This window comes from Oncorhynchus mykiss, chromosome 12, assembly GCF_013265735.2.
Source record: "Oncorhynchus mykiss isolate Arlee chromosome 12, USDA_OmykA_1.1, whole genome shotgun sequence".
Taxonomy (NCBI): domain Eukaryota; kingdom Metazoa; phylum Chordata; class Actinopteri; order Salmoniformes; family Salmonidae; genus Oncorhynchus; species Oncorhynchus mykiss.
This window is the reverse complement of record NC_048576.1, coordinates 67085095-67229273: the sequence shown is the minus strand read 5'-3', so window position 1 is coordinate 67229273 and position 144179 is coordinate 67085095. Positions and strand designations below refer to the sequence as shown.

The following is a 144179-nucleotide window of genomic DNA, read 5'->3' as shown; positions in this document are numbered from 1 at the left end:
ACACCCCTACACTAACTAACACAGTTGGAAGGCTCCCAAAACCAATATGCGGAAGATTTTCCATGACACCTCAATAAGACTACCTGGCGCTGTATCTCCGGAAGATGGAGGGGGAGAGAGAGAGAGAGAGAGAGACTACCTCTCTCTGGTCCATCTCCTGAGATAATGACGGGGCTTCTCGTCCCGCGCTGGGCTAAATGAGGAGCCGAACAAACGGCCGTTCCTCCCCTCACACAAAACACTTTGCTCTCGCTACGGGGGAGAAAACAGAAATGACAGTGTGATGAATCTCCATTAAAAGACGCTAGCGCCTTTTATAGTGACTTTGAAACTTTACGGGAGGGAAATGTAGTGGAAGAGAAGGGAGGAAGAGAGAGGGAGGAAGTGGGGGGAGAAGAAGAAAGGGAGCGAGAGAAAAGGAGGAGCGAGATGGAGGTAGAGGAAGAAGAAGTGCCACAGCTGTGGTTTATGTTTTAAATTTTGTATTATTATGTCGTCCATTCCAGTAAGTAGAATGAAAGGGTGCATTATGGGGAGTATTGGGGCTGCGATTATGTTCTTCTAGATGGATGGTGGGAACAGGCAGCGTGGTATCTCTGTCAGCTCTGGGGTCATCAAAGGTCTCTGTTGTCAGAGTATCTCCTTGAGACCCTGGGTATCTGCCTGAGACCCTCAACCTATCAGTTCCATAGACAGAGCACTCAACAGCATCAACGAACAGCGGATGAAAACCTTGAGTGATGACTTTAAAAGGCCACAAACCTAGGCAGACGATTTGGTGGGGCACTATGTTTCTATGAACAACCCCAAATGACTCTGAGAGAGTTAGTAAAGCTCAAGCCCTCAGCTGAATTGACCCACGTTAGATTTACGCTAGCGCCTAGTGTCACTGAGTTGTGCGTGGGAAATAAAGGCCCTGCTGACTGAGCCAATCATTAGGACGTTACAAGAAATCAATGCCATAGAGCTCGTCCACTCATGTTTGTTTGGCACAAATTCGTTTGCGCCTCTTAATCTGAGGCTAATTAGCTAGCGATCGATACAGCAAATTGCCTGAATTCCCTGAGCCCGTAAACTAATGCTAGCGACAGACAGGCAGACAGGGGCTAGCGCCTCAGTCCCTTCCACCACCAAATTTGGACAGACTGACATCCAATCGCTCATGATTTCACCAAGGTCTCTATGCTTACCGTAATGTTAGAACTGTTGTTGACGTTTATACACTGTGTTATGAGCACGTGCTGTGAGACCTACTGTTGAATGATTGAATGGAGAGTCCAGCTAACGATGAAGTGGTAACTTCCACTTTTCAGGACAGGAGGGCAGAATTTTTGACTGGTGCTTTTCATCATTATCCCTCTTCTCTTTACACTGCTTACCTGTGGATACGGTTGAAACATTTCCCCCAAACTTTACCAAAATGTCCAGGTTTTTCTGGAAATCCTGGTTGGAAGATTCCAAGAATCAGAAAGGAATAAGCAGGGAACCCGGAATCCTCCAAACAGGATTTCTGGAAAACATTGGAATTTTGGGAAATAATTTTGCAACCCCTACTTAGGTCCTTCTCACAAAACTGGCATTTGACCAACATTTGTGGGTCATTTTAAACATTTTCTCTTGGATCACTGAGATTAGGATCTGTACTTCTCATTACCACAACAGTTTTCAAAGCCCCAAAAAGTTATCAACAAATCATTTTTTTTTATTTTTTTTTTTACATTGCTCCCCTTATGAAATGGCCTAACACTGAAAATACAACTATTCAAAATGCAATTATTAAAACATATTTCGTAATTTATCGCATTACAGTTACACATAACCTTTTGGTTGATGTTGTCCTAATCACTTGTATTTCATTTATGTACACATATTTGGATAAAGTACAAAAGTCACACTATCAGATGAATCACAAAATGTCTAAAGTATACGTTTGACTTTTCATAATATTTCCTAAATATTTATTTCAGAGATGAGACTGCATATTTCGGTAATGAGTGATGCACAGTTTGCCATTGACAAACTGTCCTGATCTCTATCAAAGATTCAAGAACCCAACAAATCCTCAAAGTGTGTCATTTATTAATCCCAAATGACTTGTATAATACTAAAATCCCTGATCTTAATGGACTAAAATGCCCCTTATTTCAGTATAAGTATAAGCACTGTAATTACATTCATGTATTTTCAAAAGTTAAAAGTGGACTTAAACATAACAGGGTACCTTTTTTTATATAAGGTCTTTACAGGTAATATTGGTGTATTAGGATGTGGATATTTGTGGTTGTAATGTATTTTAGATGTATTTCTGGATTCAATGGGAAAAAGGCATAATACAATATGCCTATAAAGTATTAAAGTACATGGGAAATGGACCAAAAACTGTGTTGGGATATCAAACAAGAGTATAGGCAAAATAGGGGTTATCCTCCTTAAAGTGGTGTGGTTATCCTCCTTAAAGTGGTGTGGTTATCCTCCTTAAAGTGGTGTGGTTATCCTTCTTAAAGTGGTGTGGTTATCCTCCTTAAAGTGGTGTGGTTATCCTCCTTAAAGTGGTGTGGTTATCCTACTTAAAGTGGTGTGGTTATCCTCCTTTACGTGGTGTGGTTATCCTCCTTTAAGTGGTGTGGGTGCTCTTTGCTGAAACACAAACGGCTGATTGTGGCCTAAAGTAAGTTAAATTAGGTTCTCATATTTCTTGACAAACCCCACTTAATCAAATAACTGTTCATCTATACAACAGGTCCTAGTAAATAAATAAACTTACCAGGAGAGCACAGCAATGGACGTTACATTAGAATTAGCATATTATCATTACCGACATTAAGGTTCTCATTATAGAAACGGACCTAAAAAAAGTACATGGTAATGAGACATTTGTGTTTCGTAATAAGATGACCTTAGCTCAATATGCAAATAATAGGAGACGTTATGAGTCAGCAAACACTTGACCCCATCACTAAAGCCTCCGTGTTGGTAAGATAATGGTTGCCTGACTCTTTCCCAATTTGAGCTTTATAGCCGTTTCGGTAATGAGAAGGCCAAGTGGGGTAAAGGGGGATGTTTGAGAATCTAATTCTGAAGGCATAAGCGAATAAATGAACTTAAGTTGTGCTCATCTAAGGACTACTCTTCCAGATGATACATCATGGGTGAATGAAACTTCATCTAAAAACTGTCTGGAGATTTTACAGGAACTTGAAAATGTTTTATGGTAATGAGACACAAGAGACATTTACATAATCAATATTAAAGCTTAAATGTAAACTTCAACTAGTATACAATTCTTATGATTTATGGACAAACTACAGCTAAATATTTTGTGTTTAATTCAAATAAATAACAACATTCTAAAATAACATTGTATAAAATGACCCGGTAATGAGAATTTGGAGTGTTTTCAGAGAGTTGATTTTTGCAGATGCATCATGGTTTTGTTACTCAATTTGCTACAGATGTGTTTAAAAATGGTTTCATGGGGCCTCCCGGGTGGCGCAGTGGTTAAGGGTGCTGTACTGCAGCGCCAGCTGTGCCATCAGAGTCCTGGGTTCGCGCCCAGGCTCTGTCGTAACCGGCCGCGACCGGGAGGTCCGTGGGGCGACGCACAATTGGCCTAGCGTCGCCCGGGTTAGGGAGGGCTTGGTCGGTAGGGGTGTCCTTGTCTCATCGCGCACCAGCGACTCCTGTGGCGGGCTGGGCGCAGTGTACGCTAGCCAAGGTGGCCAGGTGCACGGTGTTTCCTCCGGCTGGCTTCCGGGTTGGATGTGCGCTGTGTTAAAGAAGCAGGAACTTGGTTGGTTGTGTATCGGAGGACGCATGACTTTCAACCTTCGTCTCTCCCGAGCCCGTACGGGAGTTGTAGCGATGAGACAAGATAGTAGCTACTACAACAATTGGATACTATGAAATTGGGGAGAAAAAGGGGTAAAATAAAAAAAAAACATATGTGGAAAAACACATTGACGCTGTCTTGTATTTTGTATACTCTTGTTGTTTACCCACACAACTTTTTAATAGTGACATCATCAAACTCAGTTAGACCGGACTGACGGAATCATGTTAAGTTTCCCCCCCCCAAAAAAGCCTCTGTCCTTTAATGACTTTTTGTTATTCTTTCCGTTCTTAAAGAAGAAGCTCTAGTTGCTGCTATTATGATAATCCACTCCAACATCCTGAGGAGCTGATGACAATTAATGAGGGTAATTTAGAGGAGAGACATTCTGGACCAGCTCCTCTTCCCCCCTCGTTTGGACGCCCCATGCCCTCGTCCGCGCTGAGCTGGCCAGCGGGGGAGTAGCATTGGGGGTGAGGGGGGACATGTGGGGGAGGACAGGGGCCTGAAGCCTGGTTGGTGGGAGAAGTATCTGAATCTATGCTAATTCCCTCGCTGGGTCCTCAGGGGCCATTTGGTTATGAGGGAGTGTTGACGTCCACTGAAACTTTTCTACTGAGTGTCTGTGAGTGTGTGATTGTACTGGTGGCCCTGTGTAAGGGGACATCTATGAGGTTGGTTGGTTACGGTGGTCACGGCTGCGTGTTAACATGCTGCTACTTTTTGCATTTGAGTAGGGATTGTGGGAATGTGGCTCTGCGTGTACAGTATATATAAATGGGTGTGTGTGAGTATATATTAATGTGTGTGGATATGTGTGTGTGTGTGTGTGTGTGTGTGTGAGAGAGAGTTTGTGTGGTGTAGGAAGCCACTGAGGGAGGAAACACCGGCTCTCTCCTGTCTGAGAGGAAACAGAAGCTGTCCTCCACCGGGACAGGAAGTGAGGTCACAGACATATGATGATGTCTGATGTACATGCCAGCATATTAATATGTTGAAATATACTGAAGCCAAAATATGATATACCATGCCCAAATGGAATAGACAAACAATTGGTTTTATACAATTACAATAATAGGGATCCCAATAAGAATACAGTTTGTGTAATTTCACTTACTTCTGTTCCACTAATCTCATTCCCAGAATCTTGGACTCTTCAGTTATCATTTTTTGTTTGTGCAGAAACGTTCACAGCGTTCACGGAGACGCTGGAGGAGTTGGAGGAACTGGGAGGAATGTCTGGAATTCCGTGGCGTTTCCATTCCCTTCCACTCGGTTCCTGCTCCCCGTAGTGATAATGGGCTCTCAGGGAGAGCCTGGCAGATGGACAGCCGTGTCGGGGCCCAGGCCGAGGGGAAGTCTCCCAGTGCCCTTCCGACAAGCGCCTCCTGCATTTATTGGATGAGAGGAGCACTGGGGTCAACGCCGGGGTTGCCTTGCCACGTCAGAGGGGTCGCTTCCTGGATAATAATTGTACCCACGAGAGGAGCACACAAACCAGTATGTATTCAAACACACCGCGCGCCTACACTCGCACTACAATCACTACAATTCAAATCATCACAACAACATGCACACACATAAACTGGCCACATACGCTAAAAGTGGAGCAGGCAGTCAGGCAAACGGCAAGGCCGTAGGAGGGGCTGTGGCTGATGGTCTTTCCTCACTCTCACCTGCAGAGTTACAGCAGGGGGCGGTGGGGGGGTCACCCGGTTCCCAGGTCGTAAAACTCTGCGGATGTTGTTTTTTCTGAACACGTCTCCCTTTGCCCCCCTCCCTCCCCCGCCTCCCCTCCATAGCGTGTGAGCCTCCCATTTAGGCAGCAGACCCAAGCATCCTCTCTCTCAAGGTGGGTGTCTCTCCACTGTTTTAAACCCAACACAACACCAGACTGAGAGAGCTGAAGGACACAGCAGGAATGCTGCTGGTTCGATGTGACTTACGATGTCAGTTCTATCCTGGGCTTCCCTGTACACTACAGTTCATACCGCGCTCCATCCATCCTGTTTTCTCTCTTTTTTTTCTCTCTTCTTTTTCACTCCCCCGCACCCCTCTCCCTCTCTTTCTTCCTCTCTCTTTTTCTTCCTTTTGATCTCTCTCTATCTTTCCTTCTCTCTCCCTCTTTCTTACTCTCTCTCGTTCTCCCTCTACCCCTTCTCTCCCCCTTTTTTTGGCCCGCTGGGCTTGGTACCACACCCCATTACCCCGATGTCTCTTCTCAGTGCCACGCTGGAACAATGCCTGGTCAGGCCCCTGCCTCTAGGCCCCCTGGCCAGAGCCCCCAGTGGAGCACCTGCCTGTCCAGGTTGGCCACACTCTGCCCAGGGATGCATCCTGTATGCATTACTTTTGAAGTAGCACACTATAGGGAATAGGGTGCCATTTGGGATACAATCCATAGACTCTGAGCTAGGGGTTATGGACTATGCGCTTGCAACCAAAATGTTCATTGACATCTAGGAAAGTGTGTGTAGTATTTAGCCCAAGTTGGGAAACATTTCGGACAGCAGCTCAGCCAAACTATAGAATATGGAGAGAAAGGTTGTTCCAACATTTTAGTGCCTTTTAAGAATTGTAAAAAAAATAATAATAATAATGATTTCACCCATTTTAAAATTCTGTCATAAAGAGCACATGTTCAACTTTATAAAAATATAACATTTTCCCATCTAAAGAGGTTAAATAAAAATAAAAATGACTATAGCAAAGGCCAAATAAAGTAACAGTGTACTTGTAATATGGTTGACGATTTCATCTTCAATCAGCCATAAATTCCCTTATGACGGGGGAATGGAAGCGTGTTGTGTGCAACAGGAAGGGGCAATTGAAGTTTTACCAAAGTCATTTCATGTTAAAACATTTCTAGCCTGTCTATCTATGCGCAACAGTGTTGATTTCTTGATTTCAGTTTTACACCACAAAACACCAGATAATGGCCGAAAAGAGTAGAACCAGCTTACCTGCTTTAGACTATGATTTGACCATTTAGATGTTCATTTAGAAAGAAATCTTTAAAAATATATATACAGGTATTATAAAAATGAGGGATCTTCAGAAATGACTGTCAGAAATAACTAGGGATTTACAATGATGGTGAAATCGCGGATACATTTTGGGGTTAAGATCTTAAAATCTTCCTGGAATTCACAGAGGGTGACAGAGGGACATGTCAAAGTGCTGCGTTTTGTCACTTCCGCAACTCTTTACTCATAGAAAATCAGATTTAATGAGTTATCCATGTTGTCTTTCTTATCAATATCAATATCGATGCACAATGTCCACTTAAAATCTCAAAGGAAAGACCCAGAACATGACCCAACAGGAGACAGATTTTGAACCCATATGTACTTTTTAAAAGTTCGGTTACATTACTGCTCCATTATACCAGATAGGTCAATAATCCCAGCTGTCGGCAGACTTATCGGTCTGATTTGTTGGGTGGTTGGTGGTATAGAAAAACACTCAAACATAATGTTACACTAACCTTACAGACTCCCTCTTTCTTACCTAAGCCAGGCTGACTCCCAGACACTTAAGAAGCATGCCTCCACAATGTAGGCTAACCCCCCCCCCCCCCTTCCACACACACATACAAATCGACACACCACCTACGCCACCTCCACCACTGTCTCCTAACCCTCCCCTGATTGGCTGGAGTAGAGGAAGAGGGATCAATGCCGATGGCTCAGCCTGTAGCTTCCTGTCTAGCTGTGGGCTCATTTACTGAAGTGCAGGGATGGAAGATGGCAAGGTACCGGGGAACTGTGGCTCCCAGCTCTGGGCTCTGGCTCCGACTCTGTCTGGCATGGGGCCCAGTCGCATCGTCTGCCACCGGCGTAGACAGGCAGACTGAGCAACTGGGGCGAGCCAGCGAGCCACCAGTAAGTAAATGAGAGAGAAAGAGGGATAGAGTTTGTGTCATAGAGTTCTGAGTAGGCGACATGAAAATGAAACATGACATTCAAAGATCAACCAACAATTATGCACTTAAATAAATACCTGACACAGAACACTGTACTATCCTTTAAACACACAACCCTAGAAGAGTGATAGCCAGCTCAGTGTACAACCTCTATCATCTTTTATACTCTCCTTTCTTCCCCCTCTACATTTCTCCTTTCTCCTCTCTTATTCAACCACTTTGATTTGCAGTTATTGTCTGCATAAATCAACCAGGAGACTCTCCCGTCCTGCTCCTGTAATTGTCATTTGTTTCTCGGACCCGCAGAGTTTGGCTCACCCACCTCATAATGTCTTCATGACATTATGAGAATTGCCCAATTTAGAGCGTCCTGCACACAGACAGACACACACACTGGTTGGAGACTAGCTACCTTGCTAACATGAAATATTAAAGTTACATTAATGTTATTGTCTAGTTTTCATTTTGTTTTGAGGGGGCAGGTTTTATATAAGCACTCCATTTGACATGATTGGACAGCCTATCAGATGAAGTTGGCAGTCTGGCCCTCCAATAAGATAAAACCATGTCGGTGTTGTCAGGCACATGCCAAACTGTTGGCCCTTAACGAGTCTTGAATAGAAAACACATCAGCTCACATGTGCGTACCCAGAACACACACATACACGTACGCACGCACACACAGTCACAGAGATATGCACACATGCTCAGCCCAGTTTGATTTATGCGCACTCTGCAGGTAGGCCGGCATTTGCACACATGGCAGTTATGCAAGCAAACACATGCATGAGAAGTCATGCTGGGCTACGGGCTTATGGTTTGGTTGACGTGTGCAGACTCTTCCTCTTTTCGACGGTCTCTCCCCATATGCTTTCTTTGTCCCTTTCCTTGTTTTCTCCATATTTCTTCTCCTTCTCCCGCTCCCATCTTCATTTCCCTCTCCTCCCTTATCCTCTCCCCTTCCCGCTGCTCTCACCACATATCCTGCTCTCTCCCTTCCTCCCACCTCATTGGCTCTCCCTTCCTCTCCATATCTCCTCTCCTCTTCAGCTGCAGTGCAGACAGTAATGATGAGCTATGTGCAGTCGGCTCAGGGCTGAGAGACACATCAATCTGTCCACGCTGACAGACTGATTTGGTTTTCTGTGTGACAGCGCTGTGTACCGGTACACACTGAGAAAGAGAGAGAGAAAGGTGAAGGAGGCAGAGAGGGGGTAGAGAAAGGTGAAGGAGGCAGAGAGGGGGTAGAGAAAGGTAAAGGAGGCAAAGAGGGGGTAGAGAAAGGTGAAGGAGGCAGAGAGGGGGTAGAGAAAGGTGAAGGAGGCAGAGAGGGGGTAGAGAAAGGTGAAGGAGGCAGAGAGGGGGTAGAGAAAGGTGAAGGAGGCAAAGAGGGGGTAGAGAAAGATGCAGGGAGAGCGGGGGATGAGAGAGACAGAGAGATGAGGTGAGGTGAGGTGGAGGCAAAACATGAGGAGATGGGAAGTGAAAGAGAGAGGTTGATGGAGAGAGTGCGATAGGGAGAGAGAAAAGGACAGAAGGAGAGGTGAGTCAAAGATTAGTGCCCTGAAACGGGGAGTGCTATGTCCTTTGATAAACAGATAAATAGAGTGAGTGAGTGATGGATGCCTGACTGAAAGAGGGGTAGGGGGGGTTCGGAGAGAGAGATACCTGTCCTCTGACAACCAGGCACAGGGTAGAAAGAATGGTGATATGCCCTCTGATAAGAGAAAAGAAAGAGAGGGAGAAAGGGGGGGTTCAAAAGTCATCTGCAGCCATGGAAAAATATCAGATGGAAATCCCCAAGTGTGTCATGGCTGGTAAGGGCGAGACTGTAAACCTGTGGTGATTTACCAGTTGGCTCTCAGAAGCTGATCAACCCAGCCAGGCTGTTCCACAAATCCCAGCATCTCAGACTGCACAACCACAAGGTAGAGGTAGACTACCACCTTGTGTTAGTTTACTGGTTTGTGTTTTAAGAAGAAAAAAACTCAGATTTCCATTAAACCTCCCATCTTTAAAAAAAATATTTTTATATATTGGTTTTAGATCACAACAGAATCACAACAAATGATATATGCATTTACCCCCCCCCCCCCCCCCAGTGTCATAAGACACTGTAATTGGTGGTACTATGGTAGAAGTCACTGTTGACCCTAAGAAATACGGGTGGGTCTAATCCTGAATGCTGATTGGTTTAAACCGCATTGCAGACAGTGTCTATTCCACAAATTACCACCGGCTAAATCTATGATGTTAAAATGCCTATTTACTCTGTTCCATCTGACTGCGCAATCCACTGTCTCATCAGCCCAGCCAGGCAATTTATATACTTGATCTCCACTATAAAAAGCATCTAGACATTATCTCACATTTCTTTTACACTAACATTTAGTTTTCAACAGAGGAGATTTGTATGAACCTCGCTGTCGGTCTCGCCAACATTTGCAACATTGTTTCAATATTCAAATTCGATCTCCAGCTGTCCCATGGTAATGAACGTGTTGGGCGTTGGGACAAGACAGACAGGCAGGCAGCATTTCCTAGCCAGTCGAAATCATGAATCAGCTGGCATCATTTTTATGGACTTAGACAAAGAAATGTCAATTGAAAAAAGGTCAAACGAAACGAAGTGCAGGAAGTTTGCAGTCTTTCCAGCTTCAGTTTGAAGTGATTGTGTTAGCTGTGTTGTTGGCTAGCTCCTCTGAACAGCAGTGTCCTGACGAGAGAGCATATTTTCCATTGCTATAGATGTGTCCAAATAAATGTCACTAGGAAACAGCTAGGCAACCTAGTGGTTAGAGCGTTGGACCAGTAACCAAAAGGTTGCTGGATCGATTCCCTGAGCTGACAAGAAAAAAAATCTGTTGTTTTGCCTCTGAACAAGGCAGTTAACCCACTGTTCTCCAGTAGGCCATCATTGTTCTTAACTGACTTGCCTAGTTAAATAAGCAAATGCAGCTATTTTGTTAGTCTGGCTCCACTGTTTGATGTGACTGTAAGTTAGCCATAGTTGGCTAGCTAGCATGCAAGGGTTATGACTGTTGCCAGCCAGTATGGTAATGGAGCATATAGAACGAACGACCATAGATAAAGAACAAAAAGACTGTCTCTGTCTGGCAGCCGATCTGACAGAACGAACAACCAGCCGGCCTGGGTAGCAACCCTAGATTTCACATTAAAATGAGCAGAATGCACCCGGTGCTTCTGAAGAGAAACTACACAGGAAAGAGAGAGAGAGAGCGTCGTCTGGTGACTTGTCGCTAAGAGACGGCGCGGTGTGGTCGCCGGCGGGGAAGTGCTGTGGCATAATGGGATCGGTGTACGAGGCTAAGGCTGTATTAAAGGAGATAATTGAGTTGCTCACTCAGGCGAGACCGAGACCCAGTGTGTCACTTTGTACTAAAGGTACAGAACCAGAGAATGAGAGAAAGAGAGCTCGTAACTCTACTCATCTCCTCCCTCCCCCTCTCTCAGAAAGCACCCTCCAATGAACACACACACACACACACACACACCCTCTGTCTTTCTCTCTCTCTCTCTCTCTCCTGCTGTCACACACACACACACACACACACACACACACACACACACACACACACACACAGTAGTGCACAGTTCTACAATTTGCCTACTCATTCTTCTGAAGTGACCATGTGACCGAACATACTCAGTAAAACATTGTCTGGTCACTTATTGCAGACCCTAACCATGTCACTCAAACACGAGTCAAATTCTGTCCCAGATATTGTTTAGGGCAGTGATTCCCAAACTTTTTTATAGTCCCGTACCCCTTCAAACATTCAACCTCCAACTGCATACCCCCTCTAGCACCAGGATCAGCGCACTCTCAAATGTTGTTTTTTGCCATCATTGTAAGCCTGCCACACACACTATACGATACATTAATTAAACATAAGAATGAGTGTGAGTTTTTGTCACAACCCGGCTTGTGGGAGGTGACAAAGAGCTCTTATAGGACCAGGCCACAAATAATAATTTAATAATAATCAATAATTTCGCTCATTATTTAACCATCTTACATACAAAACCTTATTTGTTCATCAAACATTTTGAATAACTCACCACAGGTTAATGAGAAGGGTGTCCTTGAAAGGAAGCACATAACTCTGCAATGTTGGGTTGTATTGGAGAGAGTCTCAGTCTTAAATCATTCCCCACACACAGTCTGTGCCTGTATTTAGTTTTCATGCTAGAATCCAGAAATCTGGCAGTGGCTTCTGATTAAATTCAATTTTCAGATATCAATTGTTCATATCAATTGTTCAGATATCGGTAAGTGGACTGGAGGCAGGGCATGAAGAGATAACAAATCCAGTTGTTTTTGTCATCTGTTTTGGGAAAGTACCTGCGTAATTGCGCACCCAACTCACTCAGGTGCTTCGCTATATCACATTTGACATTGTCCGTAAGCTTGAGTTCATTTGCGCACAAAAATCATACAATGATGGAAAGACCTGTGTGTTCCTTGTTAATGCAGACAGAGAACAGCTCCAACTTCTTAAGCCTCAATTTTGTCCCGCACATTGAATATAGTTGCGGAGAGTCCCTGTAATCCTACATTCAGATCATTCAGGCGAGAAAAAACATCACCCAGATAGGCCAGTCGTGTGAGAAACTCGTCATCATGCAAGCGGTCAGACAAGGTTCTACAGCTGCACCATCGAGAGCATGTTTTGCATCACTGCCTGGTACGGCAACTGCTCGTCCTCTGACCGCAAGGCAGAGGACGAGCAGAGGGTGGTGCGTACGGCCCAGTACATCACTGGGGCTAAGCTGCCTGTCATCCAGGACCTCTACACCAGGCGGTGTCAGAGGAAGGCCCAAAAAATTGTCAAAGACCCCAGCCACCCCAGCCACCCCAGACTGTTCTCTCTACTAGCGCATGGCGAGCGGTACCGGAGTGCCAAGTCTAGGACAAAAAGGCTTCTCATCAGTTTTTATCCCCAAGCCATAATACGCCTGAACAGGTAATCAAATGGCTACCCGGACTATTTGCATTGTGGGCCCCCCCGCCCTGGGCCCCCCACCCCAACCCCTCCTTTTACGCTGCTGTTACTCTCTGTTTTTCATATATGCATAACTGCATTTAACTAAACATTCATGTACATTCATGTACATACTACCTCAATTGGGCCGACCAACCAGTGCTCCCGCACATTGGCTAACCGGGCTATCTGCATTGTGTCCCACCACCCAACAACCCCTCTTTTACGCTACTGCTACTCTCTGTTCATCATATATGCATAGTCACTTTAACCATATCTACATGTACATACTACCTCAATCAGCCTGACTAACCGGTGTCTCTATGTAGCCTCGCTCCTTTTATAGCCTCACTACTGTATATACCCTGTCTTTTTACTGTTGTTTTATTTCTTTACCTACCTATTGTTCACCTAATACCTTTTATTGCACTATTGGTTAGAGCCTGTAAGTAAACATTTCACTGTAAGGTCTACCTACACCTGTTGTATTCAGTGCACGTGACAAATAAACTTAACCATCTTTCAAGCTGTCAGGCATTCCTTTGGCAGCAAGAGCCTCTTGGTGGATGTTGGAGTGTACCCAAATGGCGTCGGGGGGAAATTCTTGCATGCGTGTTACCACGCCACTATGTCTCCCTGTCATGGCTTTTGCACCATCAGCACAGATACCAACATGAGCAGCAGCAACGTTTGTCTACATACGGACCGTTAGTGGAATTCCAACGAGAGAGTAACGGTTAATGTGATTGGATGTTCATTATTTGACTAGGCTACCTGTATTTGACATTGTGTTGTTATTTCGCTGGATAACTTTTTTATTTGGCGTACCCCTTTAGTGTAATATACTGTTACCATGGTCCAGTAACGGCTCTAAGACCCCACTCCGTCACTCTATCGCTGTCCTGGTTCTAAAGCACTGTCTTTTCACACAACAAAATGACACGCACACACATACGCAACTGTCTTCTCACTAACAGATGACCTGCTCAATCACAGTAAACACTCAATCACACGTCACTCAAACCGAGTACCTGTCTCCATACTTCACTGCCATTACTACCCCCCCCCATTCCTCCCCAGACTTTTAGTAGGACTAAGCCACTCCTGTATCGCTGAAATACTGCCTGGACATAAGACATACTACCCTACCACCTGCCCCTACCACCTGCCCCTGAAATAGTGTCCTGTCACTAAGCATTACTCTGGTGTCGTGTAAGTATTGTGTTCCCACTGAAACCCTGTCTGAGGGCTGGGTCACTGATAGTGTCAACGGTAAAGTTGTGTCGCTACACCGCTGGCAGGTGGCTAAAGACGTGTCATGTCAGGTCTCACAGGCAGGTTCACCGAGATGTGTGTGGGAGTAACTTTCACGGAGTCCTACCTCCTATTTCCTATTTCTCTCCCTCTCTCCCTGCCTTCCTCCCCACCCCTGTCTCTCTCTTTCTCTCCCTCTCCTTCTCTCTCTTTCTCTGCTTCTCTTGCTCTCTTCCCACCTCTCCCTCTCTCTCCCTCTCTCCCTTTCTCTCTTTCTCTCCCTCTCTCCCTCTCTCTCCCACCTCTCCCACCTCTCCCTCTCTCTCCCTCTCTCTCCCTCTCTCTCCCACCTCTCCCTCTCTCTCCCTCTCTCCCTCTCTCCCTCTCTCTCCCCTCTCTCCCTCTCTCCCTCTCTCCTCTCCCTCTCTCTCCCTCTCTCTCCCTCTCTCTCCCTCTCTCTCCCACCTCTCCCTCTCTCTCTTTCCCTCTCTTTCCCTCTCTCTCCCTCCCTCTCTATCCCTTTCTCTCCCTCTCTCTCCCTCTCTCTCCCTCTCTCTCCCTCTCTCTCCCTCTCTCTCCCTCTCTCTCCCTCTCTCTCACTCTCTCTCCCCTCTCTCTCCCCTCTCTCTCTCCCTCTCTCTCCCTCTCTCTCCCTCTCTCTCCCACCTCTCCCTCCCTCTCTCTCCCTCTCTCTCCCTCTCTCTCCCTCTCTCTCCCACCTCTCCCTCTCTCTCCCTCCCTCCCTCTCTCTCCCACCCCTCCCTCTCTCTCACTCTCTCTCACTCTCTCTCACTCTCTCTCCCTCTCTCTCCCTCTCTCTCCCTCTCTCTCCCTCTCTCTCCCTCTCTCTCCCTCTCTCTCCCTCTCTCCCCCTCTCTCTCCCTCTCTCTCCCACCTCTCCCTCTCCCCACCTCTCTCCCACCTCTCTCCCTCTCTCCCTCTCTCCCTCTCTCCCTCTCTCCCTCTCTCCCTCTCTCCCTCTCTCCCTCTCTCCCTCTCTCTCCCTCTCTCTCCCACCTCTCCCTCTCTCCCACCTCTCCCTCTCTCTCCCACCTCTCCCTCTCTCTCCCACCTCTCCGTCTCTCTCTCTCCCTCTCTCTCTCTCCCTCCCTCCCTCTCTCTCCCACCTCTCCCACCTCTCCCTCCCTCTCTCTCCCTCTCTCTCCCGCTCCCTCTCTCTCCCACCTCTCTCTCCCTCTCTCTCCCTCTCTCTCCCTCTCTCTCCCTCTCTCTCCCTCCTCTCTCCCTCCTCTCTCCCACCTCTCTCCCACCTCTCTCCCACCTCTCTCCCTCTCTCTCCCACTCTCTCTCTCCCTCCCTCCCTCTCTCTCCCACCTCTCCCACCTCCCTCTCTCCAGATGGCATGTTCTCTTCCCCGCTCAGCAACAGCACAGAATCATCCAGAAGCACGTTTATAAAATGAATTCTGCTCCAGCACTGAGCTGTGGTGGGTGGGTGGAGGCATTCCTCTGTACATAAGCATGCTTGACGTATGTGTAGTATGTCTATAATTGTTTTTGTGTGCATATGAGAGTGCATGCGAGATTTCCCTTACAGCTAAATAAATAACAGAGCAAATAAGTGTAAAAAGGAGGGGAAGGAGGGATGCTGGGGCTCAGCTGCGACTCGTTCTCATTTTCAATCTCGGCCCAATTAATTTGGCTGAATTAATCTCACGCTGCGTGCAGACACCGCTGCTACAGCACGTTCACACACACACACACACACACACACACACCTCTCTCTCTCTCACACACACACACACCACCCTCACACTCCCCCTCTCCTCCGGCACCCAGCACAGTGAAACATGAAATAGTGTCTAATGCCACCATCCATCTGGCATCTTTACGCCCGCCCCGCCCCGCAACCCTGCCACCCCTGCCTCGCCCTCCCTCTGACATTTTGAGAGAGGGGGCAGGGGGGGGAGGGATGTTTATGATTTCCATTTCTAATTAGAAGTAAGGAGCGAGTTCTCAGGTGGTGAAGTAGAAGAGCTTCTCATCTCCTCTGGCTCCATGAGATAGAAGGGGAAAGTTGTCTCACGTGTGTAGACTCCCTGTCAAAATTTCAAGTTACATTTGACAAAAAGGTTGACCCTCCTCAATACAATTGAAATGTAACAACTTTTAAAAACACATTACATTCCCCAGATACACAGATCTACAACACACCAGCTAATCAGGATTCTGTGAGAAAAGCCAAGCCTCTCTTTCCACCAATGAGCATCTACAGTAGCTCCACATTTGACTGGCAGGTCAACTCCGGGAAGAAGGCGGAGCTGAAGAACTCTTCTTTCATACACAAGTTCCCCCTGCCACGCCATTGGCACCTCTAAGGTGTCAGGGTTCTAATTTATGCATGTGGGACTGAAAGGTTCCTCCTCAGAGGGTCTGGCCAACCGACAGTCTGCATTCCAGCGTTCCCACGGGCCAGATTTACGAGCGGAGGGATCTTGGCCTTCCCAGGTGCAGATTTTACAGAGGTCCCCATAAGACTGTCTTTCTTTCCCCCTGAAACGGCTCCCTAGTTGGCCCCTCTGTTCTCTCTTCCCACCCTCCCCACCACCATTTTGAAAGCTACCAATGTTGGGTGAATACGCCAATTTCAGATAAATACACATTCAAGGGACATGGCAGAAGCTGTATTGCCATTAAAACCTCTCTTCACCCCCACGCCTTCCTCTTTTCTCCCTCTCTCCTCCCTCTCTTTGCCATCTCTATTCTCCCTCTCTCCCAGCAGGATTGGGTGTCCCTTCAGTGGCTGTCCTGTGAGTCGATCCATCAGGCCCATCGATCCAGATAAAGCTGCCATGTTGGATCCCTCAGGCTTTAACTCAGTTACTGGAAGTCCCCACATGCACACATCATTCACAGTGTATTTCACGCTGCTCTGCATTTACCGTAGGGAAGATCCCGTCTTTTAGCTGTGTCTATTGGCTGGAGTACTGGCTGAGGCTAGACCAGCACACTAAAATATACAAACCCTCTGAAGATCCCACTTAACGTCAGTGTGATCTTCAGAATGGACATATGTGATACGGATCAAGAATAAATGTTAGACTTTTCTGTTGTCCAGTCACTACCTCTGATGTGTGGTGGACATTCTGATCAAAATGGCTGCCACATGGCTGAGCAGGGAGTGTAACAGCAGATATTAGCTGTGTGCTAGCTGGTGTGTAATAGACAGTAAATCTCTCTGGCGCTCTCCTGGCAGGACGTTGCTCCGCTCATTAGATGCCTGGCCAACTGCCCCTCGGTCGCTCGGCGACAGGTTGCCCGGGCAACGGTGCCACAGACAGAGCCCAGCCCCCCGGCCACTCCTCATTGGTTGGTTGCAGCAGGGTGAAGTCAAAATGGAGGTGGTGAGGTTAGGGACCACTGCGGTGAAGATCAACAAACACAGAATATGTTGAGAAAAACTTTGATAATTTCCTTTCTCTTTTGGAAGAAAACAACAGCAAAACATTTCAAAATAGTCTATATTCTTATTAATGTAGAGAAACGACTACGTGACTAAGAATGGCTCCTGTGGAAGTGTATGAGAGGATCATTGTTGGATTAGATCAGATTGAGAGTGAATGACAGTGGGCTTATATGTGAGTCATATATGTGGCACTGAGAAAGAGAGTTAGGAACAACACTCCAACTCCATTGTCTCTAACAGTCACTGCTGACACCTAGGGGCCAAATCCAGGCACTGCTGACACCTAGGGGCCAAACCCAGGCACTGCCTTCCATCGCTACACGCTTACACTCTAGGTCCTTTAGAAAACACAAGTGGGTTCAACTGTGACTGCTTCGTTTCGCTAGTCATTATTTTCTCTAGTCTTTATACATAGTCTGACCCCTTGTGAGGTCAAATGGTCCAAATTGGGCAAAGGAACACTGAGCCCACCATGACTGAATGCAAAATGACAAGACAGGAAACCTCATATTGACTTGTGTCTCTTTCACTCTGGTATGTCCTGTTCTTTGTTCCAATTATCATGCGACACTACTGTAGCCTGTCAGCCAATGACCGTTCTCCAGTGGCCATGAAATGCCTTTCCCTGATGGCGCATCATGCTGGCTCTGTTTTAGCAGCAGTAGTATGTGACGTGGGGCTCTCAGTGTGTATAGCATGCAGTGCTGCTCACTGATCTTTCACCGTAACAGTAGGCTGATTGTCTATGAGGCTACACTCCATAGTGATATTATTATGGTGTGCATTGCATGGGCATGAATCCGTTTATCGTGACACACACACCAGGTTCAAACTCCTGGCTCCTCCAAAAACCCCTCCGAAACACAGACTCGTTTATTTTCTTATATTTTAACCAGTTTAGACTCAGTTTAGAACAAATTCTTATGTACAATGACAGCCTAATCCAGCCAAACCCTAGCGATGCTGGGCCAATTGTGCGCCGCCCTATGGGACTCCCAATCACGGCCGGAATCGAACACTGACACAGCCTGGAATCGAACCTTATTGTGCCAATGTGGGCCAATGAGACGCCCTCAGTCAGGGGAAGTCCAGGGGTCAGAAGTCAACCCCAACTTATGGCCCAGCAGGAGGTCAGCTCATCTCTCCCTCCCTCACACTGACTCAAAGAATGGACAGAGTAAAAAACCATGCTCTGACCTTTCACCTCTGGCCTGACTCCTTTGTCTCGAACTTCACTCTCTGTTTCTGTGCCTTTCTCTTACTCTATCTGTGTGTCCAGTGGAGACCCACCCTGTGGCCTTTGTGTCCCCTAGTAGACGACCACAACTCCAAACGTCCACTTTGAGGGGTCAACCATTGGCCATGGTGACGGGGTTTCAGTCTGGGGTCGCGGGGTCATCGTGGGGACAGCGATCATCTAACGGTCAGCTCCTCCACCGGTCGGGTCAGCCCGGGGTCACCTGCAGATCAACTACAGCGTCTCATTGTCCGAACACCCCCCCCCCCCCCCTCCTCCTGGACATAGTACCCACCACCCCTCCCATCCCCGTACACTTCCCCCTCCTCTTACCTTCCTGAAGCGTTGGTCAGTCACGAAGGCATGCGGCCCCATCCATCCAGGGCCTAATCATTACAAATGGCGGGGAGGGGGGAGGGGGGCAGCGTAAACAGACATCATTACAGACACTCGGCAGCGCACTCACGTCCACTTTAAACGACCATTATGGCTAAGGGGCCATCCGTAATGCCTGCTCAGTAGGCAGGAGAGAGGGAGGGAGGCTATGCCCAGAGGGAGGAGGAAGAATGAGAGTGGGAAAGGGAGGCTTTTGTTGAGGCATTACTGTGTCCTCTCCTGTGATGTTTTGTCATTGTATTCATGACTGCCATTAGGCTCAGTCTCCATCTAACCTGCTGACCTGAGTGTTCCTCATCATGATCAGACTCCTCCAGAGGAGGGCGCTATCCCCTCAGAGAACTGGGCAACGTGCCGTGACCCGGCCTTCACCCCTCCTCCATTCAGGGGGCATCGGAGGAGAGGTCACCAGACGGTCGCACAGAGGCTTCAAAATGGCCGCCGCCGTTTCCTTGGGAAGTAAAGTTGGTGTGCTTACCAAGGTTCAGGGTGCCAAATCAAATTAGCCCTCCAGAAAGCTATTTGAGGTGTGTTGTCAAAGGTGAAAGCATCACATGGACAGCACACAACCTCCTTGTTAGCTGAGGAAACAAAACCTAGATGTTAGAATATTGTGGCCGTGGCTCATGATCATTTAGAGGTCTCACTGAGTTTGCATGAAAAAGGGATGCATTTCGTTATGTTGTGCAAATAAGGGCCGGTAGCAAGCTAGTATGTGTGTGTGTGAGTGAGTGAGAGAGTGAGAGAGTGAGAGAGTGAGTGAGAGAGTGAGAGAGAGAGCGAAAGAAAGAGAGGAAAAGGAGGGAGAGATGCAGGCTGTGGGTTCAACAGCAGGGCAAAGACAGACTTCCCATTCTCCATCACAACCCAGCCCTGGGGGCAGGCAGCGCAATGCAGCGCGGCGCTACTGTTAGCAACCAACTGCTCTGTGTGTGTGTGTGTTTTTAAGTGTTCAGAGGTACCAAACGAGCCCCCATACTGTACAACAGCCTGAACGATCGAGATGGAACAAGATGGAGGATAGGAGAGAGGGAAGAGGCTCAATGTAGCGAACGCCAAGAGAAGAGGACCAAAGACGAAAGGAAAGGAAATGAGAGTGAATGAGGGCAGAAGGGACCGAGTGAAGACAGGCAAAAGAAAGGAGAGGGAAAGAAAGATGGGAGAGATTAGTGACATTAGAGAGAAATGATGGAGGGTGACATCATCCCTCACCATCATCCACCTCCTCACCCTCACACACACACACACAAACACACCATTGGTTACCGAATCACAGCGCTCACACTGCCAGTGCCAACGCACCCCCTCGGCGGTAAACACATGACATCACAGGCCCCCCCCCGCCCCCCCCCACCCAATCCCTTGATTTCTTCGATACATGTATGGATCCTTCCCTCTTTCTCTCTTTCTACATCCCATTCCATCTCTCTCCGTCTTTCCACCTGCCTTTCCCCCCATCAGTGGTGGGGTCGCTGCGAGGTCGGTAAGAAAAATGAGGCGCCCTTGTGGTTCTGCGCTGCACTGCTCTCTACTCCCTCCGCTGATGAAACGAATGCCCAACCTCCCTCCCTTGCTCTCTCTCTCCCCTCGCTCCACTTGTTCTCATTCTCCTCTTATCTCCTCCATACATTCGTCCCCCTTCCACATTCCTCATCCCCACTACCCTCCCTCTCTCCTTCCCCCTCTCCCGCCATCCACCCCAAAATGGAGTCACGCTAGTGATACGGGTTGGTTCCTGTGGCGTCTGGGAGATGGAGAGCCCCTCACTGTTCTAAGAGAGAGTGTTCTGCCATTGCGGGGGAGGGAAGGGGGGAATAGGGGAGACTTACTGTGATTCCCACATATTTACCCTGATTTACACTGAGAGAGAGGTGATTTACCACGGTCTGACATGCCATGGCAGTGGTTCTCACCCTGATGTATGGTGCAAGGAGATGTGAGGGCTGGTTGATGGGATGGATCTGTCTCGATCACATCAGAAATAAGACCTTTGTAATCTGGGCTAGTTCACTGGGAGAGCAGAGTGAATGTTAAGATTGATTTGAATTTGGTGTCTTATGGGTACATTGTGTGACTGTGTAATAAAGGGTATGTTTGTTTGTATGTAATGATGATCTGCATATATACAGCACACTGTTTATACCGTGCATTCAGACCACTTTACATTTTCCACATTTTGCTACGTTACAACTTTATTCTAAAATGAATTAAAATATTTTGTTGCCCCTTATCAATCTACACACAATAAATACCCCATAATGACAAAGCAAAAACTGTGACGCCTGGCATTCAGGCCAAAAAGTTCAATCTTGGTTTCATCAGACCAGAGAATCTTGTCTTTAGGTGCATTTTGGCAAACTCCAAGAGGGCTGTCATGTGCCTTTTACTGAGGAGTGGCTCCCATCTGACCACTCTACCATAAAGGCCTGATTGGTGGAGTGCTGCAGAGATGCTGGAAGGTATCTAACGTCTCCATAGAGGAACTCTAGAGCTCTGTCAGAGTGTCCATCTGGTTCTTGGTCACCTCCCCGATTGCTCAGTTTGGCCGGCGGCCAGCTCTAGGAAGAGTCTTGGTGGTTCCAAACTTCTTCCATTTAAGAATGATGGACTCCACTGTGTTCTTTAGGACCGTCAATGCTGCAGAAATGTTTTGGTACCCTTCGCCACAAAATCATGTCTCGGAGCTCTACAGACAATTCCTTCGACCTCATGGCTTGGTTTTTGCTCTGGCATGCACTGTCAACTGCGGGATCTTATATAGACAGGTGTGTGTTGTCTTTCCAAATCATGTCCAATCAATCAAATTTACCACAGCAAGTTGTAGAAACATCTCAAGGATGATCAATGGAAACAGGATGCATCTGAGCTCAATTTCGAGTCTCATAGAAAAGGGTCGGAATACTTATGTAAATAAGGTATTTTTGTTTTTATTTGTAATACATTTGCAGAAAAATTCTTAAAACCTGTTTTCGCTTTGTCATTAAGTGGTATTGTGTGTAGATTGAAAAATAACATGTTTTCTTTAATCCATTTTAGAATGAGGCTGTAACTTAACAAAACATGTAAAAAGTGAAGGGGTCTGAATACTTTCGGAAGGCACTGTAAATGTGTTTGAGAGTATGTAAGTGTGTGCCAGTCTGTGTTTGAGTTGAAAGCCATTCTTGTCATGCTATGCTGTGCTAAGCCACACGGCTCAGTTTGAGAAACCCCAGAGAAAGAGAAAATGTACGTAAAGCCAGAATCCCATTCAACCCAAAGTCTCACTGATACCCCATTACAGCCCTATAGGTCAAGAGTTCAAGGTCAGAATTCAGTTACATAATCAACATGAAGCTTGAATGAAGAAGATGAACCAAAGTTCGTCCAAAAACATACTTTTGCTAAACCTCGCCTAAAGCCCTCTAAATGAAGAGAAGCTAGGGAATTTCTAAGGAGGTTTATGTTTTCTTGCTCTTCAGATGATGCATCCATTTACATTCCTTTATAGTGGTTCACTCCCTCTGACTGCTCCCAGCTTCGAACTCCAGGCATATTCATCATCACAGAACATTAACCCTTTGGATTAACCCTCTAACATACAACATAACATCTCTACACGTCAATATGCCTTGCCTGCTCCTCTTGTTGTGTTGTTTCCTAACGCCATCCCCACCTCCCCCTTGACATTCCTAGAACCCCCCCCCCCCCCCAGTCTGGTTCTCTCCGCCGCCAGGCCCGTCACAGCGCGGCTTACAGACGGTAGTTTTAAACGTCACGCCGATCAGAAGTATTGACCATCGTGACGGAGTCAAAAAGAGTTCAATTGAGCGGGGATGATGGGTAATGGGTTAGGATGAGGCATGGGGCCAAGGTCCTCTCCCTGGAATGGGCTGGCTTGGGCTGGAACACAGTGGGGGGTTAACATGGAGGATAGGGAAAGAGGAGAAGGGGGGGGGGGTGAAGAGAAGAGGAAGTGAGGGACCATAGGGGCCAGATGGTGCAGTTTTAAGTGCAGCAGGGGAGAGTTTGTGTGTGGGGGTGTTGGGAGGGGTTGACTAGTAGTCACAAAGTGCAAACCGTATGCTCCCAAACTAACGTTGTCAATGTATGTACTCTGCGTGAACTCTCTCGGTCTCAGTGAAAAAGAGCAGGAGAGGGTGAAAGGGAGAGTGAGGGAGCGAGAGGGAGAGTGTGAAATAGGGAGCGAGAAAAGGAGAGAGGGATAGAGAGAGGGATAGAGAGGAGGGCATACATCGGTGCCTTGGGTGCGTTGGCTCGGTGCAGCTGGTGATGAAGAAGCATATTAAAAAGGCAGGGTTGAACATCAGAAAGCCCTTTTCTCTAGCAGTGGGGGAATGTAGAGAGAGCCGTGCACAGATGGGCCGGGGAGATATTACAACCGCCTGTCACAGCGGCGAGCGGGCGCTGCAGGAGAGATGGAGGGAGCGAGAGAGCGGAGGTGGAGGGGGGGATGTGAGAAGGAGAAAGAGAGAAGTCGAGGAGGAAAGAAGGGAATGGAGTAGGAAAAGGGAAACAGAAGAAGGGACTGTGTGTGTGTCTGTATGTTTAAGGTTAAGGTTAGAATTAGTGTTAGGGCTAGGGCTAGAATTAGGTTTAGGGTTAAGGTTAGTGTTAGGTTTAGGGTTAGGGGCTAGGGAAAATAGGATTTTGAATGGGACTGAATTGTGTGTCCCCAGAAGGTTAGTTATACAAGTGTGTGTCTGTGTGTGTGTGTGTGTGTGTGTGTGTGTGTGTGTGTGTGTGTGTGTGGCTCATCATCTTTTCAGCTCTACCAGTCCCTCTCTTGGCTGCACTTGTTTAATTAGCCATCCTCCTGTGACATCTCTTCTCCTCCTTCCCTCCAGCAGAACAGGAGGGCAGGATCAATGGTTTGGGATGTGAGAGTTGGGGCACCCACTGGTGTATGTCTCTGTCAGTACAGCCAGAGTCCGTGTTCTGTTTGCTGCATTGGGGTGCTGGGGTTTGTAGCTATGTGCAGACATAGGGAGGGAAAGCTGTTTCCCAATGTCTTCTAAGTCTTAACCTTATCCCATAAGGGTGGTGGAGTCCAAAAATTGTTGGGGACAAGTTGACATTACTATATTTTGAGGCTATGTGCTCTAGCTACGCATGTCTGAAGAATCAGCACTGTCTGAAATGTTTCAGGGTAGATGACATGGCTCCTAGCAGCTGACAAAAGAACTCTGTGACCATGGTAACATTAGACAGAGGGTGTCTCCCTCCCTCCACCAGAATGGTCGCCACTCGTAAAACACAGCTCTTGAAAGAACTGGGAACCAAGTCATTACAGCATTTGGAGTAGAAAGAGAGAGGGAGAGAGAGGACTGAAGCAGAGGAAGATGGTGAGGAAGCATCTTTTAATTAGATCTGCTACTGTGTGTCTGCATGTCTGTTTATTTTATTTATTTGTTATTATGTTCTGGCCCCCCGAGCTTCAGCTCAAGACAAAATCAACCCGCGTCTCAATCTACATATAGTTGATGATCCCTACCTTACGGTATCATTGCAGCTTTAATCAACCTTGCTCTGAAGCACCACCTGGTGGTCAAAAGCAGCAAAGCTTAAAGCTGTAAAGCATTCAGTATCTGACAGAGGAGGTATATTAAGGTGCCATTAACGCCTGGGGTGGGAGATTCGTATTAAAGCCTGCTGTAAGTAGTGGGCTTCGGTTTATCGCTTAGACAAGCCAGCTGAGATAATAATGTATTGATTTTTCTTCTTCCCTGTACGACAGTGCAAGCCCTCGACACACTAGACTAGATAGTATACTACAGGATAGGGGGAGTGGGGTAAAAAGTGATATACACTCCCAAGGGCACATAGGCTGAGTATGCACTCTGCTCTGGTTGTGCTCTGCTTGTAAATATGTCTCTGTTTGGGAAATGCTTATGTAATATTGCTGTAGCTACACCCAAAGAGGGCAGAAACATTCAGTACATTGATTGTGTGTGTGTGGACACATTCTCATGCAGCGTTACTGCTCTCGTGACCCATGCCTGACTCAGAGGGGTCGGGTGAAATGCGGAAACGTCCTTTCCATGGGATCTGTGGTGAGAGAGTCAGGACCTCGTTTTTAACCGTTTACATCTGTTTCAACTTGTCCTTTAACTGCCACTAAGACACAAGTTAATCATCCACAATAGTACCTATTGCTACAGCAACATTTGACATGAACCCAATCTCATTAAGCTTCCTTATTAACATGGGATAACAGTTCTCGCAAGCAGTCATGTTATGCAATTGAAATACCCCCTTAATATCAATTGATATACATGATTACGCACACGGAGGGTGCAAAACATTAAGAACACCTGCTCTTTCCATGACAGACCGACCAGATGAGTCCAGGTGAAAGCTAGGATCCCTTATCGGTGTCTCTTGTTAAATCCACTTCAATCAGTGTAGATGAAGGGGAGGGGACAGGTTCAAGAAGGATTCTGAAGCCTTGAGACCATTGTGACATGGATTGTGTGTGTGCCATTCAGAGAGTGAATGGCCAAGACAAAAGATTTAAGTGCCTTTGAACAGGGTGTGTATGGTAGTACACCACACGCTGCTGGTGTTTTCCTGATAAACAGTTTCCTTTGTGTATCAAGAATGGTCCTCCACCCAAAGGACATCCAGCCAACTTGACACAACTGTGGGAGGCATTGGAGTCGACATGAGCCAGGATCCCTGGGGGATGACAGACAACCCTATAGTCTGCTTTGCCTAATGACAATGGTGCCACGGCTTCCCTTGGACTGTACTGTGCCAGAACCCTTTACTTCAGTATAATGTTCATTGCAATTGTTCTACATGTGTATTGTATTGTGTCAGTGACCACTCTCAGTATTTGTTGAACGAGAGCACTCAACCCTTTTATCCACAAGGTGGCAGCATTGAATAACCTTTGGAACTCATCCTTCCACATTAACCAGTGTGGACAATCAAATCAAATCACGTTTTTTTTAGTCACATGCACCGAATACAACAGGTGTTTACCTTACAGTGAAATGCTTACTTACAAGCCCCTAACCAACAATGCAGTTTAAAAATGAAAAATAAACAAATAAGAATAAGAAATAAAAGTCAGTAAAATAACACTAGTGGGACTGTGTACAGGGGGTACCGGTACAGAGTCAATGTGCGGGGTAATTGAGGTAATATGTACATGTAGGTAGAGTTAGGCCTAGATGATAACAACAGAGAGGAGCAGAAGATGTGCGGGGTAATTGAGGTAATATGTACATGTAGGTAGAGTTAGGCCTAGATGATAACAACAGAGAGGAGCAGAAGATGTGCGGGGTAATTGAGGTAATATGTACATGTAGGTAGAGTTAGGCCTAGATGATAACAACAGAGAGGAGCAGAAGATGTGTGGGGTAATTGAGGTAATATGTACATGTAGGTAGAGTTAGGCCTAGATGATAACAACAGAGAGGAGCAGAAGATGTGCGGGGTAATTGAGGTAATATGTACATGTAGGTAGAGTTAGGCCTAGATGATAACAACAGAGAGGAGCAGAAGATGTGCGGGGTAATTGAGGTAATATGTACATGTAGGTAGAGTTAGGCCTAGATGATAACAACAGAGAGGAGCAGAAGATGTGCGGGGTAATTGAGGTAATATGTACATGTAGGTAGAGTTAGGCCTAGATGATAACAACAGAGAGGAGCAGAAGATGTGCGGGGTAATTGAGGTAATATGTACATGTAGGTAGAGTTAGGCCTAGATGATAACAACAGAGAGGAGCAGAAGATGTGCGGGGTAATTGAGGTAATATGTACATGTAGGTAGAGTTAGGCCTAGATGATAACAACAGAGAGGAGCAGCGGTGCCACTAACACAATGGAACGTTAAGAAGATGTGCGCTGTATTCAAATCAAAGTTTATTTGTCACGTGCCCCCGAATACAACAGGTGTAGGTAGACCTTACAGTGAAATGCTTACTTACAGGCTCTAACCAATAGTGTGGAGAAAAAAAGGTATGTGTGTGTGTGTGTAAGTAAGTAAAGAAATAAAACAACAGTAAAAATACATTTGAAAATAAGAGTAGCAAGGCTACATACAAGACACCTGTTAGTCAGGCTTATTGAGGTAGTATGTACATGTAGATATGGTTATAGTGACTATGCATATATGATGAACAGAGAGTATCAGTAGCGTAAATAAGAGGGGTTGGCGGGTGGTGGGACACAATGCAGATAGCCCGGTTAGCCAATGTGCGGGAGCACTGGTTGGTCGGGCCAATTGAGGTAGTATGTACATGAATGTATAGTTAAAGTTACTGTGCATATATGATAAACAGAGAGTAGCAGCAGCGTAAAAAGAGAGGTTGGGGGGGCACACAACGCAAATAGTCTGGGTAACCATTTGGTTACCTGTCCTAGACTTGGCACTCCGGTACCGCTCGCCATGCGCTAGTAGAGAGAACAGTCTATGACTGGGGTGGCTGGGGCCTATGACAATTTTCAGGGCCTTCTTCTGACACCACCTGGTGTAGAGGTCCTGAATGGCATGCAGCTTTGCCCCAGTGATGTACTGGGCCGTATGCACTACCCTCTGAAGTGCCTTGCGGTCGGAGGCCGAGCAATTGCCGTACCAGGCAGCGATGCAACCGTTGCTCTTGTTGTTGCAGCTGTAGAACCTTTTGAGGATCTCAGGACCCATGCAGAATCTTTTTAGTTTCCTGAGGAGGAATAGGCTTTGTTGTGTCCTCTGCACGACTGTCCTGGTGTGGTTGGACCATTCTAGTTTGTTGTTGATGTGGACACCAAGGAATTTGAAGCTCTCAACCTGCTCCACTACAGCACCGTCGATGAGAATGGGGACGTGCTCGGGGCTCCTTTTCCTGTAGTCCACAATCAACTCCTTAGTCTTGGTTACGTTGAGGGATAGGTTGTTATTCTGGCACCACCCGGCCAGGTCTCTGACCTCCTCCCTATAGGCTGTCTCGTCATTGTCGGTGATCAGGCCTACCACTGTTGTGTCATCAGCAAACTTAATGGTGGTGTTGGAGTCGTGACTGGCCATGCAGTCCTGGGTGAACAGGGAGTACAGGAGGGGACTGAGCACGCACCCCTGGGGAGCTCCAGTGTTGAGGATCAGCGTGGTAGATGTGTTGCTACTTACCCTCACCACCTAGGGACGGCCCGTCAGGAAGTCCAGGATCCAGTTGCAGAGGGAGGTGTTTAGTCCCAGGTTCCTTAGCTTAGTGATGAGCTTTGAGGGTACTATGGTGTTGAACACTGAGCTGTAGTCAATGAACAGCATTCTCACATAGGTGTTCCTTTTGTCCAGGTGGGAAAGGGCTGTGTGGAGTGCAATAGAGATTGCATCATCTGTGGATCTGTTTGGGCAGTATGCAAATTGGAGTGTGTCTAGGGTTTCTGGAATAATGGTGTTGATGTGAGCCATTACCAACCTTTCAAAGCACTTCATGGCTACGGATGTGAGTGCTACGGGTATGTAGTCATTTAGGCAATCACAATCTCTATTGCACTCCACACTGCCCTCACCCACCTGGACAAAGGGAATACCTACGTAAGAATGCTGTTCATTGACTACAGCTCAGCATTAAACACCATAGTCCCCTCCAAGCTCGTTACTAAGCTCAGGACCCTGGGACTGAACACCTCCCTCTGCAACTGGATCCTGGACTTCCTGACGGGCCACCCCCAGGCGGTGAGGGTAGGCAACGACACGTCCGCCACTCTGACTATCAAAACGGTGGCCCCTCAGAGGTGTGTGCTTAGTCCTCTCCTGTACTCCCTGTTCACCCACAAGTGCTGGCCGTGCATGACTTCAACGACATCATCAAGTGTTCTGACGTCACGGCAGTGCTGGGACTGATCACTGACAATGAGGCAGCCTTTAGGGAGGAGGTCAGAGGTCTGGCAGTGTGGTGCCAGGACAACAACCTCTCCCTCTACATCAGCAAGACAAAGGAGCTGATTGTGGACTACAGGAAACGAGGGGGCTGTGGTGGAGTGGGTCGAGAGCTTCAAGTTCCTCACACACACAGTTGTGAAAAGGGCTTGACAGTGCCTCTCCCCTGCAGGAGGCTGAGAAGAGTACTCAGATAAATCAACAAGTTCTACAGCTGCACCATTGAGAGCATATTGACTGGCTGCATCATCGCTTGGCAGAGGTGGCACCACAGGTTCAAAGTGGTTTGCCAAAATTAGTACGTGTTTTTTCTGGGGCCGGGAGTTTTTCCTGATCTCATGAAAGTAAATTACGTTCTCTCAAATAAATAAGCTCAGCGAGTAGATTGATGGGCGGTTCTTTTTGTTCAGGACCGCTTGCACGTGCTGTGAGCGACGCTATCAGCTTCTGTACTGCTCGACTCCAGTGCTCAAGAAGTTGTGAGTGACTCGCGGGAGTGTCCTGGTGCTTGAATGAACGGCCAATCACATGGCTAACTTACAAATAGCACGACTTTTCGATGGTAGGACCGCGACAGAGCAGGTAAATGTTCAACTGGAACGCAAAAATGCACTGAGAACGGGCCCGGTCGGTGCTGCTGCTGCTGCTCTGCTGCCACACCAGATGGAAAAGTACTGGGGCAAATGCGGTCTTGAGCTCCCTGCCATCCAGGAGCTCTATATCAAAGACTCCAGCCACACTAGACATAGACTGTTCTCTCTGATACCGCACGGCAAGCTGTACCAGTGCCCCATGTCTTGAACCAACAGGACCCTGAACAGCCATATGACTGCTAAACAAGGCTGCTAAATAGCTAACAATCAAATGGCTACCCGGACTACCTGCATTGAGTCTGCACAAACACTGGTCCAACACACACACAAAACACATGTATATTAACGTCAAACACACACACGCGCTGCTGCTCCAGCTCAGTCTACTATCTATCCAGTGGCGACCCGTCATCCAGGGCAGGTGGGTTGAGCCCCACACTTTTAGGTAAAAGTTTGTTTTTGGGCAGGGGGTGGGGGCTTGCCTGTTTTGCTTGTTGTTTTTGCATTAATGCTCCAAAATGCAGGTGTTTTAGCCTAGTTCAGTGCTTTCGGTGGTGGTGGGGCTAGGCAGCAGAAAATGCAGAGCGTTGAGGCTGATTGGCTCAGTTTTCTGTCATGATTGGCTCAGTTTTCTGTCACTCATGGGACAGTACGTCATCCCCAATTCTAAGGTTAGAGCTCAAAAATTTCAGCCCCTTGGGTTCTATCGTAGAGTTATATTAGAAGTGCCCATCCAAGAAGGCTCAAGGTCATTGGCCACAGATAGAATGGTGTCAAATCAGTAGCTCTGATTGAACTGATAATAATTTGGTCTATTTTCACCAACGCAGCATTGTAAACACATTGTTCGTGGCCGGTGTGCTTGTTTGCCAATAACCTGTTTTAGAGAAATGTAATCATCGAATATTGTACGAGCTTTCATTGTCTGTTTATGTGTAAGAACGGACCATGTTCTGAATTCTGTCGCTGTACATTTCAAAAGTGCTGAACAAATAGTTATATTGACTACATCAATCATCTCTCGCTCATTAATGTCTTAAACAACCTGACAGTTGTGGCATATCGAGAAGCTGATTAAACAGCATGATCATTACACAGGTGCACCTTGTGATGGGTACAATAAAATAACACTCTAAAATGTGCAGTTTTGTCACACAACACACAGATGTCTCAAGTTTTGAGGGACTGTGCAATTGGCATGCTGACTGCAGGAATGTCCATCTGATCTGTTGCCAGATATTTATTTTTAATTTCTCTACCATAAGCTGTCTCTAACGCTGTTTTAGAGAATTTGGCAGTACGTCCAACCGGCCTCACAACTGCAGACCACGTGTAACCACGCCAGCCCAGGACCTCCACATCCGGCTTCTTCACCTGCGGGATCGTCTGAGACCAGCCACCAGGACAGCTGATGAAACTGTGGGTTTGCACAGCCAAAGAATTTCTGCACAAACTATAAGAAACCGTCTCAGGGAAGATCATCTGCGTGCTCTTCATCCTCACCAGGGTCTTGACCTGACTGCAGTTTGGCATCGTGACCGACTTCAATGGGCAAATGCTCATTGTGTGCTCTTTATGGATGAATCCCGATTTCAACTGTACCAGGCAGTTGGCAGACAGCGTTGTGTGGGCGAGCGGTTTGCTGACATCAACACTGTGAACAGAGTGCTCCATGGTGGTGGTGGGGTTATAGTATGGGCAGGCATAAGCTACGGACAACGAACAGAATTTAATTTCAAAGATGGCAATTTAAATGCTGCGATACCGTGATGAGATCCTAAGGCCCATTCATCCGCCACCATCACTTCATGTTTCAGCATGATAATGCATAGCCCCATGTCGCAAGGATCTGTACACAATTCCTGGAAGCTGAAAATGTCCCAGTCCTTCCATGGCCTGCATACTCACCAGACATGTCTTTCATTGAGCATTTATTTTTAGGATGTTCTGGATCGACATGTACGACAGTTTGCAGTTGCCGCCAATATCCAGCAACTTTGCACAGCCATTGAAGAGGAGTGGGACAACATTCCACAGGCCACAGTCAACAGCCTGATCAACTTTATGCGAAGGAGATGTGTCACACTGGCTGTCTTGTCAATGTTGGTATTCAGGCCTACCACTGTGTCATCTGCAAACTTGATGATTAAGTTGGAGGCGGGCGTGGCCACGTAGTCATGGGTGAACAGGGAGTACAAAAGATGGCTGAGCATGCACCCTTGTGCGGCCCGTGTTGAGGATCAGCGAAGTGGAGGTGTTGTTTCCTACCTACCTGTTTCCTACCCTACTTGGAGGGTACTATGGTGTTAAGGCTGAGCTATAGTCAATTGTCCAGATGAGATAGGTCAGTGTGCAGTGTGACAGCGATTGCATCGTCTGTGGATCTGTTGAAGCGGTAAGCAAATTGAAGTGGTTCTAGGGTGTCAGGTAAAGTAAAGGTGATATGATCCTGGCCTCTCAAACTACGGGCGATATCTTGGGCAGAGGAACAATGGTGGACACCTTGAAGCGAGTGGGGACAGCAGACGGGGATAGGGAGAGATTGAATATGTCCGTAAACACTCCAGCCAGCTAGTCTGCACATGCTCTGAGGACGCGGCTAGGGATGCCGTCTGCCTTGGAGGCCTTGCAAGGCTAAACACGCTACAAACGTCTCACTCACGTCGGTCACGGAGAACGAGAGCCCAGAGTACTTGGTAGCGGGCAGCGGTGATGGCACTGTGTTATCCTCAAAGTGGGCGCAGGTAAAGCTCCGCCTTATCTCACCTCACTGGTCACGATAACAACACCCACCGATAGCACGCGCTCCAGCAGGTATATCTCACTGGTCATCACCAAAGCCAACACCTACTTTGGCCGCCTTTCCTTCCAGTATCTCTACTTGCACATCATCATCTGCTCATTTATCACTCCAGTGGTAATCTGCTAAATTGTAATTACTTCGCTACTTTGGCCTGTTTATCGCCTACCTCCTCACGCCATTTGCAAACACTGTATATAGACTTTCTTTTTTTTCTCTATTGTGTTATTGACTGTACGCTTGTTTATTCCTTGTGTAACTCTGTGTTGTTGTTTGTGTCGCACTGCTTTGCTTTATCTTGACCAGGTCGTAGTTGTAAATGAGAACTTGTTCTCAACTGGCCTACCTGGTTAAATAAAGGTGAAATAAAAAATATATTTAAAAAAAAAAGGTGCTTTTGCTTGTCCTGGAGAAAGACGTCGGTGTTGGCGATGTGGCTGGTTTCCCCTTTTGTAATCCGTGACGGTCTGTAGACCTCGCCACATACAAGAAAACACAAAGGGGAGAAACTCATACCTGCACAGTTCATCCAATGCATAAGCAGTCCAAAATAATAGAATGTCAACTGACCTGATAAACCAGCTATTCAGGTTAAAACATGTCAATCAGCTTAATTTCACCAAACACATTTGCATGTACAGAAATTTGACTATGTGAAGTGGTGCTGCCACAAACAGAATATACAGGTCCACATACAGTATGTACACCATGAACACAATAAGTTATATTAGAAATGATGCATGTGTGAAGGACGTTACGCTGCTTGCTTAGCGAGTACCACTTCCTCCCGATTCGGCCCACACCTTTCGGAAACTCGGAACCTCTGCCTCACAAACACACGCGACCGTCCTCTCTCAAGCGTCTTAGCCAATGGTGCCACTTATGGCCGAGGAGTAGATTTCACACATCCCCATGTGCTATACATGTAAGAGACGTTCAGAGGCTGTTATGTGCAGTTCTGGGATGATACTGCAAAGTGCACGGTCTGTGGATGAATAGTACAGAGTGCGAAGTCCATTGATGAGAGTTTAATCGTGGACCAGGTGGCCGGTTGGTAAGGGCCACGGCACAGGGGGGCGAACCGGTTCTGTTGGCGGGAGGTTTTGGTCGTGATTGACCTGAACCTTTTGCCAGAGGGGAGTCTTTGGAAGAGGGTTAAGGAAGGGGTCGGGAGTGATGCTTCCTTGCCCTGGAGTTATGCAGGACTTCGATGGAGGGAAGGTGGTAGCCAAGGAAAAAGACATTGCAGTGATGGAGGAAGTGAGAATGGACTCGATGAACTGAATCAGTACACCCAGCATTCAAAGGAGGACTGAGAACAAAACAACACCATGCATTCACCAAACATTACACAGAGGGAAACAGATTTGTTTTATAGTAATTGTCTGATTGGGAACTACCATTTTCTATCAGTTGCCGAATCTAAAATGATTTCAATTTGGCATTGGAAGTTATACTGAATACAGTCAGTAATACAGGAGGCAAATCGCATAGGGAGTGTCATCAGATCAGATATTATCAGCAAGCCGGAGCCATCTGTGGAAAGAGCACAAGTAGAACAACGATAAGTGCAAACAGAATAAATGTCTCATTCAACGTGTTTTCAACCAAAACAATGACATGAGCTCTGTCCCAATTCATCTCTTCTCAACTCCTCACTTCCTCTACACGCCTCCTTCTCAAAACCCATTGGAGGAGGTCTGAGGCGAAGAACCTTGGGTCATCTCCTCCCATGGGGTTTTATCAGGCACAGTGTACAGTCCTTGCATCCATAGCTCTATCTATGAATTTGAGAGTGGTAACATTCCTCCAGCCCCATCCCTTAGCTTTTTACTGAAACAGGGGCAGGGAAAGCACCTTGTTATTGTTTCAACTGCTGATTGCCACTTTAAGAATCGCACATAAAAGAACATACAACAGTGGAGGCTGCTGAGGGGAGGACAGCTCATAATAATGTCTGGAAAAGAGCGAAACCATGTGTTTGATGTTGATACCATTCCACCTATTCCGCTCCTGCCATTACCACGAGCCCGTCCTCCCCAATTAAGGTGCCACCAATCTCCTGTGGCATTCAAGTATGTTTAAGCATACATGACAGTTGGGAGTGTGGTGCCATACCTTTATCTCCCGGGTGCAGCAGAGCTGACTCACTAAAGATGAAGTTGCAACAGATGTCTTGACCACCCTCTGGCTGTTCTCTAGACAGATGTCTTGACCACCCTCTCTCTGGCTGTTCTCTAGACAGATGTCTTGACCACCCTCTGGCTGTTCTCTAGACAGCAGTAGCACTGGAAGGTGTCCCAGAAACAGTTTGTAGCCACGTCAGCTCCCTCAGAACCAGTGAAGTTCTCCAGGTTCTTACAGTGGGGCTTCAGCATCATCTATACAGAGGGCAGAACAATACAGGAGATGGAATAAGATTTAGTGTGGAGTCGAAGTCCCAACTTAAAATCCTTATACAATCCTTAGACATTGGTAAAAAGGTAAACAAAAGTAAGGCACTGGAGTTTGAGGAAGGTGGAGAGATACACAACTCAGCACAAATGTAAGGAGGCATAAGATGAGTTGGTGACTCACTGGTCCAAACTTGGCGTCCTCTGCCTCATTGATGTAGTGGTCCTGGGCGATGAAGTAGAATAGAAGCCTGACGTATTCCACACACACAACACACACACACACACACACACACACACACACACACACACACACACACACACACACACACACACACACACACACACACACACACACACACACACACACACACACACACACACACACACACACACACACACACACACACACACACACACACACACACACACACACACACACACCTGTGTCCTGAGAACAACTGGAGTGAGAGAGAGGAGAATAAGATGTCAGAAAATGTCATAGAGTTCAACTGGAGTCCAAATGTGTTAACATCTTAATGTAGCATTCAAGGGGAGTCCATTTTAAGACTGCAGTGGTTATATCAAAAGAGACAACTATGGATAATCATTTAGCAAAATAAGTGATAACACATGATTTGGGACTGAGCTGAGCTGTTGGGCAATTCCACAGTACAAAGTGATGCTGACAGTCAGATTTTTCACTTTAAAATGTATGTAAATCAAAAAACAATGATTTCAAAGTGAAGCAAACCATATAACTTTTAACAATTTGCAATTTTTCGAATCCCACAGTACCTTCTCCGCTGTGCAATCCGATTTCCAAGCTGGTCACGGGTGCACCTCACCCATGCTCAAGGTACTAAACGATATCATAACCGCCATCGATAAAAGACCGTACTGTGCAGCCGTCTTCATCAACCTGGCCAAGGCTTTCGACTCTGTCAATCACCGTATTCTTATTGGCAGACTCAACAGCCTTAGTTTCTCAAATGACTGCCTTGCCTGGTTCACCAACTACTTCTCCGATAGAGTTCAGTGTGTCAAATCGGAGGGCCTGTTGTCCGGACCTCTGGCAGTCTCTATGGGGGTACCACAGGGTTCAATTCTTGGGCTGACTCTTTTCTCTGTATATGTCAATGACGTCGCTCTTGCTGCGGGTGATTCCTTGATCCACCTCTACCCAGACGACACCATTCTGTATACATCTGGCCCTTCTTTGGACACTGCGTTAACAAACCTCCAAACAAGCTTCAATGCCATACAACACTCCTTCCGTGGCCTCCAACTGCTCATAAACGCTAGTAAAACTAAACGCATGCTCTTCAACCGATCACTGCCTGCACCCGCCCGCCCGACTAACATCACTACTCTGGACGTTTCTGACTTAGATAAAGGGACAACTACAAATACCTAGGTGTCTGGCTAGACTGTAAACTCTCCTTCCAGACTCATATTAAGCATCTCCAATCCAAAATTAGATCTAGAATCGGCTTCCTATTTTGCAACAAAGCCTCCTTCACTCATGCTGCCAAACATCCCCTTGTAAAACTGACTATCCTACCAATCCTCGACTTTTGCGATGTCATTTACAAAATAGCCTACAATACCCTACTCAATAAATTGGATGCAGTCTATCACAGTGCCATCAGTTTTGTCACCAAAGCCCCATATACTACCCACCACTGCGACCTGTACGCTCTCGTTGGCTGGCCCTTGCTTCATACTCGTCGCCAAACCCACTGGTTCCAGGTCATCTACAAGACCCTGCTAGGTACAGTCCCCCCTTATCACAGCTCGCTGGTCACTATAGCAGCACCCACCTGTAGCACGCGCTCCAGCAGGTATATCTCTCTGGTCACCCCCAAAACCAATTCTTCCTTTGGCCACCTCTCCTTCCAGTTCTCTGCAATGACTGGAACGAACTTTAAAAATCTCTGAAACTGGAAACACTTATCTCCCTCACTAGCTTTAAGCACCAGCTGTCAGAGCAGCTCACAGATTACTGCACCTGTACGTAGCCCATCTATAATTTAGCCCAAACAACTACCTCTCCCCCTACTGTATTTATTTATTTTGCTCCTTTGCACCCCATTATTTCTATCTCTACCTTGCACATTCTTCCACTGCAAATCTACCATTCCAGTGTTTTACTTGCTATATTGTATTTACTTCGCCACCTTGGCCTTTTTTTGCCTTTACCTCCCTTATCACACCTCATTTGCTCACATTGTATATATACTTATTTTCTACTGTATTATTGACTGTATGCTTGTTTTACTCCATGTGTAACTCTGTGTTGTTGTATGTGTCAAACTGCTTTGCTTTATCTTGGCCAGATCGCAATTATAAATGAGAACTTGTTCTCAATTTGCCTACCTGGTTAAATAAAATAAAAAATAAAATACAAATCTGGCTCGTTGCGAACTGTGTTTCTTTCTAACAAAGACATTAATTAATTTGCCAGAATTTTACATAATTATGACATAACATTGAAGGTTGTGCAATGTAACAGCAATATTTAGACTTAGGGTTGCCACCCGTTCATCAATATACGGAACGGTTCCGTATTTCACTGAAATAATAAATGTTTTGTGTTCGAAATGATAGTTTCCGGATTTTACCATATTACTGACCTAAGGCTCGTATTTCTGTGTGTTTATTATATTATAATTAAGTCTATGATTTTATATTTGATAGAGCAGTCTGACTGAGCGGTGGTAGGCAGCAGCAGGCTCATAACCATTCATTCAAACCGCACGTTCCTGCGTTTGCCAGCAGCTCTTCGCAATGCTTGAAGCACAGCACTGTTTATGACTTCAAGCCTATCAACTCCCGAGATTAGGCTGGCAATACAAAAGTGCCTATAAGAACATCCAATAGTCAAAGGTATATGAAATACAAATCGTATAGAGAGAAATAGTCCTATAATAACTACAACCTAAAACTTCTTACCTGGGAATATTGAAGACTCATGTTAAAAGGAACCACCAGCTTTCATACGTTCTCATGTTCTGAGCAAGGAACTTAAACGTTAGCTTTTTTACATGGCACATATTGCACTTTTACTTTCTTCTCCAACAGTGTTTTTTTGCTTTAATTAAACCAAATTGAACATGTTTCACTATTTATTTGAGACTAAATAGATTTTATTTATGTATTATATTAAGTTAAAATACAAGGGTTCATTGTTTATGTAACGGTCGTCGGTGGAAGAAGGTGAGGACCAAAGTGCAGCGTGGTACTTGTTCATGTTATTTATTAAACCTGAACAACATCAAACGAGCACACCCGAAACACTAAAACGAAAGTATAATCACCCACAACTCAAGGGTGAAAACAGGCTACCTAAGTATGGTTCTCAATCAGGGACAACGATTGACAGCTGCCTCTGATTGAGAACCATACCAGGCCAAACACAGAAATCCCAAATCATAGAAAAAAGAACATAGACTGCCCACCCCAACTCACGCCCTGACCATACTAAAACAAAGACAAAACAAAGGAACTAAGGTCAGAACGTGACAGCTTATTCAGTATTGTTGTAATTGTCATTATTACAAATATATATACAAATCTGCCGATTAATTGGTATCGGCTTTTTGGGGAGAAGCTAAGATGGGGAGAAGTCTGTCCATAATAAAGCACTGCTCTACCTTCTTAACAGCACTATCAACAAGGCAGGTCCTACAGGCCCTAGTTTTGTCACACCTGGACTACTGTTCAATTGTGTAGTCAGGTGCCATAAAAAGTGACTTAGGAAAACTACAATTGGCTCAGAACAGGGCAGCACGGCTAGTCTTTGGATGTACACAGAAAGCTAGTGAAGCAACACAAACCTAGGCACAGACACATGTATACACACACGATAACATGGATTTTGTACTGTAGATATGTGGTCGTGGTGGAGTTGGGGCCTGTGGGCACACAGTGTGTTGTGAAATCTGTAAAGGTATGGTAATGTTTTTAAAATTGTATAAACTGCCTTAATTTTTATGGACCCCAGGAAGAGTAAACAAAAATACAAATACTCTTTAACTGTGGAATTTCCTTGTACCAATCCACGCCACTTGTCAGTCAGCATGGCTCAGGATTGAACAGCCTGCTGCCATTTCATGCCCAACCCACCTTGTTTAGCAATGATTATCGCAGACATTCATTATATAACCATCTTTCTAACCAATAGACAATAGCTGGTCATCATTCCCTCTACGTGACAAATGTCCTATTGCACAATGCCTTCATACAGCGACAAAGAAATGTGAGGAAGTCACAGTACCACTAATGACTAAGTTAAGGGGGTGATTGGTGGATGTCATGGTTACCTGCAGGAAGTCTCCAGAGTGCTGTGCATAGAGGAGAGTCAAGGTAACCTACTAGGAACAGAATGGACTCCGGTATCTCCTGTTTCTGTCAACTGAGAACAACTTCACCACTACATGTTGGTGACAGTGGACCTGCATGGAAAGAAGGATGGAGAGAGATAAATGGTTTAAGGTCATTCTCATTTATTGTAACTGCACAAAAACTGACAGAGTGAAAGTTATACAAATCTTTCATCTTTATTTCAATCAGATTGTATTTCAAATTATGTGATTAGCAGTTTACAATAATGACTGTTATTTGGGTAAGAGCCTAACCTCTCTTGGCTCCTCCTCAATCACTGATCTCTTAAAAAAAAAAAAATGTAATTAGTACATTTTTTACATTTAATCTTTATTTAACTCGGCAAGTCAGTTAAGAAGAAATTCTTATTTTCAATGACGTCCTACACTGTCCAACCCCGGAAGACGCTGTGCCAATTGTGCGCCGCCATATGGGACTCCCAATCACGACCGGTTGTGATACTGACTGGATTCGAACCAGGGTGTCTGTAGTGATGCATCAAACACTGAGATCGGTTCTCACCTTGCCCTGCCTCTCACCCCTCTTCTGCCACCCAGTCTTGCTGGTGTTCCTCCTCTTTTACTAAACCCCTCCTCAATTTAGATACAATGCTCTTAGTTTAACCAGAGATGGTCTATTAAACTAAACCACATGGTTAAACGTTAGCTAGCTAGTTAGCTAACGTTACCTTCCTAGCTAGCTGACGTTAACCTAGCTTGCCTCATCAATAGCCTGCTTTAATAACAGAAGACCAAATAACTACTTACTTCAATTTCAATATTGAAATCATAGTTGATTACCTAGGACCTCTATTGAAAAACTTTTGAATTTACCTCTTTATTATTGTCAGCCATCATTCACCTTTCACTGACCCTTTTTATCTCCATGGTCCAACAACCTGACCAAGTGCATTTCAGTAGACTGCTACAGGCTATGTTCATTGGCTAGAAATTCCCTGTTATAACATTATAGTAAGTAGTTGCGTTGCGAAAGCAACATTTATTTTTGAGAGCAAACTGGAAAATTGGTGTGAGAGGGAGAAAATACTTCCGTGTAGGGATGCAGGCCTTTCTGAGTCTTGACAACAAGTAGGTATTTCTTCAGGCGAACAAAAATCTCTGCTCTGTATGCAGAAATGCAGTTGTGGTCACTCAAAGTTTACACTCGCAAGCTCTCAAGTTTAATTTGCGGATATGCATGTATGGTGTAGCTACCTAAATTACCTCCTACCCTGCACATCGACTCGGTACAACCCTGTATTAGCAATGTTATTTTTACTCGTTATTGTTATTCATTATTCACTGTGTATTTATTCCTCGTGTTGCTATTTCTATATTTATTTGTTCTTATCTTGAAGTATCCAGGCACTCCACATAGCGCATAAGAACTTAGCTGTGATATATTGGCCATATTCCACACCCCCTCGGGCCTTATTGCTTAATTATTATAGTCATTCCAATGGTAGCACATCATCTAGGTTGATATCGTGCTGTTATCACTGTATGTAGATTTGTAGACTGTTTTTTCGACAACACATCACTTTCTCCCTCTTTATTTTTCTCTCTTCATCGGACCCTCTCTTTTCCTATTACTCTGTTTCTCTATATCTACCCCTCTTTGTCTCTCGCTGCCTCTCTCTCACTCCCCCCACCCCTCTCTCTCATACACAGGGCCACTGGTCCTAGTGAGTAATGGGGTAATTAGACCTATCATGCTGCAGAGACACAAGATGAATTTTGTGTGCTCTCCTCTTTTGTTCTCTGCTAAAACCCAATCAGGTTTCTTTCCTCAACATTACCTGAGAGAGACCCTATCACCCCTTCTCCCCCTCCCTCCTTCCCTACCTCTCCCTTCACCCCTTCTCTCTCTATACCCGCTTTCATCCTACTGAGGTACACTTCACCCCTCTCTACCTCGGTTATCCTCTCCTGTTTCAGTAAGATCTCAAACTTTCCCTTGTCTTCGTGAACTGAGATTGCTGTTTTCTTTACTGTTTTTTTAACAGACATTGTGGCAGGTGGCAGCAACATGCTGATTTGTGAGTACAACTTACATTTGAATATGAAAATTGTCAACACTTACCAGCGACATAGACTAAGGACGGACAAGACAATCGGAGCAGTTCTTTGGCCACTATATTATCGATACATATGAGGTTTTTTTTCTTCTTCATATACCATGAGAGTTAGGGTTTGTTGAAAGTTCCCACCAAAGTCACCTCCTTCCTACTTGTAATTGACTTGGGGTCCTGGTTGAATAATGGGCTTCCTGTTAAAAGGGGTTGCTATTCGCTAATGAAGCTGAACGTGTTGTTTGTCCTCCTCCCCCTACACATCTCCCTCCTCTCCCCCTCTGCATTTCCTTCCTCTCCCCACTTACTCATACTTCTAATGCAGACACCTTATGTGTGCATGTGTTTGTGTACATGCAAAAGGGGGTAGGGGTGCAGTGTGTGTTTGGAGGGGGAATAGGTGTGTTTGCATCCGTGTGTATGTGCATACATGGGTGTGTGTGTGTGTGTGTGTGTGTGGTATGTATTTATGCATTTGAAGAACACATGCGTTACCTAGCCTCAGGAGACAGGGGACATGATCACAACACTTGGCATCCTGCCTGACCCTTAACGCTTCTCCACACAGTCAAATCAATTAGGGATCTACATAAACAAATATACATTATACTGTCCACCTGCCCATATAGACCTATGAGTTAATTCCTTCTCGTCTATTTCAATCCTATCCAATTGATTCAATTCATGGTTTTGATGGGAAATGAAGAGGCATTTGCATTTCCATTCCAAAAGTACAGCTCTTTTTTTGTGTGTCAAGGGAACAAAGAGGATATGGCCCTGTGTGTGTTGACAAGATCACATACTGTAGATGTGGAAGAGCATGCAGAAGTGATCCTGTTTAATGGCTTTTGTTTGTGCATTCCAGATACAAATAATAATAATAAGATCACACATATCATCACGCACGCAAGCACACGCACACGCACACGCACACACACACACACACACACACACACACACACACACACACACACACACACACACACACACACACACACACACACACACACACACACACACACTAGTGGCTAGAACGTTGGATTAGTAACCGGAAGGTTGCAAGTTCAAATCACCGAGCTGACAAGGTACAAATCTGTCGTTCTGCCCCACAAGGTACAAATCTGTCGTTCTGCCCCTGAACAGGCAGTTAACCCACTAGGCCGTCATTGAAAATAAGAATTTGTTCTTAACTGACTTGCCTAGTTAAATAAAGGTAATACAAACACGTTGGATACAGTGTCAGCCGGAAGACCAAGCTCTGCAGCAGTGTAGTCTTCTTTTTAACAAAACTTTGACTAGTGCGTGTGGAGGTAATGCAAGCTTTTTACTGATATTTTGTTAGCATGCATCACTGCCCAGCTCTAAATCATTTACACATTAATTCTGTGTTTTTTCGTCTGTACCTTTTGATTTACATGACAACATAATGAGTGCACATTTTGTTGTCTATCTCTGGGAGCATTGTTTGTCTGGGCTATTGACTGTTAAGTATTATAATTAATCAAACAATTAACAGGATGGCTTCTAATGATATCCCAAAGGACACAGAGAATGTGAAGATGGCACCTCTCATGGGTGACATCTTCATCAGAGGTCTGAGTGTTTTCACATACAGCCGTTTGCCAGTCGGGACATCGAAGATGCTATACCTTCAGAATATGTATGATATAAATATTGGTGCAGTCATGCTAGTGCAGTCAGATAAAAATACATCTGGCAATGGAGAAGTCAGTGAAGGCTAACCAGCCAACAGGAATAGAGAGAAACATGGAGAGCAAGGTGGGGGGGAGACGTGTTCGGGCTTCCACAACTGTTGGTGTCATAGGTTATTGAATTACTGCTGCTTTCTAAAATGTGACTTTTTTTAATGCTAAATTAATCAATCAATCCTGGAATTCTAGAGAATAGAACCAAGTACAAGACATTGTAAGTAAAGTAATTACTCTACTCATTGACATGCTGGACCAATAACTAAACATTGAAAATAAAGATAATCAAACATCTCTGAGTAATATGTGTATAATAGAGAAAAGAAAGAAAAATAAAATGTTGAAAGACTTCATCTCCCATGGTGCCATACAATAACACGCTGCGTAGCCACGCTCGGCCGGAGTTGGCGGGTACGAAGGAGGCACTGGATGGCTTTTGTCTGTAGCTTTACGCTTAAACGAGAAGAGTATTTTTAAAATAGAGTTTACAAGCTGATATTTATATAAGATAAGCACTAAAATTGTTTAGATAAATCATTGGTATCCATTTTATAAAATTAACAAAATTTCCGACCATTCATTCATTCGAGTCAATTCTCTATAAAGGTAAGTGGCTAGTTACTTCACCATTGCCTTCTGCGCTTTAGCGGTTTTCTCCCCCACCCCCCCAGCGTTAACCTTCTATTATGCACAATGCGTGATAAGCACATTTCAATAGGCCAATATATTGACCCTGCAATGTGCATCTTGCTACATTGTTGCATGCGGATTCTGCGTTTGAGTATTCACTTATATTGATTTCGCGCGAGGTCGTGTAGATTGCTCGTGCTATGATTCAGGTCAACATGGACGACTAACGTTAGTCATTCCGTCTCCAGAGCTCTGGGGGGAAAAACCCTAGCACCACCATGTGAAACGGCTGCGGGAACGGGTTGGTTAATACATTGCAATTGTGCGTAGCCTTTTACAGTTACGGTGTTTGACCATGTTGGTATTTTGTTGCATTGCGTGATTGCCCGTTATTATTGATGTAGGAAAACGATTAAGTTGCTACGTTTCATTGCCTTCTTTCAAGCAGGAATATGTCTCGTCGAATTGGCTAATCATAAAAGAGAGGAAACGTGCGGTAGCAAAGAAATGACTGCTTATGATACAAATATATTTGCATCGATTTACAAGTGGCTACATTTGCATCATTGGCATTGTCTGTTAACGTTAAAGCCACCAGCGAACTGCAGCGTGCACCTAAACTCAATTCTACCCAAATAGGGCAATGGAATCAGAAATCATCACCTTCTTGAAATTACTTACATTTTCAAATAAGCTGTTGAATTGCACATCAACGCTGCCACTCACATGCGTTGTTTAGCCTACAAAATACACTGAAAAACGATGTCCTATTTAATTGTTTCTAATACATTTGCGTTGTCAGTGTTTGTATGATAGTGATGTTTTACCCCAGCTTACCCCAATGTTCAGTTAAGAGGGGGTGGGGGTAAGCGTTTTCTTGGTGTTGTGTATTCTAAAGGATAAGAACCAGGATGTGTGTGCCACCCCCCTTTCTTCCTCCAGACCTTCTTGTTCTCACCATGTTGTTTTCTGCCAGTGGTTTGTAGTGATTGTGTGCTTTAGTTGATTTAAACTGTATGTGGCATTACTGTGCGTTGTCTAGATTTGAAGCTTGACCCCTTCACCTGCTGAGTCTCATGTCATGTTATGTGTTTGACTGCATGATTGCTGGTCTGATTGAAATGATTGTGCTTCTGACATTTTAAACTTTCCTACGATATTGGTAGGTGTGCATTAGTCTACACCAAGTCAAGGCTAAAGCCCAATGGAATGTTCATGAACTCGTGTAGTCCCTACCCCCTGCCTAGATCATGTATTTGAGACGGGTACCAACCCCTAGGGCTCTCCTCTGGGAATCGCACCAACAGTGTACCATCATTTAGACTGTAGTCATAAATATGTCTGTAAATAGTGATGACAAACCGAGAGTGATTTGTGTGTTTTTTCTGTGTATTTGTTTGTATTAGTTGCAGACTTGAAGTACAATCAATGCATGCCAGCTCTTTTAATAGAAACATATCGCCGCTCCATGCGTTTTAGTACTGACCACATAGTAGGAACTGTAGTCAAAGATTTCAAAAAAATAACTGACCCAAGATAGACCACAGCCTGTTTTCCAATAGGTGCAAATGAATCATAGGCAGGACAAGTTTGGCTGAGCCAAGCACGAGCTAGCGAGATCTTATTGGCGCTTTCTAGCATGTATTTGCATATTTATGTTAGGGAGAGCCCAGCAAAGGATAAAGTTTACATAACTTAGTCCATTCTGTTTGTAACAGATTCTAGTTTTGGTCACAACTGTATTGAGATCAAATGTTTTATAGATGAGAAAATTAGCAGGATGATGGCCAAAATCCATCTCGCTCCATCTTCTCCCACTTGCCGACCACTGGTCTTCCTCTCATCACCATATTTGGTGGTGAGTGGAAATGCCAGCTGGATGCTTCACATTTATACATCCGATGAAACATCTGTCTCATTGTTCTGTCTCATTGTTCTATCTGTGCTGTAGTGGTATGCATGCATTACACGTTAGTAGTCGATTGACTGAGAGACGATACCATGTGTTCTTCCTACCAATGCCATTTTCTACTTCCATCTGTGATTTCCCCCTTATGCCTCTGATCCATAACCCCCCCCCTTCTCGCCCTGTTTAGCTCTGTTGACAAGGAACCCACTGGTTCCACTGCCTCCTCCCAGCCTGAAAATGAGTGAGCCTACTTCTACCGCTACAGAAGCCCCTAGCGATGTGATCCCTAGTGTAACTACTGGTGTTACCACTGAAGGTGTAGATCAACTTTCTACTGATGCAAACGGTAATCCATTGTTTCTGTTTTATGAATGCCATAGGGTTGGGTGGTGGACTGGCCAGCTTTGGCAGAATTTAAACGCACACAAGTGAAAATTCACCTTTTGGGGGGGGGGGGGGGGGGGGGGGGGGGGGGTAAAAGACAATGAACATAGCTTACCCATGATGTTGCACAAGGATCTAAGTTGATCGCCTTAGTCAATGTATGATATATTTTGGCTTGAAGTGGGAAATCTGAAGTGGTATCTACTTTCCGTGTCATTGCCATGTGTTTTCCCCTATGAGATGATGTGCTAATACTTTTCAGTCTACATTTTTTTTTCAGGGCTGGGTTTTATTTGAATGTTACAATCAACTAGCTTGGCATTTGTTTAATAATAAGAAAAACCTGCAAAGTTAGGTGGTGTTTTTGCATCTCCACATTTTTACCAGCAAATTATCATAATCTATTGGAGAATTTGTAATTTTGACTTAATTTTTTTAGCTAGTCTGTAAAAAAAAAAAATAACATTTTGGGACCCTGATTCCCCCGTCGCCCCAAGTTTAATGGTTTTGACCACTAAAGTTTTGGGTGAATTCGTTTTGCAAGGCACGGTGTGCAGGGTTTGCTCTTTTTCGACCATTCCATTGGTCTTAAGAAGAATTCTCTGTCCACCTGCGGCAAGACTCATTTTCCCATTGCTTCACAACACGCTCCACTGCTTTGATTGGTGCAGCTAGAAACCACAATATCCTATAATGAAAATTTCAAGGAACTTGTTATATATTTTGTTGTGTTGTTACATTTGTATTGGTGTTCGTGTCCGATGCGCTTAGGGTGTGGTTGCATTTCATTTGCGTCTTGCATCATGAGCAAAGTCATTCAAATCAAATGTATTTATATAGCCCTTCGTACATCAGCTGATATCTCAAAGTGCTGTACAGAAACGCAGCCTAAAACCCCAAACAGCAAGCAATGCAGGTGTAGAAGCACGGTGGCTAGGAAAAACTCCCTAGAAAGGCCAAAACCTAGGAAGAAACCTAGAGAGGAACCAGGCTATGTGGGGTGGCCAGTCCTCTTCTGGCTGTGCCGGGTGGAGATTATAACAGAACATGGCCAAGATGTTCAAATGTTCATAAATGACCAGCATGGTCAAATAATAAGGCAGAACAGTTGAAACTAGAGCAGCAGCACGGTCAGGTGGACTGGGGACAGCAAGGAGTCATCATGTCAGGTAGTCCTGGGGCATGGTCCTAGGGCTCAGGTCCTCCGAGAGAGAGAGAGAGAGAAAGAGAGAATTAGAGAACGCACACTTAGATTCACACAGGACACCGAATAGGACAGGATAAGTACTCCAGATATAACAAACTGACCCTAGCCCCCCGACACATAAACTACTGCAGCATAAATACTGGAGGCTGAGACAGGAGGGGTCAGGAGACACTGTGGCCCCATCCGAGGACACCCCCGGACAGGGCCAAACAGGAAGGATATAACCCCACCCACTTTGCCAAAGCACAGCCCCCACACCACTAGAGGGATATCTTCAACCACCAACTTACCATCCTGAGACAAGGCTGAGTATAGTCCACAAAGACCTCTGCCACGGCACAACCCAGGGGGGGGGCGCCAGCCCAGACAGGATGACCACATCAGTGAATCAACCCACTCAGGTGACGCACCCTCTCCAGGGACGGCATGAGAGAGCCCCAGTAAGCCAGTGACTCAGCCCCTGTAATAGGGTTAGAGGCAGTGAATCCCAGTGGAAAGAGGGGAACCGGCCAGGCAGAGACAGCAAGGGCGGTTCGTTGCTCCAGAGCCTTTCCGTTCATCTTCCCACTCCTGGGCCAGACTACACTCAATCATATGACCCACTGAAGAGATGAGTCTTCAGTAAAGACTTAAAGGTTGAGACCGAGTTTGCGTCTCTGACATGGGTAGGCAGACCGTTCCATAAAAATGGAGCTCTATAGGAGAAAGCCCTGCCTCCAGCTGTTTGCTTAGAAATTCTAGGGACAATTAGGAGGCCTGCGTCTTGTGACCGTAGCGTACATGTAGGTATGTACGGCAGGACCAAATCAGAGAGATAGGTAGGAGCAAGCCCATGTAATGCTTTGTAGGTTAGCAGTAAAACCTTGAAATCAGCCCTTGCTTTGACAGGAAGCCGGTGTAGAGAGGCTAGCACTGGAGTAATATGATGATTTTTTTTGGTTCTAGTCAGGATTCTAGCAGCCGTATTTAGCACTAACTGAAGTTTATTTAGTGCTTTATCCGGGTAGCCGGAAAGTAGAGCATTGCAGTAGTCTAACCTAGAAGTGACAAAAGCATGGATTAATTTTTCTGCATCATTTTTGGACAGAAATGTTCTGATTTTTGCAATGTTACGAAGATGGAAAAAAGCTGTCCTTGAAATGGTCTTGATATGTTCTTCAAAAGAGAGATCAGGGTCCAGAGTAACGCCGAGGTCCTTCACAGTTTTATTTGAGACGACTGTACAACCATTAAGATTAATTGTCAGATTCAACAGAAGATCTCTTTGTTTCTTGGGACCTAGAACAAGCATCTCTGTTTTGTCGGAGTTTAAAAGTAGAAAGTTTGCAGCCATCCACTTCCTTATGTCTGAAACACATGCTTCTAGCAAGGGCAATTTTGGGGCTTCACCATGTTTCATTGAAATGTACAGCTGTGTGTCATCCGCATAGCAGTGAAAGTTAACATTATGTTTTCGAATAACATCCCCAAGAGGTAAAATATATAGTGAAAACAATAGTGGTCCTAAAACGGAACCTTGAGGAACACCGAAATTTACAGTTTATTTGTCAGAGGACAAACCATTCACAGAGACAAACTGATATCTTTCCGACAGATAAGATCTAAACCAGGCCAGAACTTGTCCGTGTAGAGCAATTTGGGTTTCCAATCTCTCCAAAAGAATGTGGTGATCGATGGTATCAAAAGCAGCACTAAGGTCTAGGAGCACGAGGACAGATGCAGAGCCTCGGTCCGATGCCATTAAAATGTCATTTACCACCTTCACAAGTGCCGTCTCAGTGCTATGATGGGGTCTAAAACCAGACTGAAGCATTTCGTATACATTGTTTGTCTTCAGGAAGGCAGTGAGTTGCTGCGCTACAGCCTTTTCTAAAATGTTTAAGAGGAATGGAAGATTCGATATAGGGCGATAGTTTTTTATATTTTCTGGGTCAAGGTTTGGCTTTTTCAAGAGAGGTTTTATTACTGCCACTTTTAGTGAGTTTGGTACACATCTGGTGGATAGAGAGCCGTTTATTATGTTCAACATAGGAGGGCCAAGCACAGGAAGCAGCTCTTTCAGTATTTTAGTTGGAATAGGGTCCAGTATGCAGCTTGAAGGTTTAGAGGCCATGATTATTTTCATCATTGTGTCAAGAGATATAGTACTAAAACACTTGAGCATCTCTCTTGATCCTAGGTCCTGGCAGAGTTGTGCAGACTCAGGACAACTGAGCTTTGAAGGAATACGCAGATTTAAAGAGGAGTCCGTAATTTGCTTTCTAATAATCATAATCTTTTCCTCAAAGAAGTTAATGAATTTATCACTGCTAAAGTGAAAGTCATCCTCTCTTGGGGAATGCTGCTTTTTAGTTAGCTTTGCGACAGTATCAAAAAAGAATTTCGGATTATTCTTATTTTCCTCAATTAAGTTAGAAAAATAGGATGATCGAGCAGCAGTAAGGGCTTTTCGGTACTGCACAGTACTGTCTTTCCAAGCTAGTCGGAAGACTTTGAGTTTGGTGTTTTCTGGAAGCTTGCTTCAGAGCTCGGGTATTTTCTGTGTACCAGGGAGCTAGTTTCTTATAAGAAATGTTTTTAATTTTTAGGGGTGCAACTGCATCTAGGGTATTGCGCAAGGTTAAATTGAGTTCCTCGGTTAGGTGGTTAACTGATTTTTGTCCTCTGGCGTCCTTGGGTAGACAGAGGGAATCTGGAAGGACATCAAGGAATCTTTGTGTTGTCTGTGAATTTATAGCACGACTTTTGATGTTCCTTGGTTGGGGTCTGAGCAGATTATTTGTTGCAATTGCAAACGTAATAAAATGGTGGTCCGATAGTCCAGGATTATGAGGAAAAACATTAAGATCCACAACATTTATTCCATGGGACAAAACTAGGTCCAGCGTGTGACAGTGAGTGGGTCCAGAGACATGTTGGACAAAACCCACTGAGTCGATGATGGCTCCGAAAGCCTTTTGGAGTGGGTCAGTGGACTTTTCCATGTGAATATTAAAGTCACCAAAAATTTGAATATTATATGCTATGACTACAAGGTCCGATAGGAATTCAGGGAACTCGGTGAGGAACGCTGTATATGGCCCAGGAGGCCTGTAAACAGTAGCTATAAAAAGTGATTGAGTAGGCTGCATAGATTTCATGACTAGAAGCTCAAAAGACGAAAACGTCATTTTTTTTTTTGTAAATTGAAATTTGCTATCGTAAATGTTAGCAACACCTCCGCCTTTGCGGGATGCACGGGGGATATGGTCTCTAGTGTAGCCAGGAGTTGAAGCCTCATTTAACACAGTAAATTGCTGATTTTGCTTGGCTGTAACGCAGCCAATGCGTGTTTGCAGCACAACCAACCAAATATTGCACTCTCCGTGTCCATTACAATGTAGAAAAACATGTCTCTAAACCTTTCATAGTTGTCCATATTAAAGGAGCTTCAACTTAAATCTTTCTATGGTGGATCAGCAGTCACAATTTTATGGAAAATCCCAGAACTTTGGAGTAAACAATAGATAACTTCGCCACAGATAGTGGTTTCTTTCTGTAAATGCTTAGGACAAATCCAGAACCAGCCCTAGCCACTTGGCTAATCTTTTGAATACGGTGTAGTTAAAAAGACCTAGCAACAACCGATAACATTAGCTAGCTAGATAAGGCTATCATGCTAGCTAGCTACACTGACAGCAGTCAGTGCCATATTTCTTGATGTTTCTCCACTCCATGTGGAAAGCACCTCTGGAAGATCTCAATTGCATAATGCTCGCGTCCTCTCCTCGTCTCCTTCGCAAAACCCATTGGAGGATAATGTCAGAGGGGAGAGACCACTGGCTTTCTCATCCAATGGGTTTTGAGAAGGAGAGAGGATGCAAAGATTATGCAATTGAGATCTTTCCCTCTGCATTCCTACTCACCTCCAATTCTTGAATATGTAATGTAGCCTGCGTCATTCTTCAGAAGTTGAACCTAAACAAGCGCTTCTGCTCTAGAACAGCTATTACCTCAATATTTTTGCGTGGGGCATCCAGAGGATTCTCTCTGACTTGGCTGCCCACCTTGACAAGATTAGGGGGATATGTGCTAGGCTTGGGCGCTATCCAGATTGTCATACCTTTATACCGACCTTGTGCCATACTGGGATATTTGGTATACCGGCACTGAACACAAGGGCCGCTGTTTTCAAACCCCACTGATACTCTGTAATCTGAAGGTTAGCAATACTAACAAGTACATGTAAAATTCCATAGAGAATGCTAACTAAATGTTAACAAGTGCATTGAAAACATTTTGTACAGTTTCTGATCTAAACTATACAAGTAACTCAAATGATACACAGTTTGCTGCACACAAATAACAAATATTAGCCAGCAAGTTTCTTGATCCAGGAGGGGATTCTCTGCTGTTAACAAGTAAATGCTTGATTTTGGAAGAATCTAACCACTTAGCTAGATAGCTAACAAGCTACAAACCAACGCTACTTTTCACGTCTTGCGCAACTCTCAACAGTGTTACCCAGCCTTATATGTACTGCATTGTGTCCACCCTCCACACACATTTGTCAACTATGCACGCATCTGTTACTGTTTGCTTTGATCATCATCCTTTACACAATCCCGTTTGTCCTCAGATTTCAGATATCCATGAATCATATAAACTCAGCAAAAAAAAAAACATCCCCACTGTCAACTGCATTTATTTTCAGCAAACTTAACGTGTAAATATTTGTATGAACATAACAAGATTCAACAACTGAGACATAAGTTTCAGTTCCACAGACATGTGACTAACAAATGGAATAATATGTCCCTGAACAAAGGGGGGGTCAAAATCAAAAGTAACAGTCAGTATCTGGTGTGGCCACCAGCTGCATTAAGTACTGCAGTGCATCTCCTCCTCATGGACTGCACCAGATTTGCCAGTTCTCGCTGTGAGATGTTAACCCACCTGCAAGTTCCCGGACGATTCTGGGGGAATGGCCCTAGCTCTCACTCTCTGATCCAACAGGTCCCAGACATGTTCAATTAGATTGAGATCTGGGCTCTTCGCTGGCCATGGCAGAACACTGACATTCCTGTCTTGCAGGAAATCACGCACGGAACGAGAAGTATGGCTGGTGGCATTGTCATGCTGGAGGGTCATGTCAGGATGAGCCTGCAGGAAGGGTACCACATGAGGGAGGAGGATGTCTTCCCTGTAACACACAGCGTTACGATTGCCTGCAATGACGACAAGCTCAGTCTGATCCTGTGACACAACGCCCCAGAACATAACAGACCCTCCACATCGATCCCACTCCAGAGTACAGGCCTCGGTGTAACGCTCATTCCTTCGACGATAAATGCAAATCCGACAATCAACCCTGGTGAGACAAGACCGCGGCATGTCAACGAAGAGCACTTTTTGCCAGCCCTGTCTGGTCCAGCGACGGTGGGTTTGTGCTCATGGGCGATGTTGTTGCCGGTGATGTCTGGTGAGGACCTGCCTTACAACAGGCAGGTCCAGCCTCTCTCAGCCTATTGCAGAAAGTCTGAGCACTGATGGAGGGATTGTGCATTCCTGGTGTAACTCGGGCAGTTGTTGTTGCCATCCTGTACCTGTCCTGCAGGTGTGATGTTCGGATGTACCGATCCTGTGCAGGTGTCGTTACACGTGGTCTGCCACTGCGAGAACGATCAGCTTTCCATCCTGTCTCCCTGTAGCGCTGTCTTATGCGTCCCACAGTACAGACATTGCAATTTATTGCCCTGGCCACATCTGCAGTCCTCATGCCTCCTTGCAGCATGCCTAATGCACGTTCACACGGATGAGCAGGGACCCTGAGCATCTTTATGTTGGTGTTTTTCGGAGTCAGTAGAAATGCCTTTAGTGTCCCAAGTTTTCATAACTGTGACCTTATTTGCCTACCGTCTGTAAGCTGTTAGTGTCTTAACCACCGTTCCACTGGTGCATGTTCATTAATTGTTTGTGGTTCATTAAACAAGCATGGGAAACAGTGTTTAAACCCTTTACAATGAAGATCTGTGAAGTTATTTGGATTTTTACAAATTGTCTTTGAAAGACAGGGTCCTGAACAAGGGACATTGTGCCCTTTACCTTTTCAACGGTGCAGTTCGACTGATTTATGATTTTTCAACGCCAATACCGATACCAATTATTGGGGGACCGAAAAAAGCCGATACTGATTAATCGGCCGATATGTTTTAAATTATTTTGCATTATTTAAAAAAATATATATTTTATTTGTAATAATGAAAATTACAACAATACAAAATGAACACTTATTTTAACTTAATATAATAAATCAATAAAATCAATATAGCCTCCAATAAATAATGAAACATGTTCAATTTGGTTTAAATAACACAAAAACAAAGTGTTGGAGAAGAAAGTAAAAGTGCAATATGTGCCATGTAAAAAAGCTAACATTTAAGTTCCTTGCTCAGAACATGAGAACAAAGAAAGCTGGTGGTTCCTTTTAACATGAGTCTTCAATATTCCCAGGTAAGAAGTTTTAGGTTGTAGTTATTATAGGAATTTTAGGACAATTTCTCTCTACGATTTGTATTTCATATACCTTTGACTATTGGATGTTCTTATAGGCACTTTAGTATTGTCAGTGTAACAGTATAGCTTCTGTCCCTCTCCTCGCCCCTACTTGGCTCGAACCAGGAACACATCGAAAACAGCCACCCTCGAAGCAGCGTTACCCATTGCTCCACAAATACTGAGGCGGAACAACCACTCCAAGTCTCAGAGCGAGTGACGTTTGAACCGCTATTAGCGCGCACCCCGCTAACTAGCTAGCCATTTCACATTGGTTACACCAGCCTAATCTCGGGAGTTGATAGGCTTGAAGTCATAAACAGTGCAATGCTTTAAGCACAGTGACTAGCTGCTGGCAAAACGCACGAAATTGCAGTTTGAATGAATGCTTACAAGCCTGCTGGTGCCTACCATCGCTCAGTCAGACTGCTCTATCAAATCATAGACTTAATTATAACATAATAACACACAGAAATACGAGCCTTAGGTCATTAATATGGTCGAACCGGGAAACTATCATCTCGAAAACAAGACGTTTATTCTTTCAGTTAAATACGGAACAGTTCCGTATTTAACTATCTAACGGGTGGCATCCATAAGTCTAAATATTCCTGCACAACCTTCAATGTTATGTAATAATTAAGTAAAATTCTGGCAAATTAGGCAGCCCAAACTGTTGCATATACACTGACTCTGCGTGCAATGAACGCAAGAAAAGTGACACAATTTCACCTGGTTAATATTGCCTGCTAACCTGGATTTCTTTTAGCTACATATGCAGGTTTAAAAATATATACTTCTGTGTATTGGTTTTAAGAAAGGCACTGATGTTTATGGCTAGGTACGATTGTGCTTTTTTTGCAAATGCGCATTTTGTTAAATCATCCCGCGTTTGGCGAAGTTGGCTGTCTTTGTTAGGAAGAAATAGTCTTCAGAGTTCACAACGAGCTAGGTTAGCAGGCAATATTAACTAAATATCCAGGTTTAAAAATATATACTTGTGTATGATTGATTTTAAGAAAGGCATTGATGTTTATGGTTAGGTACACATTGGAGCAAGACGGTCTTTTTTTGCGAATACGCACCGCATCGATTATATGCAACGCAGGACACGCTAGATAAACTAGTAATATCATCAACCATGTGTAGTTAACTAGTGATTATGATTTATTGTTTTTTATAAGATAAGTTTAATGCTAGCTAGCAACTTACCTTGGCATCTTACTGCATTCGCGTCTCCTCGTGGAGTGCAATGTAATCAGGTGGTTAGAGTGTTGGACTAGTTAACTGTAAGGTTGCAAGATTGAATCCCCGAGCTGACAAGGTAAAAATCTGTCATTCTGCCCCTGAACAAGGCAGTTAACCCACCGTTACTAGGCCGTCATTGAAATTAAGAATGCGTTCTTAATTGACTTGCCTAGTTAAATAAAGGTGTAAAAAAAAACGGTGTCCAAAAATACCGATTTCCGATTATGAAAACTTGAAATCGGCCCTAATTAATCGCCCCTTTCCGATTAATCGGTCGAACTCTAGTGCAGTCCAGCTCTTTAACATTATGGTCCAAGCTAGAGGTGGATTTATAGTTTCAGAAACCTTGGTTATTCTTTTTTTGGGATAGTCTGTAGTCTATCTGTAGATGCTCTATCAGTAACATTTAAACAAATGATCTGCTAAGCCTAACCTTTATCCTAAACTCTAAACGTAAACTTTACCCTAACCCTTATTTTAAACCTTAGCATGCAGTTACTTATCAACAGATGAACAGTTTGTTGATAGACCATCTGTAGATGCTCCACAGATTCTATCCAAATAAACTGATCAAAACCTTTCATTAGCTTTGACGCCTCTTATCCTTTGCCCAACCTGTATATCTATCTATATGTCCTTGAAATGTTCAATCCTTGGGTCAAGTCCCCATACCGGACACCTTAAAACTACCCCAGGAGAATACCAAACTAATTTAACTCCCTCTAAAAACAAATCCACGAGGGTCAGTTGGAGGATCTCTTTTGAATACAGAAACTCATTGCCATGGTTTGGTTATATTGACAGTTGTGGATCAGTCAGATGTTAGTGATTCAGATCCAGAGATCTTGAGGCACACTGAAGCCTACGTCAGAGAGCCCGTCTCTGCATAGTCCTCTACAATTCCATGAGCTGTAATGAAGAAAGGGTTGGCAAACAGGGTTGATAATTAAAAGGTACGAAGGTTGCAGGGACGAAAACTAGTCACCTTTCGGCTGTAAGCCAACGAATGATGTGCGTTTGGAGCAATACCGGCTGCATCAAAGGCTCAGCCAATGGTTTACATAACATCAGAATGCAGCGCAGCAAGCGACTGCAGAGACAACCAATTTGCGAGATTCAACATCAGTGCGTGATCTGGAAAGACAGCATAGAGTAGAAAGGCAGTTATAGCAGCTCGTCCCCTGAACGATAACGAAGAGGTAACGCTAGGTGAGCTGCCTGACCACGGAGACGGGGGTGAGGAGGTGATGATGCGTGAGCTGTATCCGAAAACCAACTGGCATTTGGAAAGTTTGAGGTGAGGTCGAAAGTGGGGTGGAACAAGTATTATTAGCATTGTTAAGTATCTTGCTAGCTGGATCAAATTCTCCGTTAGCTAGCCAGATAAATGTTGAGCAACATTAGCCAACTTAACTGATCAAATAATTGAGTTTGTGTGAAAATGAGCTGGCTAATAAAGTCAGCAACATCAGATGAGCTAACATTAGTAACCTAACCAATTCGCTATAGTATTAACTGGTTTACGACTCCTTGCCGTTCCTCACGTTGTGTTAACGTTGCTTACTGGACCCTGGTAATCTGTGTGAAATGTTAACGAACTAACCACTATCTGTTAACGCATGTTTTCCCTCTACAGTATGTGGTTAATTTTCAGAATGAGAGAATTAGGTGAGAATGAGGCATTGCTCGTTAAACAAGTGGATTCAGGGATCAAGTGTAGCTGGGCATGGCTTAAGCTGGATGCCACTATAGAGGTGAAAGGAACACCACACACTCCCTCTTTCTCACTTTCTGGCACTTTGTAGAACACATGTCCACATGCAGAAGGTGTATGATGTGCAATGTAGTCCAAATATATTGCTTTTGTTGTGTTGAACTTGCCAGTAATGTGTGTGTGTGAGTGAGGGGGGATTATATATATTTTTTAACTCAATGAATGTAATTTTTGCACACGTAGCCTTGTGCACTTGATCATCTACTATAGTGGCCAATATAATAGAGCAAAAATAGAATGCCTGTTTGTTTCATTCTATTTCTACTTTAAGATGTTTTTTCCCCAACTGCAATATAGGTGTGTGGTCACAAGTGTTCTATTTATAAAGGCTGTCATGGCTAACTGCAATATTACTGTATTGTTTTTTTTCTCAAGTCTTGCGTGTCATTTGTGGTAAAGTCTAGGCAACAAATAACATTGGATTGCTTTCTTTACATGTTTTAGCTGTGAGTTAGGTTCACATTAACCACTTTATTTTACACAGAGACTGATCATGTAGATCATATTCTTTGTTGTTTAATTAGTTAACTTGCCTTTCTCCTAGCAGGGATTTTTTTTTAAGTCACCTTTTTGGGCCCTCACCAGTTTGCATCCATGAGGTTGCCATGCTGGAACTGCTGCTTAATTGCAGAAAAGACATCATTTGTAGTTTGATTGGCAAAGCAAGTCCAACAAATGTCTTTGGGACGATTCCCACCTGTGTAACATGACTCAACCTGACCATAGTGAAGTGTGACCATAATCATTCAGACTTATATCCGTGAACAAAGTCTATGAAGTCTAACCAAACTGTTCTGCACTCCTCCCCTTCACCAGAGCCCCCCAAGGAAGAGGTCAAGTTGGCGGCAACAGCAGGCAAGAAGCAGACCAAGAAGAAGGTGGAGGAGGTGGTAGAGGAAGAGGAGGAGGAATATGTGGTGGAGAAGGTGCTGGACCGACGGGTGGTAAAGGGACGCGTTGAGTTTCTGCTCAAATGGAAAGGCTTCTCAGAGTGAGTGAAGAATGTAATGCTTGTAATGCTAGTCACATATACATTACGTTGGCATACATTACATACAATCCTGTGTACATTTATTGGTTTATAATTTTTCATCTCTTTATTGGTACCCATGGGGTAGTGTAGCTGCAGGTCTTGTCACCATGCAACAGGATTTGTCATACCCCCTGGGCCCTCTGGATCTGCAACAGGCCGGGCATATTGGTTTCCATTTTCCTCACAGAGCATGTTGTGCAAGGTCAACAATGGTTTCCACGGTCTCTGTCTTAAGACGAGTGGTCGTGTGGAACACTTGCCAGCGGTTGGCAATGTACAGTGCATTCGGAACATATTCAGACCCCTTCACTTTTTCCATATTTTGTTACTTGATGAAGCAAAATCGTGCTTTTAGAAATGAATACAAAATAAAAAAAACTGATATCACATTTACTTAAGTATTCAGGCCCTTTACTTAGTACTTTGTTGAAGGACCTTTGGCTGTGATTGCAGCCTTGATTCTTCTTGGGTATGCTACAAGCTAGGCAGACTTGTATTTGGGGAGTGTTTCCCATTCCTCTCTGCAGATCCTCTCGAGCTCTGTCAGGTTGGATGGTAAGCGTTGCTTCACAGCTATTTGCAAGTCTCTCCAGAGATGTTCGATTGAGTTCAAGTCCAAGCTCCTGCTTGGCCACTCAAGGACATTCAGAGACTTGTCCCGAAGCCACTCCTGTGTTGTTTTCGCTGTGTGCTTAGGGTTGTTGTCCTGTTGGAAGGAGAACCTTAACTTCACTGAGGTCCTGATCACCCTGTAGTAGGTTTATCAAGAATTTCTGTACTTCGCTCCGTTCATCTTTGCCTCAATCCTGACTAGTCTCCCAGTCCCTGCCGCTGAAAAACATCCCCACAGCATGATGCTGCCACCACCATGCTTCACTGTAGGGATAGTGCCACGTTTCCTCCAGCTGTGACGCTTGGCATTCAGGCCAAAACGTTAAATCTTGGTTTCATCAGACCAGAGAATCTTGTTTCTCATGGTCTGAGTCTTGTTGCCTTTTGGCAAACTCCAAGCTGGCTGTCATGCCTTTTACTGCAGAGTGGCTTCCATCTGGCCACTCTACCTTAAAGGTCTGATTGGTGGAGTGCTGCAGAGATGGTTGTCCTTCTGGAAAATTCTCCCATCTCTACAGAGTAACTCTAGAGCTCTGTCAGAGTGACCATTGGGTTCTTGGTCACCTCCCTGACCAAGGCACTTCTCCCCCGATGGCTCAATTTGGCTAGGCGGCCAGCTCTAGGAAGAGTCTTTGCAAGTCTCTGGAATGATTTTAGAGACTGTTGCATGTCCAATACAAAATTGGAAGGACAGGCTCTTGTAGGTCTCACCTGCACAAAGACACTGATTACCAAATAAGGGTTACAAACCAAGACAACAAGTCAACCCAGCTAGCTGCAAACTTAACTAGCTAACAGATACACTTGTGTTTTATTTAGCATTTAAGAGCTCAGAACATTATATGGGCATTGTGAGAAAAAGTCAACCATGAAGCCAGCTGGCTAACGTAGCCAACACCAAACGTTAGAAATATAGCTGCAAGAAACATTTTAAATAATGCTAGCTAACATATTGTTTACATGTTTTGTGTGGCTAGCAAATGAGCATACATAGTCAGCTGGCTAGCTTTTACTTGTCTTCATGGTTGTCTCTTAGGCACCGTGACAATCTAATATCAAACATTTAAACATTAGGACAGCTATCGCTCGCCAGTTGCCAGGAATCGCAGAATTGCTGTCTTTTGAAGTTAGTGTCTTGCTTCCCGATTAGAGGGGCCACCAACTCCACCAGCTGGGAAATATTATGGAACTGGGCTACATCACCCAACTTCAGCTCCTGACAAAAGTTTGCGTAGGCTCCTTTAGGGCCCTCTAAAAATGTGTATATATATTTTTTTTTTTACCTAATTCCGTTAATCTCCCCCCCCCTCCGATTTTCCCAGTTCTTCAATTTTTCGCTCCAAACAAAGCACATTTTTTATATAAAACAACAACAAAATTGGATGTATGTACACAACAATGCTTAAACCATACCAGGAGACCACTTGAGGTCTGGGAAAAATCTAAGACATTTACATTTTTGGGTGTAGATACCCTTTATATTCAAGTGTGCAGCCTGGCACCAGCAAAATACCTATAGCACACAGTATTTCAGATTTGTTAAACAAATCACTACTGGATTCATGCAAATCAATTCTGCCAGGTAGGCACAGACTACTGTTGTAGTTAACATTTAAATGAGAATGTTTTTGGGAAAGTCTTTCCATCTGCCAGAAGACGGTTGTAAATCACATCATCGCTAATGGCTTTGTGGTAGACAAACGCGCGCGCACAGGGGCTTTTCCGCACCGTTGCCTCTTCTAAGTTAACGGAAAATATGAATCCCGTAGGCTATTTGTTCAGGTCTTTATTATAATCTTGGGTAAATAAATGTTCTAATTAATACAATACATTTAGTTGATGTCCTAAGTTCAATACATGTTTGTCGTTGAATTCCATTTTAATGTCTGGATTCTGTCCGGGTTCTCCATATCGTAGATTTTTAATAGGGCCCTACTCTTTGTTCTTGGCACTGTATAAGCCAAAGCCTGCTACCTAATCTCCTTTCCTTTTTGGTTGTTCTCATCGTTCGACAAAAAGTCAATAACCATCTCAAACACTTCCAACTTTTTCTGGTCCATGGTGACACAGTGACTTGCTTGGTTGGTCTTCAGCTGCTGTATATTTGGCATCTGTCTGTTTTACTACTTCGTCTTCCAGTGTTGCGGTGGTAGTCCTGCCACCCTGGGCCCTGCCCCTTTTTTTCATGCACTTTTATAACATCGGACTGACCTCAATTGTTAGTTGGGCCATGGGCTGGGGAGGGGGGGGGGGTTGAAACGGAATCTGATGGTTGTAGCCCAGGTATAAATGGACCTTTTTACACTATTTGTTTACCACAGTGAGGACAATACATGGGAACCGCAGGACAACCTGGATTGCCCTGACCTGATTGCTGAGTACATGCAGAATCATCATAACAAAAAAGAAAGTTACAAGAAAGAGTCTGGTGGCAAGAGGAAAGCTGGTGAGTCCGACACAGAGGCAGGGGGTGAAGAAGGCAGGCCCAAGAAGAGGAAAGATGAGGTGAGAACCTGTACTTCGCTTCAATATTAAAGAACATGCCTGAAACCATAGACCGTGAACGTAGTCCTGTACTGAACCTTCTCCCCCTTCTCTCCGTCGCTCTCCTTATCTATCATTCTTCCAGGCAGAGAAGCCCAGAGGCTTTGCTCGTGGACTTGACCCCGAACGGATCATTGGAGCCACAGACTCCAGTGGAGAGCTGATGTTCCTCATGAAATGGTGAGTTCTGGGCAGCATTGGGATTTTGACACTTTCCGCTATATGTTACTGGGAGAGTGGGACATACAACTGGTTTAAGTGGCTTCACCCTTAAATTCTGTCTCCACAGGAAGAACAGTGATGAGGCGGACCTGGTGCCGGCCAAGGAGGCCAACATTAAATGTCCACAGGTGGTCATATCCTTCTACGAGGAGCGTCTGACATGGCACTCCTACCCCACTGAGGAGGAAGAGAAGAAGGATGATAAGAACTAGCCACAGGTCCAGGATGAAGGGGAAGGGGGTACAGAGGGTGGGGTTTAGCATGGTGGGGAGGGACAGAGAAGCTGATTTGTTTCAAAAGCTTCATTCTACAAACCCGGACTGTTGAAACTAAAACAGAGGTTGACAGATGGGTGGGGATGATGGGAAGACTTGTCAAGAAGGAGGTGGGTTGGGGGGCATGGGTAAATAGAACTCGTAAGTCTCAAGATCACTTTATCAGGCCTCACTTTTGGGTCTTATCAGCTAGGACCATGGGATATGTAGTTTTCAGTCCCTGAGCACTGAATTGCTTTAAAATCACCAGCTCCTCTTACTGTAGCTTCGCCTCAGAAAAGCTTTTGTCGAGATACACTTTTGAGTGAGCGAGGTATCACTACACCAGCTGAGTTTACAAAATGGAAGGGTCAGATTCCAAAACATGATCCAGCAAACGTTCTCCGCTAATTCAATTGAAATAGCCAATCTTCATTTCCAGTTTTCCTGTGTGAAATGTTGAAGTTGATTTCTAGTCAGAACATTATCTTGTACCTACACATCCCTCACCGAACAACTTGCAGTGCGTTTTAGTTTCTCTTTCGACGTTTTGAAGTGTTGGCACCTGCCCTCCCTTGCCATATCATTATCATATAATGTGTAAATAGTTGTGGTTTTATTTGGTTATGAGAGCGATCTAAGAAGGATTCTATTTGAGTGTTTTGGATGTTCAGACTGGAGTTAACCTAGATTCTGGTCTTTAAGTGTTACGCATAGGTGTATAGAGTTGTGAACAATGGTGTGAAGCAGGGTTTCCGTTAGGAAAATGTGGTGCTGGACATTTGACTGGCTGCATTTTAATTTACCAGACATTTGAGACATTTTCCCAACCCATATGAATTGTGTGCGTAACCTGCTTAGGGCGTACAGCCACGGTGCTCCGAATGACAGAGATCACTTTTACGTGATTGTGATTCATCTGATACATGATGGTGATTCATCTAAAAAGAACATGCAAATGGAGGACGCAATGGCGTGCATCCTTACCGAATTCCAATGCGCACTTTGAAGATGTTTAGAACAACTGTCCACGTGTACTTGTCCTCAGCCAACAAGACGAGTAACGAACAGCAAAAATCACCTGCCTATGTCAGTCTACTATCCCCCACAGTGGAACAATAAACCTATTTATTGGTCAGCTTGTCGTTCTGTGCGAGAAAGAAATGGTCTACTCCAAACAGATTCTGGGACAGTTGTGGGACGACAGATCCCAAATTTATCAAACCAGTAGGCCTAGGCTACATAAAACAAAACAGAAGCATTTAAAGCAATGAGGCGGATGCTACCGATCAGAACGTTTAGCTGAAAATGTTGATCAACTATTATTTCTTCACACTTCGCAAATGTTTGTTCCGTAATGCAATTGTGAGCGGTTTCATGGGATGAAAATATCCATTTGATCTCCCCTCTTAATCTAAAGATGCAACAACTAGCATGGGTTGCTAATATGACTAGGATTGTGACTTTCAATACTGGACAATGAAAGAAAGTTGATTTGAAAATGAGAGAAATAGGCTGCTGGTTTCAATGGCATACGGAACTCTAAATTGCCTTCACGTTTCTACGGTCGGATGTTGGCTAGGCTACTTTGAAGCAAGGGAAGACATGCCTCATAATATGAAGTAAAATATTCAGGTTTCAAACAATTAAGTTATTTTTTTTAAAATGCATACTGCCTCCATTTCATTGCTAAGGGGTGTGTGACGCGCTGAAGCCTGCATATTGTTGCCTAGGCACTTAAAATAAGGGCGCTTCTATTGCCAGATAAGAAATTAAATAGTAGCTATTTTTAATGATGGCCATCATCTTATTTCAACACACGATTGCATTTAGTTGTGCAATGATTGGGCTTGTAAAAGCACGTTTGACTCCAGCAGCAAGGAACACGCTGTTTGAGAAGCTGTACCAGCAGCTCCTCTGTTCTGACAGATTTTCCGCTCAAATTAGGCTCTGCATCTGTATGCTGTGTGCATGTGATAAGATGCATAAAGACTAACGAAAATACACAAACGGCAATTTAATTCCACCAAATTATGCAAATGAACCTATAGACTGATAATCTTGACCGGTCATTTGCATCGACTGGTATTTCCATCAATGAATAGGCTAAAAAGCATTATTTTTCAATGGGATTTTTTTTCTTCTCACAGAGGATTGGCCGGCGGCAATTTTATTTATCGGCATTTCACTTTTTTTTAATTGGCCAAAAGCCGGCGAATTACTAGCCAACAGAATCCCTGGTATGGAGCAACTCACTTTGTTGTAGAGCACCAGTATGACCTATGTAAACCTGAGTTGTTTGTAGGCTCGTACCCATGGCTAATAAAACTTGATTGGTGTGATCCACTTTCCTGTCAGATAACATACCGGCAATAAGTAAGAAGCTACAGACGAAGATGCGAAAGACGGGCTTTCACTCAGATTCATCTTTGGTGGAAAGCTTCATTTACTATAACGTCCACATAGTCTGTCCCGCTTTTCTTGTCGAGCTCTTCCCATGTGCAGTACATGCTCACCATTCACAGGCTTCCTTGAGGTGATTGGGGGGCTTTTGGGAGGTTTGGCATTGCCATCAAACTGCACTGTAAATACGTGGATTTGGATTAAGGGGGTGGGAAGGGTTGGGCCCAGTCAATGCCTATGGTTGGCTGTGATTGTGAAGATGGGATGGACAAAAAAAAAAAGAAAGTGTTTTCTTGCAATGCAACCAACATAAGCCAGTAATGCAAGTGTCAAATCCCTCCCAAGAGGTGTACACAGAGGTAAAGGTAGTGTCTATGCCAGGGCTCTCCAACCCTGTACCTAGAGAGCTACAGTCCTTTTATATTTTTGCTCCAACTCTAATCTAGCACACCTGATTGTCATAATTAGCTGGTTGATAAGCTGAATCGGGTCAATTAAAACGGGAACCTATTGGAGAGTACCTCTCCAGGAACAGGGTTGGAATGCCCTGGTCTATGCACATGCCTCGGTTTTACTAAACCCCTGTTTTGAAATAAAGACTGGTCCCTAGGTATAGTCTATATTGTGACTCAAAGTAAACACAACGGTTTTATGGTGACCTGTTTTATAGTGTAAAGTAAATATATTCAAGGTGTTGACAGCCCACGTGAATATAGATAAATCTAGCAACTTATCCATCTCACACAACTGGCAAAAAAGATGATGGGCCCCCTGCCCAAGAAATCGCAAGACCAGATCATGATGGCCTCCAACTCAGCTAATTCTACTTTCAGACTTGACCTTTGAGCTCTGATGTTAATACTCGCCCAGTCTGGACCTGTTATATTAAAATGAGCTGCCAATTAAAGATCTGACACCCTCAGAGGTGGGTGGATTATATTCGAGTTTGGTTTGTGGGGCTTAGCTACCGCTGGCTTAATTGCAGAATTGTTCACTGCTCTACTGCATCTGAATATTCCTCTTCTTTAAAAAAAAAAAAAAAAAATCCTAAATTGTTAAGTCATTGATTTAATCGATTTAATCACAGCTTGTAATAGCTTGAATGAAAGTGTTAACTGATTAATCGTGACTAACATTTTAAATGTTGAGGTACTGAAGACAACCACCTGTACCAGGGGTTTTACAGCCCTGGTATAGAGCCTGTTGCCTTGGATTGATTTTGCATTGGCATTTTACTGCTCATTTTAACATTACAAGTCTAAGAGGGCTGTATATCTTTTCTAATATACTAGACCGGAAGATTTCTATATATATACACAGTATATCCTAGACAAGTGGCTCATATGTAACCTTTTTAGTTATTTTGTCTTTGACTCTTTCTCGTGTCTACTGAAGATACATCTCATTGCATGTTTCTTGCTTTCAATCAATGTCACCATTTAAAGTGGTTACTTTTACTTGTATAAATGTTTTTGGACAATAAATCTTTTTTTGTTAACAATGGCGTTTCATATAATTTGATGAAACAAGTTCACTTGTAATTCTTTAGTACGTATAAGTATTATTAGTAATATCACTCAATCGTCAAGGCAAAAAGGGATCAAAAAGATGTAGGTTGAAAATGTTTTATTCACCCAAAAGTAACATCCCTTGGTTGCCAGCAAGTACTCAAAAGTATGAAACAGAATGGTGTGAGAACCTCCTAAAACACAATATTGTTTTTTTAAAAACCAATAATACCATATAGCACCCAATTCAGGGTTTAAATATATATACATTTTTTAAAGTACTTTTATGTTGATATTGGACACTTGACAAAGCATAAAAGTAGTGTGAAGCCACAATCACAGTACTTGTAGTGGCATTTCATAAATTTGACTTTTTAACATTTATGAAAATGCTGTGATATTTTATGCAGCATTAAGTTATATTCCAGTATGATACCGGTGATAAAGACATTCAATTTCAACTTGTTACAAATGAAAGTCCACAACCATATCATTAACACAATATTGTTGGCACTGGGCCTGAGTAGCTATTATATTCAGGTACTTTAAAGCAGTCCATTTCCTGAATATCATTGTACCATTGTCTGCATCATGTCACATCCCCTGAGAACCACAGATAGCTGTGTGGGTAACTAAGGCTTTACTAAAAGCACTATCCAACTCCTTCACTGACAGCCATAATGCACCAGTTAATGGTAACTTGTGTTGTGTTCACTTTAGACTGGAGCAAATATTTTTGGTTCCCTTTTGTTCTCAACCAGGCTCCCCTGTCCTTTTTACTTGGGTATACACTCACCGGTCAATTTATAAAGGTACACCACCCTGTTCATGAAAATGGATAACTCTTACAGACAAGACAGGGAGTCTTGTGGCTGAGGCTTGCTTTGTAAAGCTGGCAGATTGGCATCGAGGCATTCAGTTGCTATTTGATTGAACGTTAGAATGGGCAACGAGTGACCTGAGCGTGGTATGATCGTCAGTGCCAGGCTCACCAGATCCAGTACCGCAAACTCCCACCCTCCAGAGCTTCTCACACACAACAGGGTCTAGGGTTTACAGAGAATGGTGCGACAAACAAAAACATCCAGTCAGCGGCAGTCCTGTGGGTGAAATCGGCTCGTTGATGAGAGGTCGAAGGAGAATTGCAAGAATCCTGCAAGCTAACAGGTGGGCCACAAATAGGCAAATAACGCTGCAGTACAACAGTTGTGTGCAGAACGGCATCTCGGAACGCACAACTTGTTGATCCTTGTCACAGATGGACTATTGCAGCAGACACCATACCTTGTTCCACTCCTATTAGCTAAAAACAAGAAGCGGCTCTAGTGGGCATGTCATCACCAACACTGGACAATTGAGGATTGGAAAAACATTGTCTGGTCTGTTGAGTCTCAGTTCCTGTTGCGTCAGAGTCAGGACTTGGCATAAACAGCATGAGTCCGTGGACCCATCCTGCCTGGTACAAGCTGGTGTGGGGAATGTTTTTCCTTGATACCAATTGAGCAACAAACGTTTCCGACACGTTGTAGAATCCATGCCCCGAAGAGTTCGGGTTGTTCTGGAGGCAAAGGGGGCTCTGAACTGGTACTAGATGTGTACCTAATAAACTGTCTGGTGAGTGATGTCTTCAAGGAACCTAGGCCTACCCTCAACATATAGGCACTGGAAGACCGGGACAGCAATGTGCCCGCATTGCGCCAAGAGCTCGGTCTTGTGTCTGTTGGCTGAAGGCCGTAGGCTAGACATTCCTCCTTGTCACCTTTAGTGTTTTATGTACTGTATTTCTTTGGAAGGCTGACATGGTCCTCCCAACAGTTATTTTTCCCCTGAGACAGGGTTTCCCTTTGTTTTTCCAAGATGTTCACAAGATTCTTGCATGATCATATTTGTGCTACATGTCCTTTCCAGCAAATCAACTATCAGAGCAGATTAAACTGATTTAGGTTTCCTCTTACATCTATCCTTTTCAGTTCCCTCTTATTGTGAGAAATGTAATCTTTACAGCCATCCCCTTGTCAAGCGACTCCTTGAGTGCTACACCAAACTGCACACCCAACAAATGTTCACTTTTTTCTGTTCTTCTGTTTCTTGTGGGGCTTGCGGTTTTGTTCACTGGCTGAACCGTTCCGTGTAGCAAGCAGGACCTGTCCATCATTGCCAAATTGGAGGGTGTAGTCAGTGGCAGGCAAGGGTCTTCCTTGCTCATCCCGCAGACGGGAAAAAACCTCCTGGTAAAGATCACTGAGCCGCTGCTTCATTTCCCGGACAGAGCGAAGGTTCTCTGCTTTTTGCTTTAACAGACGGGCCTTGTGGCGGTATAATCCTTCTACTCCCTCCTCGAGCTCAAACAGGACATCAAGCTTGCGTCGGCGGCAGTTCTGAGCGGCCATCTTGTTTTTGCCCCGCCTGCGAATGTCTCGGATCAGGTTGAGCTGGGCCTCACTGAGACAATGCTTGGTCAGAAGTTCATTGAACTCCTCCACGGGCAGGTTGACAATGAGATCGTTGGAGAAGGGGATCTTCATGGTGAGAGCCCGGCGTTCATCACGGCCCCAAAGCTTATCGGAAATGTCATGCTCATAGGTTTTGCTGTAATGTGATTTTCCCTGCGTGGGAGAGGTGGCCCTTGGCTGGTTGTAGGTATGGTCGTGGCCCACTTGTTCCAGCCAAGGGAGGTTGTTGAAACGCCCAGGCTTCTGGTAGCTTGTGCTGCACATCTTACGGACTTCTGGGGAGTAGCCTCCCACGGCACCTTCCTCTCGCGTCACAATAACCTCCGTATCAGAGCTGTAGCCCACAGCCCCTTCGTCAGAAAACACAGAGTCAGATGATGAAGAGGATGAAGAAGAGGAATAGGATGCCTCCGAGCTGCTAGGGGATGCAGGGCTGTGGCTGAAGTTTAGAGAAAGTCCAGAGTCAGAGTCTAGCTCCTCAAGTTGGGAGGCCTGTGTTGGGTTGAAACCTTCCTCCAGAGCCAGGTCCAGGAAACTAATCTCATCCAGCAAGGCATCATCCAATAGGGAGCCGAGTGGGCTAGGCAGGACTGGTTCCTCCAGAAAGAGGCTTGACTGAATGGAAGCCATGGGGTTGCCAACTGTGCCATTGAGTGCCAAAGGAGGAGTGGTATCTGTCAGGTTAGATGGGCCAAAGGTCAAGTTAAGGTCAAAGTCAGGTCCGCTGGAGGACTGACTGAGCAGGGCTGGCTGGAGTGGGTCCTCCAGGGGAACACTGCCCCCAAAGCTGGAGTTGAAGGGGTAACTATCCTGGCTGCTTCCGGGCAGGATTGCCTGATGAAGGCTGACATCCTGGTGAACGGGGTCCATCCAGCTGGAACTCTGAATAGATCCAGATTGCATTTCATCTCTGCCAAGGTCCATATCCATATCCTTCCAAAATAGTACAAGAAGTTGGATTACATTTATTTTGAATTACTTTCAGGGCAAGGGTATTTCAAAGTTTATACACTTCTTGACATTTTAAATAAATTATGATGTTTATGAAGGGGATAAAAAAAATCAGAAACCACATAGAACTTACTTCTGGCTCCATGGTGGCGAGAATATCATGCCACTGCTGCTCCAAGTCCAGAGAGGGTTCCTCGTGGGACAGCAGGGGGGACAGGAGAAGCTCTCGGACAGGGGTTGGGTCCTCTCCGCTGGCGGCTTCCCTCCGATCTACGCCAACTGGGTCTGACAGCTAAAAACAGAAACATCACAATGGTTATCCTGTGGTCAACAAACCTATCAATGGTCATCTCTTACCCTATTACCATCAAATAAAACTGTACCTCTGTCTCCTCTCCAAAAGGGAAGGTGTCTTCCAAGAGCCGTAGACATTCCTGGAAGGACATTGAGGACTGAGCTTCCAAGCTGGCAAACTGAGAAGAGAACAGGAGTGAGCAGAGAGCTACCTGGATGTTCTGGATGGTGACAATGGTTCCTTTTCTTCTGAGCTGAACTGATACAGATGGTGGAAATGATTAGGCTTTTCCAGAACATGTTATGGCAAGAGTTGGAACAGCGTGGCTTTATCTGAAACGTTTTGTAGTGTGGTATCAAATGTTAATTTCATTTCACTATACTGTATTTATCCTTGGGTCAAGGAAACTCCTGCTCCAGCTATACACCACTGATGAGTGCAAATGCCTTTTAATGATATGTGGCTGCCCCTGTTCCCAAAATGAGGTATAGTGGATTAGCAAGAGTTTCAGGTCTCTTCTAACCCATAGGAGTGCAAGAGATTGGGGTTAGAACCCAGAAACCTGCAGTTCATGTTCTTATTGTACACACATGGGAAGACTGCTTCCTATCTCCACCTCATCTACCCCAAACACTCTATCCTGCTTCACGACGCACAGCCAGGATAGAAAACTCATATTTGGTTTCAAGCAACCGGAGCATTACTCTTTCCCAAAGTGCACCATGTGCGTTTTATAACATAATTGAACCAGGATGTCTAAGAACAAGTCCAAGGGTACAGGTATGTATGAAATATGGACATTTTATAAGCCTCAGGACTGAGTCCCACCTGATCAGATAAATCCTGTGCAAGTTCTCTATTCGCAAGGTCATAAGAGCGTCCACCATCCCTCCAGATTTCTCTCCAGGTGTCCCCCACCAGCTCCTCCTCAGGCCTCTGACGTCCAAGATCAGAGTGATCCTGCCAAAGCATATCTGTATCCTGTGAACACATAATAATAATTGAAATGTTAGGTGTAGCGACGTTATCTACACCTTATTAAGCATATTAACTATGATAATCAATCATCCATACAATGCCCTATGTATCCTTGTATGTTTTATTCACGTTCTCGTTGTACTATTCTGACCTACCAAGCAAAAAGGCAGTAACTACTAATTTGGTTGAAAATTAGTCATTTTTGTTACATTAAATACATGCTTAATCATGTGGACAAGTATCCTGCCTCTATTATGTTTTGTAGAAAATGGGGGTCATACTAGCAGTAACTGCATAAGGTTACTGTGAAACAAAGGTAAATAAAAGCCATTTTTTCCCCCTCAGTTCCACGCTATTAGCAGTTACTGCCTTTTTGCTCGGTAGGGCAGTATTGTTAGGACACGGGCCAGGAACAAAAAGAGAAAGGGGATCGCAGCCACCTTGCATTTAATCTACTACAGTTTATTTTTCCATACTGGCCCATACATTAGTAGACATTGCATTCAAACAGTGAGATGGCTATGAATAGACTTAACCTTTTCCTTAAGTTGGAGCTTAGTGATACCAACTGTTCCAGTCATGTCCCTAAACCAGTTCTAAATTTGCAGCTGATCCTCTCGCCTTCCACCGAAAGGGACTACTGGAGTTGGGGATGTTGCCATTTGTGATGCCCTGATTCTAACCTTACAGTACAGCGACCTGAGTGAAACTGACTGACTTTCTTTGGCTGTTTACACTTTGACTGTTTGGAACATTCTGATCTTGTGACCCCTTGAACAGTATTTGACAACATGTTTGAGGTCGGACCAGGGGTTGGAACTGAAATTATATACTACACATTAGGAATATTCTGGTAACAGAAAATAACATTATTATGGAATGGTCTGCCTACCCATGTGAGAGACGCAAACTCGGTCTCAACCTTTAAGTCTTTACTGAAGACTCATCTCTTCAGTGGGTCATGTGATTGAGTGTAGTCTGGTCCAGGAGTGTGAAGGTGAACGGAAAGGCTCTGGAGCAACGAACTGCCCTTGCTGTCTCTTCCTGGCCGGTTCCCCTCTTTACACTGGGATTCTCTGCCTCTAACCCTATTACAGGGGCTGAGTCACTGGCTTACTAGGGCTCTTTCATACCGTCCCTAGGAGGGGTGCGTCACTTGAGTGGGTTGAGTCACTGATGTGATCTTCCTGTCTGGGTTGGCGCCCCCCTTGGGTTGTGCCGTGACGTAGATCTTTGTGGGCAATACTCAGCCTTGTCTCAGGATGGTAAGTTGGTGGTTGAAGATATCCCTCTAGTGGTGTGGGGGCTGTGCTTTGGCAAAGTGGGTGGGGTTATATCCTTCCTGTTTGGCCCTGTCCGGGGGTGTCATAGGATGGGGCCACAGTGTCTCCTGACCCCTTTGACGACTCCTTGCTGTCCCCAGTCCACCTGGCCGTGCTGCTGCTCCAGTTAACTGTTCTGCCTGTGATTATTATTATTTGACCATGCTGGTCATTTATGAACATTTGAACATCTTGGCCATGTTCTGTTATCTCCACCCGGCACAGCCAGAAGAGGACTGGCCACCCCACAGCCTGGTTCCTCTCTAGGGAGTTTTTCCTAGCCACCATGCTTCTACACCTGCATTGCTTGCTGTTTGGGATTTTAGGCTGGGTTTCTGTACAGCACTTTGTGATATCAGCTGATGTACGAAGGGCTATATAAATACATTTGATTTGATTTGATCCGGCTCTCAATGTTAGAAAATAACGGTTCTGTTCCGGAAGAATATACAGTGCCTTGCGAAAGTATTCGGCCCCCTTGAACTTTGCGACCTTTTGCCACATTTCAGGCTTCAAACAAAGATATAAAACTGTATTTTTTTGTGAAGAATCAACAACAAGTGGGACACAATCATGAAGTGGAACGACATTTATTGGATATTTCAAACTTTTTTAACAAATCAAAAACTGAAAAATTGGGCGTGCAAAATTATTCAGCCCCCTTAAGTTAATACTTTGTAGCGCCACCTTTTGCAGCGCCACCTTTTGCTGCGATTACAGCTGTAAGTCGCTTGGGGTATGTCTCTATCAGTTTTGCACATCGAGAGACTGACATTTTTTCCCATTCCTCCTTGCAAAACAGCTCGAGCTCAGTGAGGTTGGATGGAGAGCATTTGTGAACAGCAGTTTTCAGTTCTTTCCACAGATTCTCGATTGGATTCAGGTCTGGACTTTGACTTGGCCATTCTAACACCTGGATATGTTTATTTTTGAACCATTCCATTGTAGATTTTGCTTTATGTTTTGGATCATTGTCTTGTTGGAAGACAAATCTCCGTCCCAGTCTCAGGTCTTTTGCAGACTCCATCAGGTTTTCTTCCAGAATGGTCCTGTATTTGGCTCCATCCATCTTCCCATCAATTTTAACCATCTTCCCTGTCCCTGCTGAAGAAAAGCAGGCCCAAACCATGATGCTGCCACCACCATGTTTGACAGTGGGGATGGTGTGTTCAGCTGTGTTGCTTTTACGCCAAACATAACGTTTTGCATTGTTGTCAAAAAGTTCAATTTTGGTTTCATCTGACCAGAGCACCTTCTTCCACATGTTTGGTGTGTCTCCCAGGTGGCTTGTGGCAAACTTTAAACTACACTTTTTATGGATATCTTTAAGAAATGCCTTTCTTCTTGCCACTCTTCCATAAAGGCCAGATTTGTGCAATATACGACTGATTGTTGTCCTATGGACAGAGTCTCCCACCTCAGCTGTAGATCTCTGCAGTTCATCCAGAGTGATCATGGGCCTCTTGGCTGCATCTCTGATCAGTCTTCTCCTTGTATGAGCTGAAAGTTTAGAGGGACGGCCAGGTCTTGGTAGATTTGCAGTGGTCTGATACTCCTTCCATTTCAATATTATCGCTTGCACAGTGCTCCTTGGGATGTTTAAAGCTTGGGAAATCTTTTTGTATCCAAATCCGGCTTTAAACTTCTTCACAACAGTATCTTGGACCTGCCTGGTGTGTTCCTTGTTCTTCATGATGCTCTCTGCGCTTTTAACGGACCTCTGAGACTATCACAGTGCAGGTGCATTTATACGGAGACTTGATTACACACAGGTGGATTGTATTTATCATCATTAGTCATTTAGGTCAACATTGGATCATTCAGAGATCCTCACTGAACTTCTGGAGAGAGTTTGCTGCACTGAAAGTAAAGGGGCTGAATAATTTTGCATGCCCAACTTTTCAGTTTTTGGTTTGTTAAAAAAGTTTGAAATATCCAATAAATGTTGTTCCACTTCATTATTGTGTCCCACTTGTTGTTGATTCTTCACAAAAAAATAAAGTTTTATATCTTTATGTTTGAAGCTTGAAATGTGGCAAAAGGTCGCAAAGTTCAAGGGGGCCGAATACTTTCGGAAGGCACTGTAAATCACTTTTGTTCCTGGTTCTGTTTCCCTTCCTCAATTTTTTTGTCTGCTTTTCTGTTCCCTGAATCAGTTCCAACCCCTGCCTTTGACCATTCCCAGAGGCCTGTGTTACTGCTACTCTGCAATCATTTATGGGTTTAGGTCAATGTGTACCTGAATGTGACTGGAAGGAATTGCACAGCATGTTTTCTTCAAGCATAAGCACAACATGAGAATTGTTGGGGGGGGGGCAAAGAAGGCAGCTCTGGACAGATTTGGGCATTGGATGGGGTCCAGAGGGCTCTGGGTATAGGGCTAAACATATACATGTGCCTGTCTGAAGAGGTGATATACTACTAGCCTAAGCTAGTAAACAAGTATTGTGAAATCAAAGGGATGAATGTGTGCTAGAATGATGCCACCTCGTGTTACAAAACAAACAAGCTGTGGTCGCAGGGGCAATGTTCTGAGTGAAATATACCTACCTACAAAGCACTCCAAGTCCAAGTTTCCAAGACAAACATCTGTAGTTACAGCCGAGCTGGCGAGTCAACACTGACGTTGTCAGTTTGCCACTTTCCACAATATTGACATGTCACAATGTTACTTCCCTGAGAGGCTCAGACAAATGAGCCTGGCAGCACTTCAGTGTTTCATTGAGCAAGTCAAGGTAATAGAGAAGAGATTAGTTGTAATAGAACTGAATAATAAGTCCGGGAAGTTAAGACAAATTATAAATCGGGTGGTTCGAGCCCTGAATGCTGATTGTCTGAAAGCTGTGGTATATCAGACCGTATACCACGGGTATGACTAAACATTTATTTTTACTGCTCTAATTACGTTGGTAACCAGTTTATAATAGCAATAACGCACCTTGAGGGTTTGTGATATTTTTATTTAACCTTTTTAACTAGGCAAGTCTTGAAGAACAAATTCTTATTTACAATGACGGCCTAGGAACAGTGGGTGAACTGCCTTGTTCAGGGGTAGAACGACAGATTTTTACCTAGCTCGGGGATTCGATCTAGCAACCTTTTGGTTACTGGCCCAACGCTCTAACCACTAGGCTACCTGCCGCCCCACTGATGGCCAATATACCACGGCTAAGGGCTGTGGCCTAAGAACAGCCCTTAGCCTTGGTATATTGGCCCTTAGCCGTGGTATATTGGCCATATACCACACCCGTCCGGCATTATAGCTCATGGCCTTAAGGAGAGGTCCTTGACCCCTCTCTATGTACGAATGAGCGGAGAGGGCAAAAGGTTCACAGAGCAGTATCCCAGAGGAAGCTTTGTTGACCTTTCTCCTCAAACAATACTGTAGGACTTGTGATGTCTGGCACTTTAGACATGTCCAGCCTAGCCCTGTAGCAATAACAGCATCTATAAGAGGGGGAGATGTGGTGGCATGCCCCAGACAGTACAACAAATTGCTGCCATAATATGATGCAGCTGGAGTTTAAAAAACAATACAGCCCAGCTGTCTCCGCGAGGTTGCTGCTTCCCGGATGAGTTAGTCTGGGTGAAGGTCATTATCAGGGACGATTCGTTCCTTGGAGGGAACTAAGATTATCAGTATGTCTGAATTGTTACATCATGATTGCAGCCCCTAACTTAGTCTCAGGTGGTCAGTTGAATATCACTTACTGGGATCTTGGTTGACCCAGAAAGCATAATCATCGATGGAAGGAAGAGCATTACTATGTTCCAAAACAAAATATTTTTCAGCAGGAATACATCCATGTGGGGGTTGGTGGGACAACATGAGGCATGTCAATTTTGAACTGAGTACCAGTTAGCAATGCCAAAAAACATGCCCTCCTGTCCAGAAATAGCCAACAGGGCTACACGTCCAGTCTGAACTGCATACTTGGTCAACTATGACATTGGACAGGCCAAATGACACCACTTTCTCTGCCCTGAGAGTGGCAGCTGATTTGGGAGGCTAAAACTAAAGCCTCCGGTGTCTGCAGTCATCTTGGCTGAGACTGGGTACGCAGTCAAATGGCCCAAAAGACCAGAAGCCAGAAGATAGCAATGACACACAGAGGACTAAAGCAAAACAAACTCATACTTTCCCCAATCCAAAACAAGCTCATTATGGAGTGTTGAGGAGTCCAGTGTAGGGTGCATACTCAGGCATGTTGCCAAGCAGATATATATTTAGACCCTACAGTGACTGAAAACTCCATACACTTCCAAAGTGACTAATAGTGTACCTCAGTGCTAAATGAAAGTGACTTGGGAATTCCCCTTCAAAGTCTAAGCTAGAGCAGAAAACAAACTGCCCCTTGTGTTTGCAATATTCAATAAATAAATACATGTTTTAACAGTAATATTTGATGTATCTTGTGATACTTTTATTTCCATAGTAAATTGAAGTATTATTGTGATTGCACTTCTAAATATGATTGGTGTACAAATACAATTAGCCTACACAGAATGTGTGTACTTATGATAACTATACCAGCCAGTTTATTCCTACACCAAACCAACTGGGCTGTGATGGGTGTGGAAAGCTGTATGTATGGGACAAATCTGAACAGCCAGTGGCTAAAGTGGGACACATTTCCAGTCACACACCCCTCTCTGGTCTTACTTTCCCCTGACACACAGCAGCCTGGGCCTGGCCAGCACACCCCTCACAGTTAATGGAACATATCAACAAGCAGCTCTCCCTCAGCTGTTGAAAAACAAGGGGAAGTCCAGCCAAGCTTTTAGCATGCTGCTGCGTTAACTCCGCGTGATTCTGTCATTGCCCAATTAGTGTTTTGGGTGCCAAAACACAGGCTCGAACAAAAGTGAGCAAATGCTAAAACATAATGACGGGGTTGTGACTTGGGTTAATTGTAATTTCTTACATTTGTTTAATTGTAACGGTTGCAATACACATCAAAAATAGACTAGATAAAACAAGACTGTTGATCATTTTCCTGTCTTTAAAGTGATTTATGTCTTGTTTTCAAGTTCAGCAAGTCCTCAGAGAATAAACATTGACTAATGACCTAAATAACTTGCCTCGTCATATTGGTTATTATACTTCTGCTATTGAAATCTGAAGAGGTCAGCCCACCAAACACCATGCCTAATATACAATTCCCTGAACTTTTTTACTAGAATGAAACAAATGTTATAACATGAAAAATATTTCACTTTCAGTCCTTCCCACACTGTACGTCGGATTCAGTCTTTTACATGTTACCAAATCAAAATCTTTATCAACCTGGTCAGATTGTATGATTTTCTTCGGTTTTGTCATCACATTCTGCGATTGGCTTGAGAGGTTACGTCAGCTGACGTAAGCTAGACCAACTGCAGCGGTGTATTTGACCAGCGCATGTACCGGCACCAGCAGTGCAAGTCTCCCACACTTATGCACTAGTGAAGTGAGTTCAGAAACACTGAAATGATGTGTCTATTAATTGTTTTCACATACAACCTTTATATGTCAGAATCAAACATGCTTCCCAAAAATAACATGGTCACTGTGGTAAAACGTTTATTTTGATTGGCGATTTTGTGCATTTATCAAAATCCCATTAGGTAGCCTGATTTCTGAAGTCATGTAAAGATTTGAGAAATCGTTCTTGCAAAGCATGTAAACGTTTAAATCAAACTGTTATACTAATCTGACTATTCCATCATATTATTGTGGGCATACTCTGTGCCGGCTGTGTTCCTATTGGTCAGTCACTGGGATTGGCTTGTAACTCCAGCCACACTACACGATAAAGGCTCAACACTTTGTCGGAGGCTACGACCACACATAGTGGTACTTAAATCGGCAGACCTTGTCGCACAACAACCGGATGTTCCGGTTTTCAGGGGCAAGACTTCCTCTTTTGGACGTTAACAAGGCGACACTCCATCTTAACTCCTCCTCCACATTTACTAGATTGGTTGAACAGTGCAGAATGGAACCTCCCCCAACATTTTTTCCCTTCTCGTCAAGACCAGTAGGTAGGGGATCTAATTTCAGGAATGTCTTTTACGCCTGCTAAGCTATGTTTGATTTGATTTGTTACTCACACTGAATAAGCCAAGATGTCTGACAATCGTTTACCACCTAAGAATTTGAGCACAACGTGGAAATTGTGGCATAAGACGGCTAAAATCGTACAGTCTGAACGGGCCTTTAGGATTAGTTATCTGTCACTTATTCTGAAAAGTAACCTACACTTCATTCTTGACTTGCAATCTTAGATGCAATCCTTAATACTGTAAATTAAGGGAGTTGTAAATATCTTGCAATCTCTTATGCAGGTTTAAAATTAACAGCATGATACAGCAAATACGACCAGGAAGCTTTCACTTGCTTGAATCCGAGGAGGGTGGGAATCCCCACTCTGTTTACTGTAAGGCTGTTTTCATACAAGGGTGTTCTTCTCTCCCAGTTAAGCCTCCTTTTATAGAGTGATCGCAGCCTCCAGTAAATCCTGCCCTTGATCCCTAATGATATATGACAGGCGTATCACTTGCCTTCTGTAAATCAACAGTTTGATAGTTGCCTAATTAAACACACTTCTCCAGTGGCAGAGTCTTGGACTGGTTTGCAGTAATGTAGTTCACTATTGTGTATCTAAGGATGGAATTAATTTGTTCAAGGCACTGCATTGTATTTGAACATTGAATAAGCTCTGACACAGCCAATTCTCTTGAACACTACTCTATGCTGCCACTGGTCTTACTGACAGAGTATAGAAGATTTCACCATAGTTTACCTCTTCATAGAGATCTTCATCCTCCTCCTCATGGCTTCTTCTTAGAAGTGGCGCCGTGGTGTCCAGACTGTCCTCTCTGATTGGCCCGTAACCCGACTCCTGCGACCCCGCCACCACGCTTGACCTCATGACCGACTCCACCTGGTCACCCGCATGATCCTCCAACCCACCTGCCCCTCCATCCAGGGGGGCTGGCTGACCTTGAGCCCCCACCACCAGGGCATCAGGCTCGCGCCGCACAAGCCAGGTTTCTAGCTCCGAGCTGGGCACCCGGAGGCGGTCCAGGGAGCGGACCCAGCCCAGGAGTCTCCGGGCTGTGAAGAAGCCGTCCAGGTCTACACTCTTGGGGTGGAGGTCCTGGCCATCCAGCTGGTTGTGGAGGTTGTGGAACTGAGTCTGGGTGAGGGCAGAGGTGGGGCCCAAGATCATCTCGTTCCAGGGGGGCAGGTAAGGGCCCACATCTACTCTGACGCCAACTAGACTGAGCAGGATGGCTACCTGGATCAAGCCCTCTGTGAAATATTTCTTCAGACACACCATGTCTTGTCTTCGGAGTTTACAGGGTGAGTGCAAGAAATGAGGGGAAAGGGAATGGAGACGTGGTGGGGTGGCAAAATGCCAAGTGTAAGCCTCTGAAGACTTTTTGTCTGTTGATGGGTTATCTATAGCTTCAAGTCAATGTAATAAAGAGGGAAAATAAGGCTATTTAGGATACACCAAAATAGACACTATGGTGAAATAAAAAAGCTGTGTATCCTCTCCTCTTCACCCTTCCAAATATCGTTAAATCCTATACAGACAAACACAACATGAAAAAATAAAGTTAGATAATTAAATGAATTGACAAGTTATTTCAAAAGAATATCACATTGAAAAGATCATTCATAAAATTACAAGTAGTGAATCCAACGTAATTGATGTAATAGCAGAGGAAGAGGCTGCTGAATTCAACACTGTGCTATAATATCAGGGCCGCTTCTAGGCATAGATCAGGGTCGCTTAGGGCCTCCGGCCGCTAGGGGGCCCACAACCCAAAAATTTAATATTTTTACATTAGTAGTTAGTAATCATGGCCGAATACCGACTGGGCACGTGGGCCCTGACCTCCATGGGGCCCCCAATCATTTTGTTAGTCATTCTCACTCAGATACTATATTAATATGGCATAAGTCATTGCGAAATTTGTAGAATTGCATGAATGTGCTCTAAAACAGCAGACATTTCTCCACCCCATAGCAAAATGTGTAGAATTGCAGGAAATTTGCTGTAAAACAGATTTGTTTTTTCTCTGCCCCATGGCAAAATATGTAGAGTTGCATGAAATTAACTTTAAAACTTTAAAACTAATTTCTCTCTCCACTGTCAAGAGGGGGGCCACTAACATGTTTTGAGTGAGGTGCCCAAAAGGCTTAAGTCTGCCCTATATACGATTATTGTACAGTTAAGATTAAGACACATTGGGAATTTTGAAACATTCTCCCTAAAGATGACAAACAGGGAAGTGTTCTTGTTATCAACAGATAACAGTGACTTCACTTCGACCTACTTCCTTCTATTCGTTCTAGAAGTTGTTTGGTAGATAGCGCCAGGGCGGGTACTAGACAGACAGTGGTGAAGGTTACACCACATGATGTAATCACACTGTTACCCGGGAAATAACAAGCATATTCTGCCAATCAATGAATGACTTGACAACACATTTCCTCAGTATTACTTCGGCAACTGTAGACTACTGTTTGTAATGTAATATGCAATGTAAATAAACTAGTGACCAATGGTATTCTGCAATGTTTTCAATAGGCAAGTATATTGCATTTGTTCCTGCATTAAACATCATGTCATATGAGGAGACAGTTCTACAAAATATGGTTTAAATTACTGAACATGAACCTGTTTGACAGAAAGAACGTTGAGAATTGAACCTGTAGGCTTCTTCATCAAAGGGCACTGAACGATCCCGCGAAATCATTAGAGGTTCATTTAAAAATATCTGGAATTATGTATGAACGTCAAGGATCTAAAAACCGTTGACAATACTTTTTCACCCCCGTTCTTCAGAAATGTCCCACTTTAATTGGCAAATAGAAATGGGTCCAGCAACTGAATATCCCATGTAAAACTGTTATTAACTGTGCCATAAACTCCACTTCATCTCAATTTAAGGTCTACAATGTATATAGCTTGTTTACATATTTATTTACATGAATAACACCAATATTAGGCCGACATAACCGCTAAATAACACAAACGAGTAGGTAATGTCAGTGTCTTGTTTTGATTATCTTACCGGACTATGGAGACAAAAGTTGTCAACAATAGGCACATCAGTGGAAAAGCAGCAAACCCAATCCTTTTGGAAGATTTTGTATTCTGACTCTAAATCGGAGAGTGAAGCCTTTTAAACCCTGCTCAGTTCACCACCCAGTTCGCTGTCCCCTCCCTACATGACGTAAAGCCTACCGTTTCACTTTTATTTTTTCTATAACTGTGCGGCGTCAAAAACCATGCCTCTCTATAGACTATACCGCCCAACCCTGCCAAATCAATGGCTAAACACACACACACACACAGCTACGCCGTGCGCAGGCTCGAAAGTAGAATATCATACTGTCTGTGCTGTCTGTCAATCCATCCCTATGTGCATTGCTGCCATCTGCCGTGTTAGAATGAACTATGAAAATAATGACGTCCGCGCTGGGTAACCCAGACATGCCTCGCAACATGGATTGAATCACATATTTTAGAGTAAAGTAGGCTATCACTTGTAACAAGAGTAATTCATGTATGACATGCACTAAACACATGCGATTAAATATACAGCTGATGGGATTTATATGCATAATGTCCCATAATGCACTGCTTGGCCATATGAAGTAGGTGAAGTCACCAAAAACCTCATCGGTGTTAATTTTGGAGTAACGCGTAAAAGCACCGCTATAAGAAACGGACACCATTGTGGTTCCTAGAGAACAAGGACCTAACATCATTCACGAACTAGAGGGAGCCAACATGGCCGAATGAAGGGCTTGGTTTCGCGGAGCCTCCTCCAGGCCCGCCCACCCATGAGTCAGAGGATTTTGCGAGGTCTACTAGAATGACAGCTCAAACCTGTCCACGTCAACACCAGAGAACCACTATGGAGATCGCGTCTCTGGTAAGCAATCGGTAGGGATATGGCTCTTTAAACATATTTCTAAACGAGCATTACCTTGCAAACGCATGATTAGGCCTCGTCGGCCATTGCTTGAATAGCATTCATTATAGCCCTTTGCTGCGTAAGATGTTGTATTCAGTATTTTACAGTATGGCCAGCCTAAGACGTGATTGTTTGAGGTCTCTGACTGGCTGGATCTAATCTTTTCAGGTGCGATAGCAGACATTAGGAGGTACTGTATTCTGCACGACTGTCGTTGTTATCTGAATGTAGTCTATGCGCTATTTGAGTGTAGCGTACTGAAATTCCACAACCAGCAGCAACATGTGTTGTACTTTTTCCTCGTCAATGGGCAATTGCTGTTGTACAAACTCGAACAGTTGCCAAATCATCCCAGAGAGAGGGGCATACTGTTTGAAAAGCTACCCCATGTCACATATCTGATATTATAACCCAATTTGTTATGATTTACACTTAAATGAATGGCATGAGGTGTCGGTTATCCGTTATACTTTTACTATAACTGTGACATCACCCTGCCCAAGCATTGAAGGGTGAACACTGAATATATTGTGTGCCACGTCTACGATATTTGGTTTCAACCGGAGGAGGTGCGTTGCGCAGCATTTTACGCTTACCAAAAACTTGATTCCACAGGTGGGTTTTTTAACAAAATATGTATAGAATAATTTCACACTTTTGAGCTAAACTCTAGACAGATTATCATTGTACTAAGATAAATTAAGGTTTACGTTTCGACTTTACAGTTGTTGTTTTTTTTATACTGTAATTTAAACTTTAAATAATACAAGCAGCGCTGGACAAGGCCGCAATTACTTTTCGTTGATTAACACACAGCACTTGACCCCCAGCCTCAAAAGATATCTCTTTGTCTCTCGTATATATACACACTTTTTTAAATTGTATTTTTATTTTTTTACTGATAACATTTTAATTGATGTATTGCTCTATGTAAATTGCAGTGTTTTCTGTTAGTAGGCAGTCATTATGGCTGCACACTACAGTGGCTGGATGTGGATTTCAATAAGTTATGGACTCTTGATATTGATATTCACTGTACTTAATGCATAAAGTAATGTTGCACAAAGGACCATAGGACTGGTTACCTGACACCTGCACCTCATTGAACTGTTCAAGGAATTCGTTCCACTATTGACTGTTTCTAATTGCCATAGACATCTGGATGACTGGTTTGGACTTTTCCTCCAGTTCAACTCTAAAGTCCTGAATGTGATGTTCCTGGCCCAAGTTCTGTGATACACTTAGGCTCTGAGTCTGTGGTAGTCAGTGCATAACAGAACTTTGGCCCGGTTCAACCAAGGCACCGTGGGATGGAAGTAACTGAAGGTTCTGGGACCATCGTCATCTACACTCGCATCTCTTCCTGATATTGTCGTATTCCTCATGCTTTTCAATAACTTGACTGTATTATCATCACCAATATCATCATCATCATCATCATCATCATCATCATCAGTGCTCTAGTAATAACTGTTAGGAATGTGTTCAGTATGCCTAGGTCCTATGGAAATGCAAATTGTCCTTATTTCTGGTCAACATGTGGTCATACTGTCTTTCAGGAACCCTCACTTTACACAGTGAAAGCGGTCTTCATTTTGGATAACGATGGCAATAGACTTCTATCAAAGGTATGCTAATAACAGTTGTCCAATAGCGACCCACGTTGGTTATTGTTGTGGAGTCGACATTGTGAGTACTGCCCCAAATGAGCACTTGTTGTAGATGGTGTATTAATTATAACTAATGACTCAAAATTCTGTCTTTGTTGCGTTTTAGTACTACGACAAAGAGCTCTACCCCTCCATGAAGGAGCAGAAGAACTTTGAAAAGAACGTTTTCAACAAGACACACAAAGCTGACAGTAAGTTTTTACCCCATAAAAATGTTCCCAGGAGACTATTGGAGTGGATAGTTGAGCTTGAGGCCTGATATTCTGGTCCATTTTATAGTTTTAATGAACCACTAAGATTAAAAAAAATATATATATAAAAAGCTTCTAGCAATGTGGTGAGAGTTGAGAAGATGTGCACTGTCAGTGAAATCAGTATCAACAGGATCATAATGTAAATCATTGCATATGTGTACCAGTCTTTCTTTGGCTTCTCGTCAATAGGATACTGTGTGAAAAGCATTATTAGGTCACGACCCGTTGTACACACACCTTCTGTGTATCCTCCAGCATAGAAAAGCATGAGGCAGTGTTAGCTGTACAGTATTAGCCTGTGGCTCAACCCTCATTGGTTAGTTTGTCTAAAAGTTGAGAAACAGTATTGGTTCCTCTGGGTTCTTCAGTCCTCCCAAGCTCACGTTACAGTGAACAAAAGGGGAGGGAACCAGTTCAGCGACAGACAGCTCTCACACTCTTTTGTTCCAATGAAATTCACAGCAGTCACCTGACACCCCGGGTCCACCTGCCCCTAAGGAGGATACCCACTCTCCATCTCGATATCCCTCCTTCCTCTCCATCCCTTCTTCCCCACACACATAGGAGATTAGCATTTTATGTGACAACACTCGTTTAAATTGGAAGCCTCCATTATTGGCCACATCCATGAAACCTCTCACTTGGGTATGTCTGTATATGTGAATAAGGTGTGGATGTGCTTTAACATTGCAATAAAGATCACTTGGTGGCTTGGAATCTCAGCGTCTCGCTCTCTCTCGCTCTCTATCTCTCTCGCTCTTTCATTCTCTCTAAGCAGATGAGATTGCATTTGTGGAGGGGATGACGATCGTGTATAAGTGCAGCATTGACCTGTTCTTCTACGTGGTGGGCAGTTCACAGGAGAATGAGGTAGGTAATGTGCTTCAGATGCAGAAGGAGTACAAGGCTAGACTGGTGCTTCAAAGACTGCATTATGGCCCAGATCCTGACTTGAGATCCGCAGTCCGCATGCAACTCAAGTTTTTTGCACAAATCTTGCATTGACATCAATGCATAATTCATACAAAGTCTGCGTTAAGCCCTCGCATATCAATTTAGAATTCGGATCTCAGAAAGCAACATGTCATTTTCAGTAGCGGTGCATGGGTAAAAATGGCTTCCCCCCTATTACAACCTGTGTTGTGATAATTGCGTTGTTTCATCTTTAACCTGCTAATTATTATGTCTTGTGTGTGTGTATGTATATATAGGTGTATGTATATATGTGGGGTGGCAGTGTAGTCTAGTGGTTAGAGCGTAGGACTAGTAACCGAAAGGTTGCAAGATAGAATCACTGAGCTGACAAGGTACAAATATGTCGTTCTGCCCCTGAACAAAGCAGTTAACCTACTGTTGCTAGGCCGTCATTGAAAATAAAATTTTTGCCTAGTTAAATGAAGGTAAAATATATATATATATATATATATTAATATATGAATTAGGTGTGTGTATATATGCCTGAAAGCCAAGACAATAAGAAGACTCAGTGGTAGAATACGTTCAACCACACCTTTGTTTTATCACACAACCGGAGAGCAACCTCTGTCTGGTGAAATCCACAAAGCACTGCCTCCACTACTCCAGCAACATTTCAACTTCAACATCATCAAGTCACCCCTGATTAGTCTAATATAGTGACAACTAAAAGATACCAAAAACAATTTAGTCCAATCAACGTAAGCTATATATGATGTGGCTGTCCATGGTTCGGATTTCTGTGTGAGTGCGCATTTGTGCGAGTAGGAAAACATGTTGACTCACCCTACTTGTAGAGAAACGACAATGTCATCCTCCTCTCTTTCATGTTGACAAAACATTCTATCACTCTGTTATACAGTACGCACTTATTTTTTGTTGTCCTAGCTAGCCTAACTTCCTTTCACAGGCAACGTTAGCTAGTTAACATTAGCTTACTACACCTAGCTACATATTGAACTTCCATCCTCTCAGGCCAGGGGCACAATGTATTAATTAATGGTTGGATCAGAATCGCCATTGTAATCATTGTCCAGTACAGATAATTCATTACAACCACAAGTCCAAATCCCTATCTCCATCCATGGCTAATTTAGGAAAGTGCCAATTTGAGCTAGCAAGCTAGGCACCGGAGGACAACAATACAATGAGATGCAACAAATGAAGTTGTTTCTGTCAATGACGTATGCTCACAATGCGATTTGATTGGAGTGATGCCAAAATCCAGACTGGCTTCCCTTTTTTTGGGTTCTTTTTTTTTTGTTGGTGCGCCAGGACTATTCACAGTTGAGCTCAGTTTAGCTCAATGTTGATTGGCAATAAAAAAAACAGTTTTAAATCAAGGGAGGCCAAATGCTCACTGACTTCCCTTGCATTCAATGCTACAGGTGGCAACAATGTCATACTAGTTTGGACCAGACGGCATCAGATAGATGGCCGATACGTAGAGACAGAGGGCTGCTGTTTGGCTCGCTCGGATGCTTGCTCCGGTGAGATGCATTCAGGCTCTTTTGAAAATTGAATGAAAATGATTAAACTCGGAGAGACAAAAGATTTTACAAATATATACTGTATATATTGGTACATTTTTGGGGAAGCCTGACTGCCATTGGCATCCATGAATACATGCCACAGGTCATTTGTCTGCATGACGTCATCAATGGAGACCCTATATATAGAAAATGCCCATGAGAATAAGTGGCTGATAATTTCATTTTCTTTAGCACTTGTTGCTGTGTACATTGCTAGCGAAAAACCAGCCCCTTTATGGCATCTCAGCATTTATATACAACAAGCAGAGTGATTCAACCACATCTGACTTTTTGCTCTCTCTTTCCCACACCCTTTCTATGTTTATTTCTCCTGGCTTCCATCTATACCTCTCAATTCTCTTGTTTTCCTTTCATCCTCCACTGCTCTCTCTCTCTTCCTATAGCTCATGCTCATGGCTGTACTGAACTGTCTGTTTGAGTCCCTCGGTCAAATCCTAAGGTAAGCGTACAAGTGTTGTCTTATGTTGAAGTAACCTCACATTTTAAACGTGAGGAGGTCAACCTTTTTTAGAGGCTAACGATTGTAGTAACATCGAGGAGAAAAACGTAACAAAGTCAACAGCCACACAAGAAACGATTATTCCATTTTTTTTTTTGTAAATAATTAGTGAAAACATCACTCATGTAAATATGGGGACAGGTCAACAAAATGAGAAAAGTTCATTTCTGATTTGAGTAACTCTGGTGTAATTGTTTCCTTCATGCGTTCAAAATATGGGGAACCGAAACAGTTGATGCCCGCAGTAAGTTAGTGATTGTTTATTTTGGGTTAAATTATGATCGGATGACAGTGACACACCCAGAGCCCTCTGTGTAGTGGAACAGCTTGACAGGGGCTGGAGCCGTTACCATAGAAACCAATGCAGTAGCAATGCAGGGAGGGAGAGAGTCAATTCATCTATTTGCTCTCTACTCACTTCATGCAGTTTTTCTCCTATTTAACAAAAACAAAATGCCAGCTGTTAAGTATCATGTCAAGCCTTGACAACTGGTACTACAGGAAGTTAATTTAAGTCGGTGTTTGAAATGTACAGAATAGCCTAAGGTGACATGAGCAGTAGTGTCCCCTACATTTCTGGTCACAAGGCAATAATATGAGACCCAATCACAGATTGGGCTCCACGTACTAACTACAATTCAAGTAAGTCAATCAAGTTTTCTTACTTCCAGGAAAAATGTGGAGAGAAGGTGTCTATTGGACAACCTGGACGGAGTCTTCTTAGTAGTGGACGAAATTATCGACGGGGGGTAACGTATAGATTGCATTTGGATTACTGTTACATTGCTATTTGTGTTGATAATTGGTTTCTTTCCCACATTTCTTGTTTTGAAAAAATGTTGGATTATTTGTGTCCTTGTTTGACATTTTACTGCCTTGTTAGTAGTTATTAACACAATAATTAAACTGCACCCGCTATAACATCTGTTAAACTTTGTACACGACCAATAAACTTTGATTTGACGTATCATTCATGGGATGGGGTTTGGGAGTTACTGGTACAATATCTTGTGTTCTCTGAGTTACTGACCCTAGCATTGTGTTACCAGGGTGATCTTGGAAAGCGACCCCCAACAGGTCATCCAGAAGGTCAATTACAGGGTAAGACACCTACAATCACAGGCTGTGTCTACTGTATGGATGAATACAGATTCTGATATGAGTACAATACTTGAAGACACAGATGACTATAGGAAATTATGATATTTTCGGACCGACTGAGGTAGGGATTGTGTTTAGTGGGATTGTTGTGGAATCTGATAACCTGTATGTTTGAGGAAAATTAATTTACTTATTTGATGTCACAACACCAAATGCCAGTCTTCAGCCCCCCTCCCCACCATCCCCTCATCACCCAAGTCCATCTCATCTTCCTCTTACATGTGTCCTCTCTCTCCCCCGACCCCACCCAACTCCTCACACTGTCAGCTGGATGGTTCAGAGCAAGCCTACGGCTTCGACCTCTTTGATTACATCGTTGGTAACATTGATGGACAGACGGACAGAAGCCAGTGTGCATAGCAACAGACTGCCCCAACAACCAGAGAGGGCGAGTGAGGGAGGGAGGGGGTGAGGGAGGGAGGGGGTGAGGGAGGGAGGGGTTGAGGGAGATCCAGTGCAGGTAACTGCATGGTGAGAGAGCATGCCACTTTAGGTTCACAATGCTGGAACAACTGTCCACTAAGTCTGTCTTGCTTGGGTTTGTCAGGGGTTAGACTGAGGTTACCCAGAGTGTTTCAAGGAGGTCGTATGGGGTTCCAGGAAATACCATAGGTGTTGGTACACTTTAAGAGCAGCGGGGCCCTTTGTAGTACTCCCTTGCACAATGCATGCCTTGTGTGAGGCAGCCATTTTGATTAGATTGCGGTGGTCATTGACATATTCACCAGTGTCAGAGTGTATTTACATTAGCAATGCAAGGCATCACATTATTGTTATAAGGGTATTATGTTAGTTGTCGCTTGCTTTATGTGTTTGACTCTTTACACACACAATGGTGTGTGATTGCTATGACGTCATGTCCCCTCTTTTACTTGATCTATTCCAGGCGGATGAGAACCCACTGTCAGAGCAGAGCGTGGCCCAGGTGAGGTCATACACACACACAAACAAAGCAATGTCACTGCATGTATAGACTATGATTAACTTTTCCATTGATACAGCTTTAGCCATTAATTTCAGCTCACACCTGATGACATAACCTTCTATTCTACTGTCATGTACAGTATATTAATTGCATATAAACTATAACATGATTCTTATCAGGGTTGGGGTCAGTTCCATTTTGAATTTTTGTCCATTCGGGAAGTACACCAAAATTCAAATTATCTTCAATGCTTGGGAATTGGAATTTGGTGTACTTCCTGAATGGACTGGATTTTAAATGGATTTGTCCCCAGCCCTGATTCATGTCTTTCCAGTTACCCATTTTCATCATTTCAATACTAAATGTTCTGTAGAATAAAGCCACAGTACACAATATATGGATAATTGTCTCCCAGTATTGTTCCATTTGAAAATTGACAATTATATTACTACTCATAGTACCTGATTGTTTGAAGCTTTGCCAGCATGAACTAACCTGCATCTGGATTTGATGCCATGCTCACACCTGCATAGTAAATTATGGAATGGGCCACATTGCATTGATCAACATGGCTGCTGAATTGCTCTTACCTTCATGCAATGTTCTGCCTGTTTCTTCCTCTTTCCTTCTTCTCCTAACCCTCTACTTTAACCCTCACAGCACATTACGGACAAATTGGCTATGACCTCCAATGTAAGTCCTCTCACTCTTCACCCTCCAACATGGGACATTTTGAGTCTCTTGGGGCGTGTTCAGAAGACCAGAATGTTGCAGATAGATATGACGTGTATAGAATGGACACATCATGACTGTTCTATACTGGTCATCTCTCTGTGTGACTTTCAGACTGCCCTGTACTCCTGAGTCAGACCCTGCTTGCCAGGAAGGGTTCATATCCAAAGCTATTAACTATTTGTCTTGTGGCAGTTTCTCTCCCTTGTTGGAACCAAACGTCAATGACAATACCTTTCGATCCTCTAATAGAAATGGAATTGTCATGGTGCCTATATAAAAACACTAGACCTTGACAATAAACCTAAAACAATAAACACTTAACATTAAACGAAACCGTAAACGACTAGAGGTAGACAGTAAACGCTAGTCACAAGTTCATAATTTTAGCTGGGTTCCTTGCGCCCCCTGGTGTGTAGTTTTATGCTATGCATCTCTGTTTCAACAGCCCAAAAAAATGCAGTTTGTTTCTCTTGTGGAATTTCGTTTTAGCAGGAAGAGTGACATTTTATAAATCACTGAGTCACACTTGCATCATGTCATTGAATAGAATTAAATTCTTTCTAAGCAAGATGAAAATTCATTTGTCTGCTCAGAGAAGCTGACTGTCACTTTTTTGTGTCTACTACACAAAATACACTTACAACGTTTGATGTTACACTTGCAAGTTTAAGGAGCTCATATTTCATGTAAATAATGAAAGGTGAGCAGTTCCCTTCAAATTCACATTAATACAACAGTGACACCTACTGGTTGAAGTGTCACAATGAACAATAAATATAACACACTGCATACTATAATAGGCTACTTACTATATGATCTGTGATAATGTTGTTTTTCCACATTGAATCTGAAAGTGTTCTTTCTGGGGTTTTTCTTTCCAGATAATGCAGTCTGCCAAAGAACAAATAAAGTGGTCAATACTCAAATGATCTACACCGCCTGTCCAAAGGTCAAATGTCTTACAGTGGAATGGACAGTAGGAATGTATGTGTAAATATTAAAGGTGTATTTAGCGTTTTATGCTTAAATAGGCTATATTTATGGTAACTAGTGGCAAGTATGGGCATTTTTCATGTGAAGGCAAGCTGACCTTTTGTATGTATTATTTTGGAAATAATCTATTTAATTTATTTGATTTGCAATAAATTGCAAGATATTATAGCATATGATTTTGTTAATTTCCCTTAACCCACAAATACTCTGTAAAGAAATGTTTTAACCAAACCAAGCAATCAACTGCATTTTGTTGTAATGTGTGCAGGCCTACACAACTAGGGAAACTGTTGCTTGGGCTTCAATAATTCTGAAGTTATGTTATAGAGAACTTGAAATATGAAGTTATGTTATACTACACTTTTAAAGCTTTGTAAACTTAACAGAAAAAGGCAATAGCCTGTGTAGTGTTACAGTAGTCCTGTATCTAGTTGAAAGTCAGGTTACCCCATGTTTAATTTATGTTTTAGAATTATTTTGTATTCATACTAAAACGAAGTTGGTGTAGTTGGTTAGGCCTATGTTTTTTCTAAAGCACTGAGAACACCATTAGGACTATAAGAATAACATATTTTGTTACTAGCCTATGATGGACAAATACACTTTTAATATTTCCTTTTTTAACGCCAACGAAGAAGAGGCTAACAATTTTTCGCTTTGTTGATTTCTATTGACAGCTTATTTTTTTCAAATGTAGTCTGCCTGTTGTCAAGCTAATTAAAATGTATATTTTGTGTTGTCAAAATGGCTCTTGTTCCATATATCATACCTAATTTGACACTGTTTTCTTGTTTCTTCGAAAAGGGTTCCTGTGAGCAGTGAAGGCTGTAGCCCACAGTGTCTTTCGAAATGAATAATTTCAATGGTAATCTCAGTTGTGAATAGTCATGAGACATGGGGTGTGGTGTCTGTTTTGATTGGACGTCAGGGTCTTACGTCAACATCCCCCGCCTTCATAGCAAGAGCCAATGAAGCGTTTCAGTTGTTAAATCTCAAAATGTGATTGGACGTGTCTGCTGCAGGGTGGAGCGTTCTATGTTCCATATCAGTCTGTGCTAAATATCGTTTTAATTGTTCAATATAGGTCATAATTAGGTGAAATTAAGCATGGACAATGAAGATGTGTCTGTGGTAAATGTTATAGTATATGTAAAGAAATTTAATAGCATACAAAAGTTGCTTGTAGGCCTATTTTAGATTACATTGCGATGCTTTAGATTTAGGAATTGGTATAACTGGTACGATATTATATAATTGGAAAACATAGGTTTAAGAATTATTTCGATTTTGAAATGATAATGTTGAACGAATTTGATGGCAAGAGGGCATGTAGGTCTCTTAAAATAAACAATTGTTCAAATATACAAGGATCACCTGCTACTTTCATATAAGGATGGAAGAAACGGAAACGGATGAAATTCTTTATTTAGCCTACACCTCTAAAAATCTTAACTCTCTAAATCTTTAGTTTACGATGTTCTATGCAATTTTACTGCCATTCGTGTTTAGCCTACTTTCGTTTTGAATTGCATTATAAATAAAACATTTTATTATAGGCTACACACGCCACACAACGCTTCTCAATCTGGCGTTTTTAAATGTGCCTATATGGAAATAAATGTGCAATAGGGAAGACAAAGGCAACATGTTCACTACACAGGGTATGTAAGCTATACATTGTGTTAGGCGATAGCGGTCCATTCATTAGTTTTAACGGCAACAAAAACGAATTAATATTTTTATTGAACGCATGAAACTGCCTGCTCATAATTATAATCGGCTTGATGATTAAACCTGTCTGCGTACACTGTGCCCACCAAGGATTCGTTTCCCCAACTATGCCATTGCTGCCATCTAGTGGCCGTCCACCGCCTTGCAGCATCTCATGTGGAGTAATTTCCTCTCTCCCCAATGAAAAGTCACTGATAGGGATATCGTTGACATAGTATCGGAATTGACAAACTACCATGACAATCAATCTCATAACCAAGCCCAATCAAATAGCTGGGAATATTTCCATCTCATCATGGATTGCCTAGAACTAGTGCCTTGTAAGGTAGGCCTATGTTTATAGCCTATCATGTTTTTTTTTTCATTGCCATTAGGCTTATTCCAGAAACAGGCTAATAATAATTGAAAAACTATATAGGCCTAGGTTATTTCCAAGCCTTTTATAATTCAATAATAGGCCTATTGTAGTCTGTATTTATCTACAGAGATTGAAAACATCATTTTTTTTATAGCATTGTTCACATATCCTCTGTACCATAGCATTTTTAGCATTTTCATAGCATTTTTTTTATTCAAATCAAATATTATTTGTCAAATGCTTCGTAAACAGCAGATGTAGACTAACAGTGAAATGCTTACCTACAGGTTATTTTTATAAAATAGAAATAGTGACACAGAGAATAACAAATGACAATGAAGAGTACAAATCAAATGGCTATATACAGGAAGTACCAGTACTGAGCTGATGTGCAGGGGTACGAGGTAATTGAAGTAGCTTAGCTACAGTGGCAAGAAAAAGTATGCGAACCCCTTGGAATGACCTGGATTTCTGCATAAATTGGTCATACAATTTGATCTTATCTTCATCTAAGTCACAACCATAGACAAACGTAGTGTGCTTAAACTAATAACACACACATTATGGTCTTTTTCTTGTCTGTTGAATACATCATTTAATCATTTACAATGTAAGTTGGAGAAAGTATGCTAACCGCTAGGCTAAAAGCTAATTGGAGTCAGCTAACCTAGAGTCCAATCAGTTGGAGTCCAATCAGCTTCCCTGCCCTATAATAAACACTCACAAAATGTGAGTTTGCTACTCACAAGAAGCATTGCCTGATGTGAACCATGCCTCGAACAAAAGAGATCTCGGAAGACCTAAGATTAAGAATTGCTGACTTGCATCAAGCTGGAAAGGGTTACAAAAGAATCTATAAAAGCCTTGATGTTCATCAGTCCATGGTAAGACAAATTGTCTATAAATGGAGAAAGTTCAGCACTGTTGCTACTCTCTGGCTGTTCTGCAAAGATAACTGCAAGAGCACAGCGCAGAATGCTCAATGAGGTTAAGAAGAATCCTAGAGTGTCAGCTAAAGACTTACAGAAATCTCTGGAACATGCTAACGTCTCTGTTGATGAGTCTATGATGCGTAACACACTAAACAATCGTGTTCATGGGAGGACACCACAGAAGAAGTCATTGCTGTCCAAAAAAACATTGATGCACGTCTGAAGTTCGCAAAAGAGCACCTGGATGTTCCAGAAGCAAAATATTATGTGGACAGATGCAACTAAGATTGTGTTGTTTGGGAGGAACACACAACACTATGTGTGGAGAAAAAAAGGCACAGCACACCAACATCAAAACCACATCCCAACTGTAAAGTATGGTGGAGGGAGCATCATGGTTTGGGGCTGCTTTGCTACCTCAGGGCTTGGACAGCTTGCTATCATCAATGGAAAAATGAATTCCTAAGTTTATCAAGACATTTTGCAGGAGAATGTAAGGCTATTGGCCTGCCAATTTAAGCTCAACAGAAGTTTGGTGATGCAACAGGAGAACGACCCAAAACACAGAAGTAAATCAACAAAAGAATGACTTCAACAGAAGAAAATATGCCATCTGGAGTGGCCGAGTCCTGACCTCAACCCGATTGAGATGCTCTGGCATGACCTCAAGAGACCAGATCACACCAGACATCTCAAGAATATTGCTGAACGGAAACTGTTTATAAAGAGGAACAGTCCAAAATCCCTCCTGACTGTTGTGCAGGTCTGATCTGCAACTACAGAAAACATTTGGTGGAGGTTATTCCTGCCAAAGGAGGGTCAACCAGTTATTAAATCCAAGGGTTCACATACTTTTCCCACCCTGCACCGTGAATGTTTACACGGTGTGTTCAATAAAGACAAGAAAACATAAAATGGTTTGTGTGTTATTAGTTTAAGCAGACTGTGTTTGTCTTTTTTTGTGACTTAGATCAGATCACATTTTATGACCAATCTGTGCAGAATTCTAGGTAATTCCTAAGGGTTCACATACTTTTTCTTGCCACTGTATGTATGTATGTATGTATGTATGTATGTATGTATAGATAGGAGTGACTAGGCAACAGGATAGATAATAAATAGCAGCAGCATGTGTGTGTCATCAGTATGCATGTGTGCACATGTTATGTGTATGTGTGTGTTGGGGTGTCAGTTTAAGTATTTGTGAGTGTTTGGGTAGAGTCCCGTGTGTGTGCATGGAGTCAGTGCAAGGGAGTTCGTGCAAAAAAAAGGGACAATGCAGGTAGTCGTTTCGTTAGATCTTTAGGATTTTGTTTAGATGTCTTATTAAGGCTTGACGGTAAAAGCTGCTCAGGGTCCTGTTGGTTCCAGACTTGGTGCACTGGTACCGCTTGATATGCGGTAGCAGAGAGAACAGTCTATGGCTTGGGTGGCTGGAGTCTTTGACACCACCTGGTATAGAGGTCCTGGATGGCAGGGAGCTCGGCCACAGTGATGTACTGATCCGAACTCGCCATCCTTTGTATAAGCGCCTTGCGGGCGGGTGCCAAGCAGTTGCCGTACCAATCGATTATGCAGCCAGTCAAAACTCTCTCAATGGTGCAGCTGTAGAGCTTTTTGAGGATCTGAGGGCCCATGCCGAATCTTTTCAGAGGGGGAAGAGGCGCTGTCGTGCCCTCTTCACAACTGTGTGTGTGTTGTGGAGCATGTTAACTCTTTAGTGATGTGGACACCGAGGAACTTGAAGCTCTGCCTCATCGTCGTCGATGATCAGTCCTACCACCGCTGCGTCGTCAGCAAACTTGATGATGGTGTTGGAGTCGTGCTCGGCCATGGAGTCATGGCTGAACAGGTAGTACCGGAGAGTCCTAAGCAGCGCTCACCCCTGAGGGGCCCCGTGTTGATGGTCAGCGTGGGGGATGTGTTGTTGCCTACCCTCACCACTTGAGGGCGACCCGTCAGGAAGTTCACAATCCTGTTGTAGCGGGAGGTGTTCAGTCCCAGAGTCCTGAGCTTGGTGATGAGCTTTGAGGGGACTAACCTGCCTAAAAGACTATCATCCCGTAGCACTCACATTTATAGCCATGACATTTCTTTGAAAGGCTGGTCACTTGTGTGGGTGATATGCGAATTGGAGTGGGGCCAGGATGATGTGAGCCATGACTAGCCTTCAAATAATTTCATGGCTATAGATGTGAGTGCTACTGGGCGGGAGTTATTTAGGCAGGTTAGCTTGGCATTCTTGGGCACGGGGACTATGGTGGTCTGCTTGAAACAAGTTGATATTACAGACCAGGTCAGGGATAGATTGAAAATGTCATTGAAGACACTTTCCAGCTGGTCAGCGCATGCTCAAAGTACACATCCTGGTATTCTGTCTAGCCCTGCGGCCTTGCTAGGAAGCTTGTGGCTGGGTATCCCTTTGTAGTCCGTGATAGTTTGCAAGCCCTACCACATTCGTTGAGCGTCAGAGCAGGCATAGTAGGGTTTCGATCTTAACCCTGTAATGACGCTTTGCTTGTTTGATCAATCGTCGGAGGTCGGAGATGGATTTCTTATAAGCGTCCGGATCAGTGTCCCACTCCTTGAAAGCGGCACCTCTATCCTTTAACTCAGTGTGGATGTTGCCTGTAATCCATAGCTTCTGGTTGGGGTATTTTTGTATGGTCACGTTGTCGATTGCACTAATGGAGCCGGAGACTGATGTGGTAAACTCCTCAATGTTATCAGATGAATTCCGGAATATATTCCAGTCTGTGGCATTACATGGCATTAATTGGTTAATTACATGGGATGATACATTTCCATAGCGAAAGGGTCAGTCATGACATCCTCTATCTCTCTTGTCCTTCGCTGCACTCAGCACAAGCTATCGTCATCAACGCACCAGTCGACTCTGAGCACGCGACGCACGTGTGCCACATCCTCAGGAAACTCGCAGCATCCATTATGGCCTTTTAGAAGCGAGGCGTGAGTGTTAATAGATATCAGATACATCTCCATCTGTCACAGCGGACTCAAAAGCAACCCAGCTGGCCTTTTTATGAGATCTTTTTTTTTAAAGCCGACTAACATCTGTTTTCCGGACGTTTTCTCAAATGTGTTCACGTCCCGCCACTAAATGAACTGTATGGGCAATAAAACGCACACAAACACGTGGTTCCGTCCTCTCATATCAGACAGAGGCAGAAGGGAATCTTGAAAGGTCAGAGAGAGTTCAACTTCACCGAGAGGAAGAATAAAATAACAACAACGGTAGGCTAGCAATAGCTCCATAATTAAATTAAAACAGACCCTTTAATAAACATCAGATATTCATTTTTTTTTTATGGCTTGATAGACCAATAGGCCTTGGCCTAGCATATATGCTTACCAAGTAAAACTATGAATTCATATTGGTTTCAGCCACAGAGCTAATCAGAGAAAAGTAAAATAATTTTAAAAAATGTATAGAGAGAGTATATATAGAGAGAGTATATATAGAGAGAGTATATATAGAGAGAGTATATATAGAGAGAGTATATATAGAGAGAGTATATATAGAGAGAGCGAGAGATTTAAAAAAAATAAAAATACAAATGCCTTTCACAGACAACTTTATTTGAGAACCACAAACCCACAACGCCACCCTTTGCCATAAATACCTAAAAAAAAAAGACAACAGCTTATTTAGGTTGTATGATCTTTAAGCAGCTTGAGTTCAGAGAAGTAGCCATATCATCAGTCAAAATGTGCCCTCAAAAAGCTGCCAGTGACTGGTGAGAGGATGAATGAGTTGGGGGGGAAGATGGAGAGGGTGAGGAGGGCTCTCTGGCAACACAACCTCCCTAGCCCCCATCCCAGTGACTCCCACTGGCAAAGCCTAAGTGGGAGTGGGAGTTTGACAAGGGGGTTTCACACAGGGATAGGCTACAATATGAGAGAACGAGTGAGTGGGAAAGAGAAGTACAGAGACATGGAATGAGTGAAAGAGAGAAAATACACAGGGAATGAAATTGAGAGGGTTGTGAGAGAGGAAAGCAGTGATGGGAGAGAGAGAGAGAGACTATGGACAATAGACACGCACATGCACACACACACACACACACACACACACACACACACACTGGCTCTGCGGCCCCGGGGTCTGGCCTCCATCAAAGCAGGTGTGACGTAGAGGTGGGAAGCGCACACTTACACACATTCAGCCCCTTTTGTGAGAGAGCCAAGTCAAATAGGGTGAATTATGTTACACAGATCTGACAGAGTGACAGGGGGTGATTTGTACAAGCCAGGCAGAAGCAGTGCATGGCCTTGATGGGGCCATGGTGCTCTGGGGATTGGCAGGGGTTCTGGAGGGGTGTCCAGGAGTGGAATGGGGATTTGGGGCTGGGATTCCTAAGATACGTGGACCGCAGTCGTGGGCCGTTGGGTCAGATTCTCCCAAAGCTGGGTCATGGGATTATCTAGGGAGCACTTAGCTAAGACAACACTGGACAATGTTACAGACAGACATTGAATGTGGTTACGTCATTCTGTAAATCCTGCCCGTGTCCACTCTCAATGTATTTTCCGTCTGTTGTGTTGTGTAATGTTACTGACGTGTTACTAACGTTTTTAATGTTCTTCATGTAGGCTACCTAAGTAGCCGGTATTGACAAAATCTCATTCAGAAAGGACACCCACACAAATAGGTGTGTATATCCTTTCTTTCTGCCTTTCTGTTCCCCTAAAATAGGCCTACATCCCAATACAAAAGTAATCTAGTTATGCCTGGTCTCTATCAATACGCCTATAACATCAGCCTCAAGGTTTGTTCTGCTCAGTTTCATTTAGTTCCATAAGATGATCCAGCTGGCTCCCAACTGTCTATGTGACAGATGCAGCCCAGTTCATATATATATATATATATATATATATAGCCATGAAGTGCAAAGGCTGACTCTATTGGCTGGAATGTATTACCATATCTTTTGCTGATTGGTGTGTGAAGTGACATTGACAAATTGGTCTCCAGCTGATTGGATATTCCAGTGACGTGTAAAAGTGGGCTGAGCTGGATGGAGACAGCGAAGGGTGGGGTGGAATAGGGGGTACACTGTCAATCATCAACTGTGGTCAAAGACGTGCTATTTTTTGTTTTCTTTAAATAAGACTGTGGGGTTACATATTAGTTGTAGCTGTAGTCTAACGTTTTGTTAATAAAGAATACAAATGGAAAGTGTTTTACTGATAAACTAGACTATGATAATTAAAACATCTTATGCAATTACAATTTAAATAAGATCGTAACATTTTCATGAACTACACTGTATTTTCTAGGCTATAACTGTCAAATGCCTCTGCCTTATTGTTGTACACTTTGATGTGAGCCCTTCCACCCTGTGGGTCTCTTATTGACGGTCTGTGGAGTACAGACCATAATCATTTTTGCAACTATAATTTGACTGATAGTAGTCCCCATATCTGTTATGTTTAAATGAGTGCATTGGTTTTAATTGAACAATCAATAACCCCCTTCCCAATCTAATTATCTTGCAAAGCTTGAATTCGTTGAATATGAATGTTTAATTTCATATTCTCACCTGCACTATGGAAGCACAATATGTCCTAAAATGTGCACATGTTTTACTCTCCAATATTTTTCCATTGCCAAATGCTTTAGTCTGTGAAATGTCATATTTAATGTCATCTTGAAATGTAATTACATTTATATGAAGTTCCAGCTGGACATATAAAATTAATTATCACATCCACACCGGGTTGCGAACGACGCCATAAAGAATAACGGACAGCCAGTATTCGAGGCCAGTCATTCTCTGTGCCCCGCGCGCCCTGCCCGGTGGAAACAGTCGGGTCTGTTTCAACAGAACACCAGTCCTGTCTCCTGCATCTTGTCAAAAGTCGAGCCAGGCTGCCAAACTCTCGTCTCTCAATCAGCGACGGGAGGACCACATGCTCATTGGGGCCGTTTTTTTCCCTAGCGTGCCACATGCTCCATTTCAAATAAACAGCCCTATTTGGCGCACCAAAGCCAGCCATCTGCCCAAACAGAGCGCGCGGGATATAAATGATGGCCCATTCTTAAACAAATAAACTCGCACACAATCTCAGACCGCGGACGCACACAATCTTCGTAAAATGGAGCCGAATTAGAAAAAAGAAAACGATTTGTCGTCTTGAAAGGTAAACAAGGCGACAGGTTTCTGAAAATATGAGGTGACAGGCGGGGCTGAGAGGTTTCACAGAAAATATAATAAACAGGAAGTCAATCAAGCAAAAGTAAATTCGAGCCTGATGTTGGAAATTAAAGGCTAAAGTAGGCTAACCTAGACTACCTTGTTTTGAAAATGGGATTCTCAATGCCATATAAGGCCGAAGCTTGTAGGCTATTTCCCCAATATTGGACCTGGCCACTCGGTCTCCAAAACGCCACATGCTGTCACTAAAAGAACCAGAGCGCCCAATAAGCCTCTATATTTAGGCTATGTCACAATAATTTGATGTGCTGCTTTAGGGCTATACCCTACACATAAACTTTGAATTCCGTTTCAAATGAATTCAAATTATTTGAAAAATAAACATGTCGGCATTAGTTACATTTGATAATCTATTGAAATGTAAAAGGGCCTATATTTCCCCAAATCTGGACATTGTAATTGTTTTGCCTACCAAATGTTTATATGTAAATAGTTCACATCAATGTCCATTTCATGCAAAATATTGAGGGCCAATTATGAAGTTTTTATTCCTTCAATTCATACACTCTAACGCACATGTTTGACAAAAAATGAATTTGGTACGCTATGATTTGTTTGTTTATAACTAAGTAACCCTTAATCAATTAGTAATTTGTATTAAACTTACATATTTAAAGGCTTATTCATAATTATTCGATTTTGGGAATTAATAATCGTTTGTAGCATCTCATAGAAACAAGAGCTGTTTTCCCTATACACTGAGTATACCAAACATTAAGAACACCTGCTCTTTCCTAGACAGGCCACTCAATATTGAGATGTTCCTACTATTTGTATACTCAGTGTATAGATAGGCTACGTAAACATGATGGGCATGCAAGCGGTACCTCCTTTTAGCCAGTAGATGGCAGAAGAGTACAATGGTCTTCAGAAAAGCCAAGCACACTAAAATCACTCCTCAGTCTCTTGCCGGCACATCTCTCCCTCAATCTGAACGTAAAATGAAACTGGTGACGTGTGTTACATAAAAACGACACTAAAAGGAACCAACAGTGGGCTCATATCTTTATCATGAGATATAATGATGGTATCCACCTGGACTGAGAATGCATATTTAGAGCTTCTTTCTTACATACATTGGCTTACATTCAGTCCAAAGTATGAACACAGACATATCAAACCTGTCTTCAATAGCAAATGTGGTCACTGCCGTTCCAGAAGAATCTTCCCAAAACAAAGATATTTACTTCAAATGTGAGACAGTTTGAAGACAAAGGAGGAGGATTTAAACAGAAACAGCTACACAGTGTGGGAAACACAAGGTAAACATACATGGTAGAAGTTTACAGAGCTGTAGTGTATTTATGTGTTCTTTCCAGTACAATTACAAACCATTGGTTTACAATGCAAATCAAACCATTGCCAGAGTTTTATGAAAATGTCACGGTGTGAGTTTTGTAAACAAGCACTCTCTCACCCCCATCCTGTACATGATCAAGTCCATAGGAAGGCATATGTGGAATGCAGCGTTCTTAAAACGTTGCCATGACGTTACTTTGGGGTTTGACACCCATGGGTCTTGTCTGATCGGGTCAGATGGGGACCAAAGCTTATTCAAACTTTCAAACGCTGCCGCCGTCAAATGCTTTCAATGGCCATCACATGCCTCCAGCTGCAATTACTTAGCTGGACCAAATAGTGGTGGTGACTGGGAAGGGAAGGCTTCTCGCTTGGCTGTGGCTGGCTGTTGATTGACAGAGCATGGCAGTTAGGCTGGTTGTGTGGGAGACTGATGTAGCCTCAGTACCCCGTCACTGGACAGATTTACAAAGGCCGACAGAGTCAACAAAGGCTTGTCAGAATGCTCACACAAGCACTTGTCTGTCTGTCTGTCTGTCTGTCTGTCTGTCTGTCTGTCTGTCTGTCTGTCTGTCTGTCTGTCTGTCTGTCTGTCTGTCTGTCTGTGTGTCTCTCTCTCTCTCTCTCTCTCTCTCTCTCTCTCTCTCTCTCTCTCTCTCTCTCTCTCTCTCTCTCTCTCTCTCTCTCTCTCTCTCTCTCTCTCTCTCTCTCTCTCTCTCTCTCTCTCTCTCTCTCTCTCTCTCTCTCTCTCTCTCTCTCTCTCTCTCTCTCTCTCTCTCTCTCTCTCTCTCTCTCTCTCTCTCTCTCTCTCTCTCTCTCTCTCTCTCTCTCTCTCTCTCTCTCTCTCTCTCTCTCTCTCTCTCTCTCTCTCTCTCTCTCTCAGAAATTGGTGGAGGGCTGTCGGAGTGTTGTGATGTCTGACGATGGGTGTGACTATCCCACACACGTAATTGGTGGCAGGCCTTAGCAAGAGAAAGGGCGGGGGGTGGGGGTGTTAACGACAGAGAAAAAGGCTTGAGAGGGAAAGCAAAAGTGATAGAGTGAAAGGTTTTACACAGTGTCCAGGTTACACGCCTGCTGAATGAAGATGTCCCCATTCAGAGGGCACAGTAGTTCAAGCTGTTACCTTCCTTTGGAGATTGTTGCAGGGCCACATAGAGACCCATGATCCCCCTTGGAAGTATAGTGAACTTGGAGTAAGATTAACCACCGGTCTGGAGAAGCATACCTACACAGCATGACACTGTTATCAAATGTTTTATTAGTCCTGCAAATTGTAAAGACAATGGTCTCTCTGTAAGTGTTTGAGAAGAGTTCACAGCAGACACTGTGGCAGCTACAGGACATCACACTACATTCAGACACTCAGAGATTCTTAGATATTTCTTTGCATTCCGTGGACAACAGTACCAGATATAGATAACATCAAAGCACATGTTTCGCTAAAGCACGTAAGATACCTCAGCCTTGCCTGGAGGTTGTGCGGTAATGCTCAATGTAAAAAAAAAAAAATGGATGACACACTTTCAACTATGTGTGCTTTGTCTATTTCTGCTAACTGGTGATTCAGCTGACTCCCTCTGGACGGAACTGCTCTATTCTTCTAGGAAATCAGATGCCATGAGTGGCTAGCGGGTACCAGGAATCATCCACCACAGAGAGTAAAGTTCTCCCCGGTCTGAGGCTTTGATGAGTTTTTCTTCGAGTTCAAGATTTTCTTTCCTTGTCTCCCTTTTCTTCGAACCAGCTGCATCGAAACTGTTCAATGAAATGTAAAAAGAAAAAAAAGAAAGGCCGCTTGATATGGAAGCATGAGGATCTGAAAATCACTTGAAGAACAAGAGATGAAGTACTAAAGATTTCCATTGGCTCACATGCTGCACCAATGGGGAACAAATACCACCTTTTGTGTTACATATAGAGGTACAAGCTCAGCAAAAATAACCCCTCCTGGTGTGATGTGACCGAACGCAGCCTGCCTCCCAAGTCCCCTTGAGGCCATGCCAACACTGGAAAGCCGGAGACCAAAATGGCCGCCACAAAATGGAACAACGACTAACCAATGTTGCTCCATGAAAATAAAGAGGAAGACCTCAGATGTGACTGAAGGTAGAAGGAAGGTAATGCCAATACACTGGTGGATAAAAAAAGACGGGCCAGCGAGTGGGTGCTCCTCAATAACGTCAATATGTCACGCTCAATGGATCACGTAGTGAGACACATAATCATATGAAGGGGGCGAGACCTGCCGTGACACGAAATCAATCCGCCAACCACGCTTCATCCCCGGGGCCTCTGGCTCTGAATTATGACACGCTAGGCAGCCCGCATGGTTGTCCGCCATGTTGCCCACTCCGCTGGCCTCCTCTCCTTCCCCTGTGCAAACTCGTACCTTTAAGGATCCAATAAATTCTGCCACCCCTGCAGGGTTTTGACAAGGCACGGTCCAGCGTGGTGATTATGGTCGAGGGGACCGTGGTCAGTGATTAAGGCTGACCGGAGGATGGACGGGGATCAATGGAAGAGCGTCGGAGTGGCCGAGGAGCAGAAGACGGTCCAGTGTTTAATGGCCGTTGGGGGATAGAGTGGGGGGGGAGGGTTCTAATTGAGCTAATTGCAGGGCAGGCTCCTGTTATGATATTAGAATGGATTTAATGTGCAAGACGTTACGGGGTAGAGGGATGAGGATCAATGAGCAGGACGGGATGGGACAGGAGGCTCTGGAGTGCAGGTTGACGTATTGAGACCTCTGAGGAGAACCATGGAGGAAAGCACAGGCAGGCAGTCACATGAAGGAGTGTGAGTCGAGGACGTATTCCCGCCCGAAGGAAGAGCAAAATCCTGACTGATGTCAGACGTGCTCGTAATAGTAAGTCCGCGTAAGGAAGCGACTGGCTGGATTGTCATGGCATAGCCCGAACTGTCACATGAATCTTCTATTGGCATCGGTCCATAATATGTAGCCTATGCTGATGTCAGTGGACGATTTGATTGAAAGCGTTGACTTACTGGCACGTCTCAAGTCAACGGACCTCCGAGAGTGTAGTGCCTAATCCTAAGTACAAGCAGGCGTTAGTAATAGTGTGTGAGGCCATACTGGCGGAGGACTGATGGACTGATGGACTGATGGACTGATGGACTGATGGATTTATGATGGAAATGATGCTAATTGCACCCAGCAGTGTGAGGCTGGAGCTGTCTCTAGTCTTCTCTTGCCCCCACGTCAGCTCTACACATATGAAACAATTACGCACTGTAAAGGATCCCACCTCCACGGGTTGGAACGCTCGTTTACGTCACACAGGGATAACAATACACCTCTACGACTGACACAGGTCACACATCCCACCGCGGGTCTTTCTTCTCTCCCGACGCGGAGCCGTGTTTCTGCCAATCAGGACCCCGCGTGCGCTTGCAATTAATCCCCGGGTCTTGACGGGCCTTGCAAATAAAGCAAACAGCCCCTGTGGTTCTGTCGTGATGCTTGATTTCCATCCGCCCACTGGAAAGTAGGCCCAGCCATCTATCACCCGCTGGATCTGCCTTCCTCTCAATCTCTCGGCACTCACCAGAAACGAGACCCAGCCTGATTGGGCTTAATGTCAAACACATGGTCCTGGTCGGCCGGCGCAACTTTCCCACCAGAGCTCTAGAAGAGACGCCCTCTCTGATCAAGAGAGGAACCAACCAAAAGCCAGGCGTGTAGACCACCGCTTTGGCAAACGGTAAACAAAACAGGATTTTCTCAGGGATTTTGACGTGTGGTTTGGTTCGGGCCTAGGGATTTTCTTTGCCTTTGCGTATTGGTTAGCAATGGTGGTGGGGTGGTTACCGATGAATAGGAAAATAATTTATGTTTGGATGGATGGTGTTTGAAGGTATCGGTGTGTGTGTGTCTATTGTCTATAGTCCTGACTAAGGGTTCTTGATTGAACCTCCCAGCACCCCCCCCACCCTCCTCTTTCTCTCTCTCTCTCGCTCATTCATTCATTCACAGTGCGGAAGGCCTTTGGTGGGCTGTAGAAGCCTTTTAACCTGGAAGTGCTCTGATTGGACCAGGGGTCAGTCTCTAGGCCTCTAAAGCCACTCTGCCCCATCCGTCACTGTCACTCCACTATTAGTGCTATTATCCTCAAAGTAACACTGAGAATTACAGCACTTGCAAAAAGCCTGCTGTCCGGACTCTGCAGTGACCTGCGCCAAATGATATAAAGGGTGAAACTCCCATCGGTGACGTCACTGAGGAGAGAGGAAAAAAGGACACTAAGATGCTTACACAGAGGCTAAAATGGCTGACACAGAGGCTAAAATGGCTGACACAGAGGCTAAGATGGCTGACACAGAGGCTAAGATGGCTGACACAGAGGCTAAGATGGCTGACACAGAGGCTAAGATGGCTGACACAGAGGCTAAGATGGCTGACACAGAGGCTAAGATGGCTGACACAGAGGCTAAAATGGCTGACACAGAGGCTAAGATGGCTGACATAAAACATGACAGACTGGCTGACAGGATTTTGGCTGGGTGAATGGCATCTGGACAACTAAAGCACCCAAAACTATACTACAATTCCGACACCTGAAGACACAATGGCTAACTTCTCTAAGAAATGTGTATTAATGTGCTGTATCTGGCACATTTGGGGTCAATCCAGTCTCAGTATCAATCAATTCAGCAGATGAATTTAAATTCTCTTCAGATTTATACCAAGGCCATACATTGCCATATTGTATTTTTTGATGACTGTGCTCACAACTATCACAATAATGCACCTTGGCCAACCGAACCACATCCCTTTATTTACAACCAAACCACCTCCATACATTTACAACCAAACCACCTCCATACATTTACAACCAAAATACCTCCATACATTTACAACCAAACCACCTCCATACATTTACAACCAAACCACCTCCATACATTTACAACCAAACCACCTCCATACATTTACAACCAAACCACCTCCATACATTTACAACCAAACCACCTCCATACATTTACAACCAAACCACCTCCATACATTTACAACCAAACCACATCCCTTTATTTACAACCAAACCACCTCCATACATTTACAACCAAACCACCTCCATACATTTACAACCAAACCACCTCCATACATTTACAACCAAACCACCTCCATACATTTACAACCGAACCACATCCCTTTATTTACAACCAAACCACCTCCATACATTTACAACCAAACCACCTCCATACATTTACAACCAAACCACCTCCATACATTTACAACCAAACCACCTCCATACATTTACAACCAAACCACCTCCATACATTTACAACCAAACCACCTCCATACATTTACAACCAAACCACCTCCATACATTTACAACCAAACCACCTCCATACATTTACAACCAAACCACCTCCATACATTTACAACCAAAATACCTCCATATATTTTCAAACTGCATTAGTCTCATTGGAGAAATAGAAAACACTGTCTTTATAAGGGTTGCCGAGTAGCTGGAGCTTCTGCTCTCCGCATGGTTCCTCATGTCTGAGGCCTCTCCCTCTACTCGTATCTCAGGAAGAGACATTCACTGTTCACAGCCTGGCCAGGCCTGCGACACAGAATGCCAGAGCATTGTCCCATAACACCATGTGTCAGTCTTAGTTATGGCCAGAGCATGCTTCTCCCAGAAAACACCATTTCCCCCAGAAATCAGCCGCTGCATATTCATGAGGGGCGAACAAAACGGTGTCAGCGGAGAGGAAGAATCGGCACGGCGGGGGGCAGATCTGAGAGACAGAGCGTGGAACGTTCTCTAAACATTAGCCTTCAACCTGTCCATCAACGGTAGGCCTGTGGACTTGAAGCACAGCAGGTAGCCACAGACTCACTCATGCTGCACCCAGAGAAGCACAGGCAGCCAGGCACACACAGATAAGCTACGACCACAGACACATATGCCCAGCACAATGAAACGAACAGATTCACATTTCATTGATTCACAATCAAACACTAGATAGAAATACAGGAAGAGAGTAACAAATTATTAGATACATCTATATTGGGTTGTGTTATGTCTATAAGCATGACTTCTTTCATTCATGTGTAACTCATGTGTTACTGTGTGTGTGTGTTTCTATTTGTGTGTGTCTAGGCCTCAGCAGTGGTCACTGATTCCATGTGAATGTGTGTTTGTATACTTGCATGTGTGTGTTTGTGTGAGAATGGATTACAGTTTGTATGAGAGTGCTTGTGTGTGTCCACCTCGGGCCCCACCGGCTCTGTTCATCAGCAAAGAAATCATTTACAGCCCTACAGGGCTGCTGGGGGAAGGGGTTAAAGTTCAAACCTGATGCCCCCGTCTGGTCAATCAAAACCCACTCAATGCCAAAGTCCAGCCTCTCTTTTTATAGCCCCATTCATTCTATCAATCTGAAATGGTGGCCAGGCCGGGAGGGAGGGAAAAAGTCCTGCTCCTTTTGGGTGGAGCCTTCGTTTTTCAATTATCTCCAGGGGCATGGGGCCACGGTTTCAATTTCACTCTAGAGGAGAGGTTCCGTGTGTAACCTTATCGCCGCCTGATAAACATGACTTTTTCCTTTGAACCCCTGGCCCCTCTAATATTGCTATAATCTGTGTTTGGCTCCTCGGCTGTCAATAGGGACACCCCTGAGTGGGGCAGTCAGACCTCTGAGCAGGGACCAGTCACCTGGCTTGGCGGAGATAGGCTTCTAAAAAGAAGTGTGATTGCATGAGAAGGAGGGGGGTGAAGCAACAAGCTATAGCCGGGGTTGGGCTTGTGTGTTTTCTGTGCTCTCTCTCTCTCTCTCGCTCTCTCTATTTTTGTTCTCCATCAAAGACAGGAGGCAGAGTATAGAGTAGATTGCTTGCTGGTCCTCTGCAGGCGAACGCTCCTCAGAGAGAACAATAGACGTCGATGCATTATCAATATTCCTCCCTTTTCAGTGTCAGACCCACTTAAGTGTGACAAATATGCAGTGGATGAATCAATAGGTTATTCCTAGGGGGGAGCTGCCCTGTGCTATCTGTGACACAATTGCTAGGGAAAGGGACTGTTACATTTATGTAGCTCCTTTGTGTCTAGGTAGAGTGAAACTATGCACTTCTTGGGTAGACTTATTCAATATCCATGTCGTAGTTCAATGCCACACTTTATATAGGTTCTGACATTTTAGGTCACGATGAGATTAAGTTCTGCAAACATTACATTAGAAGAGCACAAGGGGAACTATCAGGATATTAGGAATGAACTGTACATTAATGAAAAGGCTATTGATTCCTATTGCACTTCAGGAGACAAGTTGTGGGACGTATTGTTTACTTCAGTGGTTATGATGGTTATTAGTCACTACCCCCTGGGCACAAACGTAATTCAACGTCTAGTTTGGATTTATATTTGGTTGAGTTGTCAACTAACATGAATTAAATGTGAAATCACCAAAGAAATGCACCATGCCATTGGATTTAGGTTCAAAGTTGGGTGAAAAAAGGACCAAATCCTTACGTTGATGACTTTTTGCAAATCCAATCAGTTTTCCACATTGATTCAACATCATCACATTGCATTTGTTGTTGTTGAAATTACATGGAAACAATGGTGATTCAACCAGTTTTTGCCCAATGGGTAGAAAACACCAAGAAAGGGCCTCCCGGGTGGCGCAGTGGTCTAAGGCACTGTGCCTCTAGAGATTCTGGGTTCGAGTCCAGGCTTTGTTGCAGCCGGCCGTGACCGGGAGACCCAGGGGCGGTGCAGAATTGGCCCAGCGTCGTCAGGGTTAGGAGAGGGTTTGGCTGGCAGGGATGTCTTTGTCCCATTGTGCACTAGTGACTGCTGTGGTGGGCTGGGCGCAGTGCACACTGATGAGACAAGACAGTAACTACCAATAGGATACCACAACATTTGGGAGAAAAAGGAGTCCAAAAAAAAGAAGAAAACACCAAGAATACATTGGCACCATGAAAAGATTTCAATAAACCACACAATGTGCATCTGGTCACAAGTGACAACCCAGGAAGTGGCTGCATATCACCATTTAAGGAACTCTGATGTAGAATGTTGTGGTGCCATTGTGTTTTGCTCTTTAAGGAGAGGAACCATCTGTTTTTCAATTCAACTTTATCCCAGAAAGTGTATATTTTTTATAGCAACCATCAGATCAGAGGTACATAAAACCCCTGGACAGAGTTCATATGAGAACCTACATTATGGGGCCACACACACACACACACACACACACACACACACACACACACACACACACACACACACACACACACACACACACACACACACACACACACACACACACACACACACACACACACACACACACACACACACACACACACACACACACACACACACACACACACACACCTCTGATACCTGTTTCCTCTTTTGAAAGCTCATGTACTTGTGGATTACAGTTTTTTTTTTATGTGGTACATTTTCACAACTCTTTAGAAAAAAACTCAAAACAGGTCATCAGAAAGGCAGTTGTTACAAATCTCTCAGCACATTTTCAACTGACTAAGTACAACACATCCAACCATGCAGTCACTTTTTCACCAAACTTTCATCTAGAAATCCATGTTTCACATTGCAATACATGTTCATATAAAGTAATTGCCTTTCACAATGCGACAGTCACATTACTTTTAATATGATTCTCTTCTCTTTTGTTAAAATACATTTTACTATTACTTAATCCGACTGCTCTTAATTGATGATCACTTAATAGTTTGGTAAACCTATAGATTTTACATATCTACTATAGAACTACAGTACAGTACATCATGGAAATGTATTTCTGTGAAGTAGAAACATATCAAGTATAATATACTGAATGTACCACTTTGATGATGACTATTATGATTTGACTACAAAGTAAGTAAACAAAAATCACATATTGACAAGACCGGAGATGTATTATATGTAACGAATCAAATCAAAGTTTCTTGGGCGCACACACAGATTAAAATCTTCACATGATGCCCTGCAAACAAATACTAGTCGTTAGGATGTCCCTGGAACATTACAAAATAGCACAGTGTTTCCCACTTACTTGACACACTTTGACATACATTGTGTATGTTTATTATTCAACATGTCCTCACCTGGGATTTGAACTCACATACTCTTGGTTCACAGCATTCCAGTCTTCCTGCGATGCCACCATGTCTGTGTCAATGACTGATTTCACCAGTATTCCTACACTTTAGACTTCAAAGTAATTCTCAGCTTTGTATAATACACTCAAGACAAACTATTATATTTGTCATAGTGATTCAGGTGTAATACGCCCCTACAACATTAGACAACTATACAGAAAACCCTTGAATTGCTAAGATAAGTCAATGAAATCAATGAATAGAGAATAGCCAGATTAACTGATACCTAAAACAGCAGTGTAGATGGCACTTTTGCCAAGTGCGGAGATGTATTATAGATAATGAATGTGTAGGGGACTTCAGAAAATGCTATAGACTTTGTAGCGCAGCAGAAAGATCAGTGTACCCCAAATCCAAAGGGCAGCAGGGTAGCCTAGTGGTTAGAGCGTTGGATTAGTAACTGAAAGGTTGCAAGTTCAAATCATCGTTCTGCCACTGAACAGGCAGTTAACCCACTGTTCCTAGGCCGTCACTGAAAATAAGAATTTGTTCTTAACTGACTTGCCTAGTTAAATAAAGGTAAAATAATTTTAAAAATCCTAGGTGAGGTCATATTGAAGTCAGCGCTAACGCTAAGTGATCATGTCAAATGTAATCATATTCTCATTGATTAAAGATGTATTTTTTGTACACATTTTAGCTGACCAGTGTATCGCTTAACTTAAAATCCCCATACCATTGAATTACTTGCCTTACAAACACGTGACATTTTCAGTTTCACATGTGAAATAAATGTTTTCACATATTGAGCTGAAATGTTCATGTGAAAACGAGAGACACGTGAGGTCAGTTTCACGTGAAACTACATGTTGACATGTATTCAATAGAGTTCACACCAACTTTTCGCATGTGAGGATACGTTTTCACGTCACGTGAAATGTAGATTCACATGTGAAATTTGCCATTTTACACGTGAAACCTAACTCTCACATGTCGAATTGCATTTTCACGTGTGAAAACGTACGTGCACTTTCACGTGAACAATTTTCACGTGAAAATCTAACTCTCACATGTGGAATTTTCAGTTTCAAATGTGGAAAAATGTCACATGAAAATCGAACTCTTACATTTTGTCACTCGTAGTTATGGTATCACATGTTGACATTTTACATCCCTATGTTGTCACATTTATTTGACGAGATCATGTTTTCACGTGTGCTCAAATGTTTTCACATGTATAGTTTCATGTCATCACATGTTGCTTTTACATGTCATCACATAAGATCACATCAAAATCTTGTGGTACTAGCCTAAACTGTAGGGTACTAGCGGGTAACTAGCCCCCTGGGGTAACTGCCCCCCCCCGTAATTCACAATAACACCACAAGATGTCAAATTATGTCAAAGATGTCAAACAAATTATTTTCCAACACTCACTGGCTGCCACTGCCTCTGCTCAACATAACATTTCCACTGTGTCATCACAACTGTTGGAGATAATTCAACAAAAGGATTTTGTTGTAAATTTTATATTCCAATGAAGTTAGATCTATATACAGTACCAGTCAAAAGTTTGGACACACCTAATCATTCAAGGGTGTTTCTTTATTTTGACTATTGTCTACATTTTAGAATACTAGTGAAGATATCAAAACTATGAAATAACTGTTACGGTTTTCCTGCAGCGTGGTATTCTTGAAACATGTTTAATGAAGACGGCAAAACGAACAATACAAAAACAACAACCGTAACGTGAAAACCTATACAGCCTATCTGGTGCAAACTAACAGAGACAGGAACAATCACCCACCAAACACTCAAAGAATATGGCTGCCTAAATATGGTTCCCAATCAGAGACAACGATAAACACCTGCCTCTGATTGAGAACCACTCCAGACAGCCATAGACTTTGCTAGAGAACCCCACTAAACCACAATCCCAATACCTATGAAAACCCCAAGACAAAACACACCACATAAATAAACCCATGTCACACCCTGGCCTGACCAAATTAATAAAGAAAACAAAAAAAATTAAATTAATAAAGAAAACACAAAATATTAAGACCAGGGCGTGACAGAACCCAACCAAGTCTTAGTCCCCTTGTAACGAGTCCTTTGATTGGCGACCCTCGCCACCGACCTTGGCCTAATACCCCTCACCAAGGATCCCACTGGACTGAGGGGCAGCTCGGGACTGAGGGGCAGCTCGGGACTGAGAGGCAGCTCGGGCAGGTAGTAGGCTCTGGCAGATCCTGGCTGGCTGGTGGTTCTGGCAGATCCTGGCTGACTGGCGGTTCCGGAAGATCCTGGCTGACTGGCGGCTCTGGCTGCTCCATGCAGACTGGCAGCTCTGGCTGCTCCATGCGGAGGACTGGTGTGTGGAGGTGGCACAGGATGGACCGGACCGTGAAGGCGTACTGGAGAGCTTGAGAGCAGGGCTGGCACAGGACGTGCAAGGCTAGGGAGGTGCACAGGAGGCCTAGTGCGTGAGGCTGGCACAATCTTCACCAGCCGACTAACACGCACCTCAGGACGAGTATGGAGCGCTGACCCAGGTGCCATCAAATCCCCGACACGCTCAGTCGGGCGAATTCCGTACCTAAAGCACCAACACAGCAACTCCCTCATAACTCTCTCCTCCAATTTCCCCATTAACTCATTCACAGTCTCTGTTTCGCTCACCTCCAACACCGGCTCTGGTTCTGGTCTCCTCCTTGGCTCCTCACGATAAACAGGGGGAGTTGGCTCAGGTCTGAACCCTGACTCTGCCTGACCAAAATAATAAAGAAAACACAAAATATTAAGACCAGGGCGTGACAATAACACATATGTAGTATGTGTAGTAACCAAAAAAGTGTTAAACAAAGAAAAATATATTTTAGATTTTAGATTCCTCAAAGTAGCCACCCTTGATGCCTTGATGACAGCTTTGCACACTGTGGGCATTCTCTCAACCATCTTCATGAGGAATGCTTTTCCAACTGTCTTGAAGAAGTTTCCACATAGGCTGAGCACTTGTTGGCTGCTTTTCCTTCACTCTGCGGTTCAACCTATCCCAAACTATCTAAGTTGGTTTGAGGTCCCACCTGGACAAAGCAACACCTATTTGAGAATGCTATTCATTGACTACAGCTCAGCGTTAACACCATAGGGCCCTCAAAGTTCATCACTAAGCTAAGGACCCCGGGACTAAACACCCCCCTTTGCAACTGGATCCTGGACTTCCTGACGGGCCACCCCCAGGTGGTAGGGGTAGGTAACAACACATTCTCAATGCTGATCCTCAACACTGGGGCCCCTCAAGGGTAGGTGCTCAGTCCCCTCCTGTACTCCCTGTTCACTCATGACTGCACGGCCAGGCATGACTCCAAACCCATCATTAAGTTTGCTGATGACACAACAGTGGTAGGCCTGATCACCGACACCGACGAGACAGCCTATAGGAAGGAGGTCAGAGACCTGGCCGTGTTGTGCCAGGAAAACAACCTCTCCCTCAACGTGATCAAGACAAAGGAGATGATTGTGGACTACAGGAAAAGGAGGACCGAGCACGCCCCCATTCACATTAACGGGGCTGTAGTGGAGCAGGTTGAGAGCTTCAAGGTCCTTGGTGTCCACATCACCAACAAACTAACATGGTCCAAGCACACCAAGACAGTCGTGAAGAGGGCACGACAAAACCTATTCCTTCTCAGGAGACTGAAAATATTTGGCATGGGTCCTCAGATCCTCAAAAGGATCTACAGCTGCACCATTGAGAGCATCCTGACTGTTTGCATCACTGCCTGATATGGCAACTGCTCGGCCTCTGACCGCAAGGCACTACAGAGGGTAGTGCGTACGGCCCAGTACATCACCATGGCCAGGCTTCCTGCCATCCAGGACCTCTATACTAGGCAGTATCAGAGGAAGGCCCTAAAAATTGTCAAAGGCTCCAGCCACCCTAGTCATAGACTGTTCTCTATGGTACCGGAGAGCCAAGTCTAGGTCCAAGAGGCTTCTAAACAGCTTCTACCCCTAAGCCATGAGACTCCTGAACATCTAATCAAATGGCTACCCAGACTATTTGCATCCCTCCCTCTTTTACACTGCTGCTACTCTCTGTTATTATCTATGCATAGTCACTTTAATACCTCTACCTACCTGTACATATTACCTCAATTACCTCAACTAACCGGTGTCCCCGCACATTGACTCTGTACTGGTATATAGCCTTGCTATTGTTATTTTACTGCTGCTCTTTAATTATTTGTTACTTCTATATCTTATTATTATTTTATTTTTATTTCTTTACTGCATTGTTGGTTAGGGCCTGTAAGTAAGCATTTCACTGTAAGGTCTACACCTGTCTTAATCGGCGCATGTGACAAATTCAATTTGATTTTGATTGAGCAATTTGATTGAGCAAAACACCGCCACACCTCTTCCTCCATGCTTCATGGTGGGAACCACACATGCAGAGATCATCCGTTCACCTACTCTACGTCTCACAAAGACACCAAAAATCTTAATGGATAGATTTCCACCAGTCTAATGTCCATTGCTCGTGTTTCTTGGACCAAGTAAGTCTCTTCTTATTATTGGTGTCCTTTAGTAATGGTTTCTTTGTAGAAATTCAACCATGAAAGCCTGATTCACACAGTGTCCTCTGAACAGTTGAAGTTGAGATGGGTCTGTTGAACTCTGTGAAGCATTTATTTTGGCTGAAATTTCTGAGGCTGGTATCTCTAATGAACTTATCCTCAGCAGCAGAGGTAACTCTGGGTCTTCCTTTCCTGTGGCGGTTCTCATGAGAGCCAGTTTCATCATAGCGCTTGAATGTTTTTGCAACTGCACTTGAAGAAACCTTCAAAGTTCTTGAGATTTTCCGGATTGACTGACCTTCATGTCTTAAAGTAATGATGGACTGTTGTTTCTCTTTGCTTATTTGAGCTGTTCTTTACATAGTATGGACTTGGTATACCACCCCTACCTTGTCACAACACAACTGATTGGCTCAAACACATTAAGAAGGAAAGAAAATCCACAAATGTACTTTTAACAAGGCACACCTGTTAATTGAAATGCATTCCAGGCGACTACATCATGAAGCTGGTTGAGAGAATGCCAAGAGTGTGCAAAGGCATTAAGGGTGGTTACTTTGAAGAATCTCAAATATAAAATATTTTTTGATTTGTTTTAAACTTTTTTGATTACTACATGATTCCATATGTGTTATTCCATATTTTTGATGTCTTCACTATTATTCTACAATGTAGAAAATTGTCAAAATAAAGAAAAACTCTTGAGTGCGTAGGTGTGTCCAAACTTTTGACTGGTACTGTATATTTTTTTAATTTAGGAGAAGGAAAGCCTTAAGATAAATACTCCACTTGTTTAAATAGAAAAATGTAGATATTTCTTGAGTAAAGCAGTAATATGTTGGATGAGTGTGTTGTGGGCAACTCGACCCACCCATTCCCTCTACTAGGGGGTAACTGCCCCCTGGGGGCTAGTTACCCCTTTATGGTTATGAATGTGTTTCTACCTGTCATTTAGACAATGACTAGCCTGGTAAGTGCTAGTTTATGCTAGCAACTTCACTATCAGTAAATGCTAGCCAGGTATCTAGTTAGCATAAGCTGCTAGGAGTTACCCCAGCACTTTAAAAAAATGCCCATTTTCTAAAAACTAAATTGAATGAAATAACAAAAAAAGTGTAAACTGTAGCCATTTATTTCCCTTTATAGTTTATTCGCCTAAGCATGATCTTCATCCACAAACCATTTTATTTCACAAACTTTGCTTTTTTGTGTCAGCAATTAGACATTGTTTTTTAGAGAATTAAACATTGTTCTTAGGGAGGGCTAGTTACCCCCTAGTACCCTATAGCATCGTGATGGAATTGAAATTCACATAGTGTACGTTATCCCTTCGAATACACCCTCCCATTCAAATAATTGTTAAATAATTAAACAAGAAATGTACTTGAAAGTCATGAGCATGCCCAAAGCTATAACTGCTGCTTTCATCTTGAGCAGTCTTGCCATGTCATGCCACGGTACATTAAACCGAAAAATAGCTTATTAAATCAAGTGTGTGGAATACAGTTCTACTAAATGAGCTACAATAAGTACAACCGTAACAAATATTGTTCCCCGCGCCACGGTTGCTGCGGGTGCCTACCCAGCATTGACGCGAAAGTCGGGGAGCCGAGCACAGTGTATTGACCAGCATGTTCAAGAAGCAGCCAGTGTTTCAGCGGGGGAAAAGGATAATGGGAGAAAGATGAGAAGGAAAACAATAGCAAAGCGCATTTTCGACCTCGAATATGAAGAAGAGGAGGAGGAAGACCCTAAATATGAAGACTTTGGCATCACGACATCGCACAGCCAGCCTCCATGTGTACGTAAACGTTTAACGGTTATTTGTAGTCTGGTCTTTATACAGTAGCTGCCCATTCCGTGAGGAGCGAGTATTTGTCGCTCACGATTTATGTCGCTAATTACCCTACCCGGACTGTCTATTACAGCACAGACTGCAGAAGAGAAGAAAGCACACACACCCGGTGAAAGAGAACGTAGAAGAGAACCCACCATGCAACACCGCTCTCCAGAAGTTGAAAACGAGGGTTTGGATCGACTATTATCATATAATATTTTTGGGACAAAGTTTGCTCTATTATCTGTCGGGGTTGGCACGCGTCTGCTCATTATGATGGCATCATATGCGCATCTTGACCGACCGACATAAATCCTATTTGTACGTTAGTAATATAGCACCTCACTTCCTCGCTTGAGGGTTTAGAACTTGGAAGCCACAAGGCTGTAGTAGTAGTGACACAGAGAGCATTCACCTCTCAGCGGTGTTTTGTCATAATGGCGCTAATATGAGAAAGAGGCATGGTGGGGGCAGCCATTGATCTCAATGATGGAGCGCGGAGGAGAGGGGGAGAGGAGAGCACAAACCTTTGGCAAGGGGAGGTGGTGAAAAGAACGCCAAGCCAAGACAGCAACAAGTAACATGTTGCTGCTACTCCTAAATAAAAGAAGGATTCTGAATCATAGCTTTACAATGAAACTCTATTTATTTAAGAATAAGAATTTATGAAGAATAATATTTTTATCATCATCACAGGGATTTTCTGATGTTTCAATCTAGCTATGATTTTGACCATAGCGGACCATAGCTGACAATACATAATTTAACAAATCAAATGAAAAAACACTGACTGACCCACAATTCCATATAAGTGAGACAACTTGTATGATTCATTTCTTATCTCCAAGCAGGTACCAGTGTCGGACAACCCCAGTGTCAAACGCATCGAGGATGGCGACCTCATGGCAGAGGTACACTGGATGACGGCAGTGTGCGAGTGTGTGAGTGCGTGTGTGTGAGTGATTGCTTGTGGTTTAGACTTTCTCTGTATGACTTTTTGACTTCTTAATTTCTCTCAAGGGTCTCGGAGGCCTACAGTCACGCTCGAAGGCTGACCTGGTTGCCATGGTGCTGAGCATGCAGCGAGAGATGGACAACCTGAGGGAGCAAATCAGATGCCTCACAGGTGAGGGCCAGCAGGAGAAGTAGGAGGAAGTTGCCCCTAGACACTGATTTGAGTTCATTTTTATATTTTCCCTGCTAATGATTAAGGTCAGGAGTCAGGGAGGAAATGCTGTTCCTAGATCTGTGCCTAAGAACAACCCAGGATGCTTTAATCTCTTGGATTTTTGTGGGATTCATACTAATGACTATGGTATGCTAGCGTGTGGAAAGTTGGCACGTAACCTGGAGACCCTGATCGAGAGGACGGAGGTGTGGTCGAGCAGCACGGACCGGAGAACTACATCTCCCAGCATGCCTGAGATCCTGGTGAGGAGTGGTGCCATGACAACGTCGGCCCTGCTGGCCTCTCCAGGGGTGCTGAATGGGTGCTGGGCGGCCAAACTAGAGCCCCCCCACCCCCACCAGAATGGATACCCTCCGGGGTCTCATGAGGGGGGTTCCCAGATCAACGGACCACCCCTCTATCAGGAGGTGATGAACCCTTTAAACGTCTTTGACGTCAAAAATATATAGCATACATTTTCAGGAGAGGTTAAAAACTGTACTAGAAGTCCTTTTTGATGTCATGCAATATGCAAAATGATATCTAGTCTTTGAAGTTGACTGAATAGGCCTTTGGTCTTTGTCTTATAGCAGAATGCTAATATACAGCCGGGTCCATAATGTTTGGCATCCTTGATAAAGATGAGCCAAATAGACTGTATAAAATAAATAATACAAATACTGAGCTATATTGTATGCAAAATAATTGGGACATGTCCAGAGACTGAGATGGCCATTGCGAAATGTTGATCTTGTAGTCAATTAACCATTTCTTTGTGAATTTCGATTAGTGCTTGGGGTTATTGTCTTGCTGGAAGATCCACTTAAGACCAAGTGTCAGCCTCCTGGCAGAGGCAACCACGTTTTTTTGGCTAAAATGTCATGGTACTGGGTAAAGTTCATGATGCCGTTGACCATAACAAGGGCCCCAGGAACAGTGGAAGCAAAAATCATTTTGACCCCTATGTCTTTCTCTATGCAATTGTATTAGTATAAAATAATATAATTGGCAAAAATGTTTAGCTTAAAATATAGCTGAGTATTTGTCTTTTAAAAATTATTTTTTACACAGTCTTTTTTTCTCATCATTATCAAGGGTGCAACAATTACGGACTCCACTGTATCTCTAAAATGGGATGGGCCACTACAATTTTAAAGGTGCAACCTAATGTCTTATACCATTCAGTTCATCACTGCGGAGCTGCTTGACCGCTGTAACACGGGGACCACTGCCCAGAAGCTGACCAATGACCTGCTCCGGGGCCTCTATGAGAGGGACTGCCTGGCCTCTCACTCCATCTCCGGCATCGTCAACAACAAGAGGGGCCAACCCAAGCCTGCCCTGCCTGCAGACGAGATCCAGGCAATACTGAGTAAGGTCTCGTCTGTACTGCAGCCTGAGACAGCTAAACACATCCACTCATAACAGCAAAACACATCCACCTCATAACAGCTAAACACATCCCCGCATAACAGCTAAACACATTCCCTCATAACAGCTAGTCACACCCCCTCATAACAGCTAGTCACACCCCCTCATAACAGCTAAACACATCCCCTCATAACAGCTAAACACATCCCCTCATAACAGCTAAACACATCCCCTCATAACAGCTAAACACATCCCCTCATAACAGCTAAACACATCCCCTCATAACAGCTAAACACATCCCCTCATAACAGCTTAGTGACACCCCCTCATAACAGCAAGTCACATCCCCTCATAACTGCTAAACACATCCCCTCATAACTGCTAAACACATCCCCTCATAACTGCTAAACACATCCCCTCATAACTGCTAAACACATCCCCTCATAACTGCTAAACACATCCCCTCATAACAGCTAAACACATCCCCTCATAACTGCTAAACACATCCCCTCATAACAGCTAGTCACACCCCCTCATAACAGCTAGTCACATCCCCTCATAACAGCTAAACACATCCCCTCATAACAGCTAAACACATCCCCTCATAACAGCTAAACACATCCACTCATTACAGCTAAACACATCCACTCATTACAGCTAAACACATCCCCTCATAACAGCTAGTCATTTCTCCTCATAACAGCTAAACACATCCACTCATTACAGCTAAACACATCCCCTCATAACAGCTAAACACATCCACTCATTACAGCTAAACACATCCACTCATTACAGCTAAACACATCCCCTCATAACAGCTAGTCATTTCTCCTCATAACAGCTAAACACATCCACTCATTACAGCAAAACACATCCCCTCATAACAGCTAGTCATTTCTCCTCATAACAGCTAAACACACCCCTCATAACAGCTAAACACATCCCCTCATAACAGCTAAACACATCCCCTCATAACAGCTAGTCATTTCTCCTCATAACAGCTAAACACACCCCTCATAACAGCTAAACACATCCCCTCATAACAGCTAAACACATCCCCTCATAACAGCTAAACACATCCTCTCATAACATCTAAACACATCCCCTCACAACAGCTAGTCACGTCCCCTCATAACAGCTAGTCACATCACCTTATAACAGCTAGTCACATCCCCTCATAACAGCTAGTCACATCCCCTCATAACAGCTAAACACATCATCTCATAACATCTAAACACATCCCCTCATAACAGCTAGTCACATCCCCTCATTACAGCTAAACACATCATCTCATAACATCTAAACACATCCCCTCATAACAGATAGTCACATCCCCTCATAACAGCTAGTTACATCCCCTCATAACAGCTAGCCACATCCCCTCATAACAGCTAAACACATCCCCTCATAACAGGTAAACACATCCCCTCATAACAGCTAAACACATCCCCTCATAACAGCTAAACACATCCCCTCATAACAGCTAGTCACATCCCCTCATAACAGCTAGTCACATCCCCTCATAACATCTAAACACATCCCCCATAACAGCTAGTCACATCCCCTCATAACAGCTAGTCACATCCCCTCATAACAGCTGGTCACATCCCCTCATAACAGCTGGTCACATCCCCTCATAACAGCTAGTCACATCCCCTCATAACAGCTAATCCCATCCCCTCATAACAGCTAGTCACATCCCATCATAACAGCTAGTCACATCCCCTCATAACAGCTAGTCACATCCCCTCATAACAGCTAGTCACATCCCCTCATAACAGCTAGTCACATCCCCTCATAACAGCTAGTCACACCCCCTTACGGCAGTTGAACATGTCACACTTCCCGCACTTACCTCATGCTACAATGGAAATACTTTTCACATGAACTTCATACCTTCCTATCAAAGTTAGTTGAATGCAGGGACTGTAAGTCGATCTGGACAAGGTTGTCTGCTTATTGACTACGGTAACAGTGTTGTTATTTCCGTTTGACTTCTAATCTGCCATTGTCTGGGACCCGAACTGCCGTTTATAGACCACGGTATTCTAGGTACAGGCTTAGAGATGTATAGAGATCTCACCTTTGTGTCTGTGCTATTTTGGCATCTGACAACATGGGCAGCGCCATTGAGGCTATCACCATTTGAAAGATTTTGATGAGTTTGGTGTTTGAAGAAAAGCGTAACACTAATATTGGTGATTTACCCACACCTGCAGTGCTGGTCGCCCCCAACTCATAGCAATCCCCACGCAGTTGACTACTTTAAAATGGTGGAACCCCTTAATGGCAATGTCCTTGCAAAAACGGGTTATTTCCAATTAATGATAACTTTACATCTCTATAGGTTTCTGATCTTTGACCTATCACCCACAGGAGCTGTGCAGCACTACTTCCCAGGGAAGACGGACTCGGAGATCAAGGGCTACATCCGCCAGAAGCTGCAGAACGAAGCCAAGCGGCTCCGCAAGAAGCCTCATCTGGCCGTGAAGGTGGAGCCAGAGGCCGGGTCAGAGGGGGCGGAGAGTACTTTCTACATCTAAGGGGAGTGAAGTGCTCCGCCCCTGTCCAGGTTAAAGTGCAATTATGGGAGGGAGACTCACATAGTAACTGCTGTGAGAGGGAACCAAAATGGAGCAGCCTTATCAACACCAGTCTAGTCTATCTGTTTGTCTGTCCATTCCCAGCCATGTCTCTGGTCCGGGAGAGAAATAGGCTAGTGAGGGAGGAGTCTATTTGTCTGACAACGTGATCATTCCAGGGCAAGTGTTATTGACTCCAGTCTGATCGAGACTAGTTACTGCTCAGGTGAAGTTAGATGATAACTGTAGCTTATTCTTCCTCTGCCCTCTGGCATCGTTCTCAAGCCTCAGCTAGCCAGCCAGCAGTAGTAGGCCTAGTAGATGGCAAGTGATTTGTATCCAAGTTTCGTACTCTTGTTTCTCTGAAGGAGGTGGCAGTCAGTCGGTGCTCTGTAGGGAAGTCGACAACATAGCCGTCAGTGAAGCTGCGCTGCACTCTGTGTCACTTCAGTTTGATTTACAGTGTTGTCATTGACCTCGTGAAATGAACCTAGCCTTAGTATTGAATTAATTACAATGTTGCTGAATAAAAAATGATTTTGTTTTTCCCCAAAGCATCATTGTGCTTTTTTTTACACTTAAAAAAACAAACATTATTCTGTCAGAACTTGACGAAACTAGAACTGATACTTACACGTCATGTTATCATAGCAGTTATACCCTCAAGACATTTTAGAAATATCTTCGTTTTTATATCTATGGTATCTTATAAAACATAACATTGAAATGATTTTAAAATGAAGAGATCTAACCTACCCTTTTCTAATGATTACTCTTTATGTTGTATGGTGCATCAAAATGAACGCCTAATTATTACCTAACAACTATGCCAATGCAACTGGAGACCGATTACATGAGCAGATATTGGCCATAAGATTCAGCTGTCTTTCAAAAGGACCTGTGTTCTTCCTGAAGCCCCAGGATGAACAAGAGTTTTCCCCAGGTCCTCAGAGGAACCCAGCCTGGTCCTCACTCACCAGCTGTGCTCCTCACAAAAGACCCACAACGGAGAGTCTCCCACCAGGAACAAAGGATGGCGTGGGAACCACATATGCTCCATAATCAATACAACCCTGTCCTATCTCTCTTATCCCACACCCACACACACTCAAGACAGACGCATGTACGCCACAAATCTGCTCCATCATCATCTGTGCTGCATGAAGCTAATCCATTTTAGGTGTCAATATCACTGCAGATAAGTGTGTGACAATGGTTTGTGTAGGACCAGGGTTTTATTTAGACCTGGGTTGGACAAGGGAGTGTGTCTTTTTAGACAATCAGTTATCTCGGCCATCAAATCAAATTATATTTGTTACATGCACCGAATACAACGGGTGTAGACTTTACCGGGAAATGCTTACTAGAATTTGTATTAGCAAAACATGAATTGGTAATACAATAAAATAACAATAGCGGGGCTATATACAAGGAGCATGGTACTGACTCAATGTGCAGGGGGTAGGAGGTGGTTGAGGTAATTAAGGTAATATGACATGTAGGTAGGGGTAAAAGTGACTAGGCAATCAGGATAGATAAGCAGAGTAGCAGCAGCGTTTATGAAAAGTATGAAAGTGTGTGTGTGTGTGTGTGGCGTCAATATGTATTTGTGTACGTGTTTTGTGTCTGTGAGTGTATGTAGTGTGTGTGTTTGGAGTGTCAGCGTAGTATGTGTGAGTGTGTGTGTGTAAAGTCCAGCGAGTGTGCATAGAGCCAGTGCAATAATCAAGTCTGTTTCCTGTCATCTAACCCCTTTCTGTGGATGTTATGTGTATCTGCGTTGTTTTGCCACTGTGTCTCTGTCCTGCAGTATCCATGACCGAAATGTGATCCTGTCATTTTCTCAGCAACTCATAAAAGATGTTGCTTTATATCTTGAACATATTTATTATGCCAGTGGTGGGAAAAGTACTCAAGTACTTACCTTTTATATTAAGGTAAAGATACCTTCATATAAAATGACTCAAGTAAAAGTGAAAGTCACCCAGTAAAATATTACTTTAGTAACAGTCTAAAAGTATTTGGTTTTAAATATACTGAAGTATCAAAAGTAAATGTAATTGCTCAAATATATTTAAGTATCAAAAGTAAAAGTACAAATAATTTAAAATTCCTTAGACGGCACAATTTTCTTGATTTTTTAAATTTACGGATAGCCACGGTCACACTCCAACACTCAGACATTATTCAAAAACAAAGCATTTGTGTTTAGTGAGTCCGCCAGATCAGAGGCAGTAGGGATGACCAGGGATTTTCGTGTTTGCGAATTGGACCATTTTCTGTCATTTTGAGTGTCAGGGGAAATATGGTGTAAAAAAGTATATCATTTTCTTTAGGAATGTAGTGAATTAAAAGTAAAAGTTGTTAAAAATATATAGTAAAGTAAAGCACAGATACCCCCAAAAAACGACTTAAGTAGTACTTTCAAGAATTTTACACCACTGTATTATACTACCCAATGCATTGCTCTGTGACACCATAAATATTCATTTGTGATACAGAGATCTTCTCTTTCAGTAGATCTTTGAGACCATCTAACATCTAGATAGTCATCTCTCAATTAAAGGAGGCAGAGGTTTCTCTTAAGGTGTGGCGGTAACGATCGGGCCTAGATAACTGCCCCTCTTCTCTAAACCGTGGGGGCCATAGAGATGTATAACCTTACCATGGCTCTCTCCCTGAACTGGGTCAGAAACAGCAGGGAGGGGAAACAGATTAGATGTGTATTAAAAGTGAATTGAGTGTCTTTCCCCTGCTGTGATTTTTAATATATCATTTATGCCACGTTTCTGGTGGTAAGCAAACACATCCCACAATGCCTTGGAACGCAGGGCGCCAGGGTACCCACAGTGCCACACACACACACAGCCCACGCGCCGCGTTTACTTTACATTCATCTTCCGTCTCTGTCAAACCGCAGACAAATATTTCTGGGGGAAAATAGACTGTCTTGATTGACAGAAGAATGATTTGTCTTTGTTGTGAGTAGTTTGCCAACAATACGTTTCTTCCAACAAAGTATTTTAGATTTGTAGCTCTGGAGAAAATAGTTTTCCTCTGTAATATTCATGTATAACTGTTACAGTTAGGATTTTAAGTTGTTCTCTTCTCTCTCAAGAATGCTGTAAGCTATGAGCAATATTTCTTCAAATCAGCTTTATTCCAGTGAGTGTATGTGGCCAGTCAGGCTGTTTAGAGAACACACGCTTTCCCAATGTCCTCAAGTGTGATGTGTCCCATAGACCGAGCATAGAGAGGCTTACAGGTATTACAGTACTCAGAAATAGGACCGTATGGAATCTAATAACACTGATAAGAGTGGCTAACACGGTAGCTGCCCAGTCATCCACGCTGGCACTACTATCTTATTCATTTCACATGATACTCAGCAGACAAACCAGAGTCCTGTGATGTCACAACAACATTGGCACCGTACAGTCATCACAGCAATGCAGGATAATGTTGTTGAGATGGGGTAATTTTCCTCAAGTCCCAATGAGTATATAGGCTAGTGTGCGGAACAGAACAGGGTAAGGCTCCTAGGAAAAGGGTCTGGTCTACATGATTGAATGGCTAGTAATGCGCTCCTCTGCTCAATTTAATGGCCTCGCTCTCTCTCTGAGAAACAAACAAAAGGGTTAGAACAAACGACAGGGTAGAATAAAGGAATTGACGTGTGACTATACGTGTGTGTAAACTGGACACACATTTTGTCTTTACATACAAAACCGTTGCGATCCATGTGGATTTGGAGAACACACACATTAATGAATGTGTCTGTACTCAAGCATGTACACATGTCCACGTGAGTGTAATCTCTTTGTCGTGGCGCAAGGAGCAGGGTTCGTGCTCTCTCTGATGGTAGCCGCTCCTCTTGGGGACGACTCAGTGTCTGTCTGTCTGTCTGTCTGTCTGTCTGTCTGTCGGTCTGTCGGTCTGTCTGTCGGTCTGTCTGGAGCCCCAGGCGGTAAAAGAGGTGACCATCGCCCCAGCAGCCAAACACACAACAACCACCACAGCATGGCCGGTTGCCCAGGTAACTCCAGCCCCTCGAGATGGCCGATCGTAGTGTGTGTGTGTGTGTGTGTGTGTATGTGAGGGGAGAGCAGGGGGATGTCTGACTCTGAACTAGGGGACAGGGCTCGACTCAGCCCCAGCCCTGGTCTGCCTCACAGAGCACTAACACCTGCCCACCCCCGATCTGTGGGGAATAGTGGCAGAGAGCAGATGACGACCCTTAAAATTGTAGTGAGGAGAGAGAGAGAGAGAGAGAGAGAGAGAGAGAGAGAGAGAGAGAGAGAGAGAGAGAGAGAGAGAGAGAGGGAGAGAGGGCAAAGGGTAAAAGGGAGGTGGGCCGGGTATGTAGGCAGGGTTAGGGCCCAAATGAGAGCATCTGTCCAATGAGAGGAGTGGAATTTATTTATTATCTGCTTGGAAGAGGTTGTTCCACAGGGTGGTTTGATTAATGTCCAGCCCTCCATCTTGTCAGTCTGTTTTTGTCCGCTGAAAGGAAAACAAAGCGCAGGGGGCCGGGGGGATGCAGGGAGGGTGTGGGGCGGCGGTTAATGGCTGCCGCTGCCGCTCCTTTTCATGTCATCTGGGCCTGTCAGCCCTGATTGATGGCTCCGACAATGATTGGACAGACCCCCGGCTCAGTGCTTATCATGGGCAGCATCGTGACAGAGAGAGAGAGAGAGAGAGAGAGAGAGGAGACATTTACTCGTCCAATGGTGTAAGAGAAAAAGGTGCAACTCACCAATAGCAAGGGAGAAGCAGATCGAGCGAGAGAGAAAAGAGAGAGAGAGAGAGGGATTGGGTTGTCCTATTGCGTTGCTGGGAGAGAGAATGAAAGAGAGAGAAGAGAGAAAGAGTGGGAGAAAGAGAACGAGGAGGGAGGGATTGTGAGAGGTTTGTATTGAGCCTGTTCAATTACTCTAGGTTCCATATTTGGACACAAGGTTCAGGAAACATGCCTAGTGTGTCCAAATCTTTGTCTTGGCACAGTGGGCACTGACACACTTGGTGTTAGTGGATTCATCTGCCATCACCAATATTGCTCAGTTTACCAACCTTTTTCCATTCCCGCTGTTTCACACCCTTTACCTCTGTCAACCTCATTGGGTTATACAGAGTACACTGGATCACTGGAATTGAGTCATGTTGTAGAGCAAAAATGAAAGAATGCAAATATGAACACGACCCTGGAAACCAGATGGTGTATGTGCTTCTTTCAATTTAGATGAAAGACAATAAAATATCATCACAATTACTTAGGTCATTTACATTTACCAAGAAAATTCGAAATAAATACCAGGCAATTAGAGGAATGTAAAATAAACTCATTTATCACATTTATGATGACATAGATAACACCGAAACACAACCAGCTTCAAATGTTCAATCTTCTTAAAAGTAATGCCAGCTGTCATAATCTGCCCCAATTTGTCATGGCCAGATTTACACTGAGTATACAAAATATTAGGAATACCTTCTTTATTTTGAGTTGCACCCCTCCCCCCTTTCTGCGCTCAGAACAGCCTCAGTTTTGCCGGGGCATGGACTCTACAAGGTGTCGAAAGCGTTCCATGTTGACTCCAATGTTTCAAGTTAGCTAGATGTCCTTTGGGTGGTGGACCATTCATGATACACGCAGGAAACTGTTGATCGTGAAAAAACCCAGCAGCGTTGCAGTTCTTGACACAAACCGCTGCACCTGGCACCTACTACCGTAACCCCGTTCAAAGGCACTTCAATCTTTTGTCTGCCCATTCCACATCTGAACGGCACACACACACACACACACCATCTGTTTCTCAATTGTCTCAAGGCTCAAAAATCCTTCGTTAACCTGTCTCCTCCACTTCATCTACACTGATTGAAGTGGATTTAACAAGTGACATCAATAAGGGATCATAACTTCCACCTGGATTCACCCGGTCAGTGTATGTCATGGAAAAAGCAAGTGTTCTTCATGAAATGTACACTCAGTGTATATACAAACACACATTCACATGGGATCAGTGACCACTGCTGAGGCCTAGACACACACAAATAGAAAAACACGCACACACAATAACACATACGTTACACGTGAATGAAAGAAGTCATGCTTATAGACGTAACACCACCCAATATAGATGTATCTAATAATTTGTTACTCTCTACCTGTATTTCTATCTAGTGTGTGATTGTGAATCAATGAAATGTGAGTCTGTTCGTTTCATTGTGCTGGGCATATGTGTCTGTGGTCGTAGCTTATCTGTGTGTGCCTGGCTGCCTGTGCTTCTCTGGGTGCAGCATGAGTGAGTCTGTGGCTCCCTGCTGTGCTTCAAGTCCACAGGCCTACCGTTGATGGACAGGTTGAAGGCTAATGTTTAGAGAACGTTCCACGCTCTGTCTCTCAGATCTGACTAAGGGGCAGGAGTTTTTCCTGACCACATGAACAGACCAGACAACTAAAACGTCTGTGACTTTATGATTCTGGTCATGTCACATGATCAGGAAATACCCAGAGCCTTAGTTGTGACAATAGATTTCTGGGAAAATGTCTCGGGGGGTTGTACTGTACGCATAGTGTCCCTGTCACCATGGTATTACGGGGCAGGACTGCCTGGTGAACCATAGTCTCACAAGTCAGGTAGGAGCACGAAAGTGAAAGACAGACTTCAAGGCTAGTTGAATCCCTCTGGATAACGCTCAATACAAAGGAGACTGGGAGATAACCCTTCTCTCTTCATTCTCATATTTTCCACACGTTCTTCCACCTATTTGTGCTTTCCTCAGTTATCCATCTTGAAAACCAACACCTTTCAGCATGTGAAAGATTACATAACCCCTACTGCACTGACTCCGAGTGATCAGAGTCCTGCCTAGTCTCTTAGTGGTTCTGAATTTGGACCCCTCTTCCTGATCAAAGCTGTCACAGGGGAGAGAGGAAGAGATAGGAGGGGGTCTCCCAGGGCCCTCTCAGTCACTGTGATTACATTTGAGAATGGGAACATATGCAAAAGGAGCCTCGGCGGCTGGGGGGGAGACTCCTGATCCCATGGCGCCGCCCGGTTCCTCCACTTCTCCCCCCCTCCACAGTGAGCCAAATGGATCCACAAATTGAGTTGGTTCTGCTTAGCAAATCAGATTTAGCATGGGAGGGCCACACCATTACTGGGCTGCAGAGTGTTTAGGGTCATCTGGTTTAGTTGGGGAATTGATTTTTGTGTTTTAACCCCCTTGTCCTCCTCCTGTTTCCCTGCCACCCATGTACCCGGTTCCCTCCTCCCTTGTCCTCCTCCTGTTTCCCTGCCACCCATGTACCCGTTTCCCTCCTCCCTTGTCCTCCTCCTGTTTCCCTGCCACCCATGTACCCGTTTCCCTCCACCCCTTGTCCTCCTCCTGTTTCCCTGCCACCCATGTACCCGTTTCCCTCCTCCCTTGTCCTCCTCCTGTTTCCCTGCCACCCATGTACCCGTTTCTCTCCTCCCTTGTCCTCCTCCTGTTTCCCTGCCACCCATATACCCGTTTCTCTCCTCCCTTGTCCTCCTCCTGTTTCCCTGCCACCCATGTACCCGTTTCTCTCCTCCCTTGTCCTCCTCCTGTTTCCCTGTCACCCATGTACCTGTTTCCCTCCTCCCTTGTCCTCCTCCTGTTTCCCTGCCACCCATGTACCCGTTTCTCTCCTCCCTTGTCCTCCTCCTGTTTCCCTGCCACCCATGTACCCGTTTCCCTCCACCCCTTGTCCTCCTCCTGTTTCCCTGTCACCCATGTACCCGTTTCTCTCCTCCCTTGTCCTCCTCCAGTTTCTCTACCACCCATGTACCCGTTTCCCTCCTCCCTTGTCCTCCTCCTGTTTCCCTGTCACCCATGTACCCGTTTCTCTCCTCCCTTCTCCTCCTCCTGTTTCCCTGCCACCTATGTACCCGTTTCCCTTCTCCCTTGTCCTCCTCCTGTTTTCCTGTCACCCATGTACCCGTTTCTCTCCTCCCTTGTCCTCCTCCTGTTTCCCTGCCACCCATGTACCCGTTTCTCTCCTCCCTTGTCCTCCTGCTGTTTCCCTGCCACTCATGTACCCGTTTCTCTCCTCCCGTTTCTCTCCTCCCTTGTCCTCCTCCTGTTTCCCTGTCACCCATGTACCCGTTTCTCTCCTCCCTTGTCCTCCTCCTGTTTCCCTGCCACCCATGTACCCGTTTCTCTCCTCCCTTGTCCTCCTCCTGTTTCCCTGTCACCCATGTACCTGTTTCCCTCCTCCCTTGTCCTCCTCCTGTTTCCCTGCCACCCATGTACCCGTTTCTCTCCTCCCTTGTCCTCCTCCTGTTTCCCTGTCACCCATGTACCCGTTTCCCTCCTCCCTTGTCCTCCTCCTGTTTCCCTGTCACCCATGTACCCGTTTCTCTCCTCCCTTCTCCTCCTCCTGTTTCCCTGCCACCTATGTACCCGTTTCCCTTCTCCCTTGTCCTCCTCCTGTTTTCCTGTCACCCATGTACCCGTTTCTCTCCTCCCTTGTCCTCCTCCTGTTTCCCTGCCACCCATGTACCCGTTTCTCTCCTCCCTTGTCCTCCTGCTGTTTCCCTGCCACTCATGTACCCGTTTCTCTCCTCCCGTTTCTCTCCTCCCTTGTCCTCCTCCTGTTTCCCTGTCACCCATGTACCCGTTTCTCTCCTCCCTTGTCCTCCTCCTGTTTCCCTGCCACCCATGTACCCGTTTCTCTCCTCCCTTGTCCTCCTCCTGTTTCCCTGTCACCCATGTACCTGTTTCCCTCCTCCCTTGTCCTCCTCCTGTTTCCCTGCCACCCATGTACCCGTTTCTCTCCTCCCTTGTCCTCCTCCTGTTTCCCTGTCACCCATGTACCCGTTTCCCTCCTCCCTTGTCCTCCTCCTGTTTCCCTGTCACCCATGTACCCGTTTCTCTCCTCCCTTCTCCTCCTCCTGTTTCCCTGCCACCTATGTACCCGTTTCCCTTCTCCCTTGTCCTCCTCCTGTTTTCCTGTCACCCATGTACCCGTTTCTCTCCTCCCTTGTCCTCCTCCTGTTTCCCTGCCACCCATGTACCCGTTTCTCTCCTCCCTTGTCCTCCTGCTGTTTCCCTGCCACTCATGTACCCGTTTCTCTCCTCCCGTTTCTCTCCTCCCTTGTCCTCCTCCTGTTTCCCTGTCACCCATGTACCCGTTTCTCTCCTCCCTTGTCCTCCTCCTGTTTCCCTGCCACCCATGTACCCGTTTCTCTCCTCCCTTGTCCTCCTCCTGTTTCCCTGTCACCCATGTACCTGTTTCCCTCCTCCCTTGTCCTCCTCCTGTTTCCCTGCCACCCATGTACCCGTTTCTCTCCTCCCTTGTCCTCCTCCTGTTTCCCTGTCACCCATGTACCCGTTTCCCTCCTCCCTTGTCCTCCTCCTGTTTCCCTGTCACCCATGTACCCGTTTCTCTCCTCCCTTGTCCTCCTCCTGTTTCCCTGTCACCCATGTACCCGTTTCTCTCCTCCCTTGTCCTCCTCCTGTTTCCCATGTACCCATTTCTCTCTGCTTTTTTACCCCTTCTTTCCCCATTTCTGTCTCCATGTCTGTCTCTATTTCTCTTTATATAATTTGATTCCTCAGCTAAGTGAAACAGAGAACTCATAGCCCGAGCACATTGGAAGCTGTAAGTGTAGTTGAGGTGTTTGAACTAACCCAAAAGTGAAGTGTATCAGGAAATATGTAGACAACTTACCATTATTTCTCAACTAAATTGGACATGACCATGTCAAGAATGCTTCACGTTTTTTTTTTTTGTATAATCTAAAGATATGTTGCTGATAATATGCTAGCGGAAGACAAAACCTTTGCTAGCAGCTAGGCGACACTAAGAACAGTTCCGCAGAAAACGTATTACAAAAAAAGACAACTTTTTAAAGTGTTGTTTTATTCTCCTTCCACTATGGTGCTTGAGGACGAAAGACAGACACTTCAAAGCAATACCACTTGCTCTAACCACCTTCCGAGAGCGACCACGTCTAAGCTCCGAACCACAGCTCTCGACTTCTAGAAAGATCCTCATGAAAGATGCTACACATCAGGGGTTTCAACATTTTGCACGTTTCAGCTTATTTCCTGTAATTCTACACACTTTGTAATGGGGTGCAGAACAAATGTTGCAGTTTTAGAGCTCATGTCGAATGTGATATTTATGTGATATTTATGTGATATTCATGTGATATTTGAGTGACTCAAAAGTTACAACAAAATCTATAGGCCCCAAAAAAACATAGCTAAAAAAAACATTAACTGACATGGGCTAGTTGATCTGGACATTTCTGACAAGCTATAAATAGCTCTCTAGGGTATGCAACGACTGACATGACAAGAGGAACTGATGATGCACTACCCAATTTCAAAATTGCACCTTGTGCATTCCACTATTACGATTTTCAAGAGTAAGTTGAAAGCCAGACTGAGGGTTCGTCCTCCCCGCCGAACCCTCAGTTTGGGAACCACTGCTATACTAGCGGCTAGAAGCACACTACTGTTGTTGTTCACGTGAGTCACACACTGCCGGGCACAGCTTTAATAGCTACATGGTGATAATCAATTACCCCAAATTAATTAACACCCCTGTCTCATTGCAACACTCCCAACCATCCATCCATCCACCCACCCACACACACACACACACTTCTCCCTCTCTGGGAGTTGGTCACACACACATCTAGTGGAGACAGACTAAAGCGAAATAGGTAAAGGTGAAATTACACAATCGTGTTGCTACGAAATGAAAGCTAACCTTACTGTTACATGCACTCTTAGGAGAAAGGGTTCCAAAAGAGTTCTCCCCATAGAAGAACCCTTTTGGTTCCAGGTAGATCCTTTTTTGGTTTCAGGTAAAAACACTTTTGGGTTCAATTTAGAACCCTATGTAGAAAGGGTTCTACATGGAACCCAAAAAGGGTTCTACTTACAACCAAAAAGGGTTCTTCAGAGGGTTTTCCTATGGGGTCAGACGAAGAACCCTTAAAGGTTCTAGATAGCACCTTTTTTTCAAAGAATGTACTGCCTGTTGTCTGTGACTGTGTCAAATCGATTCTCATAACTGTACTTAATATAATATTATATGCCATTTAGCAGACACCTTAATCCAAAATAATGTAATCATACGCGCACACATTTTTACATATAGGTGGCCCCAGCAGGAAACAAACCCACGACCCTTGGCATCACAAGTGCCATGTTCTACCAACTGAGGTACACAGGACTGCTCATAACCTGTTAAGTGATGATATTGGTGGTGCATAAGTGTTTGTGGGAAGGGTTTCCTGTCTGAAGTGACTTAGCTGCTCCGTTTACTCAGACATGTCTCTCCTCAGTCCTTGTCCATTTTTTCTCCCTCTTTTCCTCAATGCATCTGCCTCCCTATCTTAAAATGCCTCTCTCTTTCCTTCCCCTCTTCTCCACCAGTGTGTCTACCTACAGTATCAGTGCTTTTCTCAGATCTTTCCTTTGAGCTTTAACCTCTGTTCCTCCACTGCCCTGGTCTCATCTCATTTCCTCCTTCCTGATCCATCCCACATACGTTTCTCCTCTCACTTCCTCTATTTTCACTCTGTATCTTTACCTCCTTCTACCTCTCCTCCTCTCTCCCCATCCTCTCTCTGTCTTCCCTCCTATTTTTCTCCACCCTCTCCCTCTTTCGCTCTATGCATCACTCCACCTCTCTCTGTTTGATTGGTCTCCTCCCCTATTTTTTGTGTGTGTGTGTGTGTTTGTGTGTGTGGCTGTGTGTGTGTGTGTGTGTGTGTGTTTGTGTGTGTGGCTGTGTGTGTGTGTGTGTGTGTGTGTGTGTGTGTGTGTGTGTGTGTGTGTGTGTGTGTGTGTGTGTGTGTGTGTGGAGAGGAGGATGGCTACAGGCCCAGAGGGGATTGTTGTGGAAGATGAGCAGGCAGCCAGCGGGGATTCTAACATCAGCCAAGCACAGGAGGAGACCAAACAGACAGAGAGAGAGGTGGAGTGATTTACGGAACACACACACACACACACACACACACACTAACAGAAGCTTGTAGTCCAGCCTCCAGGAGAGGGTTGGTGTGGCAGGACCACGGGGGAGTGGAGGGTGTTTAAGGGGGGTGACATCCCTCCCCAGCGGTACGCACAATAGGGGGGTTTCTTCTGCGCCCCTCGGTGGCAAGGGGCCCCCTCCCCTCACCCCTGGGGCCCGGGCCCCTCTGGTGTCGTTAAGTGAGCCCTGAGTGAGATTGATTGGGGTCAAGACCCCCCAACCCCCTATACCCCGGGGCAGTGCCCAGCCCTCATCCTCTCCTTTTCCACCCCCTTCTAAAATACGCTTGGATCAGTCCAGCTGCTCCCGTTCCTCTCACTCCTCTCTCTATAGCCTACTCTCCCCTCTTCCCTGTGACCCTTCCCTCCTTTTCTTTTCCCACTCTGTTCTCTGTCTGTGGATTCTCTCTGATTAGGTTTGTGTTAACTGCCTCTTTGCTGGAAGACCGTAAATTACACTGGTGGGAGGAAATGGGGTCCTCCGGAGTCCTCCTTTCCCCCCTCTTTCTACAGAGACAAGTGAAAATAGACAGAATGAGTGAAGTCAATGAAAATGTGTAACACATTTCCCCCTCACAAGCCGCCTTTGTTGAGCTGAACTGATGATCAAATGAAAGCGGTGTTTGTTGAGGAAATAAGGTTTTGAACCCAAAAACATACAGATGCTCGTTCCAAAAATCGGTGAATTTGTCTATTTTGAATATGAGCCACTGTGTTGTTGATGGAGTACACATGGGATTCCCAATACACCCACCTCTCTCTTTCTTTCTCTATACCAATATATCTCTCCTCCCTCTCACACACACACACACATCCACACACACAGAAGCCCCCTTTCTCTCTCGGCCCAGTGGTTGATGTTTACCTTCAGCTGAGATGAAACCATCGGTCCGTTCCTCTCAGTGCAGGGAGGACATTTATCTTGCCTGGCAGCCCTGCTCTCCCTGACCCCTCCGTTGGTCATCTCCAGTGACCAGCCATCCTCCCCTATGCACCCCCATACCCCCCCCCCCCCCCATCCTCCCCTATGCACCCCCATACCCACCCCATCCAGCAGAGGATACTACAGTAAACCATGGGTCCTCCAGGATCACAGGTAGACAACATGCTGGTCTGAGGAAGACCTCAACTTTCTTCTTCCTAAAAGTTGTCTCAGCCTGCCAGTCATTCTAGTATGGTACCTTGCTGCATAGCCTCATGGGACATGTAGTAAGTGACCAACCTTATTCAGGTTTTCTGTGTGGGTCTCCTACGTTAAGAGGTGCACTTCTTACTGGTATCGCACATAAGACATTCTTAAGTGCTACCTATGAGCGAATGCATTTGTCATATGGTTGTGGAAGGACTAAAGGCAATGCTAATGTGTTGCCAATAGCTTTAAAATATGCATTTGATTAAAATAGCTCAAATCTCATGTCACAACATTAGTGCATTGAAGGTATTTTACACCAGGGGATGAGAACACCGTGCCACACGATTTGGTTTGAATGAAAAGCCAAACACAAAGACACACAACATCAGCAACAGTTGAAGCCTCTGCCTGACATTACCATCAGGACAAAATTGTGTTTTTTTAAATGGCCCATATTTTCTCCTCTCTCAATTGCCTCATTGTCTCTCACCTGCCTTTCTATGGTTTCTTACTTTCATTCTTTCTCTCTCTCCCGCCTTTATTGTTGCCCCCTTTAATAGTCTCTATATCCATCTCTCTGTCTCTCATATTCCATCTCTCTGTCTCTCATATTCCATCTCTGTCTCTCATATTCCATCTCTCCTTCTCTCATATTCCATCTCTCTGTCTCTCATATTCCATCTCTCTGTCTCTCATATTCCATGCCACTGTCGATCCTCAAAGATCATCTTCCTATCTCTGTATTTCCCCTCTCTCTGCCTCCCCCCTCCTTCTCAACATTTTACCCCCCTCCCTCTGACAATCCCTCTCTCTCTCCCTCCCTAACTCCTTCTCTCTGCAGGAGCAGCGCTGTAGCAGAGAGATAATGGCCGCCGGCTCCTCAATCTTGGGAGTGTAATGTGTTTTTGACATGGGATTGTGCCGCCCGCCCCGAGGGGCAGCATGGAGATGACACCATGATCGAGTGTCAGGTGCTGCTGGCAAATATCTCTGTGTGTGCAGTGTGTGTGTGTGTGTTGGCAAATAAATGTGTGTGTGTTTGTGTGTGTGTGAGTGTGTGTGTGTGTGTGTGTGTGTGTGTGTGTGTACATTGTGTGTGTGTGTGTGTGTGTGTGTGTGTATAGTGTATGTGTTTGTGGGTGTGTGTGTGTGCTTGTGTGTACAGTGTATGTGTGTGTGTGCCCATGCTGGAAGGCTGCTGTGAATCGCTCTGCATATCAAAAAGTTACATAATGATGTCCATTTTCTAGCTAGTATCCTTGAATGGTGGGACCATCAATATCATTTTCCCTCTTGTACAAATAGCTTCTCTTCTAACCCAAGAATTTCTTCAGAAATGGGTTGGAGCAACTCTATTCAAACATAATAAAGTGATGGCCTCAAGCTCCTACTTTTATGACCAAGGAATCTCCATGCCATGCTGTGCTCTTCATTTACTGCAGTGTGACTTGTGGTTTGATTGTACTGTGTGAGTCTAATGGGCTGCGTGAGCTGCAGGAGAACACCCGCTGGCCCCTCAACCCAATGTGCCGAGGCGTTGATTTGTCCTGCCCTGCAAACTCCCTGTCTCAGGTATTTGATTTGAACTTTACAAAAGGATAATAGAGAGTCTGCTACCATATCATTCAGCACTCTCACTCTTAGCCGAAGTAAATCAAATCAAATCAAAGTTTATTGGTCACATGTTGGGGCGGCAGGGTAGCCTAGTGGTTAGAGCGTTGGACTAGTTGGACTAGAACTTGCAACTAAGGTTGCAAGTTCAAATCCCCGAGCTGACAAGGTACAAATCTGTCGTTCTGCCCCTGAACAGGCAGTTAACCCACTGTTCCTAGGCTGTCATTGAAAATAAGAATTTGTTCTTAACTGACTTGCCTAGTTAAATAAAGGTAATAAAAATGAAACATACACATGGTTAGCAGATGTTAATGCTTGTGCTTCTAGTTCCGACAATGCAGTAAAATTTAACAAGTAATTCACAACAACTACACACAAATGTAAAGGGATGAATAAGAATAAAGAATTTAGAAGCTGTTTCTAAATATCCATAAATATATGGATGAGCAATGGTGTGTAGCATAGACAGTATATACATATGAGATGAGTAATATGTAAACATTATTAAAGTGGCGTTATTTAAAGTGACTAGTGAGAGAGGCTTTATTAAGCCTGTTTATTTAAGTGGCCAGAGATTTGAGTCTGTATGTTGGCAGTCTCAATGTTAGTGATGGCTGTTTAACAGTCTGATGATCTTGAGATAGAAGCTGTTTCTCAGCCTCTCGGTCCCAGCTTTGATGCACCTGTACTGACCTCGCCTTCTGGATGATAGTGGGGTGAACAGGCAGTGGCTCGGGTGGTTGATGTCCTTGATGATATTTTTGGCCTTCCTTTGACATCGGGTGCTGTAGGTGTCCTGGAGGGCAGGTAGTTTGCCCCCGGTGATGAGTTGTGCAGACCGCACTACCCTCGGGAGAGCATTACGGTTGAGGGCGGTGCAATTTCCGTACCAGGCGGTGATACAGCCCGACAGGATGCTCTCGATTGTGCATCTGTAAAAGTTTGTGAGTGTTTTAGATGACAAGCCAAATGTCTGAGGTTGAAGAGGCGCTGTTGCCATAGATCTGTGACGTGACAAAGGGCCTGGAGAACAGCGAGAGAAACGTACGCTACCTGATACTGCACATCTCTGTAAGAGGGGCCTTCCTCTGAGAGAGCACCATGCTTTATGACTTCAGGGCCTGACCTCAGATGCCTGAGCAGAGAAAGAGAGAGGCATTAAAAAACAGATATTTCTCTGTCCTGCTGACACGGGGGATCCCGTCATCAGAGGCCTGCGGCAACACAGAAGCCCTGTGTATAGATCATGTCCACGTTCTGATTTCAGACAGGTGTAGATGATTAAAAGATGCATTGTGAACTGACTGTGATCAGATCTTTAACTGATTTTGATCAGATCTTGTAAGTATAAACGGAAAAAAAAGGCAGCATGTTAGAACCATTTATAAACGGGGCTATTGAGGCCTTACATTACCAGCCTGATTGACTCAAAGGAAGAAGAAGGGTTTTTTCTGGCATGAAGAAGAGAGTTTGCTGGGAAAAGGGGGCAACTGATGACAGCTCCGAATTCAAAGATGTTGGGTTGTTTGGGTGCATCTGAGAGGGTGATTTTGTTTGTCTGTGGATATACATCTGTGTACAAACCTATGCTGTAACGATCTACAATAAGGGTTCATTTGGCTGGCAAACTAAATACCAGGTTCTTCATCCCATCCATGATTATTGTGTTTGTCCTTGTATGTTTGATGTCTGTCTCTGTGTGTGTGTTTGTGTGTGTGTGTGAGTGTGCGGGTGTGTGTGCTGGGCTGAACCGAACAGCTGGCTCATTTCCACTCTCTGGGTTAGTGAAGGCTCTCACTCACAGACACACCAGAGGATTTTGGGGCCTCACAGGGCCACACTGCCATCTGATAGGGCCACTACAGGAGTGCTATTTATCTAAGGTTAGGTTACAGCAATTACAGCAGGGTCAAGCAGACTGACACACACACACACACACACACACGAATGCTAACACACAAGCATGCACGCTCACACACTCACACGATGATACGCACACATGCACACACACACACACACACACACACACACACACACACACAATTATAACAAAAGGAGTCAGACTCTCTCTCTTTCTCTCCCACACACTCTAAACACAGCGAAAGCACTACCACGTCTGTCACTGACAAGCTTCTAGCGAAATTACAAATCTGACATCGACCTCCGTCACGCTGCCCTCTCCTTTCGTCAAACTCTCTACCCCGTCTCCCCTGTCCCCCATCCACCTTCGCTAACCCCTTTCCTACCTGTCACCTCATCAATGACAATGCTTTTACAGCAAAGCCCTCCTCACCCCTTAACGTCCCCCCTCCTCACCCCCTAACTTCCACCTCCTCTCCCCTCCTCTCATGGCTGCTTCCCTGTTCATGAAACCAGATGCTGCTCGGTGAAACACTGGCCTACCGCCAACAACCTCATTACATTGTGCATATGGTGGATCACACAGTACTGGTTCACACATTACTGGTTCATACAGTACTGGTTCATACAGTACTGGTTCATACAATACTGGTTCATACAATACTGGTTAACATAGTACTGGTTCACACAGTACTGGTTCATATAGTACTGGTTCATACAGTACTGGTTCATACAATACTGGTTAACATAGTACTGGTTCATATAGTACTGGTTCACACCGTACTGGTTCACATAGTACTGGTTCACACAGTACTGGTTCATATAGTAATTGTTAATACAGTACTGGTTAACTTAGTACTGGTTTACATAGTACTGGTTCATATAGTACTGGTTCACATTGTACTGGTTCACACAGTATTGGTTCACGCAGTACTGGTTCCTACAGTACTGGGTCATACAGTACTGGTTCACAAAGTACTCATTCATATAGTAATGGCTCATATAGTACTGGTTAATACAGTACTAGTTCCTACAGTACTGGTTCATACAATACTGGTTAACATATTACTGGTTCATATAGTACTGGTTCTTATAGTTCTGGTTCACATAGTACTGGGTCATATAGTACTGGTTCTTATAGTTCTGGTTCACATAGTACTGGGTCATATAGTACTGGTTCTTATAGTTCTGGTTCACATAGTACTGGTTCATACAGTACTGGGTCCTACAGTATTGGTTCATATAGTACTGGTTCTTATAGTACTGGGTCCTACAGTATTGGTTCATATAGTACTGGTTCTTATAGTACTCAGCTCAGAGAGAATGAGGTGGATATCTAGGTTCTAAACCATGTGTGGGAGTAAATCAGTAGAGGTTACCCTTGATTCAGAACAAGCGGGGTTAGTGTGTGTGTGTGTGTGCGTGTGCGTGTGCGTGTGTGTGTGTGTGTGTGCGCGTGCATGGTTGAAATTGTGTCCCTTGAATTAAAAAAGTACAAGACATGAAACACATCATGTTATATGAAGAGAAACACTACCAAATATTGTTGACACATTGGAATCCAGGTAAAGATGTTATTTGTTATAAATGGCATCCTATTAATTATTAAGTGATGCCCTACAATTACTACCAAATTCACACACATTGAGAAGATTGTAAAATGGTAATTGCATAGTAATGACCTAATAATTACTATTTTGTTTCTTTGGGATTAATTAAATGTAGCACCATAATATATCATTTAATATATTTAATATATCATTGTTGAATTAATGAGATGCGCCTTTTGAAACCACGTGAACTGTTACACCTACAGTTTGAATGTGAAGAAATTGAATGTTGACTGTATAGAGCAGCATATTTTCTTTGTCTTTATTTTCATCCAAAGAACCAGCTTGAGATACTATGATACTGAATGTTTTTGGGGCCTTTTTTTGGGGTCTATATCTATGTTTTTGGGGTCTATATCTATGTTTTTGAGGTCTATATCTACGTTTTTGGGGCCTATATCTATGTTTTTGGGGTCTATATCTATGTTTTTGGGGCCTATATTTACGTATTTGGAGGTCTATATCTATGCTTTTGGGCCTATATCTATGTTTTTGGGACCTATGTTTAGTAAAAATAGTAATACTTGGCCTATACCATTTAAAAACGTCTTGCTTAGTAGTTTTGATTGAATGGGGACCTCACACAGCAGTCCTATTACTTATGCTTTATTGGGTTTGAGTGACTCTGGAGCTGTCCCTTAACCATTATGGATCATATTAGAGATAAAGCCGTGTTCTGTTCTAGCCTATGATAAACAAAAGCCAGACTTTATATGGTAAAAACAGGCCCACCCAGTCAGTCACTGCTCTGTGGTGCCACGGTCTCCCCCTCCCCCTCCCATGACCTCTGACCCCTAACTTAATGTCACCCCCGAGGCGCTGGTAAATTGACCCCCTCGGAGATGGACGCACAAGGACCCTCTGTTTGCGTTGTCGGAGGAGGGGGGGGGGGGGGGGGGGGGGGGGGGGGGGGAGTGGACGCCTTTGCTAGGGGGTGAGAGGGAGGGACACTGGGGTGTCCAGATGCCTTGGCTAGGGGGTGACTGTGAGGGACACTGGGGTGTGTCATCTATTCTATCCTTCTATCCTTTCTTCTCCTCTTCCTTTCCTGTCCTGTCCCTGGTGCTGTTGCCCCGGCACCTGGCAGATGTCACCAGGTGGTGGCACCTCTGGTAGCCGGATGACAGCCAGCCAGAGCCTATGGTTTATGTGTCTATCACTTAGAGCTCTGCTACCCGACCCGAGTCTGATGGGCCCCGGCGTTTGACAACGGGTTAGGGCTGGACAGGGCCTGTTTTTTCATCAATAACGAGGGTACGGACAGGGCTCGGGTATCACTAGATTGATGAAGCTGAGCCCTTTGTGCGTGCTCTTCTACGTTGTGCAGTCATTTCCGACTAAGATCATAACATGGTGTCAGACGTGCTTCAGCCTCGTCAAGTATAAAACAGGAGAGAATATATTTCACAGGAAAGAACAATGTTTCTTGAGTTTTGTTGGAGTTCAGAGTGACGAAAAGTAGCTAGCAGCTAACTGCTCTCTCATGTCTCTTCATTGAGCAAAGCAGCCCAAGCGACGCCGTTGCTATAGATACTCACAGACCCAGAGCCATCATGAGCAGAGTGCATGCAGAGTGAGCTGCGTGCAGGGAGTGAGTGACAGACAGAGAGAGCAGCTAATGGATTTACTAACGGAGGAAGTTATTTCTGATTTCGGGTTTTGGGCAGGGCTGGGCCTTAAATTTGGCAGGAGCAATCGGGCCTGGGCAGGGCCTGAAGGTCGAGGGCTTTGGGTAGGGCTCGAGATTAAAATCCATGCCCGTGCAGGGCTCTAATGTCTCTGTGTGTGTGTGTGTGTGTGTGAGTGAAGCTTATATTTCAAAGACACTATGCTACACTAATAAACTCTTCTGAGATCAGAGTTAGGTTCACAACTATCATTCAGATACACATTGACAAATACCCAAACACAGATTTGAGGGTTACGTCCAAAATGGCGCCCTAATCCCTAAATAGTGCACTACTTTTGACCAGCAGTGCAAGAAGTAGTGCACTATTAAGAGAATAGGGTGCCATTTGGGATGTCTCCAAGACGTGTCAGATGAGTGGCTTGAATCTGAGTGCGTCAGCCTTCTATAAGTCCTCATATAAATCCTCATCTGTGCAGTCGAATCACTGATGTGTCCATGCAGGCAGAGCTATGGTCTTCATTACCACTAACGAGGATCATTTCTATTCATGTATTCTTCTCCTATCTTATATTCGGCATTTATGTGTTTCTATGTTGAACCGTTAATCAGCTGGTCCGGTTAATTAGGTGTCACTTTTCCATTTACAGTAAATAACATAATGGCAAGACGTGTGGTTTGAGTACAGAGTTCCGTATCTTTCCATGTAATGTCTCTGTGAATACCAGATAAACTCATCTGAAATAGGACTGTGAATAAATACCATCTAAAAAATACCAGTTACAAGGTAACTCTACATTTTAATTTGTTATTTTATTTAACTTGGCAAGTCAGTTAAGAACAAATTCACATTTACAATGACTAGGAACAGTGGGTTAACTGCCTTGTTCAGGGGCAGAACGACAGATTTTTACCTTGTCAGCTCGGAGATTCGATCTAGCAACCTTTCAGTTTCTGGCCCAACGCTCTAACCACTAGGCTACCTGCCGCCCCGTATACTACATACGGTAGTATAACATGCTGTGAGACCCACAGCTGTAAGGGGCCATATAAATGTGATCCATAGCTGTCAAATCATTACTGTTACACACAGTTTCCCTTGTGTTAGAAATTATGTTCCTCTAAAATGGGCCTCGGGACATTGCGAAGAAACAGTTTGCCATGGTAATGTATCGGAGGAAGGGCAGAAGAGAGAGAGGAGAGGGGAGCGAGGGAATTCCAATTCGACTGCTTCGAGGCTGCCACCTCCTTCTCCAGATGCCATCGCCATGGCAACAACAGGCTGAGAACCTGACCTTTGACCCTGCCTGGGGTCTGTACTGAGGGTCGCCAGCTGACCCCTGCTGTTTGTACAGAAAGTCCCGCGGGCCACAAGAGAAAGAAGGGGGGCCGAGGTGGGAAGGGACATCTGCTTGTGTGTGTGTGTGTGTGTGTGTGTGTGTGTGTGTGTGTGTGTGTGTGTTTGCACATGTTAAATTATATCTGTTATAGTGTACTTTTGTGTATGTACTGTGTAGTTAGTGTGTCATGAAGCACATTGGCTGCGTTACCCAACTTTACTCCTAACTGCAAACTTAATTAGACTTTTTTTAATGTTGGTGTTTTTTTATTGGGCTAGACAACTCCCTTCATTCATGATCACACTAACTCCACACAGACATATTCTATATGTCTCTGTGTCCATAGCAAGGCTAGGTACCAAAACCACTACTGCCATTTACTGAGTAATATATTTTTCCCACACCCTCAGCTACACTGATGACAAAGTTGTTCCTGTCAATCAAACTGGCACTCTCAATCCTGATTGGACAACATCTCTCTCACGCTCTCTCATTAATGTGATTGGATAACTCTCTCTGTGTAATGAATGAGATTGGTCAACTCTCTCTCTCTCTCTCTCTCTAGCTCTGTCTCTCTCTCTCTCTTCATAACTCCTCATACCTAGGCTCCACCCCTCTCCTCTCTTTGTGCCAGTGGTTTAGGGGTTAAGGAGCAGCTCCACACTAACATGGCTTGCCTATCTCTTTCTGATGACTGCATCCCAAATGGCATCCTATTCCCTATACAGTGCACTACTTTTGCCCAGATCTCTACGAGCCCTGTTTAAAAGTAGTGTACTATGAAGCAATAGGGTGCATTTTAGGACGTATCCATGGACTCTGAACATACAGACACCTTCATAACATGAAGGAGGATTTCTGGGAGTGATGATCCGTTATTGCCGAGCACAATAGACCGGTATGCAGAGAGAGATACATGACCAGTACATTACACCCATTTCACCGGGGGCGTCCAAAATGGCATCATATCCACTTAATAGTGCACTACTTTTGTCCAGCACCCAGTCAAAAGTAGTGCACTACAAAGGGAATAGGTTACCATTTGACAAGCAGTCAATGGCTCCCCATGACCTGTGTGGGTTTGTGAGTCCTACTGTATGAAAGGGCCTTAAGGGGAGAGTGAAGGGTGATGTGCACATACAGTTGAAGTCGGAAGTTTACATACACCTTAGCCAAATACATTTAGACTCTGTTTTTCACAATTACTGACATTTAATCAGAGTAAACATTCCCTGTTTTAGGTCAGTTAGGATCACCACTTTATTTTAAGAATGTGAAATGTCAGAATAATAGTAGAGGGAATTATTTCTTTCAGCTTGTATTTCTTTCATCACATTCCCAGTGGGTTAGAAGTTTACATACACTCAATTACTATTTGGTAGCATTGCCTTTAAATTACCTTCCACAAGCTTCCCACAATAAGTTGGGTGAATTTTGGCCCATTCCTCCTGACAGAGCTGGTGTAACTGAGTCAGGTTTCTAGGCCTCCTTGCTCGCACACCCTTTTTCAGTTCTGCCCACACATTTTCTATAGAAATGAGGTCAGGGCTTTGTGATGGCCACTTCAATACCTTGACTTTGTTGTCCTAAAGCCATTTTGCCACAACTTTGGAAGTATGCTTGGCGTCATTGTCCATTTGGAAGACCCATTTGCGACCAAGCTTTAACTTCCTGACTGATGTCTTGAGATGTTGCTTCAATATATCCACATCATTTTCCTTCCTCATGACGCCATCTATTTTGTGAAGTGCACCAGTCCCTCCTTCAGCAAAGCACCCCCACAACATGATGCTGCCAACCCCGTGCTTCAAGGTTGGGATGGTGTTCCTCGGCTTGCAAGCCTCCCCCTTTTTCCACCAAACAT

The 144179-nt window shown here is 44.2% G+C and overlaps 4 protein-coding genes across 9 annotated transcripts; 3 read left to right on the top strand and 1 right to left on the bottom strand.

Annotated features, from left to right (window-relative positions):
- The first annotated feature begins 43266 nt into the window (after positions 1–43266).
- Positions 43267–65150, top strand: LOC110538085 (chromobox protein homolog 1). Of its 3 annotated transcripts, none has more exons than XM_036938126.1 (6): positions 43267–43501; positions 45622–45780; positions 57398–57572; positions 60548–60731; positions 60856–60950; positions 61060–65150. In XM_036938126.1, exons 2-6 carry the CDS (start codon positions 45672–45674, stop codon positions 61202–61204), a joined length of 708 nt encoding a protein of 235 aa, XP_036794021.1. In that variant the 5' UTR covers positions 43267–43501; positions 45622–45671; the 3' UTR covers positions 61205–65150. The 3 variants fall into 3 exon arrangements, with proteins under 3 accessions (XP_036794021.1, XP_036794022.1, XP_036794023.1); XM_036938127.1 differs by lacking the exon at positions 43267–43501 and adding an exon at positions 43513–43847; XM_036938128.1 differs by lacking the exon at positions 43267–43501 and adding an exon at positions 43549–43826.
- Positions 65151–65260: 110 nt separating this feature from the next.
- Positions 65261–80473, bottom strand: LOC110538084 (endoplasmic reticulum membrane sensor NFE2L1). Its single transcript, XM_021624660.2, has 6 exons — positions 80229–80473; positions 77942–78731; positions 69685–69837; positions 68945–69034; positions 68695–68853; positions 65261–68543 (listed from the first exon to the last, which is right to left on the bottom strand). Exons 2-6 carry the CDS (start codon positions 78479–78481, stop codon positions 67221–67223), a joined length of 2265 nt encoding a protein of 754 aa, XP_021480335.1. The 5' UTR covers positions 78482–78731; positions 80229–80473; the 3' UTR covers positions 65261–67220.
- A 370-nt stretch (positions 80474–80843) lies between these two features.
- LOC110538086 (coatomer subunit zeta-1) lies at positions 80844–90647 on the top strand. 3 transcript variants are annotated; one of them, XM_021624664.2, is made up of 10 exons: positions 80844–81095; positions 82697–82765; positions 82914–82998; positions 83840–83931; positions 85973–86028; positions 86760–86837; positions 87138–87189; positions 88136–88174; positions 88835–88867; positions 89791–90647. In XM_021624664.2, exons 1-10 carry the CDS (start codon positions 81036–81038, stop codon positions 89836–89838), a joined length of 612 nt encoding a protein of 203 aa, XP_021480339.1. In that variant the 5' UTR covers positions 80844–81035; the 3' UTR covers positions 89839–90647. The 3 variants fall into 3 exon arrangements, with proteins under 3 accessions (XP_021480339.1, XP_036794020.1, XP_021480340.1); XM_021624665.2 differs by lacking the exon at positions 88835–88867 and having other exon boundaries at positions 80943–81095; XM_036938125.1 differs by lacking the exons at positions 88136–88174; positions 88835–88867; positions 89791–90647 and adding an exon at positions 87517–87660 and having other exon boundaries at positions 80941–81095.
- Positions 90648–115592: 24945 nt separating this feature from the next.
- On the top strand, positions 115593–121664 carry LOC118937719. Of its 2 annotated transcripts, none has more exons than XM_036938122.1 (7): positions 115593–115957; positions 116085–116183; positions 116842–116904; positions 117014–117119; positions 117318–117589; positions 118347–118533; positions 120909–121664. In XM_036938122.1, exons 1-7 carry the CDS (start codon positions 115841–115843, stop codon positions 121073–121075), a joined length of 1011 nt encoding a protein of 336 aa, XP_036794017.1. In that variant the 5' UTR covers positions 115593–115840; the 3' UTR covers positions 121076–121664. The 2 variants fall into 2 exon arrangements, with proteins under 2 accessions (XP_036794017.1, XP_036794018.1); XM_036938123.1 differs by having other exon boundaries at positions 115597–115957; positions 116845–116904.
- Positions 121665–144179: the final 22515 nt, after the last annotated feature.

Excerpts from the sequence above, each read along its gene's own strand:
- LOC110538084 (XM_021624660.2), bottom strand. The coding sequence starts at position 78,481 with ATGGTGTGTCTGAAGAAATATTTCACAGAGGGCTTGATCCAGGTAGCC. Across the intron at positions 69,838-77,941 it reads ATGAAGATCTCTATGAAGAG|GATACAGATATGCTTTGGCA; the intron begins GTAAACTATGGT and ends ATGTGTTCACAG. Across the intron at positions 68,544-68,694 it reads TCGCCACCATGGAGCCAGAA|GATATGGATATGGACCTTGG; the intron begins GTAAGTTCTATG and ends CTATTTTGGAAG.
- LOC110538086 (XM_021624664.2), top strand. The coding sequence starts at position 81,036 with ATGACAGCTCAAACCTGTCCACGTCAACACCAGAGAACCACTATGGAG. Across the intron at positions 82,766-82,913 it reads GCAATAGACTTCTATCAAAG|TACTACGACAAAGAGCTCTA; the intron begins GTATGCTAATAA and ends GTTGCGTTTTAG. Across the intron at positions 86,029-86,759 it reads TCCCTCGGTCAAATCCTAAG|GAAAAATGTGGAGAGAAGGT; the intron begins GTAAGCGTACAA and ends TCTTACTTCCAG.
- LOC118937719 (XM_036938122.1), top strand. The coding sequence starts at position 115,841 with ATGAGAAGGAAAACAATAGCAAAGCGCATTTTCGACCTCGAATATGAA. Across the intron at positions 116,184-116,841 it reads TCCAGAAGTTGAAAACGAGG|CAGGTACCAGTGTCGGACAA; the intron begins GTTTGGATCGAC and ends CTTATCTCCAAG. Across the intron at positions 116,905-117,013 it reads ATGGCGACCTCATGGCAGAG|GGTCTCGGAGGCCTACAGTC; the intron begins GTACACTGGATG and ends ATTTCTCTCAAG.
- LOC110538085 (XM_036938126.1), top strand. The coding sequence starts at position 45,672 with ATGAGTGAGCCTACTTCTACCGCTACAGAAGCCCCTAGCGATGTGATC. Across the intron at positions 45,781-57,397 it reads ACTTTCTACTGATGCAAACG|AGCCCCCCAAGGAAGAGGTC; the intron begins GTAATCCATTGT and ends CCCCTTCACCAG. Across the intron at positions 60,951-61,059 it reads CTGATGTTCCTCATGAAATG|GAAGAACAGTGATGAGGCGG; the intron begins GTGAGTTCTGGG and ends CTGTCTCCACAG.